Below are 144179 nucleotides of genomic sequence, written 5' to 3'. Positions count from 1 at the left end.
AGTAAGCATTCTACCCTACTGTCTTAAAAAAGTTCTTGGACATAGGAACTGATTGTCCAGTTGTACTACACTGCTTAGCTTCCCCAGCATTCAAGTGTGATCAGGAAGACTGTCACATTGTCAACAGAAGTGATGGATGCTTTCAGTCATTGATAATGAGCTTTGATGTTCTCCTTGCTTCCTATTGGCTTCAAATGATAAATGCTAAAGCAATAGAGAAGCCATGCATTGAGGATGGCAGTGTGCTTGGCCAGTCTGATTCTCTGGTGATTTTGAGAAGCACAGTCTGCTTTTCCTAACTTGTTTGAACCATCATGTCAAGGCACTCTTTTTTTTTTTTCTGCAGAAGCATGACCTTTGCTATAATTAATACTGTAATATTAATTACCTTGAATTGTAAAACCTTTGTAAAGGTTTTGTAAAACTTTTACAGGATATATCCATATAAACGTTTTACAAAACCTTTACAAATGTTTTAGAATTGTAAAACCTTCAATTCTGTTGCTCTACTTTTCTTAGTTTCCATCAAAGACACTTCATGGTCCAAAATGCCTACAGAAGTGCCTGCCATTATATGTACATCTCAAGTAGGAGGAAGACGAAGGGACAAATACAAAAGAGAGGATGCTTTTTAAAGAGACTTTCCAAGAGTACCATGCTACACTTCAGTTTACATATTATTGGCAAGAGCATAGTCACTTGGCCTTATTTAGCTGCAAGGGAAATATATCTTTAACTGGGTGGCAAGATGCCCAGCTATAAAAATCAGAGTTGTTTTACTAAGAGAGAGGGTGTCTATGGGGAATAAAGTGGCATTTTCTTTTGTAAAGAGGAAATCAGTCTTTAATTTCTTATCAAAAGGAAAAATTTTTTAAAAGCAGCAATGAAGTTCATTATAGACATGTCAGAAACGGAACTTTTTTTTTTTTTAATTATACTTTAAGTTCTAGGGTACGTGTGGATAACGTGCAGGTTTGTTACATATGTATACCTGTGCCATGTTGGCGTGCTGCACCCATCAACTCGTCAGCACCCATCAACTCATCATTTACATCAGGTATAACTCCCAATGCAATCCCTCCCCCCTCTCCCCTCCCCGTGATAGGCCCCAGTGTGTGATGTTCCCCTTCCCGAGTCCAAGTGATCTCATTGTTCAGTTCCCACCTATGAGTGAGAACATGCGGTGTTTGGTTTTCTGTTCTTGTGATAGTTTGCTGAGAATGATGGTTTCCAGCTGCATCCATGTCCCTACAAAGGACACAAACTCATGCTTTTTTATGGCTGCATAGTATTCCATGGTGTATATGTGCCACAGTTTCTTAATCCAGTCTGTCACTGATGGACATTTGGGTTGATTCCAAATCTTTGCTATTGTGAATAGTGCCGCAATAAACATACGTGTGCATGTGTCTTTATAGCAGCATGATTTATAATCCTTTGGGTATATCCCCAGTAATGGGATGGCTGGGTCATATGGTACTTCTAGTTCTAGATCCTTGAGGAATCACCATACTGTTTTCCATAATGGTTGAACTAGTTTACAATCCCACCAACAGTGTAAAAGTGTTCCTATTTCTCCACATCCTCTCCAGCACCTGTTGTTTCCTGACTTTTTAATGATTGCCATTCTAACTGGTGTGAGATGGTATCTCATTGTGGTTTTGATTTGCATTTCTCTGATGGCCAGTGATGATGAGCATTTTTTCATGTGTCTGTTGGCTGTATGAATGTCTTCTTTTGAGAAATGTCTGTTCATATCCTTTGCCCACTTTTCGATGGGGTTGTTTGGTTTTTTCTTGTAAATTTGTTTGAGTTCTTTGTAGGTTCTAGATATTAACCCTTTGTCAGATGAGTAGATTGCAAAAATTTTCTCCCATTCTGTAGGTTGCCTGTTCACTCTGATGGTAGTTTCTTTTGCTGTGCAGAAGCTCTTTAGTTTAATTAGATCTCATTAGTCAATTTTGGCTTTTGTTGCCGTTCCTTTTGGTGTTTTAGACATGAAGTCCTTGCCCATGCCTGTGTCCTGAATGGTATTACCTAGGTTTTCTTCTAGGGTTTTTATGGTATTAGGTCTAACATTTAAGTCTCTAATCCATCTTGAATTAATTTTCGTATAAGGAGTAAGGAAAGGATCCAGTTTCAGCTTTCTACTTATGGCTAGCCAATTTTCCCAGCACCATTTATTAAATAGGGAATCCTTTCCCCAAGAAATGGAACTTTTTTTAATCTACACCTTCAGAGGCCCAAGATAAAGTTTTTAGAATCTTCATTAAAATTTATACTTCTAGGAGTTATAAGCACCAGTTTCATTTCCAACATGTGCAGTATTAAAAACTGCACCTGAATAGGCTGTAAAGTGGTTAGTAGGTCACTTAGGCCAAATGAAAGCTCTGAGCTTCTCCACCTGGACAATGAAAATGAGAGGTGTTTACAAAGAGATGTTTGGGTTTTGTTTGACCTAAGTGAAGGGGAGTATGCAACCAAGACCGTCACACAGAGCCATCCACCCTGCTGCCCCTTACAGTATTGTGTCTTGTTCTATGAGGATATGTCCATGTCAAAATTTTCGCTTAGGTTATGTCCAGTTTTCTTGTCCTCTTTCTTCTTCCTTAAAACCTTCTCTGGGGACTTTTCTTGAGCTAATCAGGAAGGCCTAGCGAGGTCTTTTGCAAAACTAAGGCAATACTCAAGGTCTTCATATTGTCATCTTTCCTTAAACATGATCACAAATTCTTAAGTGTGGCTTGTACACTCATCAATTTTTGTAGGTAAGGGAATATTTTGATTTATTCTTCTACTAACATGACTTGTTATCTCTCATCATAAAAGGCAGAAGCATTGTAATTTTTTCATTTTAAATAGAACATTTAAATTTAAATAAAAAGTTTAAATAGAAAATTTTCTTTATATGAGAATCACTTTCTTTATCTGTACAATGACTAATAAAAATATTTTCTGTAACAATTTCTTAACAGTCTTGAATGCAGCCTTTACCTTTATTTTGTCAATAATAACAACAGTTTTTCATGTATAGAGCTCCTGCTGGTGGTCCTCCAGCACTTTGCATTTTTCATCTCATTTAATCTTCACAAGAAGTTCACAAAGCATATCTTATTTAATCTATTTTGTGGATAAGAAAACTGAGAATCAGAAAAAATGAATACTGAGATAAATCTTGTGTTACTGAAGTCTGATGTGCTCCTACAGACTTCTGTGTGCTTTGAGGCAGTAAGATGGCTTACACTGCTCTCACCTGCCAACTCCCTCTGGAATCCCTCTAGCTGTCCAGCTGTCCCTCTCAGCCCATGGCAACTCAGAGTGCAAAGCCATTGTTAATATCTAGTCTTTAATTTTCTGTTAGTGCAGATTTTAAACTCAGTTCCACTCCACTCCAGCCCACACATTACAGTCATCCTTTTTCTGACAAAGGAGTAAGTAAAGAGCATTCTTACCTGATTGCACCACCTCCCACCCCATGAGGTGCAAACCTCCTAGGCACAGCAGAGACAAACTATCCCGCTAAGTAAAGGGTAGCAGGCAACCACGGTATTCTGTTTCCCAGGGCTACTTTCCATCCCATGCTGACGCCATATTCTAGAGCTGTCCTGGTAGGAGTATAAATTTTACTACCCCTTGAAGCTGCCATGAAAGATTGTTAAACAAGACAGGAATTAACATTTTTATTCACTATGTCCTCCCTTTGGAAATGCTTTATGGCTGGCTTAGGCATTTTCCCTAGCAACCCATTCTCTATTTTAGGGAAATGGAAATAAAATACTTGACATTTACTTCATAGAGCAATTCAGAATAATATTAAGGAAAATTTGGAGCCATTTCTCAAGGTAGTTGGAAGGAGCATGGAATGGACGTAGTTCTCCATTGAGGGGTCCTAAGGCACGCTTTATCCTGACATTGGTAGAAGAGTAACATGTGGCCACATTCTGTATTCTTCTAAGCTGAGATATCAAAAGGAGGTAATCTGGAGAAGAAGAGAAAACAACTGGTTAACATATAGCAAAAACACATATTCTCTACTGATGATAACCCTAATTTTTCTTAGGCCTCCGTCAACATTGGCCTGGTTTGGCTACATTTTCTGGTGGTCTGAGAAACCCTTGACTTTCAAATGACAACACTTTTCCTGGATGGAAAAGGGAGAAAGAAGCTCAGGATATTTTGAGTCAACTTAATTTATAAATTTGCAATAATACTAAGATTTTCTATTTTGTTCAAATGCAAAAATATTTCAATTTTTTAATTGAAGACTTAGAAAAATGAATGAGAGTTATCTAGACAGTATTGAGTAGATCACATACCAGGCTACTTTATGGCATTTCATAGCCATTAGATGGAAATATACAACCTAACATCCCTACTTAGACACTTCATAGGCATTGCAAACATAGTATGTCCAAAATCCAACTCATGATCTGCCCCACTATATCTGCTATCCCCATTTCTGCCTCATTCCCTACCATTGGTCTGGTTGTACACCCAGAAAACTGGAAATCTCCCTTGATGCCCTCCTCTTCCCCATTCCTGGTGTTTAAGCCATCATCAAGTTCTTTAATTTGAACTTCAAAACACTTCTGGAATTTATATACTTTCATCATTTCCATAGGCCAACCATAGGCGAAGGTGGCCACCTGGACTTCTATAGCATTCTGACTTTTTCTTGCCGTATTTTAAATCGATTAATAACCACTGTCAAAATAACCTTTGAAAAATACAATCCTGATTGTGTATTTTCTTTGCTTAAAATCCATCAAAGATTCTCACTACTGTTGAGACAAATGTCAAAGTCTTGTCCTAGTCTTATGGCCCAGAAAGTCACGAAGACCTCACTTACCCGCAAAGCCTTCTCTTAAGCCAGTTTCCTGTTGGTTTCTTAGAGTGTTGTTTTTTTGTCTCTCTTTGTGTGTGTGTTTGAGTGTACACTAGTGTGTTTGTGTTTCTGTACTTTATAGACTTGCTATAGTAGGGATACAGAATTATTATTTTTCCTTTTACTCTAGATCTGTGTTTTGCCGCACTGGTTTGTGCCCCAATTCCAGAGAAGCCTTAATGTCACTGAGAGTTAACAATCGCTTGACACCAATCTGATTAATAATCATTCCCTGGTGCCTCCACCATGATCCTGCAGGTCAATGATCCAGCAGCACCTCAGTCCAGCCACGTGGCACACAAGTCATTTTAGCTTCCTCTGTCCAGTGTACGCCCTGGTAAGAAGCAACCTTTTTGCCTAGAGCGTTAGCTTCAGGAAAGTCTTATTAATCATCGCAGTTGCAATTCCTGTGCTGGTTCTTGTTCTGGGTGCTGAGGGCTGTTTCTCAAGTGTAATGGCCCTCAACCTGTTAAGGAATCCCCCTCCCCCCTTTTTAATATCCTGTCATAAGATTAATAGTTCAAACATGATGCCACATGCAAACAGCCTGATAAGATCTTACTTAATGAAAAGCAGGCAGAGACTTTCTTCTGTGAACATATGTCTTTTGAGAAATTCAAAGCAAATTGGAGATAACATGTAAAATATCTCAGGAAAAGAAAAAGTTCTAAATGAGAACATTTATCATCATCATAGATTCATGTGGGCTGTCAAGACACAATAAAGATTTTAACTCATTTTGTCTCAGGCAGCCTTTTCCACGAGGATTTTCATTAACAATACTCCCTGCTTGACCTGTTTCTGCTCAGCCACGTCTCCCACTGTGGAGGACAGGGTGTGAAATATATCTTTTCAAATGGATGTCATTGATTTTAATATACCTTTAATAATATTGCTGCTCAGTGTTTTAATTACTCATACTTATTGGTACTTCCGCCCTCAGGTGATTTTATCTAATAAATCTGATAAGTACAGTAGAGTCTGATATTCAGATATTAGATGCATAGCTCAGGCTGTGGGGAGACCATTTCGTCTGTGGTGGACTCAGAAATGGGTCAAAGGTGTGCCCTAAAGAGCCCAGAGAAGAGGAGTGCTTTTACATGTTCGGCAACAGCGGGACATTCTTCTCTGCTCCGGGCAGCAACACCAGGAGAATCCTTGACAATGCTGTTTGATTGAGAGCTTCATTTTGCAATCTCTGCCCAGTCTACCCCAATCACAATGTAATACTCCTTCTTTGTGCTTTGCTAGCATTTAGTGCTTATCATTAGTATTCAGCTTCTCATCTTTTATTCCAGTTAATTTCATGTGTATGCATTTTTGCCTATTGTTTTGGGTTGAAGTGAGTTACCCTAAAGTTCATATGTTGGGATTAACCCCCAGTACCTCAGCATATGACCCTATTTGGAAATAGGGATGTTGCAGATGTAATTAGTTAAGATAAGGTCATACTGGTGTAGGGTGGGCCCTGAATGGGGAAATTTGGACACAGACGCTCATACTGAGAAGACATGGTGAAGATTCAGGGTGCAGGGAGAACACCATCTGCAAGCCAGAGAGTGCCCGAGGCTACAGGCACTGAGACCACAGCCTGAGTGCACCAGAAGCTACAAGAGAGGCCTGGAACAGATTCTCCCTCAGAGCCTTTAGAAGAAACCAACCCAACCGACACCTTGATTTTGGTTTCAGACTTTTAACTATCAAAACTATGAGACAATACATTTATGTTGTTCTAAGTCATGCATTTTGTTACTGCAGCCCTAGGAAAAAATAAACCCACTAAAGTTTAGCTTCGTTATGGGCAAACATTTCATTTTATTCACCTTTGTGTACCTGAAATAGTGTCAACATAAGACGGTTGGTTACTCAATAAATGTTTATGGAACTTTATTATATGAGTGGTGAAGAATGAAGACCCAAAATGTTAATTTGTTGGAGAGTAAGGAAGATGGTAAGAAGATGTACTCTTCTATTGCTTGGAAAGATGCATTAGGAGGAGATGATGACCCAAGGAATATATATTTTAGCAGGAATGGGCCAAGAAAGGTGGTCCAGATCTGAAGCCATAAGTAGCAAGCATTTATCTGAACATACCCCTATGGGGTTCTGGGAAACGCAAGGAAGGCTGGCAAACAGGCTCAAAGAAATCATACAAGACTGAATGTTAGGACCCAGTCTGCATTTACTTAGCCCAGGTTACAATGGGACAATAAACTCAAAAACACAGTGGAATGACTTGAGGGAAAACAATGAGTTCTTGCAAAAAACTGCAATGCAAATTACAGGCAGGACTATGGGACACAGAAAAAATTACTATCAAGCAACTGAAATTCCTCTGAGAGTCTCTCATATATGAGACAAACAGGGAATACCTAGGAATTGTACCTGAAATTAACAGCCCTGGTGCTAAAGCTTTGGGGGACTGTTAAAGGAGAGATCTGTCTCGAGATGGTCCTTAAAGAGGGCTCGTTTTTATGTAGGATTACAGTACACTTGGCTACAGTCTGGGATAAAGTAACCTGACACAGTACATCTATTTTTGGTATCAGTTCACATCTAATTGAAGTGAATAACTACAACCGTAAACCAGTGACTGGCTCAAGCAGAAACCGCAAAGTGGTTGCTATTATTCTGCAAGCAGCTCATGAGGTTCTCTTCTAGGCATATGTATTTGGCCCACATTCCATTTTTTAAGTTTGAATTAGTTGCCAAAAATTACCATTTGGAGGAGCATTGTTCAAGGTGTGGCTTCATTCCTTCATGACTCTGTCTTGGCCCACGCTGCCTGTTATGTTCCTGATCCTGAATTTAAAGGATGGCAGGGAACGAAATGATGAAACCCCTCTAGTTTTCAAAAATTCTTTTAAAAGTAGGATATAGAATGATGTTGGCCTAAATTGTTTTAATTTACATATATCTAAATGCAAATTCTAGGATTGGATTCTAGAGAAAAATCATAGCTGTCCTACTTGTAACAAACATTTGCAGTGTAAAAATGTCTAGATGAAAATAAAGCATAACTCAGCCAGATGGATGGGGAAGTGATATAACTAATAAGAGTTTAAATAAAGTAATTGGTTTTATGATTTTGTAAGTAGAAAGTGAGAATCATAGAAAACTTAAAAATATATAAAATTATAAAGAAAAAAAATCACCCACCATTCTACTACCTGAAGACAATTGTTGGGATTTTCTTGTGTCTTTTCTCTAGGTGGAATGTCACATTCCTTCTGTTTTTAAATCAAATTAAATTATAGTCCTCACCAGCTGAGTTGGAGGAAAATACCAGCAATTATTAACTCCTATCTTAGATGGAGATTGGGTAGACAGAATGTCTTTTGAAAGACTCGTGTGTGGTTTTCTGCAGTTGAATTCTGAAAAAGAACATGCTTCTCCATTCCACACTGGTCATCACAGTTCTCCAACTTTTTAACTCCAGGTGTAGGAACCTTTGATATGGACTCCCAGTCCATGATTTTTAATATTCTACCATTTTTCCCCAAAACCTATGAGAGGGCACCACACACCTGCACTAGTCCTCCAAAAGTTCTATTACTAGTAGGCTGGCTGTCACCAGGTAGAAGGAAACTGAGGGGGAAACAAAAGTCTCAACCACTTCCCAGGGACGGGAGAAGCTCCTAACCTCTCCATTGCTAATTCTCCTTTTTCCACTTTTTCACTCTAGAAACACTTGCCTCCCAGTCATCCCTCCATATCCCCACTTAGCACAATCTCTTCCAGGAGGCTGGGATGGAGGTGGGCACGGCATCTGTGGAGTGTCTGGAAACTTCTGCTTTGGACCTTCCCATTATTATTATGCCTGTAATAATTTTATTAATATTAAAGGCATAATAAAAATTTAAAAATAATTAAACCTAAAGAAAGAGGTAAGAGAGAGTCCTGGGTTGGGTGGACAGTCACCCTGTTACAAGTAGAACAGAGATTAAAGTCTCCAATGAGATATGGAAACACAGAGAATGGGTGACTTTCTTGAAATAACAACAACAAAAATACTCTTTATCAGGAGGAACCCAAACCGATTAATTTCTCACAAAATTTTTCTGCTATATATAGTTGATATAATTAGAATCATAGCATATCTGCAGTTCTCTATTTTTATTACATTATAGCTAAGCATTTTTCAATGTTATCAAAAACTCTAAGCAAACGTGATTAAGAGCTGCAGAGTACTCAAGCATGAGTATGCATCTAAGCACATAATATTAGAATAGGCATCTAATATGGGAGTCAGGAGAAGCAACTATGGAACCAGACTGTAGTGACTCCAGTCCCAGTTCTGCACTTGTAACTAGTATAATCTCAATATGGTAATTAACCTCACCGCGCCTCAATAGCTTCATCTGTAAAATAAGCATAATAACACTCTGCATTCAGGTTCCCATGAACACTAAATAAGCCAATCTATGTAAAGTCGTGAGGAAAGGGTCTTACACAGTGGATGAAAGACTGACAATTATTTTAGTATATTGCTGTGCTGTGTCATTAAGACTAGGTGCTCTAGACAGCCACCCCTCTGTTTGAATCTGGGCTCTGCGTTCTATCATCTATGCGACCTTTGGGAAATTACTTAGCTTCTCTGGGTTTCAGTTTTCTCATTGATATGGTAGTACATTTTTTGGGATTGTTGTGCAGATTAAATACAATACCAAAAATGAACCCCTCAGCAAAATTCCTGGCAAAAGTCTTCAATATATTATGACTTAATCTTTCCATATCCCCTGTGCCTAACCCAAAGCCTTCTAAATCGTAAGTGCTTAAAAAATATTTGTTGTATAGAGGTTCACTGATTAAAAAGCTGAGTTGTAATGTACTAATGTGTTTATTAAAAGACCTCAAGGAATACACAAGGATTTAGTAATAGACAATATCCATGTGGAAGGAGACTGGAGAGAAGTAAGGGGAATTCACTTTTTCTCTATTAAAAGTTTACAGTAAAAAGAAATTTCACATTTTATTTTTACTACTTATGATAAAATTTTAAAAATAATTAAACCTAAAAAAAAAGAAGCAACAGCAGGGTCCTGAAGATTCCTGAGTTGGGTGGACAGTCACACTGTTACAAGTAGAACAAAGGAAAAAGCAGAGTGGAACATGTATTCCAGATCTTTCAAACAGGCTCCAGATCTCACTTTCTTTTGACCTTCCCTTTGAGCTTAAATCAACAATCTACCAAGATAGATGATACGGTTTTGCCGTGTCCCCACCCAAGTCTCATCTTGAATTGTAGTTCCCATAGTTTCCACATGTTGTGGGAGGGACCAAGTGGAGATAGTTGAATCACAAGGGTGGTTTCTCCCATCCTGTTCTCATGATAGTGAGTTAGTTCTCAAGAGATCTGATGATTTTGTAAGGGGTTTCCCCCTTCCCTGTGCACTCATTCTTCTCCTTCCTGCCATCATGTGAAGAAGGACGTATTTGCTTCCCCTTCCACCATGATTATAAGTTTACTGAGGCCTCCCTAGCCATGCCAAACTGTGTTAATTAAACCTCTTTCCTTCATAAATTAACCACTATTGGGTATGTCTTTATTAGCAGTGTGAGAACAGACTAATACAACAGAATTGTGGTGTTTTCCCTGAATAAGTAGTATATATATATATATATATATATATATATATATATATAAAATATATATATAGTGTGTGTATATGTGTGTATATATGTGTGTGTACATATATATAAAACCATTGTAATATATCCTATTGTAATATATTGTATTAAAATCTTCTCTGTGTTTCAGTGAAGTGGTAAAAAAAAAAAAAAAAAGCACTTTGTGTTTGTATGGGAAAGAATTCAGCATAGTTGGCAAGATCATGAATTTCCTAGGACTTCATATTTCCCTGTGTGCAGATGGGTCTTGCTAACAATCCACTCACACATGGACCTGGAGAAGAGGTGATTGGTGAGCTTTTCAGTAGACTCTCTCAGGTGGGTTAGGCCACTTCATCCAGCATTTTGGCAGCAGCTATTCACAGATGAGGGCCCTGTGCTCAGAGTAAGGCATATTGTACAAAGAAGGGGTTGACCATTCATTCCACTTGTCAGATCATGGATGGAAAGCTCTGGCCATTGGGTCTGCTCACCTTTCTCCTGCCAGATCCCAGTTCAGATTAGCGGAGCAGTCAGCCTATCTCTTGTGCATTACAGCTCACTTCCTTCCGTGAAGGAAGCTGCCATTTGGCTGCAGATATATTTAAATTTTCAGGTCTCAAAGAAAGGAGAAAGTTCCAGATGCCAAGCTAGATAGAAAGATCTGTGTTCTTTGGTGGTGTCTTGTGAGCCTGAGATTTCAGAGAAAATGGTGTAAACTAGCTCCGATGCCACAGTATCAAATCAGAAAGAAAGGAAAAGACTTGGGCCTAAAGGCCTTGTTCTGGGTGGAAAAAAATCCAGAGGTCAAGACAACTTTAATTCAAATCCTGGCATTGCCATTTACCAGCGGTTTGACTTTGGCTTTCTCATCCTAGAAGACCTTTAGCTTCCTCATCTATAAAATAGGGATAAAAAATATCTACCTCAGAGAACTTTCAGGGGAAAACAATGGCATAAAGTGCTAGCATTTGATAGACATTCAACAATGATAATACCAACTGTAATTATGAGTGGCTTTTATGTACATTCAGAGGATAGGACATAGCCAGTGCCCCCACCTTGGCAACTTGAGGTCTGCTAAATGTCAGCCAACTTGTTGATTTAGTAACAAATTTGAGATAGTGTTTCTTCACAGTATTACTTTTTTTTTTTTTTTTTTTTTTTTTTTTGAGACAGGTTCTCACCCTGTCACCCAGGCTGGAGGACGGAGTGCAGTGGTGCAGTTTTGGCTCACTGCAATCTCTACATCTCAGGCTCAAGCGATTCTCCCACCTCAGCCTCCCAAGTAGCTAGGACCACAGGTACACACCACCACACCTGGCTAATTTTTGGATTTTTTGTAGAGATGGAGGTTTCACCATGTTGCACAGGCTGTCCTTGTACTCCTGAGCTCTAGTGATCCTCCCACCTAGGCCTCCCAAAGTGCTGGGATTACAGGCAGGAGCCATCAATTTTGATTTCCACATTTTAATAGAAGGCATTTATGAATAGCTTTCTTATCAATTTAAACATTTTGAGTAGGTCAACCCCAAAGAGATATTACTCCATAGCCATTAGGATGGCTATAATCAAAATAGCAGAAAATGACAAGTGTTGATGAGAGTATAGAGAAGTTAGAACCCTCGTATATTGCTGGTAGAAATGTAAACAGGGGTAGCTGTTATGGAAAATGGTTTGGAAGTTTCTCAGAAAGCTACATATGGAATTACCACATGACCCAGCAAGTCACTCCTACGTAAATAACCAAAATAATTGAAAACAGAGGCTCAAACAGGTAATCATATGCTACTGTGTATTGAAGTGCTAATCCCAATAATCAAAAGGTGGTAACAACCCTAATATCCATCTACAGATGAATAAACAAAACGTTATATACATATGATAAAATATTATTCAGCCGTAAAAAGGAATGAAATTCTGATACATGCTACAACATGGATGAACCTTGAAGACATTATGCTAAGTGAAATCAGTTAGACACAAAATGACAACTATTGTATGATTCCACTGATATGAAATCCCGAGAGTAGGCAGATTCATAGAAACAGAAAGTACATCAGAGGTTACTAGGGGATGGGGAGAGTGGAGAACAGAAAGTTATTGCTTCATGAATACAGAGTTTCCATTCAGGTTGATGAAAATTTTTGGAAATCGAAAGTGGTGAGGGTTGTACAACATTGTAAATGTAACTAATGCCACGGAATTCTCAACGTAAAAATAGTTACAGTGGCAAATTTTGTTATGCACGTTTTACCACAATAAAATGCTTTACAAAATAAATAAATGTTGACTTCTTATCTTTAAAATGTTTTGAATAGTTACACTTTCACATAGCTCAAAAATCATAGCAGTATACTTTGGGAATTCTCACTCTTCTCTCCAGTCTCATCAGTTTTATTCCTCTCATCACTCCCCACTCCCCACAGGTAACCTCTGTTAGTAGTTTTTAATGTATATTTTAAGTATATCTTTATGCAAACAGAAAGCAAGACTAAATATGATTTTTTTGCCCCTTTCATGTATACATATATTAACACGTATGTACTGTTCTATATTTTTCCATTTAAAGATACATCCTAGAGATATTTCCAGTATATAAAGAGCTGCCACTTTTTTTTTTTTTTTTTTTGAGGCAGAGTCTTGCTCTGTTGCCCAGGCTGGAGTGCAGTGGTGCAATCTCGGGTCACTGCAAGCTCCGCCTCCCGGGTTCACGCCATTCTCCTGCCTCAGCCTCCCGAGTAGCTGGGACTACAGGCACCCGCCACCATGCCCGGCTAATTTTTTGTATTTTTAGTAGAGATGGGGTTTCACTGTGTTAGCCAGGATGGTCTCGATCTCCTGATCTCATGATCTGCCCACCTCGGCCTCCCAATGTGCTGGGATTACAGGCTTAAGCCACTGCGCCTGGCCTCCACTTTCTTTTATGCTATTGTATAATAGTCAATTGTGTGTATATCCTATGGTTAATTTAACCAGTTCTTTAGTAAATAAATTTAAGTTGTTTTGAATTTTTGATGTTTACAGAGTTCTGCAAGAAATAATTTCATATATTTGTCATTCATATGTGCAGGGTGTATATATATATGTGTGTGTGTGTGTGTGTGTGTGTGTGTGTGTGTGTGTGTGTGTATGATCAAGTCCTAAGATGGAATTGCTGAAATCCAAGAGCAATTGCATCTGTAAGTTTGACAGCTATTCCTAGTGCTTCTCCACCAGGCTTGAACCACCAGCGATGATATAACAAAACCTTCTTGTGTTAACATTGTTTGGCCAATATCATTCGTAAAAAAATGACATCCGAGGATCTTTTCTATTTATATTGCCCTTATGAGTACAGCTAAGCATCTTTTCATATATTTAGAGATCATTTAGTTTTCTATTGATCCACAAGTTTTCCAAATCCTAAGCAATGAATGTCAATGAAAGTGGTTGAGACTGGGACAGGTGGGAGGGGGATAACTGGGGGATTGGAGTCTGTCTCATTCTCCCCATCTCTATTCCCATGAAACACAGTCTAGGTAGCTGTGTCTTCCTCAGGCAAAAGCTGCTTCTTAGTATCCAGGGAGAACCTGCTTTCCGCTGGAGCTGAGTGAGGTTTTAGGGAGAAGGTAGTCTGCCTTCTGTGGGCAATGGATCACAATTAGTAGGAAAAGTGAACTGTGAGTCAATAAGCTTAATAAAATCACTTTGTCTAATGTCCTACCAACCTTTTCATGCAATTTCCAAAGAGCCGCCTGTGAAAATCTTCTCAAGAAAGATGATCGCCTGAGCTTGCAGATTTCATACTATATAGCTCTTACAGCATCTTGGGAGAAACCACAAAGCCATTCAATCATCCCCTTTGAGATGGGAATAAATAACAACAACGCCACATAAATAGCATCAGTTGGCTGTGGGGGCAAGCTGTCATTTCCAGGAGAGGGATGTGGTTTTCTACCCAAGGGTGCGGCATATGATATTAAAAAATTCCCAAGATAGCAGAATTCAAATGTGTCGTTTTTGTCATTAAGCTGCCTGCAGGTGTTCCATTTAGATCAGATGACACGTTTGCAAAAACCAGAAGGAAAAGAGTGGGCTTTTGCTTAATTCATTGAATCCCAGAAGAAAATGAACATTTTTTTTCCCTATGACAAACTGGAATTTGCCTCAGATGAGCCTGACATATTGCCAGCCCGCGGTCTGACTTTGTCTGAGAACGTCACTCCACTCCTCCAAAGTTGCCAGGATGAGAGGCCAAAAGGAAAAAGAATGGGGCTTTTCTAAGGCTGCTGGATGATATCTTCCCCACAATCCATCCTGATGTGTCACTGCAAGTGTCCAGGGGACAAAGGTCAGAGAGAAAAACAAAAAGGGAGGCATTCTTGGGCCCAGAAATAACTTCTGGTAAGATGAAGTAACCAAGGGACATGATCGATTCAGGACACCTACAACCAACCTGAGGTGGACCAGAATTTCTAAGTTTTTAACCAAGAAATATTGATTTATGTTTATTATGCTTTATGGCACTTTAGAGCAATTTATAACACTTACATTAAGGAATGGATGGGCTGGGAGAAAAGCCAATATGGGCATGAAAAAAGATGAAGTGCTGTCAGGAATAGCAACTTTCAAGTATCAGGTGCAATTTCTTGCTTTTGCATTTTATCTGAACCATTTTAACATTAAACAAGAAAATGATTAGTGATTTTAAGTTACACAAACAAAACAAAATGAGGTAAATTAAACAGACCTAAAGGAATTCTTAAAACACACACACACACACACACACACACACACATATACACGTTCTCAACTGTTAGTCAGAAAACAAAAATAAAACCCTTTCACATATACTTATTTTTAAAAATGCATTTAAGTTGTGATATTATATAAAATGAGGGGAACAAAGAGTACTGTATAAAATGTGTTTTTATTTCAAATATGAGTTGTGTTAATAAAAACAAACAAACGCAGCAAGCTACTGTGGTTCTTTGCCAAGACAGTCACTTTTCTTTCCTAGTACATTTTGATGAATTAGGAAAGACCTCAGAGACCAGAGACACTTTCCTTGTATATGTCCCACAAGAGCACTTCCAGGATTTTGGCATTAAATAAACAAATAAAAATATGCAACAGAGTCTTAAGACACAATAATAATGCGTATTGAGAAATATAGTTTTATAGATATAGTTGTTCGTTCTTCCCATGATTGTTTATTAATATCACCAATAGTTATTATTAGAAAACACTTAGAGGGCTAGAAAGCTGCCAGAACCATTTCTAACTAACTGCTGTTATAATTAACATTTTGAAATGCTGAGACATTTGCTAGGGTGGACAGCTCCGTCAAAACCCAGCCCTATCTCAAGAAAGAGCCTAGGCTCAAATAAGAATTAAATAGAAGTCGGAAGTAAGGTAAGGCACAGTGGAATTTTTTAGGATGGATATCGTTTTCTATAACTTTAATTTGGAATTTTTCCTTTGGGATAATGACTTTGATTTTGTAGAAATATTGTATGCATTATAGATGAATTGATTTTTTAACTAAATTTTGAAAGACTTAAGTAAAATGATTTGATGATCAAGTCAGATGCATTTCTAAGGAAGTGAGGATCACATCAGACAGAAAGTTTGGGTTTGGTGGATATGAATTGAAATAAGGACTCTGATAAAATGTATCAGTGCCTTGTGTTTAATGATATCACGGAGTAGGAATGATATTAGCAGGCAATGTAATACTAGCATAGAGCACTGAAGACAAGATTAAATCTGACTTCATGTAGGTGAACAAAAAACATATGGAAAGCCAAAAGCTGAGTACAAGGATAAAGGAAAGAATGGAATAAACCTCAGTAGAAATTGGTTTAATTTAACTTGGGAAAAACCTGCTTCATGATAGGGAAATAAGTGGGACCAAGGAAGAATATATTCCCCAGTCATCTGACGTGATAATCTTTCTCAGCCTAATATCTAGGCTGAATTCGTGTATTGCTTTAGATCATACAATTGAGGTTGACCTTCAAAGTCTGGTCCTAACCTCATGCTCCAGTGATAGTTCCCCAAACTCCCAATCATTCCAAGCAATCCATTCTACGTATCCTCAGAACACACAAGGGACCTCCACATATAGAGGTGTGTATTGATTGGCTGAATATTAGCTGATACTTGAATGCTTCTTCCAGCCTCAGCTTCCCACTTCCTCCCTCAGGCCCTGGATCCCCACACTCTGTCGCCCTCAGGCCCCGGATCCCGGCACTCCCTCACCTAGGGATTGTTTGTTTTAGGGTCGCCTTGGTATTCAGGCAACCCTCTTGGGTGGAGGCTCCTTCAAGGTGGTTCAAGAACAGCTTCATTTGCCCCAGGGGGAAACTGAGCCTGTTATTGTAAGTGTAGCTCCCTTTCTAGGACTTGTGTCATCTTGCTCTGCCATGAGGAAGGCAGCTTTAGTGACTGACTCCTGTCACCTTTAAATTTCTCAAACTTGTGTCTGGCCCCATTCTTTATTTCTGTGCATTTCCCTGGGTATAAAAACACAAGTCAAACTCTCTCTTCAAAGCTTAGATTTGGTTGGAGGAGGCGGGAGAATGGTGTTCAGCAGCTATATATGGCAGAGGCTATGGGGTTATCCCTTTCTCCGCAACAATTCTCTTTTCCTGATTGGCTCCCCATGCTGGCAGAACCAGTTTCTCTCCCATAACATGTGCTTTGCAGAGCGTCTGCTCCTTCACCTCACTCGGGGATGTGAGAGTCACCATTTACTCTCAGGCTTTGATGCCTCAGACAAAATTGAGTTTAATGTTATTTGAACATATTATTTCTATATCAATATTAGAAGTAGAAAGACTCTTTGGTGTTCTCTAATGCATCTCTTTCCAAAAAATAAATGTATCGTGTTAGTCCTTCAACCTTGACTTAAGTATATTAATTGCTGTTGAGTTCATCGCTTTGGAGATAGCCGGCTTTATTGCAAAATATCACACATGGCTAGATTTTCCTTATATTAAGATACCATTTTCTGCTCGGTAATTTTACCTTATCTATTTTGGTTCTGTCCTCAAGAGCAAACACAGAATTTTTGGCATAAGATGGTCTCAGAACACACTGCTGTGTAAAGGTGGCTGGGTAGTCAGCTGGGAGAAAATGGCAGGAATGGAAAGAAGTGACTTTAACTGAATCCAGAGGAAAATAATGGCCAAGAATCAGAATCAGATGCAAACACAGATACGGCAAAGACAATCTATTTCCAAGCAGGAATTAGGGATGAAAGGAAGATTAATTTTTTGTGAGTATATGTTTATGTATTAATGGATTGCTTAGCTCAGCATCAATAACATGAGGATGTAGCTGTGGAGATAGAGATAGGAGGCCATAATAGCAGCACATCTAATGGGAGTCTTCAAAAATGAGTTAGGTTGACTTACAGCATTATGTGCTTGGCTTGCAGAGGTGATACACACAGCTCAAAAAGTTAAAAAAAATTCAGTTAAAATATTTTATATGGCAATGTCTCTTTAGGCATTTAATGAATAATCACATCTTCCTCTAACAAAAATTTAAAAAGGAGCTTAAGGGGGCTGACCTGGCCATAATGGTGGGGTGTGAGTGACAGTCTGTATTCTGGAAAGCCAAAACATGTAGGGAAACAGCCCTGCTGTGATCCCAAGAGTATAGCAGGGGTTTGAGGTTAAAAACCAATGAATAAGGTTCGAATGGAGTGCTAAATAGCAAGAGGATTATTAAAGCCAAATTTGGGGAGCTGGAACAGCCAGAAGATTGAGGAGCTGGAAATAACAGGTCAGGTGGCAAAGCCTGAAAGTGTCAGGCAAATATTCGAGAGGAGTTTGATATTTATAGTTTGATTCCATGCTCTTCACACCATGATGTGTGAGCGAACCACTTAGATTTAAAGGGCTGGGGATGGAGCTCAATGATGAACTGGCTTCACCAGGTCATTTCATTCACCTGCAGCTTGAAGTTACAGGGACAGAAAACGTGAAACATTGGAGTAACCCCATTGTCCTGGGTATTCCCCCTTGATATGTATGACGCTTTCCTGGTTGGCTGCTCCTAGTTGATGAAGACACAAAATGCCCTGAAACCTGATCTAATCCCTCAGAGTCTCAATTTCTAGGTCTGCTTCAGCTCTCATAGGAAGCAGCAGTCTAGGTGGCCCAAAGTAGTCTTGATCATTAAAAGTCCAGCTCTAACATTAGTCAATTGACTTTCCCCAGTACTGTTGCCGGAAGACATCAATGCTGGAAAGGGATTCCCTGCCTCCTGTAAAATGAGAAGCCTTGGTGTCTCTATTATGTAAGGTAGAGTAGACTGGCACCACAGTAAATATCAACCCAGTTTTTAAATGCCAGAAGTTTACAGATGTGACTGGGACTGGGCAAGCACTTCCCTTTCCCAACGAGATCTTTTCTACCATCAAGGTAGAAAATGAAGAACTAGTTAGGAGTAATCAACAGTGGACCCCCAAAATGACGGCCTATCTCTAATCATCTTGAGGGATATTTCACGAATATTTAGTCCAGCATTATTCCCCTGTGTTGGCAGGACAAAATATGGCCTAGAAATTCCATTCAGGCTCTTAAACACACATTTCTTAGGACTGGTCCTGGGATGATGCTCCTGCTTGTATCTGAGGTTCTCGTAAGGCTAGATTCATTAAACAGATCAGGATTTTTGTCTAGACAATTGATGATGAGCCCTCCCTCTAAGGCACCTTGCAGGAGGAAGGACACCAGCCTAATGGCATTCAGAGTTGTTAAGGGATGTCTGGGTGTCTGCCTGCCTTCCATGAGATGCCCTTTCAGATCCAGACAAGGTTGTAGGTGCCCCGAATATCCAATAATTCATTCACCAGAGAAGCAAGAAGAGGCCATAGCACCTGGATAATGAGTCTTGCTTTGCTAAGGGAATGGGGAAGATAGGAGAGGAGGCAAAGTTCTCCTTCAGGAAAGGTAATGATTTTTGTGTGGAAATCGTAACCAGTACCATGTGGCTCCAGGCTGAGTCTAAAGATGGTTAGTCTGAGTGTGGCAGTCTGGGCTCGGGTCACTGAGGGATGATAGCTGTTTTGAAGCAGTGGGGCTTGTGTGTCACTGGTGCATAGATGGCTGATGGCAGAGGTGAGGAATGACTTTGGGGTGAGCAGAGGGAAAGCATCTGAAAGGTGGAGGAGCATCCCACCAGTTTCAAACAGTGGGACACGACTGCAGCTGCCAAGGAGGCAGAAAGTGAGAGTGTGAATTCTGCATGGGCCCCTGAGTACAGAAGGAAACTGACGAGGGAACCAGGAGTCCAGCAGCAACACTGCTAGAGGTCACAGCAACCAGAGAGGACAGTGGCATTTTACCATAGGGAGTTATCTCAGTTCTTTTTTTTTTTTTTTTTCTGTATATAGCCTTCCATGTTATTAGCAGGTGGATATGTTTCATTAAAAAAAAAAAAATAGTGCTTAACCTAAGCTAATTAATTATCTGTCTTATTGGAACACTTAGTTTATATAAAGGGCTTTTCCAAGACCCCCTCAATAGTCCTAGTTGCTTCTTTGTAATCTCACCTTTGTACTCAGAGATTCATTTTAAGCAAGATTTCAGTTTGTATCAACGAATGCCAATCTCTGTCTTCTTCGCCAAGGGAAACCTTGCCAAATTGCAATAGTTTTGAAAAACCAAAGATAAATGTATGTGTCTTAAAGGTCTAATTGTATTATTTCCCTCTTTATACTTTGATTACTTTGACAGATGGGTCCTTCACAATATACTCATTGTTCAGCTGGAAACCCTACGAAGCAGTAATCTGAGCTCCTTGTCCTGAGGCCACTTGGTGGCCATCTCCATCCAACGGTGTCTGTGGACCCCAACAGAGGGGTAGGTAAAGAGTTATTAAGTCACTTGAAATTGCTTTTCGCGCACTGAAAAGTGGTTGGGCCATTTCAGGCCATAGCAGTGTGGCAGAATGCCCAACTGCCTACGTCAAGCAGTGTTTATAAATTAGAAATTACCAGCCATTTGGTTCTTTGCTGATCAGTCAGAGTCCCTGGAAGACTGTGCCGACGTGCCTGGGGCAGAGTTGTTACTGGACCAAATAAAGCATAGCTCTTGGTTAATCAGTCATGATTTGTCTACCTGGCAGTGTTATTGGAAGAGATTTGGAAGTATACATCTTTTCAATTGCAGTGCTATGTGGCTAATTATTCTGGCTAAAAGCAATAACTAAAACAGTTTTTTGTTAGTTTTCTTGCCTAGCATAGAAAACTGGCTATAAAATTCAATTCAGCATGATTAGCTCTAGATGGATTTCACTCAACTAGTTAACAAAAGTTTCTTAACAGGACCTACCATGTGTCACACGTGAAGCATGAGAAGACTAGTCCTCCCACATCATTTGTTTTTTTTGAGTGACTACATGAAACTATATTAGTCATTTAATATATTAAAGGATTAATCTTCACAACTCTAGGAGGAAGGTATGGCTAATGATCCCATTTTGCAGCTGAATAAACTGAATTTCAGAGAATTAAGCAAGTTTCCTGAGGACCCCACAGCTAGAAAACCGTGGAGCTGCAATCATGAATGCAGCAGACGGAAATCATTCTTGCCTTTTAGTTGGTGACCTCAATCACCCCAGGATCTCCTTAGAGTTTCTGAGAATCTCCTTACCAGGTCCAGGTGATCCCTACAATGCCCATCTTTTCCTTTCCAGGCAACCTGGAGCAATTCTCAGCCTGTAGTAATTATTACTGACCAGCTGCCTTCCATCCCCAGACCAGCCCAGCAATGCCCTGCACAGTGCCCCTCAAAAGTCATAGTCCAGGCTGAGGTCAGGCCACCTTTCTCAGTTCCCATCTCTTGAAAATCAGTCCTGCCATGACTTTGCTGCCCACTTCACAGACCGATGGCAGGCCATGATCATTGCTTTAGGGTACTGGGAGTCTGGGAAGAAAAAAATGAGGGGAGAGAAAATGTTTTGACCAAAGGAAAAGTGGCTAGAAACAGTAAAATAGACTCGAAATTAAATGCATCCAATTGAACATATATGCTTATCTCCCCAAATCCCCCAAATGGTAAGAACATAGAGACAAAGAACAGACAAAACAGCAGATGAGTCATCACCAAGTGGTAACTCACACAGATTTGAACTTTCTGGGAATGTACACGCCTAATGAAAAGAAGCCAAGAACAGACCACAAAACCTTGAAAACTCTCAGGGACTAGAAGCAGCAGGTAGCTTAGAAAGAGGAGTGTGGGAGGCCGCTGACCCAGATGAATGGAATGAAACATTGTAGGGAAAAGCTATGTCCTCAGATGCCTTCTCTCATCCCACACAGCTGAGCAGCTGTCCATCCCTGACTCTGGGAGAAAGGCGTTATCATGAAGATTTCCGTAAGTGGCCACAAGACACACTGACCATGGAAGGAAGGCCAGCACTGAAAATGAAGACCCTGGGTGATCATTTTCATTCTAAATGGTGAGACATCTGGTCCACTCTTTCTCTTTCTTTCCCCTGGAAGATTCAGATTGAAGGATGCTAGCTTTATATCCTGATTGGCAGGAGAATGGAGGACCAGCTTTAGCAGAAAGTATTAGTCCTACAGAGAATATAGTTGTAGACAATAAGGCTGGTCTCTCGTAGCTTACTACCTTTTCTCAGAGCCATACTCTGAAGTGGAGTGAAATCCAATTATTTGAGACATGCTGCCATTATTAAATATAAAATCCAAAACAGAAAAAAAAAATGAACTTACATGAAACAAGATAAATGAAAAAATAAACTTTAAAACTTTAATTAATATAATCAGATAGTTAAGAAGTTGCATTTTTAAAACAAGAACAGAAGATAATTTAGGACATCTCTTGAATAGGAGGGTAACTATTCAAAAGAAACTGAAATTGAAAATAGGTGAGAAAAGGTAAGAAAATTAGAGAGTCAAATCTGATATCCAACAGACAGACAATAGGAGCCTTATAAATTGAGAAGACAGAAAATGAAGGGTAGGAAATAGGAAATAATAGGAAATAATAAAAGAAAAGTTTATAGCACTCCAGACATGAGTTTTAAGATAGTTCCTGCATATAGCGAGAACTTGATAAATGTCTGCAGCACAAATTCTAAAGAATTTACTTGCAGGCATGGCAGTGAATGAAAAGAACCTTCAGTGGGAAAGCCTGAGACAAAGAGAGTATCTTAAAAGCTTGCAGAGAAAGATTAGCATTAAAATGGCTTTGGAATTACAGGTAGCCTTCCTGGAAGCTAGAATTCAGTGGAGAACACCTGTGAAATTTGAGGGAACACAAGTAACAACACAAAATTCCAAATTATAAATCAATGATGTGGGTAAAATAAAGACATCTTTAGACATGCAGCAAAATTTCAAAACAACCATCCATCCCTCTGCCCATTCTCAGGCACACTCACTTTCCTGGGAGGATACGGGTGTATGTGTTCCCAAAATCAAAGGCTCCAAATCAAAAAAGACAAATGACTCAGAAACTGGGACCAAACATAGAAGACAAGCTAAGGGAATTCCCAGGATGAAGATGAAGGAAAGTCCCAGGAAAATAACTACACTGAGGCTAGCAGAGCAGTCAGTTCAGATCAGAATAGAAAACAGATGGTTCCAGGAGGGGTATCTCCGAGAACACCATAAAACCAGTCTGAACGACTGCATTTATAGGGCTTAGAGTTCAGTCAGACAGATTACAGACACATCAATTATAGACACAAGCAAATAAATGAGGCAATTATTAAATCCAGGAAAAATAAAGAGTTGTACAAGAAAAGAAATATTACCATGTTTTCTACAAGACTTGATATGAACAAAAATCTAACTTAAACATAACCATGCAAACACCAAATCTTGACTTTAAGATGTATCAAGGAATTACCATGAAAGCATGAAGTATGTGTGTTAGCACTGGCATAAGACAGCTAAATCCTAGTCTTTGTTGGAAGGAAGTAAAAAGACAACGTATAAAATTGAAAAAGCTCTAAAAGCAACAGATGCATTTGATTTAGAACCATGAGGATAAAGGGCAGAAGAGACAAGCAAAGCAATAAAAAGTGATCACTCTGAGGCACAGGACTAGTGGGCAAGAAGTTTGGAGTAAGGCACTACTCTTTTCACTTAAAGGGTCACTTGACTTTCTAAACCAGGCCCATAATTGGAAATAAAAGATTAGGAAGAAAGACAAAAAAGAAAAAAGAACAAGAGAGGAAGAGGGAAGGAGAAAGGTGAAGGAAGAGAAAGGGAGGGAAGGAATATAACATATCACTGGAAAAGTATCCAGAGAACTGGTACTGGATGCTTTGGGTTCTCAATGGATGAAGGAATGGCTATGCCAGGACAATCAGTGCAGGATCTTACAAAGGAGGTGAAACTGAAAGGACAGGTATGATTTAGACAAGTGGTGAGGACTGTGGAGGGGAGGGTTTATGTAGCCCAAAGGCACCATATGAAGTCATCACTAAGGTAGGTTTACAAGCAGCGTGTTTAAGGCCTCTGGGAGTCCATAGAATGATACCTTTGGTGGGGCCCAGTCCTCCAAAGTATGGCACTGCAGCATGCTGAGCACTTTGAACTATAGGAAATTAAAAGGCCTTAGAAGCAGACTCAGAAACAAGGACTTTCTAATCTTCTCTTGTTTCTCCTCCTCACCAAGCACAGGGACAGCTTCTCTCTGGAAGTTCTCTTGTCTGGCTGTAGAAACTTCATCCAAAAGAAACCCAATTATCTTAAAACCCCCTTCTTAGGAATCCCATCAAATAACAAAAGAAGATTAAGCACAGAGAAAAGACTAAATGCTATCACCATGCCCAGACACTGTTCCTCTATTCTTCTGAGGCTAGCTCTCAGAAATTACCTGGGAGATTTTACCTACGTAAGACGACGACCTTTGCTTAGTATGGAGTTCTGTCCCTCACCTTGCTGCAATTTGTTGGAACATCCTTCAGAGATCAGAGAAACTTTGTTCTAGGACATTGGCTGTTCTTTGGACTCATTCAATCTCCCTGAAAGTCACTACCCCTTAAAATTACCTACATTTCTCATTTCTCTCTTCCCTATGAAGAGAGTATTTAAGCTTCAACCACCTTGCCCCTTTTTGAGTTTCATATTTTGTATGGTTCCCGTAAACACTTACATGTTAATAAATTTGTGTGCTTTTCCTCTTATAAATCCATTGTCAGTTTATTTTAGCAGATTTGAAACTTCAGAGGGGGAGGGAAAAATTCCCATCTCCCCTACAGCTTCATTTGAAATGAAAAGACATCTCTAAGATTTGGTAATTTTTTAAGCTGGGTAATGGTATAGGACAGCTCTATCTTTATGATGTTAAAATAGTGCTAGTTTTTTTTTTTTTTTTTTTTTTTTTTTTTTTAAAAAAAGCTAAATGATACATTCTTGAAGTAGATGCAGCCCCACCCCAGGGGCAAAAGACTTGTGAACAGATGATGGGTGTGTGAAGATTTGAATGGTATCGCTTCTTCCTGGTGGACACAATGCCATATGCCAGGACACATGAGTTGGTGAGCAGAGTGGGAGCAGAATTTCAGTCTTCTCTTAACCCCTTGGCTAAATAATCTCAAAGTTCCTGTTTTGGGTCTCTGATTCATGCCCTCCTGAGCCTTACCCTGGAAGGATCAGAAAGCATAGTCCGCGAGTAGTCAAGAAGGGGGTCATATCTGCCCATTCCCTTCTTGCTATGGGCTTTCAGACATAATGCAGAATTAAGCTGTCAGAGAAGAGGAGAACTAAATAGGCATGAGTCTGGAGTTCTGATTATGACTCTGTACTAGATATTTCAGTTGATAAAATGAGATCTTATTTGTAACTCAGAGTGACTGGATGAATTTTTATTGTGTGAATTCTTGAGATTTAACCCAAGCAGTAGGAAAAGACAAGTTTGCAGGCCACGTTTAAGTGGGAAAATGGGCACTAGACACAAAATCAAAGTTATTTTCTGTGTCTAGCTGGTGCATTAAAATAATTGTGAAATTATTTTATTATGTTAATGAAAGTATATCTATTACTATCAGATCAAAAACAGATAAATCAGATACTGTCTATTACTGTATCTGCTAGACATTATGCCTTAATACTTAAATATTAGCCAGAGTAATAGTTCCACAATCCCACATGCCTAGAGAGCAATTCAGAAGAGGCTACAAAAATTTAACCTGATAAATAGTGAATGTCAAATAATTTTGTAGTGGTATCAAATCACTTGGACAGACTTAACTTTATTTTGAGTTTATCTCAATCTAGTTTCACTTAAGTTGAAAAGTAGTTTGTTTTCTACATCGGGATGTTTCAAATACAATTATACATGCATTTTTTTTAGAATATCTGTAGTTTCAAAAATACCTCAGAAATGCAATGAGCTTTGGAATTTCCATCATCTTCTGACAATGGTGCATAGACCCCTGTATGGTTTTCGTTTTTCTAATACTCTTCATTGAAACAATTTACATACCATAAAATTTACCAATTTGAATGGTTTTAATGAATTCTGAGAGTTCTGTAACCATCGTTGTCATCTAGGTTTAGAACTTTTCATCACTCCCCCAAAGAACCCCTATTTATTAGCAGTTAATCTGATTTTCCCTCTTCCACCATGCCAGCCCTAGTTACCCCAATCAACATTCTGTCACTATAGATATGTCTATTATGAACTTCCATAGAAATGAAGTCACACAATATGTAATCTTTGGTAATTTGTTCCTTTCACTTAGCTTAATGTTTTCAAGGTTCGCCCTTGTTACAAATATTTTCCCATTCTATGGGTTATCGTTTCACTTTCTTGATAGTATCATTTGCAGCACAAAAGCTTTTAATTTCAGTGTAGTTCAATTTATCTTTTGTTGCTTATTCCTATAAAGGCAGGGGGATGCTGGAGATGTTCAATGCTAAATAAAATGTAGTTTATGACCTAAATGCATGTATATGACAAGAGATGCCATCACTGGTATGATAAAACCATACAGAATATTCTATGCAAGCTTGATCATTTCTTTTAAGACACCTTCTTGGCTTGGCTAACACTATACATCTTTCAAGTTTCAGATGAGACAGAATTTCTCTAGAAAGCCTTCTCTTCGGGAGAGGTACTCTCCTGTGCATCTTCATAGCACCATGCATTACCCGCCATTTTGTCCTTATATTAACCCTATTATAGTGGTATGATCATCCAGTTGTAAAGAAGAGAAAACTGGTAATAACTGGAGTTGTGAATTGACCAACTCCTATGTGTGGAGGCTCTACTACATGCCCTATGTGCTTTCTCTCATCATCTCATGATGTCCTCATGAAGTAGTATCATTACTAACCCAATCTTAACAGATGAGGAAGCTGAGGCTCAAAAAAGGCAAACAATTTTCCCAAATTTGTACAAACAGTTTATTGTGGGATAAATACTTGAACCCAAGTTTAACTCCAAAGCCAGTAAAGATTTTGGTCTTAGTTAGTATCTTGATAATGGGTTTATAACCGGGCGATCATTTTTGAAAGGAGATGATAACACTTTACATGACATATCATCTCAGCTGCAAAACGTTAAAAATGTGTTTGTTCAAGTTCATAAATTATATTTCATGCATAGTCAGTTTAACTGTAGAAGCTTTTCAGGAGGCTTATTGGGAAATCATAATGAAAGTGAGACAAGGGTTGTCTTTTGGTCTACGTATACTCTGAATGGGTGCCACAAAGAAGAGAGCTTCACGGTGCAACTCTTACCGCTCTGCTCAGAGGGTGTGTGTCAGAGACTCAAGTATACTGGGGTTGCACATTGACACAACACATTTTTAAGAGGATGGTGAATTTTATTATAGATAATAGGCAAATATTGGGAAATAGAAACATGTCTTTGGAAGTGAAATTCAAAGGCAAAAGAAGATTGCATATTAACTGTATTTATATTTGAAAAAATAAAGCATGAAATATATACCTAAAGATAAAAGATAAGTCATGATTCTTAAAGATATGAATATAGCTACATGAATATCATAAGCAAGAAAAGAAGTTCTATTTGTGAGTCTACCCTCTCAAAACGAGGTCGATGATGAATGCCATTTTACTTCAATTGTTAAGTATTTTTCTGCTATGTCATAATGATAAAAATGTCACAATCTTTTAATTATTAATTTCTCATAAGAAGGGTAAGTGAGATTCAGAAAATGGACTCTTGTGCAATATGAACTCATCCTACCTCACCAAGAAGCTGTAGGAAAAGGCTTTTTGTAAACCTCACACATCCTGTGCATAGCATATAGGATCTAATGTAAACTTCACAATAATTCTGCAAAGCAAGAATGATTGTGCCTCTTTTGCAGATTCAGAAAGTGGGGCTCAGAAGGATCTTAGAAGTGCCTCCAAGTTCAGAGCTGGCTAGCTGGCAAAGAGAGATTCAAGATTTTCAAAATCAAGATTTTCACATCTTTCAAACAGAGATTTTAAATAGTGCCCTGTTACCCATGCTTTTTCTGCTAGGCTATACCCAGTCTCAAAATTCCTGGCTTCCAGCCCTTCACTTAAGATACCGGTTTAAGCTGCCTGTAGATAAGAAGATAATGTGTTAAGACCCTGAACGCTGACATAGAGATTTTAGTCCTTTTCAGTAAGAATCAATTTATCAAAATCTGGAGCAAACTCAAAAGCTCCATTTTTGGGTGATACTAGTATAATCACCAAATTGAGTCATCCCTTAAACAGTAATAATTTGCACAATAGTAAACTCCCTTTGTTCTGATGGCCAGTATTTCTTAAGGGTAATACTCCACCCTGCATTCATTAAGAGGCCATGTGGCATCTCTGTGACTTTTGACACCAAGAACTGACCTTTCTGTGGGCCATCCAGGGCTTAGCCACTGACATCAACCACTCCTTTTACTGTACCATTTCATGTTCTGTGGCTCTTAAACAAGAACAGATAGCATGATGTCCTCTGTAAAAACCTAAGAAATCAAATTTTCCTGTTATTAACCTTGGCCTGACGTAAGTTACATGTTTTTGGTGTGATAGTTGTGTGTATGGTGGCAGAAAGTCAAGCATAGCCTGCAGTTTCCTGAAAGGATCTACAGAAAAACTGAAATCTGGAAGTCATTTTGAAGTCAAGACTGTGGCCATAAATGTACTACTTCATTCAGTGGAACTGAGCACCTTCCTCAGGAGAGTCCTAAACAGAAACGAGAGGACAGGAAGTGAGCCAGATACTATTCTGAGCTTGACACTTCCCAAAGTCCTCCAGGAAGAATCTCAGCCATTACGACATCATTGTCTCTTGGGACCTCCACAATTAGGTACTTTCCTGAGAAAACATCCATGATTCCTTGTTTTCCTGCTTTTTCTGTTTCTTACTGTGGTCCTTTGTACGTGTGTTTCCCCATTCTTCTGCGTTAAATGAAGTTTTAGAAAACAGACAGTGAGATGCCTTGTCTTTCTCTACAGCTCCTCTTCCCAGTTCCCCCTTCCCCCAGTTCCACCTGGGCTTCCATTATTGGTAGGTAGGATAGAAACTGACCTACAATATTAAAGGTGAACCAAAGTCCTAGATATCCCAAAAGGGAGCTCTGAAGAGGGAATTACCTGTCAGGTTTCCCCATGAAGCAGGGTCTTGTTGTTCCCTCGCACACACCTTTGCTTTTCATTGGATGTAGGTGCCCTGGAGTGGGTGGGACCTTGGGAAAGGTAAGCTGCACTCTGTAGCTGGGGCCACCCCTTGAGGGGACACTGGTTGGAGGCTGTCTGTTGACCACATGCCCTAAAGCTGGGCACCACATCTCTCCCTACAGGGGGATCTGAGTGGCACATCTAGGTGACCAACACACCTCCCATGTTACTCCACAAAAATGTTCTTCCTTACCATATGCATATTGATGATGGCTACTAAAATATCACCTTCCAGATATTAATTTTAATGCAAACATTTCTGAGGAGTAACCCTTTAAGCTGGTACCCACTATCAATTTCTTTGGTGAAACAGCTTCCTTTCTTTCCCAGAAGAAAGTTTTTAAAGGAACAAGAAGGCATTAGGTACAGCAGCCAAAGAGTATGGGGCATTTGGGTGTGTGGGGGCATCAACCAATGCCACTCCTCAGTGTGGGGCCACTACGTTAGTGTGTTTTGCGTTGCTATAAAGGAATACCTGAAACTGGTTAATTTATGAAGAAAAGAGGTTTATTTAGCTCATGGTTCTGCAGGCAATATATGCATGGCACCAGCATTAGCTTGGCTTCTGGTGAAGTCCCAGGTAGCTTTTACTTATGGCAGAAGATGAAGAGGGAGCAGGTGTGTCATCCAGCAAGAGAGAGGAGGAGGTGCCAGGATGCTTTAAACAATCAGCTCTTGAGTAAAGTAATAGAGTGAGAACTCACTCATTGCTGTGGGGAGGGCAGCAAGTCATTCATGAGGGATCCACCTCCATGATCCAAATACCTCCCGCTAGGCCCCACCTCTAACACTGGGGATCACATTTCTACATGAGATTTGGAGGGGACAAACATCCAAACCATATCAGCTATCTCCTCACTTTACAGATGAGAAGACCAAGGTTCCAAGAAGTGAAGTGGCCTAGGCAGAGCCCTCCAACTAGTAAGGACAGAACACCGTCTCCTCTGAGTTCTTCCCTTTTGCCTCTTCTCATGCAAGCATGCAGAGAAGTGGAAGGACTTTGCCAGCACAGACAGGTGTGTGTTTTTAATGTGCAAAATAGTGCCTCTGCCTCCGAAGAGTTATTTGGGCTTCACTTGTAAACAGAATAGAGCTCTAGTGCTGGGAGTGAACTCGTTGCTATACATGTGTAGACAGGAATAATGGTTTACTAGTGTGGGAAAAACACAAACACAAGATTTCTCTAATCCCTCTAAATCTTATTTCTTCATCACTCAGGTGGGGATAATGAATCCTGCTTGCTTATTTCCCAGCGTGGCTGTGAAATTTTAGGAAGAAAAAGCGAGTGAGTATTTAGTATAGTATTATTTAACAACAGGCAAACACTTATTTCAAAAATCCTTTTAGACCTGCTGATAATTTGAAACATTCAAGAAGTGGGACTGCCTGGGTTCTGGACAATCTCAACGAAGTCCAACTGTAAACCCTGGTCTAGCTGTACCAGTAGGGCCTACTAGGTGTAAACGAGACTTACCTTTTAGATTCCAGTCCCCAACACATACGGCCTCTTGGATATGATTTTTGAGATGCGTTTGTCTTACTGAAGTCCACTGGGCTAAGAAATTACTTTGGGCTACTGTGCAGCAATGCTTTGTGTTTGTCTATTAGATTCCTTTTTTAAAGGGCAATTCCTATCTATTGGGCTCTTACTCAGTGATATTCTTTCTAGTGTTATAGATCCCGTTTTCTATTAAGCATCTAATATACTTCAGATACTTATAGGTTTAAAATTATTTATAGCGTACAATCACGTGAAACAAAATGATGCTCTGATAAAGACAACAACAACAAAAGCAACAGCAACGACAACAAAAGCATCAGGTTCTATGTAAAGCAGGTGGTAAAGAGAAATGGCATTAAAATAGCACGTGGCCAAGGAATCTCAAGAGAGGCCCTGACAATTGGCACTGAATATTGATTCTTCAGTAATTATGGAGCTCAGTGACCTGAGAAGAATTGGTGGTGAGTAAGCTTGCCTCAGCCATGCTTCTCACCCCCATGTTTGTGCCAGCTGGGGGCCCAGGGCTGGTTTAAATTCTAGCAAGACTCTCATACCAGTGCAAACATTTACAAAATACCAGGTATTTATCTTGGCTTCAAAGAAAGGTAAGCATCTTTTGGAGTTCACCTGACATTAAAAACATGTTGAAACTTGGGGTATTGGCCTGTTGAAATTGTCCTATATGGATATATTTGTGATGATTTAGGATTATTTTATAATAGTAATTCCCCACCCTTAACATTCTGTGTATTCATCAACATTTATTGAATGGAAACCAGGATGGAGAGGTGGTATACCTCAAATCTGACATTATGCATCCCATAATAGTAGTACCACAGTGCTCAGGACTGAACTGCAAGAAATTATTATCATACTGTTTTCCCTGTAAAACAGTAATGTATATGAAGTGCTGGGAGTAGGGCTACACAGTGACTTGCTTTTTCAGTGGTGCTAGATTCTTCTATTCTCTCCTGACCTCTCATTGAGAACACTGAAAAAGGTTAAGAGGCCAAAGAGTGGCTACAGAGCGAAAATGCATTGCTCTGTCCTCATTAACATAGTGCTCGAATCAAGTGAGGCAAAAGGTTTAGAGAAACAATTTCCCTTTCAATGCCCAAGTAATATTAATCGTAAAAATTATCTATGTACATTGTGCCAAATAAGGTAAACAATAAAAGGAGAGAGCTATTTCCTTTACACTGAAAGATGAAAAGTAGCAAATTGGTAGAGAGGGAGAAAATTGGAGGGAAGTTCAAACTTTTCCTCTGCAAGTTCAATAATTGAATCTACCAAAATAAATTGGCAATAGAAAGATTAACGGGAGAAAAGTTAAACAAACTTATAATTTATAAGTGCATGGGAGTCACATAAGGTATAAAACTCAAGGGCTAGAAGGTTGAAGATTAAATGTCCTCTTTATAGGAAAGAGGAAAGTGGTAGATATAGGCAATTGTAATAGAAGAGAAAATGATTTTTAGAGGAGATTAATGGGTCTGAAGAACAGACAACAGCCTGGGATAATTTTCCTCTGGGCTCTGGGGTACATGGTTACAATTTACAGAAGGGTAAGGGGCAGCACTGCATTGTGAACAAAGGTTGTCTTATTATGGAGATAAAGTCTCTGGGTAATAGTCCTCATAGGAATAGATAAAAAGCCTGTTTGGGTGGGTGTGGTCATGGTCTTAGTTTCTTTTCCCATGATTAACATTCCCTGGTTAGTGAGGGGAAGGCAACTGTGTTTTTTGGAAGAACTTCCTTCAGTCAGATAAGAAAACTTCAGAGAGAATTCCTGCCTGTGCTTGGAGGGAGAAACTAAGGCAGGGCAGGAGAAACCAAGGGAAAGCCAGAGAAACTTCAATTCTGGGGCAGCTTCTAAGTCCTTCCAACTTCCTTTAATACAAAGTGCTCAGCATGCAAAAGTGCCATACGTTGGGGTTTCATTTTCTGTTGACTAGCCCAAAAGAATCAAGCTTAAAAAAAAGGGAATCTCCAAACTTTTCTAATGTATAAAAGTTGAATGAATGTGGCATTGAGTGTGTATATGCAATGACTTTTACTTTGAGGAATATCTTCCAACTCCGAAATTCTATGATTCTAAGACACATTCTATGTAATATCTTTCCTTGAAAAGATATGTTTTCTTTCTGATACCTAAAATCCTTTCCTTTGGATAGAAAAACGATTTTCTTCCTTTTATATACATGCATTCACCACCAATTTATCAAGCAGAATATTGCTGGTACTTAAAAATAAATAAGCTGTAGTTCCTGTCCTCAAGGAGCTTACAGTCTAGGCAAAGATATGTCATTAATTCATTAATAGACCTTATTCAAAATTTTGTAAATGGAAGTTCACTTTCTAGTTTTTTCTGTTACACCAAGATGAGGTGTCACAAAGAGCTACAAAGAAGGAGGCTCAGTTTTCATCCATAGACTAAACACATTTCATTTCAGCGATGATATATTTCTATGATGTGTTTTTATGAATACAGCTATCATTACATAGGGCTTCTTGAGAATTCTAAATGTTCAAAAATAGGAATTAGTACTACAATAAAAAGTATATATAGGTATTTTTTGGCAGAGTATATACTGTACTCAGTAAAGCATAAAATGGCTTTAAAAATATGTAAGACATGTTTACAAGAATTTTTTTTTTTTTTTTTTTTGAGACAGAATCTCGCTCAGTCACCCAGGCTGGAGTGCAGTGGCACAATCTCAGCTCACTGCAAGCTCTGCTTCCCAGGTTCAGGCCATTCTCCTGCCTCAGCCTCCCGAGTAGCTGGGACTACAGGCGTCTGCCACCATGCCCGACTAACATTTTTTGTATTTTTAGTAGAGACAGGGTTTCACGGTGTTGGCCAGGATGGTCTCGATCTCCTGACCTCGTGATCCGCCTGTCTTGACCTCCCAAAGTGCTGGGATTACAGGCGTGAGCCACCGTGCACGGCCGTTTACAGGGATTTAAAACAGGTGGCTTGACCATTTTAAAGTAATATAGTGCTGAGGTGCATGCTGAGTAATTCCAGGAGGGCTTTTTTTTTTTTTTTTTTTTTGTGGTTGTACAATTCAAATGATTCTTAATTTTAAAACGCATTTTTGGCCAAGACATTTAATGTTAAAAAGTGGCTATTCAGCATGCAAAAGACCATAAGTGTTTTTCATAAGAATTTTTATTATAAAGCTACATGCATTTTAAAAATAGTTGTTTACACAAAAGGCCCTAATGGCTCTAATAGTTTAACAGATCAATAATCAATATTCTTATAAGTCAATTCAAATTTATGTAATCTGCATTATGAAAAGATCTTATATACATATTTACAGCATAACTCCTAGTGATTTCTTTATAACTATCTCTGTCCCTAATGTCATCTTATGTTCCAATATGATAGAAATATTTTTAAGACCAACACTTTTAAAATATCAAAAAATATTATTGCATAAACAAATACATTGGAAGTCACCTAAGGCTGTGACAATGCCACTATAATAAAGATATTTAGTCGTCTTCTTTTTTGTGATTTTCCTGAGTACAAGAAACTCCAAAGAAAATTATAGAAGAGTTTACAATAAAAGATTCCTAGTATCTGAAATGTCTGTCAAAACAATTTATATGGCTTTTGTTAGTCATCATATTGAAGAGGAAATTAAAGACACCACAGCAACCCAAAATTTCCCAAGAATCTGTGGACATATGAGTCTGCTGTGCGCTTTTCAATATTTACAGAGTCAACTATAAGCTACCGTGGTTTTATAAAGCTGGTAGTAGTCCAATCCCGTATACATGTCAAGGGCCTTTGGGAACAATAAATAACTCATTAGACCTGTCCCCAAGTCTCCAGTTTATAATCTTCTTCAGATTATGTGTTGCCCTTTGGGTTTTGAAAAAAAGCACAAAGCAAAACCTACTTCTTTTCCAGGCCCACGTTTGTGATGCTTTCTTACTTCTCCAAGTTCACCTAGCTAGTAACAGTACTATTTCCTCAAAATTAAACCCAGAGGCAGTTTGATGCAGACAACTTCTTTGAGTTTCCCATAACCAAAAAATATATATTGACATTTGTGCTGGACTGCAATAAATGCATGCCCTGTTGCGCCCACCCTGATCCTGTTCACAGGAAACCCCTGACAAACAACTCCAAGCCTTAGGAAAGCTCTAATTTCTGGTTATAGTCTCTTGAAGGATTGCATAAAACTTACAATATTTTATCTGGCTTTTCCCTTTTTTCAGAAAAGAAAAAAATTGCCGGTGAATGATATCACTTACACAAAAAGAACGAATTGTATTTTTTTATTATTATTTTTAATGACTTTCTTTTAACCTACCCCAACTCCACCCCAAGCCCAAACTTTGTAATTCATGGCCTTCTTAGAAATGTTATGTTATCAGTTCCCTCTCCTTTTCATGGGCTGCCCCCTTTCTACTGTTTCAAGAGCCCAGTAAATCATATGATTGACTTTCAAGCCAAGACTGGTTGATGCGAGTAAAGGAAATTTAATTGGAATACAATCACCCCCTACTGCTCTTAACAGTTTTTTGTGCATCTAAATATGATCTGAATTTCAGATATGGTTTTCTATTTGACATTTATTTTCCTTCAGCTTATATGTGCTACATCTTTACCTAAATTGGGTTGTTATCTTCTTCTGCCTTTTTGAACTTAACACTATAAATTAACTATTATCCTACTGAAATAAATTCCTTTGCAGATTTTATGTATATGGAAGGTATTTCAATTTCATTTGAGAATACACACTGAGTTATTATGTCCTACAGAGTAATTTATTGATCTTTGGGAACAAAAACCTCCAGTATAGTATCAAAATAATTTTACTGTTAATTTTAAAAATAATATTTCAAAATTCACTCTTAAGGGAATACATGCTCACTCATACCAATAAAATAAGTAATCAGTTGGATATGAGAGGACAAAAATCTGATACTCAAAATATGTTCTTACTCATTTTAAAATAAAGAGAACTATTAAAAATACAGTGAATTTTGATAGCTTCTGAGACTGTCGTTTTGACTAGAAATGGTCTAGAAAATTAATCTATTTGTTCCTCTTAATTAGATTTAGGTTAAAAAAAATAAAAATAAATCCTCATTCCAGGAGATAACAGGAGTATATGTGCCTTTAAATTAATAATGGCACAAAAGTATTGGTGATATCTAGACTCCTTCTCGAGGAGCAACAGGAAATTTCAGTGAAATCAGCCAGAACTACAATATGTCTCACTCTGGAGGTGAAAAGGAGACAAAGTTGTAGTTATACAAAGAACCATAGAGAAATTTACTTTGTCATATATAATCAGACAACCCATGAAACATTCACTTTTAAAAAACTGCACAACACTGAGTTTTTCTACATCTTTTTTGCTCTTAGAGTTTGGTGTGCTACTTTTGGAATTTATACTAATCTAGAAACCATGGCCATGTTTGGAGCCTTAGGTATCAAAAGACCTGGGGATTCCATTAGGGGAACCCAGATATGAGTAATTCTTTCCTACTGTTCTTGTGTGCACATTTCTGTTGCTTAACAAAACACATGCTGAAAAACCATACTTGGTCAAGAGGTAGATTTATGACTGTTTAGGAATCTACCACATGGAGCATGGTGCCTTTGTGGTTAAAGACGACTAAATGACAATAAGGCAGTATCACAAAGCAGGAAACAGGCCTTGGCTCTCTTCAATTTTAGGTTATTGGGATTTGGGGAGGGAAACTTACGCCTCCTGCCAGACATGATTTTTAAACATTTATAACTTGGTTACCCGTTATCACTTTAAAGCACTTTGTCCATGAAGGGTGACATTTATGTGGCAAGTCATATTTTATTATTAAGTGAAAATTTTTTTGAACAAGTGAAAACATTTGCCTTTAATAGTGATTAAATGCCCAACAAGTTAGAATCTTTACAGAGAACAAAGTGAGCTAAGCGCAAAAACAAGTTTCTAATGTTGCTTCTAAAAATAAAGAAATAACAAATGAATAAAGGAGATAAAAATGCACCACGGATTTCTAAATGGGAAACTTCAAACATTTTAAAGCTAATAATTTATTTTTAAAACCCTACAAAATAACAGAATGAAGATATTCCCTCCAATGTAAGGTATGTAGTTATTAAAATATTGATCAATTATTTGCTTTTGTTGTTTTCCTGTTAAAGCTTCCTTTCATTGACTATTTTTACCCTGGCAGCACATCTACTCTGCATACATGTCTGTTTATTAATTAGTGCAATACCCTCCCTTCAGTTCAGTACCGGACCCATGAAATATTTTAAACTTCCTCCTTTATTGGATTAAACCTATTTGAATGGAAACGAAGTAGCCATTACAACTCTGAGAGATCATGTCTGCACACAGCGAATCACGAGAAACATTTCGGAGACATTTTTGAGGTTTCCTTCTAAGTCTTTGAAGCATATCATTGGTTGCAAAAAGAAAAAAGAATAAAAGACTAAATTTTCAGTATTAGGCAGAGAAGAAAAGTTTGTATGAAGCAAATGTTCATGCAGAATGTGTTTATTGATAAAACTTGGGAGTACACATGTAGCCATTCCGTAAGTACCCTACTTTTTTTTTCTTTGTGTTCTTGGTTACATTGATTAAATGAGTTTAATCTCATACTCTAATTATTATGTCTCCAGTTGGTTTTGTAGCCAAAAAACGGCGCGGTGGCTCACGCCTGTAATCCCAGCACTTTGGGAAACTGAGGCGGGTGGATCACGAGGTCAGGAGATTGAGACCATCCTGGCTAACACGGCGAAACCCCATCTCTGCTAAAGATAGAAAAAATTAGCCGGGCGTGGTAATGGGCACCTGTAGTCCCAGCTACTCGGTGAGGCTGAGGCGGGAGAGTCGTGTGAACCCGGGAGGCAGAGTTTGCAGTGAGCAGATATAGCGCCACAGCACTCCAGCCTGGGTGACAGAGCGAGACTCCGTCTCAAAAAAAAACAAAAATGAAAAACAAAAACAAAAACAAAACTCGTATCTTGGAGTTTAAATGTATTGTTGTTTTTTGAGAAATATGAAATTCGGCTTTGACATTAGCTTCAACTTTCATCCTAGAGTAGTTAATGGGTCTAAATCTAATTATTTGTAAAGTTTGCTTGCATGATTGGTAGATGGTAAAGCAATATACACTAATTAGCCACAAGGACAACGACATGAGAAATGAATTTTATGGATACCTCAAAAACTTATCTATGAATGGAATTTTAGAATGCCTTAAATAGAGCTATAAAAATAGGCAAAACATGTTGATTTAAGTTGGAGTTCTTTATTATTTATGGAACTATAGGAATTTTTTTTTTCTTGTGGTACTTAGAAGTTTCAGTGTGTTATAAAGATTTTTTCTTCTACCAGATTGCATCTTTCTTGAAGGCCAGACCCATGTCTGATTCATATTATCTCCATGTGTCTAGTAGATTTTGTCTCTATAAAGTAACTATCAGATATTTGTTGAATGCAGAGCCCATATGCCACCCTTTTGCAAATTAGAAATAAAAGCATGCTTTCTCCAGAAAAATGGCACCCTGCATCAGGGATGGTTGATTGTCAGGTATTGTTCAGGCTTGAGACAACCTGCTTCTTAAAGCACCTACCTCTCTTGTGTCCTTCTTGAAATTAATCACATGAATTCAGAAATGAGAAGGGATAGTTTTATCTTAGGTCTTTTGTAGGGAAGTAATGCACTGTGTCTGTGTCAAAGTTTCTTAAATCAGGCTTAACCACTGGACTGAATCATAAGTAGAAAATGTGTCATGGGATTAAAGGTCTTATTTTTTACTGTACTAAAAAATAAATAACAGTTTGGTAAAATGGTGTAATTATAGTTTTTCTTCTAGCATTTGGATATTAAATTAGAGGATACCATAATTCAGGAATGATGGCCTTTTTTTTTTTATCTGAATGTGTCCAGATAGAGGGCCCTGTGTTTTGCTAAAGACTGTAATTGTTACTGTACTTATAATAATTCTCTAGTCACTCATCATCAGCACCTAAACAGCTTGCCTTGGAAAGTTACGAAATCCCAGAGTTAATGACCACGCTTACATTTTGGCCAAGCAATCTAAACTCTTATCTTCAATTTTCCACAGCAGCTGGATCTATTCTAGAGGTAAATACCTTAGAGAAGAGAATTGACAGGAGCAAAATACATGCAGATATATGTTATATAAGCAGCATGATAATTCCTTGCTTTATTATTTTTTAAATGGAAATATGCTTTGTCTCAGATGTCACAAATTAGTGAAATACTTTGAGAGAAATATAATTTTAAATATCTCTACATTCTTATGGATAAATGTCCTCTAATTTGTTCCTGAAATGCCAAATCTAACTTAAGCAATTTGTGACAATTATTTTATCAGTGCTTAAATTTACTTTTCCTTCTTCATAGTTAGTACCCACTGTACACATTTCTATATTAATATACATACATATTTAAATTAATATAGCATTAAATCTATAAGTATAACCAAGTTTATTATAAATATGTGATAAAACATGCAAATTATTTTTTAGACAGGAACTCTTTCAAATATCCAACTGAATTATATAAATAAAACATGAATGACAAACTTTTTAGTTATTTATTTTGTCACATATTACAACCATTCTATATGTTATTCATTTTTCAAATATAAAAGAGTTACCATTACCAGATGGAAAATAATATTCAGAAATGCAGACATGTCTGTGGTAGGAAGAAGATAGAAACAAATAACCAGCTTCACTCACTAAACCAAATTTCTTAAATTTCGAAAAGACCCATTTTTCACAGGTCAAATTTGTCCCTTGATCAGTATACAGAAAACAATCAGGTTGAGTCATAAACAGTAAAGTAGCATGTCTGGAAGGAAAGAGATTAGAAATGAAATAAAATGAGATATGGGCCATCTAAGGCTACCCCAATCGTCACTTTCACCCCCCTTCACCTAGGCGAGTACACGCTGAACAAGCACCAAAAACAACCAATAAATGAAAGGAAACTCAAAGGTCACTCGGGGTCATTATTTTCACATACCTTTGAATAATGAGAGCATCACATGTCAGCCAGAGGAGAACAAAATGTCACATTCTCCAGCTAAAGGTTGGCCTTGGTCAAAGGTCACAGAAGGGAGGCCAGGAAATAACCTAAGAGGTTAGGCCGGGTGCACAAAGAAAGGTCACCAAATGTCAATGAAAGCATGCAGCTGTTTGGAGATGAAACAACTGAGGCAGCCTTTTGTGCTGACATCGGCTAGAAAAAATGTCTCTGCTGACATTTTTTTAGCTGGCAGTTTTATAGGACATTGACATTAATGTACCCAACCCCGAATTAGCCTTTTAAAAAGCAACAGTTTGGAAGTTAAGTGCAGCAGTTTCCAAAGAATCATAACTGTGACATTTTTATTTCAGATGATTAATACAGCAATGGACTTCTAACACAAAATTTAGATTTGATCTGAGCTCTTTCATCATGACAATGTGTTAGCAACTAGGCCGTGGGACAGGTAACAATCAGTAACTAGTATTTTTATGTTTTAAGCACTGTTATTATTCCTTCAACTAAAAGGTATTCAGAAACCTCACCCTATTACAAAGTAGGAAGACATGAGTGATTTCCACATTTCACTGGGCCTAGCTGTTGGCAGCTCTTGATCTAGTAATAAAATCCAACCAAAGGAAAGAGAAAAGACTAAAACATTTGCAACCCCATTTTAAAGGAATTCATGCAAAATACTTGCAGACTAAATCTTTATCTATCTGAGTATTTCCATCTTAAATATCAGTCCTAAAAGTAACAATTCTCAGAGAAGTGGTGGTAGTGCTCCCAAGTATTCTCAGACATCAAACTCTACAGGAAAGAAGTTTAGAAAAGATAGTCACCTTGAATTATTCAGATACTTAACTTACAGTTGATCCACCCTAGCAGCTTCAGTGTTCTCTGTGTGTGGAGGTCTGTTTTACACACACACACCTGATACTCATCCAAGATCAGCAGCTGTTTCCAGACAACATTAGAACATCTCACATCTATAAACATCCTTTACTGATTCACAGGCACAAGACCATATTTTAATTCAAGATGTACTTTTCAGTCCTCGGGGTTCTCACAAGTGGCCCCAATTTACAACTTAGGCAGCTCCACGTTTTTCCCAAATCTTTTTCAGACAGTTGAGCCAGTTTCTTAATGTCTTTTCCCCAGTTCAACATTCTGTTTAAAAAGAGAACGTTGTGGATTTATACAATAAAAATAATAATAATAAAAGTTGGCTGGGTGTGGTGGCTCACACCTGGATTCCTTGCACTTTGGGAGGTCGAGGCGGGTGGATCGCCTGAGGTCAGGAGTTCGAGAGCAGCCTGCCCAACACGATGAAACCCCGTCTCTACTAAAAACACACAAAAAAATTAGCCAGGCATGGTGGTGGGTGCCTGTAATCCCAGCTACTCAGGAGGCTGAGGCAGGAGAATTGCTTGAACTCAGGAGGCAGACGTTGCAGTGAGCCGAGATTGCGCCACTGCACTCCAGCCTGGGCAACAAGAGTAAAACTCCATCTCAAAAAAAAAAAAAAAAAAAAAAGGTTTACCCAGAAACAAAGCTCCAAAACTTATTTCACAAGCAGGGGCCATCTCTCCCTAAAACCTCTATTCCAGGAGATTCTCTTTTTTGTTGTTCCTCCATAAACTTACAGGGAGACTGCCAAACAGTAATACTCACCCCGGGATGACTGCAGGACTCACCCAGAGGCTAAACTACCTTCCTACCTAATGGGCCCTAGACATATGAAGCCTGTCAGGATAACATCATAAATCATGGAGATGGGAAGAGAGGGGGGCAGGAGGAGCCACACAAAGCCTTTGCACTTAGGAGGAAGAGTTATTTAACACATCAGGGAAGTGCATTTCATAAATGAAGTCAGTGACTTGAACATGTCATATTCGATCTATATGGAGGTTACTGAACTTTCTTTAAAAAGTCATTTTTATGCTGGTTGCTTTGCTTATGAAATTTTCTACACCTCTAGTGTATAAAATGGATGTGTAAGCAGCTGATTGAGAAATAGCTAAGGTCAAAGTTAATAAGGAAAGCAGAAGGTCTAAAAGCAGGCTGCCTTTTCTTTCCCCTTTGAGTTCAAGAGACTCCGTATGATTTGGGCATGACATACTAATGTTTCTGACACCAGGCCTTTTTTAAAAATCTGCTTTCAAATAACTGATACTTGGGTGGTAATGAATGTTGAAGATGTCTCATTGCTGGAATTACAAAAATGAACTTTCCTCTTCTGATTTCATTCATGAGCTAGCTTTTCTGAGTAAAATGATATCACAGACTTGGAGGGATGGAACATTGCCTCAAAATGTCAAGACAATAGAAGTTACAGAATGTACAAGTTGGAGAAGAAAGAAAAGGGTGGGAATGTAGAATTAGGTGTCCCTTTGAAAACAAAGAAGAAAGCAAAATACTCAGCAAGTATATCAACAAGTACAAACTGCACATCTATTTTGGAAAATGTTTTGTATCTCAGTCTTTCTGGATCCCTTACACTTAAATTGTGAGAATCTCTGGATTATTTTGTCACATAAAAGAGTATAAAGCCCCCATCAAATCAACAGATAGGTCTGCTCTCTCAGATGAGATTGAACTGAAACGTGGAACATATACAGTGAGGTTCATCAGATAAACACGTGCCAAACTGAAGACTTCTATCTATTTTTAAGTGGATGCTACAGATTGTCTGCAAGAACTACTCCCTTCAGCTTCAGATGTGATAAAGCTTGATATGATGCTCTTAGACCTTGAAACAGAAACCATATGTGGCAATAAACAAACAAACAAAATCCCTGGATACTGCAAAGGAAAAAAAGAGAGAAAACTTACTCAATTTTAGAAGACTTGAAAAACTTGTAATTATCTTCCTTTGGTGTTCACTGACAGGAAAAAAAAAAAAAAAGAAATCCCAGTACCTAAAAACTTCTATATTTCCACATTTATGTTCAAATTATTCTCTAAATGGCTTGAAATAATTGCCTCTTCTGCTTTATATTAACTAAACTTTTTTTTTTTTTTGTCAAGTCATGGTTCTTTTTCTAGTATCTGAAAATGTGCCAAACTAAATGTCAGTGCCTTCATAAGGAAGATTTAGAGTTCCCTTTGGAGCAGATAGAAGCCTCAAATGACAAACATGCTTATCCTGAATGCCCCTCCTGCTGGTGTGACTTACCTCAGAACAAGGTCAAAGAAGCCGCCAGAGAAGAGCTACGATTTGTTTGACTTGACATTCCCTGGTATTTCCCTTTGTTATCCCTGTATCATCGTTCTGTGGCAGAGAGAGAGCAAGGCAAGCGCCTGCTTTCAGGTCTATCTGGCTGGTAGCCCTGCATACCACAGAGAGCTACTGTGGATTTCACTGTATGAAAAGCCTCCATTTGACTTTAATGCTGTTAAAGCATTGCAGGGGCAAGTTTTGAAATCTTTCCTTAGGTCAAACCCTAGCTGGAAAGTTCGCCCCATCCTCCTCCTGGAAGGACTCTTGTATGGCCTTGTAGCTAAACTTGAGCAACCACACACTGGAGCAGAGCGGCTGGCACAGCCCAGGCCAGGTGGGTGGTCCAGGCAAGCCCCAGTCTCCTTGTGTCCATGACTGCTAAGGTGCGTCCAGGAGTATGAGGACTGAAGGAGTCAGACATGTGAGTGTTTTTGCAATCAGTCAGCAAGCATCCACTGTTTACCTATTAGAGGACGACATTTGTTCTGGGCATTGGGAATACCAAGTGGCAAAGTCATGCTTTTAATTTTCAAGGTGTTTAATAGAGAACAAGCCAGGGTTGGAACGCTCTACCCTGGAAGTCCCTGCTATTAAATTTGGCTTTGCTTTTGAGTAATCACCCCCTTAAAGACCCAGGGGACAAAAATCTTATCTCAGTGAAAAACAATTTCCTCCCTCCCTGACTCACTGTTCTCTCTGACTTTGGCCTTTCACAGTGGCACACGTTGTTGGGACATCTAAAATACCACTGGAGAATTTAAGGATATAATCTACCTATGTTACATGAATGCATAAATATACTTTCAATGAATTAGCAGAAGTCCCGAGCCGTTCCTCCTTAGGCATCTTCCTATACTCTTGGTGAATTTGTCTACTATGTGAAAAAAGACTTTCTCTCAGATTGTTAGAGCCAACTACAAGGCCTGCCCCCATAGAAAAGTTCCTTCTCTGTCCTTTTTCTCCTCTCTTCAGATCCCCTTTCTTGACCTTTCTATCGCAGCATCCGAACCTGCCTGCACCTGCTCATTGTCCATTTGAACTGCTTCTCTGCTGGACGTATTCCCGGGGCCCACTCTGGCCTACTGCCTTTGGGCTTCACCTGACCTCGCTCTGCATTTACAAAACAATCCCCAAAGATTTCCACCATACATTTCAAACACCGAGAAGGACACTGATTTTGAAACTCAGCTACACTGCGTAGAGGAACTCCCTAAATACACCCCAATCACCCAATTTAGGGAAGTAAGACTTTTCTGACAATGTGAAAGGGAAATGACCTATTTTAAACTAAAGTATTGAAAATGTCTAATTATTCTCACTCCAAAAGGAAAAAAATGAAAAAACAATCATAAAGAAAAAGAACAATCCCCTCTTATAACCTTTCCATTGAAGGAATGGACAGTAATGGGTATTGATGTTCATTGGGTAATGAACATTCATTGGGTAATGATGTTCAATTTATGCATAAGGAGACAAAGGGGCATTTTTTCCTGTATGGCTTCTTTGCCAGAGACCCTTTGGCAATGTGAGGTTTCTCTCAAGGCATAAGGGAGAATTTCTTTATGTCGTTTTGCAAGGCCTCTTTCATTCCTTCTGACATCTTTATCCTTTTCATTTTTCTCTCCCTAAATGAATGGATGCCTATGTACATATATATTTTCTGAAATACAAATGTAGAATGGCATGTAAGTACCATAAATCTGAGATTTAATTTAAATGCAATATGTAAGCAAGGCCTGTTAGGTCCTGGGTCCCAGTAAGAAATGGGATTCACCCTTAATATGGTTTAAGTGAAGATATGTTAATGATAGGACTCTAAAAAGGTGTAGGCAGAGTTTTAGGAACAAATAAATAATTTACCCAGGGACTAGCAACATTACAACCTCTTGGGCTGAAGGGACAATGAGAAGAAATAATGTTAACAGAACCCAGTGAGAACTGGAAGCACAGAGGAGGGGCTGCTAAGTTGGAGCTGTAGTTTTGGAGAAAAGTAGCAGCTGCCCAAGATGTGGTGCTGAAGCTACAGGGCAGCAGAGAAGAAAAAGACTGGCTTTCCTCCCTTGCAGCTCAGTCAACTCCTGCCAGTGCATCTTGTGGCAAAATACCATCTGTAATCGGTCAGTAAAAAGATTCAGTAGGGGTTAGCTTCCTGACACACAGCAGGGAAAACATGGGTTGCAAAGGAATTTGGTGTGGAAAGTAAGGAATAATTTGTACCAAATTTTCCATTTAAATATGAGAATTAGAGTGAATTCAATCATCAGGTTTATAACTAACTTTCAGGAATTTAAACAATGTGGAAGGATGATGCTATGGATTGAAATATGTCCTCCCTAAATTCATATGTCAAAACTCTAATCCCCAGTATAAAATGCAGCAAGAAGGGGGCCATCAGCAGGCCAGGAAGAGAGCCCTCATAAAAAACAGAATTAGTCAGCACCTTGATCTTGGACTTCCCAGCCTCCAGAATCATGAAAAAATAATGTTTTGTTGTTTAAGTCACCCAGTCTATTATATTTTCTTATGGCAGCCCAAGCAGACCAATGCAGCTGGGTCAAGTATTGTATATATATTATAAGAAAATACATGCTTTGAGACATATAGACCAGGATATTAACACTGACTCTCTCAATTACTATTTGTAGATTTGGGGAAATACTCCAAACTTCAGTTTTGTAACTTAAATAAGTACAGTATTTTCTACAGTATTGGGCTTTTTTTCCTTTCTTTCTTTCTTTTTTCTTTCTTGTTTTTTTCTTTCTTTCTTTTTTTTTTTTTTTTTTTTTTGAGATGGAGTTTTGCTCTTGTTGCCCAGACTGGAGTGCAGTGGCACAATTTCAACTCACCGCAACCTCTGCCTCCTGGGTTCAAGAGATTCTCCTGCCTCAGCCTCCCAAGTAGCTGAGATTACAGGCATGCACCACCATGAGTTGCTAATTTTGTATTTTTAGTAGAGATGGGATTTCTCCATGTTAGTCAGGCTGGTCTTAAACTCCCAACCTCAGGAGATCAGCCCACCTCGGCCTCCTAAAGTGCTAGGATTACAGGTGTGAGCTACTGTGCATGATCGGTCTCCACAGTCTTATGCCTTACTCACACATTTGATGCCTTTTTTTATTTCCTTTGAAAATTTTAAAATTTTACTTGGTACTTCTTCTTGCTGCCACCATGTGAAGAAGGACATGTTTGCTTCCTCTTCTGCCATGATTGTAAGTTTCCTGAGGTCTAGGCAACCATGAAGAACTGAGTCAATTAAACCTCTTTCCTTTATAAATAAACCAGTCTCGGGTATGTCTTTATTAGCAGCGTGAGAATGGACTAATACACACACTAAACAGTTACTTCCCATTACCCAACTACCTCTCCCCTGGCAAACACAGATGTGCTCTTTCTCTCTTTATAGACTTACCTGTTCTATATCTGTTATACAAATGGAATCATATAAAATGTGATGTCTGATGTCTAGCTTCTTTCATTTAATATACTTTCCAGGTTCATCCATGTTGTAGCATGTATCAGCATTTCATTCCCTTGCATGGCTAAATTCCACTGTATGCACATATTACATTTTGCATGGCCATTAATCCATTGATTGACATTTGGGTTTTTTATACCTTTTGACTACTATGAATAGTGATGCTGTGAATATTCATGTTCAAGTCTTTGAATATCTGTTTTCAGTACTTTTAGGTATATACCTGAGAAGGGAACTGTGATCATGTAGTAAATCTATGTTTAACTTTTTAAAGAACCCCAAAATTGTTTTCCACTGTGGGTTGTACCATTTTACATTCCCACCAGCAATGTATGAGGGTTCCAATCTCTCCATATCCTTGTCAACAGTGGTTATTTTCCTTTTTTTTTTTTTCTTTTGTATATAGCTGTTCTAGAAGATGTGAGGTGGTATCTCGTTGCAGTTTTGATTTGCATTTCCCTCAGAAATAATGATGTTGAGAATCTTTCCATGTGCTTATTGGCCATCTGGATAACTTCTCTGGAGAAATGTCCATTTACGTTGTTTGTTCATTTTTATTTTATTTTATTTTAAGTTCCGGGATTCATGTGCAGGACCTGCAGGTTTGTTACATAGGTAAATGTGTGCCATGGTGGTTTGCTCCACCTGTCAACCCATCACCCAGGTATTAAGCCCAGCATGCATCCACCTATCAACCCATCACCCAGGTATTAAGCCCAGCGATTTTTCCTGATGCTCTCCCTCCCCTATCTCTCCTCAGCAGGCCCCAGTGTGTGTTGTTCTCTATGTGTCCATGTGTTCTCATTGTTCAGCTCCCACTTACAAGTGAAAACATGTGGTACTTTGGTGCTTGGTTTTCTGTTCCTGCATTAGCTTGCTGAAGATAATGGCTTCCAGCTCCATCTATGTCCCTGCAAAGGACATGGTCTCCTTCCTGTTTATGGCTGCATAGTATTCCATGGTTTATATGTACAACATTTTCTTTATCCAGTCTATCATTGACATGCATTTGGGTTGACATGAAATCAATCTTTGCTATTGTGAATAGTCCTGCAGTGAACATAGGCATGCATGCATCTTTATAATATAATGATTTATATTCCTTGGGTATATGCCCAGTAATGGGATTGCTGGGTCAAATGGTATTTCTGGTTCTAGATCCTTGAAGAATCACCACACTGTCTTCCACAGTGGTTGAGCTAATTTACATTTCCACCAACAATGTGAAAGTGTTTCTATTTCTCCATGGCCTTGCCAGTATCTGTTGTTTCTTGACTTTTTAATAATCACCATTCTGACTGGCATGAGGTGGTATCTCATTGTAGTATTGATTTGCATTTCTCTAGTGAACAGTGATGTTCAGCTTTTTTTTTTTTCATATGTTTGTGGGCCACATAAATATCTTATTTTGAGAAATGTTTGTTTATGTCCTTTGCCCACTTTTTGATAGAGTTTTTTGTTTTTTTCTTGTAAATTTGTTTAAGTTTCTTGTAGATTCTGAATACTAGACCTACATCAAATGAATAGATTGCAAAAATTTTCTCCTATTCTGTAGGTTGTCTGTTCACTCTGATGATAGGTTTGTTGTTGGTGCTGTGCAGAGCTCTTTAGTTTAATTAGATCCCATTTGTCGATTTTTTCTTTTGTTTGCAATTGCTTTTGACATTTTCATCATGAAATCTTTGCCCATGCCTACATCCTGAATGACACAGCCTGGAATTTCTTCTAGGGTTTTTATAGTTTGGAGTTTTATATTTAAGTCTTTAATGCATTTTGAGTTAATTTTTGTATAAGATGTAAGGAAGGGGTTCAGTTTCCATTTTCTGCATATGACTAGCATCCCAGCGTCATTTATTAAGTAGGCAATCCTTTCCCCATTGCTTGTTTTTATCAGGTTCATCAAAGCTCAGATGGTTGTAGACACACAGTATTATTTCTGAGTTCTTTATTCTGTTCCATTGGTCTATGTGTCTGTTTTTGTGCCAGTACCATGCTGTTTTGGTTAACATGGTCTTGTAGTATAGTTGAAGTCAGGTAGCATGATGCTTCCAGCTTTTTTCTTTTTGATTAAGATTGTCTTGGCTATACAGGCTCTTTTTGGTGCCATATGAATTTTAAAGTAGTTTTTTTTCTAATTCTGTGAAGAATGTCAATGGTAATTTAATAGGAATAGCATTGAATCTATAAATTACTTTGGGCAGTATAGTCATTTTCATGATATTGATTCTTCCTATTACGAACATGGAATGTTTTTCCATTTGTTTGTGTCCTCTCTGATGTCCTTGAGCAGTGGTTTGTAGTTCTCCTTGAAGCGGTCCTTCACTTCCCTTGTTAGCTATATTCTTAGGTATTTTGTTTCCTTTATAGCAGTTGTTAATGGGAATTCATGCATGATTTTGCTTTTTCCTTGTCTATTGTTCGTGTATAGGAATGTTTATAATTTTACACATTGATTTTGTATCTTGAGACTTTGCTGAAGTGGCTTATCAACTTTAGAAGCTTTGGGGCAGAGACAATGGGGTTTTCTAGATATAGGATCATGCCATCTGTAAACAGAGACAGTTTGACTTCCACTCTTTCTATTTGAATACTTTTTATTTGTTTCTCTTGCCTGATTGCTCTGGCCAGAACTTCCAATACTATGTTGAATTGGAGTGTTGAGATAGGGCATCCTTGTCTTGTGCTGATTTTGCTTCCAGCTCTTGCCCACTCAGTATAATATTGGCTGTGGGTTTGTCATAAACTACTCTTATTATTTTGAGGTATGCTCCATCAATACCTAGTTTATGGAGAGTTTTTAACATGAAGGAATGCTGAATTTTATTGAAGGCCTTTTCTGTGTATATTGAGATAATCATGTAGTTTTTGTCTTTAGTTCTGTTTATGTCATGAATTACATTTATTGATTTGTGTATATTGAACCAGCCTTGCATCCCAGGGATGAACTTGATTGTGGTGGCTAAGCTTTTTGATGTGCTGCTGAATTTGGTTTGCCAGTATTTTACTGAGGATTTTTGCAGTGATGTTCATCAGTGATACTGGCCTGAAGGTTTTTTTTTTCTTTTGTATTTCCACCAGGTTTTGGCATCAGGATGATGCTGGCCTCATAAAATGAGTTAGGGAGAAGTCTCTCCATTTCAATTGTTTGGAATAGTTTTGGAAGAAATGGTACCAGCTCCTCTTCGTACCTCTGGTAGAATTCAGTTGTAAATCCATCTGGTCTTGGACTATTTTTGGTTGGTAGGCTTCGTTACTGTCTCAACTTCAGAACTTGTTATTTGTCTATTCACAGATTTAACTATTTCCTTGTTCGGTCTTATGAGGGTGCGTATGTCCAGGAACTTATCCATTTCTTCTTGATTTTCTAGTTTGTTTGCATAGAAGTGTTTGTAGTATTCTTTGATGTTTGCTTGTATTTCTGTGGGGTCTGTGGCGATATCCCCTTTATCTTTTTTATAGTGTCTATTTGATTCTTCTCTCTTTTCTTCTTTTCTAGTCCATCTAGTAGTCCGTGTATTTCATTAATTTTTTCAGAAAACCAGCTTCTGGATTCATTGATTTTTTTTTTTAAAGTTCTTCTTGTCTATATCTCCTTCAGTTCTGCTCTGATCTTGGTTATTTCTTGTCTTATGCTAGCTTTGGGGTTTCCTTGCTCTTGTTTCTCTAGTTATTTTAGTTGTGATGTTAGGATGTCAATTTGAGATCTCTCTAGTTTTTTTATGTGGACATTTAGTGCTGTAAATTTCCCTCTTCACACTACTTTAGTTATGTTCCAGAGATTCTGGTATATTGTCTCTCTGTTCCCATTGGTTTCAAAAAATTTCTTGATTCTGCCTTAATTTCATTATTTACCCAGGAGTAATTCAGGACCAAGTTGTTCAATTTTCATGTAGTTGTGTAATTTTGAGTGAGTTTCTTAAGTTTGAGTTCAAATTTGATTGCACTGTGGTCTGAGAGACTGCTTGTTTTGATTTTGGTTCTTTTGCATTTGCTGAGGAGTGTTTTACTTACAATTATGTGATTGATTTTAGAGTAAGTGCCATGTGGCACCAATAAGAATGTATATTCTGTTTTTGGGAGTGGGTGGAGAGTTATGTAGATATCTATCAGGCTGACTTGATCCAGAGCTCAGTTGAAGTCCTGAATATCTTTGTTAATTTTCTGTCTCAATGATCTGTCAAATATTAACAGTGGGGTGTTAAAGTCTCCCACTATTATTGTGTGGGAGTCTAAGTTTCTTCGTAGGTCTCCAAGACCTTGTTTTATGAATCTGGGTGCTCCTGTGCTGGGCACATATATTTAGGATAGTTAGCTCTTCTTGTTGAATTGAAACCTTTGTCATGTAATGCTCTTCTTTGTCTTATTTGATCTTTGTTCCCTTAAAGTCTGTTTTGTCAGAAACTAGGATTGCAACTCCTGCTTTTTCCGCTTTCCATTTGCTTGGTAGATTTTCCTCCATCCCTTTATTTTGAGCCTATGTGTGTCTTTGCATGTGAGATGACTCTCTTGAATATAGCACACCAATGGGTCTTGACTCCTTATCCAGCTTGCCATTCTGTGTCATTTAATTGGGGCATTTATCCCACTTACACTTAAGGTTAATATTGTTATGTGTGAATTTGATCCTGTCATCATGATGCTAGGGGTTATTTTGCAGGCTTGTTGATGTAGTTGCTTCATAGTGTCATTAGTCTGTGTACTTCAGTGTGTTTTTGTAGTGTCTGGTAACAGTTTGTTCTTTCCATATTTAGTGCTTCCTTCAGGAGCTCTTGCAAGACAGGCCTGGTGGTAATGAATTTCCTCAGCATTTGCTTGTCTGAAAAGGATTTTATTTCTCCTTCACTTAACAAAGCTCAGTTTGGCCAGATATGAAATTCTGAGGTGGAAATTTTTTTGAGAATGTGAATACTGACCCCTCCAATCTTTTCCGACTTGTAGGGTTTATGCTGAGAGGTCTGCTATTATTCCAATGGGCTTCCCTTTGTAGGTGACCTGATCTTTCACTCTGGCTTCCCTTAACATTTCTTCCTTCATTTTTACCTTGAAGAATGTGATGATTATGTGTTTGGGGGTTGATCTTCTCATGGAGTATCTTACTGGGGTTCTCTGGATTTCTTCAATTTGAACATTGGCCTGTATTTCTAGGTTGGGAAAGTTATTCTGGATGATATCCTGAGGTATGTTTTCCAACTTGGTTCCTCCGTTCTTCCCGTCTCTTTCAGGTACCCCAATCAGTCATAGGTTTGGTCTTTTTACATAATCCTATAGTTCTGGGAGGTTTTGTTTGTTCCTTTTTATTCTTTTTTCTCTTATCTTGTCTGCCTGTCTTTATTTCAGCAAGATAGCCTTCAAGCTCTGAAATTCTTTCCTCTGCTTGTTCCATACTTGTGGTTGCATTGTGTAGTTCTCGTGTTGTGTTTTTCAGCTCCATCAGGTCATGTATGTTCTTCTCTGTGATGGTTAATACTGAGTGTCAACTTGATTGGATTGAAGTATGTAGAGTATTGATCTTGGGTGTGTCTGTGAGGGTGTTGTCAAAGGAGATTAACATTTGAGTTTGTGGGCTGGAGAACACAGACCCACCCTTAATCTAGTGGGTACAATCTAATCAGCTGCCAGTGAACATAAAGCAGGCAGAAAAACATGAAAAGGCAAGGTCGGCCTAGCCTACCAGCCTACATCCGTCTCTTGTGCTGGATGCTTTCTGCCCTCAAACATCAGACTTCAAGTTCTTTAGCTTTGGGAATCGGACTGGCTCTCCTTGCTCCTCAAGCTTGCAGATAGCCTATTGTGGGAACTTGTGATCATCTAAGTTAATACTTAATAAACTCCCCTATATATATCCTATAATATCATATATATATAAAATTCTATTATTATATATATATATTAGTTCTGTCTATATCCTAGTCTATATATATCCTATTAGTTCTGACATATATATCCTATAGTTCTGAATATATATATATCCTACTAGTTTTATGTATGTATATATATCCTATTAGTTCTGTCCCTCTAGGGAACCCTAATACACTCTCTAAACTGGTTATTCTGATTAGCAACTCCTGTAATTTTTGTCATGGTTTTTATCTTCCTTGCATTGGGTTAGAACATGCTCCTTTAGCTCAGCAAAGTTCATTATTACCCACCTTCTGAAGCCTACTTCTGTCACGTCATGCATTTCAGCCTCATCCCAGTTCTGTGCCCTTGCTGGAGAGGTGTTGTGATCACTTGGAGGAGAAGAGGCACTCTGGCCTTTTGAGTTTTCAGCATTTTTTGTTGACTTTTTCTCATCTTCATGAGTTTAGCTGCAATCTTTGAGGCTGCTGACCTTTGGATGGAGTTTTTATGAGGACATTTTGTTGATACTGTTATTATTGCTTTCTGTTTGTTTTTCTTTCAACAGCCAGGCCCTCTTCAGTAAGGCCGCTGCCATTTGCTGGGGGTCCATTCCATACCCTATTCGCCTGGCTCCCTCCCATGATTCCTGGAGATGTCACCAGTGGAGACAGAATAGTAAAGATGGCTGCCTGCTCCTTCCTCTGGGAGCTCTGTCCCAGAGGTGTACCAAGCTGAAGTCAGCGGGAACACTCCTATATAAGGTGTCTGGTGACTCCTTTTGGGGGATCTTGCCCAGTCAGGAGGCATGGGATCAGGAACCCACTTAATGAAGCACTTTGGCTGTCCCTTGGTGGAGGGGGTGCGTTACACTGGGGGGACTCCCTCTCGTCCAGACTGCCTGGATTCCTCAGAGTCAGCAGGGGAAAAGAATAAGTTCACTGATCCGCGGAGACTGTGTTCACCCCTCCCCGCAGGGGCTCTGTGCCAGGGAGATCAGAGTTCCGTGCATACACGCCTGGCTGGAGGTCCTGAAATTCTCAGAAGGAGGCCCTGCCTGGTGATAAGGGATGGTTCAAGGTCCAGCCTAAAGAGGCCGTGTTGCCACAATCTGCCACAACCACTGTGCTGCACTGTGGGGAATTCCTCCTGGGTCCAAACTCCACCGCAAAGGGGAAAACGGCAGAGTGGAGCTGCAGTGATGGCAGCCACCACACTCCCGGTAGCTCAGTCGTCTTAGGCACCAGGCAGCGGCAGTGACGGTGACCGCGCCCCGCCCCCAAGCCTTGGGAGCTCAGTAGTCTTAGGCAGCCGAAGTGATGGCCACCGCCTCTCCCCGTGGGAGCTCAGTCGTCTTAGATAGTCTCCAGCCGAACAGCCATTGAGAATCTGCACAGCTCTGGTTCCTGGTGGCACGGGCTCATGATGGTATCTCCTGATCTCTGGGTTGCACAGACCCATGGAAAAAGTGTGGTTTCCCAGGCTGGGCAGCACCATCACTCACTGCCTGCCTTGGCTCGGGGGAGAGCTCTCCGTGCTCCATGTGGCTCCTGGGTGGGCCGTCGCTCCACACTGCTTTTCCTCACTCTCCATGGGCTGCGCCAACTGCAGTCAGTCCCAATGAGAGAACCTGGATACCTCAGTTGTCAGTGCAGGATCCATCTGCTGTTTTTGTTCTTCTTGGTGGGACCCCCTAACCACAGTTGTTTCAAGGTGGCCATCTTAGTCCTTCCTCATTTTTTAAAAGGAGTTGTCATTTTGTTGTTGAGTTAAAAGAGTTCTTTATATATTCTGCCCATAGACTCTTATTAGATACATGATTTGTAAATATCTGCTCCCATTTTGTAGGTTGTATTGTCACTCTTTGTAGTGTGCTCTGATGCACAAAGGGATTTTCAGTTTTGATGAAGTCTAATTTATTTACTTTTGCTTTTGTTGTTTGTGCTTTCAGTGTCATATCTAACAATGCATTGTTAAGCCTAAGATTATGATGATTAACTTTCTAAGGTTTTCTTCTAAGAGTTGTATAGTTTTTATTCTATTTAGGTCATTAATCAGCTCTGAGTTAATATTTATATATATGAAATCAAGGAACAGCTTTATTCTTTGGTATGTAGATATCTGGTTGTCCCAATACAGTTTATTGAAGAAATTATATTTCCCCATTAAATGATTTTGACACTATTATTGAAAAGCAATTGTGCATAGATGTATAGGTTTATCTCTAGACTCCCAATTTTATTTCATTAGTCTATGTGTTTACCCTTGTTCTCCTGCTATAATGTTTTGATTATTCAAGCTTTGTGATAAGTCTTAAAATCAATAAATATAAGTACTCTTTTTTCTTCTTTTTTTATTATTTTGGTTAGCCAGGGCCCTTTACAATTTCATTAGCATTTTTTTCAGCAAAGAAAAAAATGTCACTGGGACTTTGATAGGGATTGTATTGAACCTGTAGATTATTTTAAGTAGTATTGCCAACTTAACAATATTGTCTTTTAATCCATTAACACAGGATGATTTTCCATTTATTTATGTCTTCTTTAATTTCTTGCCACAATATCTTATAGTTTTCAGTATACAAGTCTTGTATCTCCTTTGTTAAATTTATCACCTAGTATTCTAGTATTTTATAATAAAAGTGTTAAATAACACTTTTATAAAAAGAATTTATTTTTAGTTTTATTTCTGAATTATTTATTGTTAGTATATAGAAATACAACTGATTTTTGTGTGTTGATTTTGTATCCTGCAACTTTGCTAAATGTATTAGTTTACATTTGCTTTTGGGTTTTATTTTTTCCCTTCATCAAGACAAAGAACAAAGCTAATTTTCTTTGATGATAACCTTTACAAGAGATACTTATTGGTTTTATTTTGTTTCTCACTAACCACTTAAATGAGCAAATTTTGAAATCCCAGCTTTATTTGAAGTTCTAACCCAGTTCTCTCTTTGGAGGCCTTAGGTTTTATAGCTTCCTAACACATGTAGTTCATTAATATCAAAGCTCCTGTTCAGATAATTCTGGAAATTACCTCTAGTTCAGCCAGCACTCTTTGCTCTGGACTCATGTTTTGGCTTAGCTTGACCTTTCTTGCCAACTCAGCAATATAAGCATGGCTGTGTTTTGCACACATGTGTGTATTTTCTTCAATATGTTAAACGTTTCTCAATAGATTGGTTTTAGAGGATGTGTGTCCCACTGTATTGCCAGAAATGAAAGTCTCTTATAGAAGGTATTTACGGGAATTAAGAGAGACTATATATATATAAGAAGCATAAGATGAGCCTTGTTACACCAATACTCATCAGATGTCAGTTTACTTTTGTGTATATTGTTACAAATGTGCAAGGATGCCCAATAACGTATCACTGCTTATTGTAACTGGGAAATATGAGTAACTTGAAACTGCCAGTGTGGGAAACAGTATAAACATGCATTCCTGCTTGAGATGCATGATTTCACTAAAAGTAGCCCCTCAAACCTCACTGCATCACTGCTCACCTTCATAAAATGGCTCGCTAAGAGGATGGCAAGAACAGTGATAAGAACATTGCATTATTTTTGGTATATCTTTTAAAAATGATCACTCTGGTTTACCATTTTCAATTCATATATTTTACTGTTGTCCATTAATTAGTGTCAAAGCAAAATCAACTAGAAGTTACCTAAAGCCAAGTTGAAGTACATTACTGTCCTGGATTCTTACAGGTAAAAGCATGGCAACTCCTAAGAGCAGAATTAAGTTCTAAGGAAAACCCCACAAAACGTCTATTCAATGGGAAAGCTTAGCCTACACCAGCACAGCGGAAGTCCAAGACAGATGGAATTTCATCACAAAAATGATTAAAGCAGGACTTAAAGTGAATTGAACCTCTATTCTGAAAATTAAAGACGCTGTTGAATCAGACTGCAGATACCATTACTTATTGATCCAGCCCATGAATTGATTATCTTCTGTCGGTTTAACCCTGACTTCTATCTACCGAAAGCCTGAGAAAGATTTTTCTATAGTTAAAATGCTTTTCATTCAGCATAACTAGCTATTTAACTGTTTATCTACATGCTTTATATAGTAAATTTTAAATGTGTCAAGATATATTTAGCAAACATATCAATTAAATTACAATGCTGAGTAAAGCAATTTTATTTGATGTTTGATAAAATGCTCAGATAAGCAATTACACCCTTTTAAAAAACAAATTTTAGGCATAAACTTGTTCCGTCCTCTTACTACTTTTTTTTCACACTAGCAACACATGCTAGTGCTTTTGGATTTGACACATTTGGGGCTTTTTTTTGCTTTCAAAATAAGTCTTGCTATTACTACAGTTTGGGTCAGGCTTATTGTACATGAATGCAATAGTTATATCATTATATTATAAGCAGCTAATTGTACTGCTTGTACTAATGAATTATTCATGCCATAATCACATAAATTCACCCCACGCTGATGCTTTATTTTGCATACTAATTTGAACATAGTGCATTTTTCACATTTTGATCTAGAGATGATCTCCGATAATGACCTGTTTGTGGATATAGGGTTTTACATTGACCTTAATATTTTTCTTTTCTCTAAACACTGCTCCATAATGTGTACATTTCATCAGGGTGGTGTAGGTCATTCAGAGTCAGGGCCCGGCTAATAATTTCTTTTAAGGCCCTCTAATTATTGCTCATTAACAGAATTTCCAAGATAATCTTTCCAACACAGAGCATTGTGTTACCAGGGTCTTCCAAATAGTAGATGTTCTGCCTTTTGTCTTCTCCTTCTAACTCATACTTTCTAAACTAATGACTCTCCCTTGTCTTGCCCAGTCTCTGGACTTTTCACTGAATTACTCTTTTCTAACTTATACCCTTATCCGTTCATGCCGACAAATCCCTTATAGATAAGCCTAGAGTTTTATATGTGGAGCAATGACACCATTGGCCAGTGGCTGGGTAACCTAATGGTCTCCCTGACTCATCTTTCTCACTTCAAGCTCTCTTATTGTTTTCAGATTAGTTCTTCTATAGCCACTAATTAAAGCTTGTGCTTCCACTGCAACAGAATCTTCTATGGTTTATTACTCATTACCCACACTAAAACATCTCTGTTTAGCTTTCAAATCCTCCCTAAAGCATCTACCCTTCTAGTGATCTTATTTCATTTCTCCCTCCAGTGAGCCTAGTTTACTTATTGCTCTAGAAACATAGAAAGTTTATACCACTACCTACACCTTTCTTTATGCTATCTGCAAATTCCTGTTTACTTTCACCTGTGACACACTTGCCATTGTCTCAAGACTCAGTACAAGTGCAGTTTGGTTTGTAAAGCCTTCTTGGACAGTCACAATCATTAGTGATGTTCCCTAATTCCCTTTACCACTTGCCAATGCTTCAGCACTTCATTATACACTTCTTTATATTTTGTGTTTAGTCTTGTTTCACGTGTTTTAATTTTATCTTCCCAATAGGATTATAATTTTTGGACAGTCTGAACAATACTGTATATTATCTATTTATCCCTCTGTAGGGTTGAAAAACTTCTTATTGCCTAGCAAAATCTAACACATCTTAAGTGTTAATAAGCATTTATTTTATTTGACTCATTATTAATGCCTGACATGGCAGGTGTTGACATGTACATAATACCATTAAAGAGGGTCCAAAGGACCAAGTTATATTTCATGTTGTGGGTGGTACTTTAAGCAAACATATTTATCATAAAATGGAATAGCAATTTTTCTTTCTGAAAGTCTGAAGCTGAAAAATCATTTGACCTATCTCTCATGAATTGGAAATATCTAACACCAACCTTTAGGATGAGAGGATCATTTGGCTGCACTGTCTGCAATCCATTTGATTTCTGGGTGGAATTAGTTCATCTGGCTTGCTGGCCAGCTGTCCTATTCATTCCTGGATGCTGAAATCGTGAAATAAAATTGAGACGATGAGCATCCCATTTGAAGAAGAAGGAACATTCTACAGTCGAGAATATAAAAGGAGCTCCACCTTCTCTCTACCATATTTTAGGAAACAATAGCAAAAATCAGTATTTCTACACACTAAAAGTAGTGTCTATGCCTAACTATTACACAGATTTGCAAGGTTTTTATTTTTAAATCCTTGGATTTCATTGCCTTAAATTAACGAAAAGATGATTTTAAAATAGTGAAGTTTCCTTGGAGATATGCAAGAGCTAGACTGCAAATTCCATCCAGGGAAATGAGAGATCGTGTCTACCTTATTTCTAATGTGTCCCCAGAGGACAGCACAGTGTCTAGCATCTAGCAGATGTTCGGTAAACCTTCCTGGATACGTCAATGAATAAACACATGAGATAATAAGTGTTCACAATAAGTCCGAGCATTGTGGACTCCACCTACCAGTTAAGTATAAAGATAGTCTCATGGATATTAATATCCTACATGTATTGTTCCTAAACTATCCTTCTGTTTAATTGTAGGAAGTCAAGTGTTTTGTAGTTTCCCTACCCAAGTATTCTAACATCTCCGGGGGCACTTGTTAGTCTTTGTTGCTTGCTGCTAGGGCTAGCAACCCAGAACTCGCCAATCTTTGGCCCTTGGATTCATGGGAGAACTGTTTGGATTCATGGGAGAACTGTTCCAAGGTTAAAATATTGTTTTCATAGCCACTACTGTTATGGTCACAAGGGGAATCTCACATGCAACATGCCAGTGAAACTGGGCCTGTGCCTCTGTCATGAAGGTGGAGCGTCACTGGGTGGTAGAAATGATGCCCATCCTACATTAGGCTTAGCTAGTGCTTCTAATGGCAATTTCGGTTGAGTCTCAAGGAATAGGCATCCAGTACCTCACACTCTCACTCACCCCCATAGAGAATAAGCCAGAATTCTAAAGCTCCAGACACTAACACCAAGGCCTCTTCCAGGCTAAGACTCTCCTCTCATTGCCATCCTTCCTGCCTGTACCACATGGAGGCTCTTGCATTTTCCATGTCACTGAAATCAGAACTAGCGCTGCCTAAAATGCAAGATATTTCTTATTCTGGAAAATCTGCCATGCTTAGAATGTAATTCAGATAAAACCCTCACTGCCACCCTTGCAAAGTGAGAGAAACAGTGTTCCTTCTCTAGTATACTCAGCCAGGGCTCCTAGAACAAAGCTTCTTCAGTTGCAAATGTTATCTTGTTTTCTTTGATGGATCATTCAACTACCAGGTGAAATAAGGTAGTTTGGTCCACTTCCTGTAATCAGCTGGCAAACTATACCCACATCCGTTAACCCCCTCCCCACCCAGGACCTATTGCTGACTCCAGACCACTGGATTATGCCACCTCTTTTCTTTGGTGAGTTCCTTCTTATTGTTCCCTTTCCTTTGTCCTCGGAGATCACTCTCTCCCACCTCTAAAACATCAGATATGGCTGAACCTTTCTGGTGAGTGGGTTGAAATCTTTCTTTTCTCCCCTTAGATCCTACACAAAGGAGTGATTACAAAGGTGAGTTATGGATGCAAAAATCTTAATAAAATACCAGCAAACCAAAACCAGCACTACATCAAAAAGCTTATCCACCAAGATCCAATCGGCTTCATCCCTGGGATGCAAAGCTGGTTCAACATATGCAAATGAATAAACATGATCCATCACATAAACAGAATCAATAATAAAAACCACATGATTATCTCAATAGATGCAGAAAAGTCCTTCAATAAAATTCAACATCCCTTGGTGTTAAAAACTCTCAATAAACTAGGTATTGATGGAACAAATATCAAAATAATAAGAGCCATTTATGACAAACCCACAGCCAATATCATATTGAATGGGCAAAAGCTGGAAGTATTCTCTTTGAAAACTGGCACAAGACAGGGATGCCCTCTCTCATTGCTCCTATTCAACATAGTATTGCAAGTTCTGGCCAGGGCATCAGGAAAGAGAAAGAAGGTATTCAGATAGGAAGAGAAGAAGTCAAATCATCTCTGTTTGCAGACAACATGATTCTGTATTTAGAAAACCCCATTGTTTCAGTCCAAAAACTCCTTAAGCAGATAAGCAACTTCAGCAAAGTCTCAGGATATGAAATCAATGTGCAATAATCACAAACATTCCTGTACACCAACAATAGACAGAGAGTCAAACCATGAATGAACTCCCATTCACAATTGCTACAAAGAGAATAAAATACCTATGAATACAGCTAACAAAAGACATGAAGGACCTTTTCAAGGAGAGCTGCAAACTACGTCTTAAGGAAATAAGAGAGGACACAAACAAATGGAAAAACATTCCATCCTCATGAATAGGAAGAATCAATATCATGAAAATGTCCATACTGCTCAAAGTATTTGAAAGATTCAATACTACTCCCATCAAACTACCATTGATAGTCTTCTCAGAATTAGAAAAAAAACTACTTTAAATTTCATATGGAACCAAAAAAGAGCCCTTATAGCCAAGACAATCCTAAGCAAAAAGAACAAAGTCAGAAGCATCATGCTACCTGACTTCAAACTATACTACAAGGCTACAGTAACAAAACAGCATGATACTGGTACCAAAACAGACATATAGACCAATGGAACAGAACAGGGACCTCAGAAATAATACCACACATCTACAACCATCTGATCTTCAACAAACCAGATGAAAAAATCAACAGGGAAGATTCCCTATTTAATAAAGAGTGCTGGGAAAACTGGCTAGCCATATGCAGAAAACTGAAACTGGACCCCTTCTTTATATCTTATACAAAAGTTAACTCAAGGTGGATTGAAGACTTAAATGTAAAACCCAAAACCACAAAAACCTTAGAAGGAAACCTAGGCAATACCATTCAGGACTTAGACCTCGGCAAAGATTTCATGATGAAAATGCCAAAAGCAATTGCAACAAAACCCAAAATTGACAAATGGGATCTAATTAAATTAAAGAGCTTTTACACAGCAAAAGAAACTATCATCAGAGTGAACAGGCAACCTACAGAATGGGAGAAAATTTTTGCAGTCTACCCATCTGACAAACATCTGATATCCAGAATCTACAAGGAACTTAAACAAATTTACAAGAAACAAACAACCCCATCAAAAAATGAGCAAAGGATATGAGCAAACACTTCCCAAAAGAAGACATTTATACAGCCAACAAACATATTTTTAAAAGCTTAACATCATTGATCATTAGAGAAATGCAAATCAAAACCACAATGAGATATCATCTCATGTCAGTCAGAATGGTGATTATTAAAAAGTCAAGAAACAATAGATGCTGGCGAGGCTGTGGAGAAATGGGAACACTTTTACGTTGTTGGTGGGAATGTAAATTAGTTCAACCATTGTGAAAGACAGTATGGCAATTCCTCAAGGATCTAGAACCAGAAATACCATTTAACCCAGCAATCCCATTCCTCGGTAGATACCCAAAGGAATATAAATCGTTCTACTATAAAGCACATGTACATGTATGTTTACTGCAGCACTATTTTCAATAGCAAAGACATAGAACCAATCCAAATGTCCATCAATGATAGACTGGATAAAGAAAATGTAGTACATATACACCATGGAATACTATGCAACCATAAAATGGAATAAGATAATGTCCTTTGCAGGGACATGGATGAAGCTGGAAGCCATTATCCTCAGCAAGTTAACACAGAAACAGAAAACCAAGTGGGAGTTGAACAATGAGAACACATGGACATAGGGAGGGAAACAAGGTTGATAGATGCAGCAAATGACAATGGCACATGTGTACCTATGTAACAAACCTGCACATTCTGCACATTTATCCCATAACTTAGAGTAAAATTTTTTTTTAAAAGTGAGTGAAAAGATACTATGATTTGAATATTTGTATTTCCTCCAAAGTTCATATTGGAACTTCAACTCCAGTGTGATAGTACTGTATTAAGAGGTGGGATCTTTAAGAAGTGATATGGTTTGGCTATGTCCTCACCCTAATCTCATCTTGAATTGTAGCTCCCATAATTCCCACATGTTGTAGGAGGGACCTGGTGGTAGACAATTGAATACTCAATACCCATGGGAACAGTTTCCCCCATACTGTTCTCATGGTAGTGAATAAGTCTTATGAGATCTGATGGTTTTAGAAGGGGAAATCCCTTTCGCTTGGTTCTCATTCTCTCTCTTGCCTGCTGCCATGTAAGACATGCCTTTCACCTTCCACCATGGTTGTGAGGCCTCTCCCAGTCACAGGAAACTGTGAGTCCAGTAAACCTCTTTTTCTTTTTAATTTACCCAGTTTTGGTTATGTCTTTTTCAGCAGTGTGAAAACGGACTAATACAGAAGGTGATTAAGTCCTGAGGGCAGAACCCTCATGAATGAGATTAGCGATCAGATAAAAGTGCTGGAAGGGACTAGCTAGGCCGATTTTGCCCTTCCATCTCTTCTACTAGGTGAGGACACATAGTTTTCCCTTTTTGCTCTTCCCCCTTCCACCATGTGAGGCTGTCACCGTGAGAGGATGCCATCAGTGGAACTAGCCCTCAGAAGATGCCAACTCTGCTGGCACCTTGATCTTAGGCTTTCCAGCCTATAGAACTGTGAGAAAAAAAAAAAATTCTGCTATTTATAAATTACCTAGTATCCAGTATTTTGTTATACTAGTACAAACAGACTAAGACAGTCACCTACTATAAAATGCCAGCGTTCTGCTATTTTAAAAGTAAATATGAAGCAAAATGCACAAGACACTTTGTAATGTTTAGGTCCATGATTTGAGAATACTCAAATAGCATAGACATGCTGGTGAGAACTTCAGTGATAGATACTACTGTTCACTATACAGTACATCTCAGACGGTCTCTGCATTACAGGGAAGAGGTGGTTGCTGGGAGGCTTAGTGTCTTGGATATTTTGTGTTGCTATAACGGAGTACCTGAGTCTGGATAATTTATGAAGAAAACAGGTTTAGTTAGTTCACAGTTTTGAAGGCTGAGAAATTCAAAAGCATGGCCCTGGCTTCCAGTGAGGGTTTCGTGCTGCATCAAAACATGGTATAGATCAAAGTGGAAGCAAACACGTGCAAAGAAGCAAAACCCAAGGGACCTCTTTGCTTTTTTAACAACCCACTCTCACAGGAAGTAATTCATTCCCACAGGAAGTAATCCAGCCTGGCCAGAGCAAGAACTCGTTCACTAACGTGAGAACAGCACCAAACCATTCATGAGAAATTTGCCCCCGGTGACCCAAGCACCACCCAGCAGGTTTCACCTCCCAACACTGCCACGTTAGGGATTAAATTTCAACATGAGTTTTGGGGAAGACAAACTGAAACAATAGCAAAAAGGTCAGCTGTAGATCTACCTATTTTATCTTTTTTGTTTCAAATTGAAAGCTATATAATTATATTGGTATAACATATATTTTTAAATATTAATTTGATGTTACTCCACTATAACCCCAGAATTTTCCAAACAAGGCAATGGGTGACCTTTGTAACATTTTTGAACAGCATTTTTTTTTGTTTAAAATAATTGTTTCTGCTATGTTTCAATCCATGCTTATACATATCTTTTATTTAACACTTATAGGACATTTTATTTAATTTAGTCATTTTATCTTTCATTGAAGATGAACTTACATGAAACCTGTGTAGTATTGGCCAAACTTTATTTTTAGGTGATATCAGGTTATAGCACTTTTCCTTCACCCAGAATGGAGAAAAATAAGTAGTGGCTATTTTCAGAGGAAAGATAAATGTATGCAAAATATCAATGCCATGGATGCAAGACCTCTATTTATTACCTCTTGGGTAACTTAAGAGGTTAGAGACTGAAGAGAAAACCATCCTGTATATATGGCTTTGGGAATTTGGCAAGAAGTGAAAGGAACATTGTAAGATTAAGGACTGCAGAGTAACTTAACATGCCTTATGATATGTAGAAGCAAAGGAAGAAAGGAGGGAACACATGAATGATGCAGTCCAGGATTTACCACAAGAAGCAGGAATTGATTGTTCATATGTGTGTCACTCTAATTTCCAGATATCTTAGTGTCTAACAGCAATTACATCCCAAAAGAACTGCAATGATGATGTTTATTGGGTAACCACTGTGCCAGGCCAGATATTTTTGCATATGTCACCTCATGTAAGCCTCATAAATCCTCAGGTATCACCACCCTTTTGTTCAGATACTGGAACTGGAGCTCAGAGCATTTAAGGGATTTCTGTACAGTCTGAAAAATAAGGATCGGAGGTCAAATTCTAATCCAGGACAAACTGTTAACTATGCCTTCTTTGACTTTAAGATAAGAGAATAACTCAGAATTTTAGACATTGAATAGGCAAAAAACCTCTAAATTCTCCAGTTCTGTACAGGTATTTTCTAAAAAGCATCATAATCACTGTCGTCATTGGGAAGAAATGTAGATCAATCATCTCAGTGCACTTGGCTTAGTGCTAGCAGTAGCTTTAAAGGCATTAATAGACAAATTTCCTTGACTATGGTTTTAGAATCACTAAAAAAGCATTGAGAAAAGTTATTTTCTGGGTAACTTTCCCCATAATTTAACTTAACCTTTATTGGTTAAGTAACTTTCTGTTCAAATCTTTATGATTTAGATTATGAACTTAAGGTGGAAATAATTGTTTCTTATCAAATCACAATGATCCTCTCTATCTATCTATTCACACATATATATTTGACCTCAATTTAATTGTCTTAGAATGAGGTTCTGCATTTATGTTAAGATATTTCATTTATTTTAAGTAGATTATTCCATTACCAAACATGTCTTCTGTATAAACTGAATCACAGCCAAGTAGGAAGTGAATTCTATGCAACTGAACTGAGCCTCTCTGGCCAGCCTTGTGTGAACTGAGCCTCTCTGGCCAGCCTTGTGTGAACTGAGCCTCTCTGGCCAGCCTTGTGTGAACTGAGCCTCTCTGGCCAGCCTTGTGAGTAACGAGAAAAGAGTAAAAGAGGGAGGGGAAGAGTTTGATGATGGTGATTTGGTGCCTGGAATAGATGGGGTAAAATTGTCAGACTTAGTAAATAAAAATACAGAACACTTGGCTACAGTTGAATTTCAGATAGAACAAGGCACAGTTTTTTAGTACAAGGATGTTTCAAATATTGCATGAGACATCCTTATATTTTAAAATCACCCATTGTTTATTTAAACTCATATTTAACTGGGTGTCCTATATTTTATCTGGCAACCCTAGATGAAGGCTCACACAGAACAAATATAACTAGCATTGGGTTCCAATTGCCACGTGTCCTTTATGCGCAGATTGGCAGGCTTCTCCTGGGGTAAAGTAGAGGCTTAAAATTGAGGCCGCTTTTGCTCACTGCTTAATAGTGACAAGCTATTGATAGCCGGGCATTGCCAAATTCTCATTAGTTGCTAAAAGTCAGGAACTACATTTAGAAAAAAGCGGCTCGCTTATGGAGAGGTCATCTCTCCAATAACCTCAAGTACCAGGAACACAGCTGAAGCCCAGGAAGCAAGGGAAAAAAGGCCTCTGAGGACTCAAAATAGAAACCATGTGCTAAAGCTCATGCTCTTTTCTCTGAGAAGAGGCCCTCAGACTTGCACTCAGTGTAATTTGCTCTTCTTTTAGACACCGTGCAAACAAGTTCGGTTGTCTGGTTTCCCACCCAATAGAGATAGAAGGCAGGAAATTGCAAAGTGGGCAGGATGGCTATGTAGACTGGGGGTCCGCCTTGTGGCAAACAATCTGGTAAAAACACGTGCACACACATACACACACACATACACTCCACTATATGCAACAATCCCCACAAAAATTCAGAAGAAACTGTACCAAAATGGAATTTGTGGTTATTTTCTAGTAATGAGCTTACAAGTGGTCTTATTTTCTTCTTACACTTTTGAAATATTAGCTAAATTTTTTACAAGCATGTTTATGATCAGAAGAGGCAATACAGATATTTTCAATAAAAGAAAATTTAAAAATTATTTCTTGATTCTCTCAGGAGAGCTCTGTTCACACCTCTATTAAAAGCATTTCCCAAATGGTAACTATATGCCAGACATTTATTTGTCTTTGTCCTTTACTGACTTGTAAATTTTTGAGAGCAGAGTTAGTGCCTTTGTAGCCTTGTAGCCTCAGTTATCAGCATCATCTCTAGCACACCAGTGCCCAATAAATATTTGTTGAGTATGGAATGAAAGTCAAAATGCATAGTATTTCTATGGGCATCTAGACGGGGAATTCTCCACACCTCAGAATCCCAGGGACAGCGCTCCACTGTGGTCTGCTTTGCCATTTGACTAGGATAGAAGTCTACCCTAAGTCCACAATACGAACCAGAATTAAGATTGCATTCTCTGTTTTTAAAAGCACAGAAGAATTTATTCTGGCAAAGTTTCTTTTGAAATGGTTAGCATCTTTTAAAGTTTTGGCTTAAAGGAATGAGTATAAGAAATTTTGAGAATTCTCTTACTTTTAGTCATTTATTTAAAAATCTGGCTGTATCTGGTAATTGAGGATCACGGGCTAAAGACATGGGACATGCTCTCAGAGTTGCACTATGGAGGTAAAATGCAATCTGTAAAATATTGGCTGCAGAATAAGACCATGTACAGGTTCTAGAAGAAGAAATGAGAGACTCCTATATATAATGATTTATGTGGCATCTCTACAAAGCTATAAAGCATGTGCATTTTTGCAAATAAATAAAAATGTGAAAAACACCAAAGCTCTACTTTCCTTATAACCAGTTTCCTTAATGACTCCCCCTTCTCAGTGCCACACAGGGGGATTGAGTGTGGTCTTAAAATTCTACTCTTTTTCAACCCAAACGAAGATTAATTCAGTTCATTCAGAAGAAAGAGAAATGACTGGATTACATTTACAAGTGCTAAGTAGAAAAAGAGTAGAATTTTAGTCTGGGTGCGGTGGCTCACACCTGTAATCCCAGCACTTTGAGAGGCCGAGGTGGGAGGATCACAAGGTCAGGAGTTCGAGACCAGCCTGGCCAATATGGTGAAACTCCATTTCCACTAAAAATATAAAAATTAGCTGAGCGTGGTGGTGTGCACCTGCAATCCCAGCTACTCGGGAGGCTGAGGCAGGAGAATTGCTTGAACCCGGGAGGCAGAGATTGCAGTGAGCTGAGACGGTGCCACTGCACTCTAGCCTGAGCAATAGAGCAAGACTCTGTTTAAAAAAAAAAAAAAACTATGACTGTTTAATCAGAAAGAAATATATGAGTGGCTGAACAGTGGATATCATGGCAGAGATATGTGACAATACTGAATAGGATGATTCACCGTCTATTATTTATGTTTTATAAATGATTTCAAAGCACATTTTAGTAACTTGGAAGGGATTCTCAAAGTGGGACAACAGTGTTGCCTTCCCACCGTCTTATTATTAGGAAATGATTTCCCAGCTTGCCCACAAATGCATCAGGCCCTGCCAGCAGAACCCCTTTACCCTAAAAAGCAGCTATTCAAAATTAAAATGCACATGAGGACATTTTTCACTACCGTCAACATGGGTATCAGTATTGATGAACAGGGCTAAGCATTGGTAATTAATGCAGAGATACATTTGTACTTTAACCATTGAATTTGGCTCCTTTTCCACATCTGTAAAACGTTAAATAGAATGATAAAGTTACCTGATTTGTCTTTCATCTCTTTTCTTTCTCTACTCCTTGAAGGTAATGCCAAGGAAACACACACACACACACACACACACACACACACACACACACACACAGAGAGAGAAAAGTAAGTCCAAAGCAGGCAGCAGGATAAAGAAAGAAAAAGTGACAAACAAATAAATGATTAATCCCTGGAAAATTTAAATTTAATAGTGAATATGGACAACTTTCAGCTTATAAAAGAAAAACATCCCGGCCGGGCGCGGTGGCTCACGCCTGTAATCCCAGCACTTTGGGAGGCCGAGGTGGGCGGATCACAAGGTCAGGAGATCGAGACCACGGTGAAACCCCGTCTCTACTAAAAATACAAAAAATTAGCCGGGCGCGGTGGCGGGCGCCTGTAGTCCCAGCTACTCAGGAGGCTGAGGCAGGAGAATGGCGTAAACCCAGGAGGCGGAGCTTGCAGTGAGCCGAGATCCCGCCACTGCACTCCAGCCTGGGCGACAGAGCGAGACTCCGTCTCAAAAAAACAAAACAACAACAGAAAAACATCCCTTGTGCAGCAAGCCTAAGATGCTCAATTGTAAGAGGTGGTAAGGCTGTAAGCCTAATAAATAACTCTAGGAAAAGTTTTAAAACATTGTTTTGATTTTTTAAATATCTAGACCAATGTGTTTTTAAAAAGTAGAAATAATGGAATAAATTCCTAATATTTCAAAGAAGATGTCAAGAAAGATAGTGAAGCCTTCCTAAATCAACAACCTCCATGTCACTCCTTAGACATAATCATCTTTTTGTATCCCACATAAAAATCTTTGGCTGTGAAGTGACTATACGGTGCTCTTCCTGCCCAAGTCACCACTGAACTGAGAAGGCTGATAGGCCACTGCTCAGGGGGCAGTTAATGATGTTACACAGGAAGCATGGCGCCCAAGTTTCTAACCAACAGTGAATCAGCTTGTTAATTACATTCTGAGCAGTGAGTGACTTTTGCTACCAAAGGGGATTTAAAGAACCCTTTCCACACTGCTCCAGAGATGTGAATGCTGAGCTTACAGCCATGCAATGAAGTATATGTAGCACTGAGTATCACACAGCCTCACACAGTACTCTAAGAAATAGTGAAGAAAAACAAATCCTCCATAAAAATCAAGTAAAACTATAAATAATTAAAAATTGCATTTGGAATAAATGCACATGAACACTAAGTCTAATTAGCAATAAGGTCTTCTCACACACACACACACACACACACACACACACATTCCAAGGCAGACTTTGTAAGACAACGAATAATTTTTTTAAAATGCTGTTCCCTACAATAATGCTGATTAAAGATTGCTACCAGCTTCTTACCCCAGAGAAAGTGGAGAGTCAAACTCTGATGCCCATATTTGCCCATATCATGTCCAAGAAATTATGGTAATTTGTGAATCAGTCACTACTAACAAACCCATTTGTCCTCTTCATAAAGCCTGGAGCTGAAGAATCTGCTGTTAGGATTCGATGGACAGATAATGTAGAACAACAGACCCAATGAGTATTTGCTGAATGAACGAACTTTGGATTTAGAAAGCCTTCTATACCAGATGGATGTTTCTGATGTTCTGAATGGAGAAAAACAAGTAAAGAGGGATCCTTAAAGTTTCCTCTTGTGATAGGGCTTATTTCTCTTTAGATGTGCTACATACTATACTATGTTCTTCACATTCAAGATGAAACAGGATAAACGTCCTAACAAACTTCACCTCTCTGGCCTTGACCTTTTAGACATATTTTGGTTCTGGTCTTGGCTTTTGGATAAGTATCTATATAGAGTTCATCCCTCACAGCCAGTTCAATCTGGCTGAACATTATGTCCAGTAGAGGGCTCCCCAAGAGACTGATTTGGCTTAGAAGTCCTTTTGACCCATTCTGTTGGCAAAGTTAAAGGTTCAGACAGGTCCATCCTGATCCTTTCAACTATTTCAAACCTCCTATGCCCCTGAAGTGTTCTCTCCCTTTTTTTTTTTTTCTTTTTTTTCTGAGTTCTTTTGAGCAGGGATAATTAGCAGGTGTATTAGTTTCCGAGGACTGTCATAACGAATTACAAACTGGTGGCTCAAGATTATAGAAAATCATTCTTTTATATTTGTGGAGGCAAGAGTCTGAAATCAAGGTGTCAACAGGTTTTCAAAGACTCTGGGAGAGAATAGACAAGAATCTTGTCTATTCCAGATTCTTGACGTGTAGCTACGTAACTCCAATTTCTGCCTCTGTCTTCGTATGATCTCTCCCCTGTGCTTTCTCCCTTTCTATGTATCAGGACATTTTTCATTGAATTTAGGGCCAATCAAGATAATTCCAGATGATCTCATCTTGAGATCCTTGACTTAATTATCTCTGCAAAGATCCCTTTTGCGAATAAGGTCACATTCCCAGGTTCCAGGTGGACATATCTTATGTGGAAACCATCATTCCATTCACTACAGCGAGTGACTCATCTTCAGATTTGAAGAGGTAAATAATTTGTGGTATTACATTTGGTACTCTAAACATTTATTTTAAATATTCTGCTTACCTTAACTTTATGTCTGTTTTTTAAGTTATCGCTTTAACTTATTATTATTGTCTTCATTGGTAGTTCTCTAGACCAAAGTTTTTCAGTCACGGCAGGATTGACGTTTGGGGCTGGATAATTCTTTCTCGTGGGAGGATTTGCTGTTCATTGTATTGTGTTTAGCAGCATCCCTGGCCTCCACTCCCCAGGTGCCAGTAGCATTCCACCAGTTGTGTCAATAAAACATGCCTCTAGAAATTCCCAAATGTCCCTGGGATCAGGAAATTGTTCCTGGTTAGAAACCACTGGTCTACTTTCTAGATGGGACTATCAGAAATTACACTGAAACACTACAATTCATCTAAATAATAACTCGATTTCTATGGCTAAAACTTGTGCTCTGAAAATATTATGAAAATGTTTTATTTTATTTCAGTTCAGAATAATGAGTTAATGGAACATTTTCCCAGGGTACACATAATTTTCAATGGCCCAGTCTCTACTCACATAGCAAGTGGTAAGAAAAGAGTCTGTCTTAGTTCATGCTCTCCCATTTACTTACCTGTTATTCAAAAACAGGCAGAAATCTGCTCATTTCAACCAGATAGGCAAAAGTGAATTTCTTCATAACAGGGTTTGGCAGAGAAATACATATGATATCCATTAATGAAGTAAAATTGCAGAAAAACCACTTCTGTATACAAAGATAAAAAATATCAACGATTCACCTTTATTGCCATTAGGATCAACATGGAACACTGAAACAGTGGTTTTATTATTAATTCAGAAACATCCAACCCACTTATGAGTTAAAGCAAGATATTAGGCACAGATCTATGAGCTATTAATATTGTCTGTTTTAATAAAACATATCAGAATGTACATTAACAAAAGTTGGCTTCAAGGCTGTAGACACCTTAGTAAGCTAGACAATTTAGTAAACTCCAAAATTGTCATTGCCCCATTCTCCAACCATTTTAAATGTTTTAGACCTGAAATAAAGGCCATCCTGAGTCTCAGCAAGAACTCATTTTTGTTTAGAATTATATCTTATTTTGGCTAACCGGATTTTTATCTACCAAACTTGTTTCCAGCATTCAAATCCACATTTAAAAAGTTAATATGGCCAGGCACAGTGGCCCATGCCTGTAATCCCAACACTGGGAGGCTGAGGCGGGTGGGTCACTTGAGGTCAGGAGTTCAAGACCAGCCTGGCCAACATGGTGAAACCCTCTCTCTATTAAAAATACAAAAATTAGCTGGGCATGGTGGCGATCACCCGTAATTCTAGCTATTCGGAAGGCTGAGTCATGAGAATTGCTTGAACCTAGGTGGCAGAGGTTGCAGTGAGCCAAGATCATGCCACTGCACTCTAGCCTGGGCAACACAGTGAGACTCCATCTCAAAAATAAATTAATCAATTAAAATAATAAAATAATAAAATAAAATGAAAGTTTAATGTTACTACCATCAGAAATATTTTTAAGATTCCCAGTTTTCCAAGACAATTTAAAAAGATAAAGCAAAAATATTTTGAGTAATGATAGCATCTTTGCCATAAATATAAGGTCTCTCAAGGTAACCACTCTGAGAAGGACAATAAGCATTTGGATTTATAAATGTTGGTACTTTAATAAATTGCATTACTTTACAGATCCAATCTATAGATGACCCATTAGCTAAACATTCTTTGAAAACAGAAATCAGGTTTTTTTCTAGAGCTATAGCTAACAATACCAATTTCAAACAACAATTATAATAATTTGTTATGAGAGAAGATCTTTTTGAGCTATTAATCAACTTAATTGAGAGGTAGCATAGCATACTGAGTAAAACCAAGGGCTTAGTGGCCCAACTGCTAGGATGCAATTGTGACTCTGTCAGTTACCGACTGAGTGACCCTGGTTTTCTACTCTGTAAAATGGGCCTAATAATAGTAACAACCTCATTAAGTTGCTGTAAAGCTTGCGAGTTAATGCATATAAAGCATGAAGAATAGGGTCTAGTATGTAGTAGATATTCAACAAATGATTATTTCTGTGATTGTTTCACTTTTCTCATGTCTCTTTTTATTTGATATGATCCAATTCCCTAAAGACTTCATGTTAAGAAATAAAACATTTGACTACAAAAACTTTTGGTAAGCTACGCTTTTTGGTCTCCTAGTTTGTCTTTATGACTTTTGGGATCCATATCTTTCTTCTGCATTTTACAAGTTCTGCTTCAATCATATTTACTTTCATTATACATTAAGTCATATTGAGACTACACGATAATACATGACATTACATAAAAATTTGGTTAGCCCAGAGTAAAGAATTTAAAGTTATCATTGGACAGATAATAGAAAGGGGAGGAGGATTATTTTGTGTGACATAAGTCAAACATGGTGAAAACCATGTAATGCTCCCTCATAGAAGCAGGTTTTCACTAAGGGGCTGATGATATTTAAATTGCATGAAATGAATACTTTCCCTGGGATAGTTTTGACCACACAGTATTTATTTTTTTAATTCACAATATTTTTTGGATCAATTTTTAAGGTGGTGCTTAAGTGATTAATTTCGTAATCATGACATGCCTATCTACTCCAATGTAGGAAAAATCTTTTTATCTCTCAATATTCATAAATAATAAATGAAATGTAATTGAACTATTATAAATATTATTGATGACAGATGGAAACAAACTTCTGAGTTCATCTCTTCCTAATCCAAGAGAGATCGAACAAAAATACATATACTATGTGGGAAATTACAATTCAAGTATTAGAACTTCTTTGTTTAGTTAGTTATTTGCCTCATGCAGGTGATAATTTTCAAACCTAGAAATCATTTATTTTAAATATTCAAAAATTAATATAGAAAATAAGGCTACTAAAATTTTCCAAACAATTTACAAAGAATTCTTGAGGAAGAAAAACAAACTTGAATGATCTGCTTCCTCATTACCATAAAAAGTTGTTTTGTGATGAACCCCTTTGATTCTAAGGATAACAATCAATGACAATTATTATCACAGGCAAAATTTCCAGAATGTAAGAAATGTTTCCTATTTCCTTAAGTGGTTTTAAAAAGATTCATCATGATCGAATATAATTTTAGTGAACTCTTAATTTCAGAATAACATAAGATGTCGCAGTGAGAGAATATGCTGAAATCTTTTAATCTTACTTTTATGCATAAGAGTGCATACAAAGCATCTTTAAGTCACCCTGAATTGGCATAAGGTATTGATGATTTGGGGTATGTGGTTGGATGCTACCTTAACATGGTGACAAAGATATACAGAAGATAAAGAAAGAAAATGGAAAATGGAAAAATTCCACCATTTGTACATAAAAAGCATGAGGCTACATATGTTGTCTCTATGCATTGTTCTTCTCTCCAAGGCTCCGGGAAGGAAAAGGGATAAAAATGATCCTTGTTTCCCAGGCCTGTACTGTACCACTGGCCTCTTCAATATTCTCCCGTTTGGCTGAGTTTATCTAATTTAAAAAATGACACAGTGTTTACTTTACACACATTAAAGGGAGTTATGTTTAAAACATATAAACTAAAATATCTAGAATATCTATAACTGAATAATAAAAGAAGACACAAAACCACATATAAAAAATATTAACAAAAAACTTGAGTAAACAACTCACCAAGGAAGAAATCCAAGCGGTAAGTAAGTTCATGAAAAGATACCCAATACCACAAGTCATGAGGGAAACCCCAGTTAAAATCAAAGTAAGATATTACTACACTTATACTAGAGTGCATAAAACTTTAAAAGCTGAAAATACAAAGCACAGTAAAGGTGTAGAACATCTCGAACTCATACATTTTTCTAGTAGTAATGCAAACGTTATCATCACTTTGAAACGTAATTTGAAAAATAAGTACATACTTAACATATGATCAATCAATAGATCCTCTAAGTATTTACCTAAGAGTAATGAAAACCCATGTCCCCATAAAAACCTCTATGTGAATGTTCACAACCTTTTTACTCATAATTGCCTCAAACTGAAAACAACACGAATGTTCATCATTAGTGATGGGGTGAATGGATAAACAAATTGTGATAACTCCATTAAACAAAGTACCACTCAGAAGCAAAACTAGGTGAAAAACTGATGCAAAAACATGGATGAATCTCAAAAACATCATGCTAACTGAAGAAAGCCAGACACAAAAGCTTATATGCCATGTGATTGCAGTTACATGATTATCTGAGAAAAGCAAATTTAAAGGGACATAGATCAGAGACGTGATTGTCAGGGAGTTGGATATGAGGGTAGAGAATGTGCTACAAAGAAGTATAAGGGAAATTTTTGGAGTGATGGAAATATTCTATGTATATCTTGATGATATTAATGGTTATACAAATACCTACATTCATCAAGATTTATAAAGCTACATGTTAAAAAAAATGGTGAATTTTAGTGTATGTGGATTGTATCTCAATAAAATCAACTAAAAAATCAATGCAATATATTTGAGATCACCCCGACACATGGGATAGTTCATTCCAAACCTAAACTCACTGACACAGAACCAAGCCATGACCAGAGAACAGATGTAGATTATCATCATTTATTCTAGCTTCCCATAAGTCCTTAGTATAACCATCCAAAACCTGGTAATGCTATTCCACTTGGTTTAAAAAATTGACAATTTCCCTAAGGTCACCGCATTAATCAGAATAGACCAGGTATACTATAGTAGTGTATTAGTTCATTCTCATGCTACTGTAAGGACATACCTGAGACTGGGTAGTTTATAAAGGAAAGTTTTAATTGACTCACAGTTCTGCATGGCTGGGGAGGCCTCAGGAAACTTACAATCATGGCAGAAGGGGAAGCAAACACTTCCTTCTTCACAAGGCAGCAGGAGAGAGAATGAGAGGTTAGGGAAGGGGGAAGCCCCTTATAAAACCATCAGATCCTTTGAGAACTCACTCACTATCATGAGAACAGCGTGGGAAAAACTACCTTTATGATTCAATTATCTCCACCTGGTCCTACCCTTGACACATGGGAATTATTACAATTCAAGGTGAGATCTGGGTGGGGACACTAAGCCAAATCATATCAAGTAGCAAACCCCAAACTTCAGCGGTTTAACATAGTCCACATTTATTTCTTGCTCATGTAAATTCTGCTGTGAGTTTCTGGTGACTCCCCCAGGGTGTCTGTTGTCCATGCATTCACTCAGTGGTCCCAGATGAGTTACTTTCCACCATGCTAAAGTTGTATTGTCTGTAGCACGCACTTTCTCAGTCGATGCAGCAGGAAAAGAGAATGCTTACGGTAACAATTAAATGCTCTAGAGTGAAAGTGACAACACAACACATATCATTGCTTCTCACAAAACTTTACCAGGAGCTGGTTGCATAGTCCAGCTTAATTTAAAAGTCAAAGAAGTACAATTTCCCCTTTGTGCCAGGAAGATGAGGATAGCCAGCTTAGGATAAGCACCAGAAGTTACTAACACCGTTCTTTTTATTTTATTTCACAATATATTTTCTGCTGCTTCTTAGTCAAATAAATATTCATGCACACTTATTCTTCTGAGCCATGAAGTAGCAATGTATTTCTAGGCAGAAGCAGTATGGTACCATGTTCTTGCTGGGAATATCGTCATTTAACCCTCAATACTGTTGCAGTGGGGTAAATTAAGCCTGCCGAGGGCCTAATGTTTTCTCCTAGGATTTCCTGTTGAGTTTTGGTGTCTAGAGACTGACGGGGATTAGCGTTGCACGCTCCCGCTTAGTCTTCTTGCATGTGGGAATTTGGGAGCAATTAATGTCATCTCTAATGACAGAGGAAATTAACTCTGTGTGTTAGCTATGTGGATAGAACATACTCAAAGGTTCAGATGGCAGTCTGAACTTCTGAACTTTCGGGAGCTAAATACACACTTAATTCTTTAGAGATTCCTGAAGACAAAAATTAAAGAGGGTGAATTCAAAGAAAGAAATGCTTGCAGCTTTTCTAGGAGGAGCTTTGAAGTCACCACGGAATGAGTCTGAGAATCTACACAGAATCTGTATCCTGTAGGAAGAGGAGTTAAGGTCAGATCATTGGTGAAGTGGAAGGTTCTAACGTGAGAGGCAGGTACTAACTGAGATGGTGGAAAGAGCAAAGCTGCTGGAAATGGGGGCAGTGGATTAATAGCGGGGGATGGATGTGGGACAAGCAGACGTGATCTCAATCATGAAATGTGCTTTTGGAGAGTGGTTTAGGTTTACGGGTCCTTAAATCTGTCCCAATTTGTCCTTTTCTCATGGAAATAATGAGAGCACTATTTGTCTTTTGAATCCATTATACAGAGTGAGTGCAACATTTAAGGTGGTCAAAAGAAGATCTTTTCCCACAAACTTAACTACCATGTTCTTTTCACTAATGATAACTCTAGTGAAAACAAAACAACAGCAAAATGTGTGTGTATGAATGAACGTGTGTGATCTGAGCACATGTAACACAACTAGATATAAAATAGGTAAGCAGAAAAACCCTTCAGTGACAGTTTCCATTATGATGCAACATAGGAATGAGCTATAGTGTAACCTGTAGAAGCAGCAACATGTGGTACTTATTTCATCGCCTTTGCTCTACTGCATGCCAATGGCAGACAATGTTAAAGGAGCACAGCTCTCTGTTCTATGAAGCCCAGGCCAGGTCTCAGCATCCTTGTCAACCCAGCACTGGAAGTAGCCACTAAATAAACAAATAAACAATCAAATTTTGCACTCGATTTGAGAGCTACTTTCTATCAAACACCAGCAAAGGATTTCTGAATTTTGAACGGTGGTGAAAACTCTCTGGAGATTTTTTTTCTTTTCACTAAAAGCCTGGTAAGATTATGCATTTCCCTTTTGCTTGCTTTTCTTACTCTCCTCTGTCTTTTCTTGAAAAAAAAAAAATTGTATTAAGCACTAACCACAACAACCTGCATGTGTCAGGTGCTGGAGATAAAATTGTGAACAAGGCACAGTGGGAAAATTCTAAGTAATGCCCAGCCCTCATAACCAGTGACTTCTGGAAAGATTTTCCTCACTTTGCTGAAAGCTATAGGAACCCAGTTTCATCCCACCATGTGGCAATTTCTAGCCTTCTCTACCCCCAACATTCCAGTTAAAACTATGTCATCTATTGCCTGGACAGCTGTAGGAGCCACCTGGGTAAATCTCTACATTCACTTGGATCCTATCCAATCCATTTTCTGCCCTGGAGCCAGAGCAATTTCATATTCTCCTGTTTAAAATGCTCCACTGGATTTCCCCGACTCTTAAGACGGAAGCTAACACTGCTAACATGGCTGCCAAGGCCCTGTATAATTCGTTCCATACCTGTCAATCCAACTTCATCTACCACCCCTGTCTTTTTCACTGTCTGTTATCCAACCACAGTGCTCTTCCATTTCTCAAACTTACCCTTTCTGCCTTGCAGCTTTGTAGCCTGCAATACTATTTTCCCACTTCTCTTTCTAGTTAACTCTTCATCATCATTTAAATTTTAGTTCAGAAGTCACTTCACCTACTGCCCACCCAGCTACATTTTTATTAATCTCATGGTATCACGTACCTTTCCTTCTTTCATCACATTTAAGGATAATTCATGTTGTCTGTTTGATGATTTGATTAACCTCTGCCCGCCTCATTAGCCTATAAGCTCAGTGATGACATAATGATTGCAAGGAAAATGTCCGCTTTGATCTTGTGTGTTTAAGCATGTGTGCGTGTGCATGCACACGTGGGTGTCATATGTCTAGCACATAGTAGCTGCTCAACAAATACTAGTGGCATGAACGCAGGAGTAAACAACTCACTGGTTGCATGAATGAACCAATAAAGATAGCACTATTACTGTCCCCAGACCTTACAGTCGAATGGGAAATAGATAATAAATAGACAATTTGAAGAAAGTTTGATGAGTTCTGTGAGAAGACAAGTGTAGCGTGCTACAGGCAAACATAAGAGGGATACTGAATTCCAATTCGAAGAGGCCACTATAGTAGAGATGAAGAGGAATTATATAATCAAGAGTTACAATAGACATATTCACAGAAATGGAGCAGTTTCACATATCCAGCCCTTGTGGGGCTATGTATAGTAGTAAATAAGAACAGAAATACAAGCTGTGGAAATTCTGCTGCAAAGACTGTATTTTAAAGTCTGAACTCTAAATGGCTGCAAACAGAGGGAGACTGAGAATTATTCCAATTAGCACATCTGTCTTGACTCAATGAAGTGACTACACTGAGTCAAATCCACATAAAAACAGAGAACACAGAGGGAAGTCAACCCATGATAAAAAAAAAAAAAATTCAAATAATGACACAGTAAGAGGATCAGGGTCAAAACTGAAGATACCTTCCCCCTAAATGGTGCATAGCTAGAAAAGATTAGTAGGGGACAGGTACAGTGGCTCACACCTGTAATCTCAGCACTTTGGGAGGCCAAGGCGGGTGGATCACAAGGTCAAGAAATCGAGACCATCCTGGCCAACATGGTGAAACCCCGTCTCTACTAAAAATACAAAAATTAGCCGGGAGTGGTGGCGAGTGCCTGTAGTCCCAGCTACTCAGGCTGAGGCAGGAGAATTCTTGAATCCAGGTGATGGAGGCTGCAGTGAGCCGAGATCGTGCCACTGCACTCCAGCCAGGCGACAGAGTGAGACTCTGTCTCAAAACAAAAAAAGAACGTAGAAAAGATTAGTAGGGGACCCAGGGATCTCATTTTAGTTAGAGCTGAGCACTGTTTCTGGGCATTTCATACATGTATGCATAGATATGCTTTATATACATAATAGAATAAATTAAATATAGTTTATTGTAAATTACAGATTGGTCATTCTGAAGTAATACTCTTTATTGCCGTTGCGAAGTCTCAATTAAAAAAAAATTAGTTACTGTTAAACATATATTCGGACACAAACAAATCCAAACAGCATATGCAGTTCAACTCCTGAGATCCAAGCCAAGCAGCTCACATTAGATGACTGTGCTTGAACAAGATCTGTTCCTGATGGTGAGCGGACCACTTGTCATTCACAAGTACATGTACACTTCAAACAGCTTCGCTGTAGATTTGCCATGTAGCTTCTAAGGCCAGAGAAAGGGAGTCCCCTGAGAGTTTTTTTTTTTTTTTTTTTTAAATAATGGAGGCCAGGAACACTAGTGCAGAATGTAAATGTCAAGTCACAGAACCCAGTTTTCCCTAACTGTGATCACCCAGATTTGCTGTAGGGTGGCAAATGACTGCAGATTCCAGGGGGAGAGGCCAAACAGCTGTCACTACCCTGAAATGGAAGTCAGAAAAAGCATTCAACAGTGTCACCCTGCTGCAAGCATGTCAGGAGCTGTCCCCAGAGACCTCATCTTCCTCTTCATCCTCAGCGAAGGAAATTGAATGTCACTGGCGAGCACAGAACCTCCCTCATTTCACCATTATCTTCTCATTTCCAAAGATTCTTTGTGTCCTTTCTAAAAGTACTAAAGAAACGCTTAATGATATCTAGAAATAGTGTTTCTTTCTTGCACCCGGAACTTTTCCTGCTCTTTGGAAAGTAACACTTCACTCAATTTTTTTTTTTCTGAATTATTATTTACAGGGCAAGTTGACATTTTAGGACACAAATCAGATTACCTATCAAGTTTAGTCTTGGTGAAATCACCATAATATTTGTAAGAAATACATGTCTTCAGTTAAAGGCATGGGTAATCAGCCGGTGCGGTGGCCCACACCTGTAATCCCAGCACTTTGGGAGGCCGAGGAGGGCGGATCACGAGGTCAGGAGATTGAGTCCATCCTGGTTAACACGGTGAAACCTCGTCTCTACTAAAAAAAAAAATATGAAAAACTAGCTGGGCATGGTGGCGGCGTCTGTAGTCCCAGCTACTCGGGAGGCTGAGGCAGGAGAATGGCGGGAACCCGGGAGGCGGAGCTTGCAGTGAGCCGAGATCGCGCCACTGCACTCCAGCCTGGGCGACAGAGCGAGATTCCGTCTCAAAAAAAAAAAAAAAGAAAGAAAACCCATGGGTAGTCATTAATGATAAATATAATGTTATTTAATATGTGGTATGTAATTGGAGAGTGCCATAGGTGAGTGCAGACAGAAGTAGACTTATTTTCAAACTAACTGGCTCTACTCCATCTAGCTATGTGTCCTTAAATAAAGCACTTAACTGTTCTGTGCCACAAGAGTTTGGCACGAAACACAAAACTAGTGGAGTCCTAAAGATCTCAAAAAGCCTGTATGTTTAAAAGAATGCCAGCGTAAGTTTGAGAAACTTTAAGGCACTAAACATGTTCGATATCAACAGAAGTTAGAAAAAATGATTAGGATTTTTGCTTTAAACTTTATACATTTGTGTTTTGTCTTGGTTTTGAGTATTTAGTGTTTGATTTTTTTTTTTTTTTAATAAGCTTTGGAGTTAGTACATTGGCCCTCAGGAATGATTATTTATTGTTTTTGCTTTATTTTAGGTTAAAGTAAAATTATGAGACTTCATATATTTGTGAGTGACTTAAGACTGTTTGTTCACTGGGAGCCCACAACTTGCGCACGATAGCATTGTGCTTGTATCAAGTGACCTCAGAGCTTTCCTGCATAGAATATTCCCGCTGCTCTTACTTTTCAGCGCTTGCAGGCCGGCCTTAGGCATCTTGCTGACCACGCTCGCGCATCCCAGCGTGGGCCTTGGTCTTTGCAGAGGTGTGCCACCGCCCTCTGCTGGACAGATTGCAGCAGGTAGCCTCAGAGTCCCTTCTCAAGCGTGAGTTTCCGGCAGCGCCTCTCCTACACCATCAGACCTCAGTGGACATGTGCAATCTTCACAAAGGGTTAGGTGAAGTTGATGATTTTAGAGGGTTGGGTACGTTACTAAAGATGTCTTGAGTAACATGGTAAACAAGCATCTGACTTTTTAACTTGGAATTTTCAATGATAACTCATTAGAAACTGACTAGCATTCACATTTTGGAACACTAATTCCTTTCGACTGATTCAGCACACTTCGCCAGGTATTCTCCAATCAGAGAACTATTTTTATCTCACATGAATTAGAAGAGATGGTTCCTAACAGATAAAGATGATATTCCAGTGAGATACACCTTCTCCTTCTGAATTAATTAGACATTGACTGGTAGGCTATATTCTCAATCATTTTGCCATCAAATATTTTTTGAAAACCAGATACACACCCAGAAATCCTGTAAGTGTCGGGGATATAGCAAGAAATACAATACTTTTATAAAGATATATGCCAGTCACCTTGTATCTATTTCAGACCTGCTGAAATATAAATTCTAATGGGAATACAACTAGAGTGGCCAACCCATCTTGGTTTTCTCAGGACTGAAGGGCTTCCTAGGATGCAATATTTTCAGTACCAAAACAAGTACCAGGAAAACTGAAGGAGTTGCTCATGGTAAATACATTTCCTACCATAGAAGATTGTAAACTACACTAGCACTTATTGAAAAATAGTCTTTCAATAGCATTAGGTTCATCCTTAATACTATTCTTCTGAATAGTTTCTTCTCATTAAAAATGTGTTGCAATTTATAAGTTACATATAAATTAATCTATTGAATTGTTGTTTGCAGAGCATTTTCTTATATACAAAAGTGCTGAGCAAACCTAATATCATAAATTCAGATTTGCACTGTGAAAACCAAGGACAGTAAATACTGGAAAAGGCAACCTCAAGCTTGTAAGATGCAGAAAGAGCTTAGATTACCTATGCAGAGAAACTTTAGAACAAAAGGGGTAATTCAAACCAGAAAAAGATACTTATTAATGAAATCCCCGAGAAAGACAAGCTATCAATCAGGTGATAATAAATGATAAAAGCTTAAAACTGGAAGATTCTAAAATTCACCCATCCCTTTCTATCCAAACAAAACATTTTCTCCAGGATTTTGATGTTATTTATTAAAGCTTGAATACATCTTCTGACGTATTATTCAAAAAAAAATAGTATGTATTTCTCACTAATAATTGTTTCCCATAGTTTATTTAAATGTGATCCTCTTGATTTTCAAAATGTTGCTTTAGGATAAAATTTTTAAAAAAACATATAACCTCATGTATCCATGTGCCATTAGAACTAAAACTAAAATTCAGTATTATTTTTGCTTGACATCTGCTAAAAATGGAGGGTCTCAAATGGTCTAACTGCAAGTTCCCCTCCTCACTTTCCTCCTGTGAATAAAGCCCCCTAGCTGAATAACTCTCCTTAGTGAGGTGACCAGGCACAATTTCTGCCTATTATTGGGGAGTAGGTTTCAGTTCCCAGCTAGCCTATGGAATTATTCAAACAAGCCAATCACATCATCTTATGGGAACCAGGACATCATGCCCTCTTGATACTACAAAACCTGCTCCCACAGCCTCTGGTTGTTCATCTGTTCCTGGTGATATACTCCCTGGCATGCAGTGTCCTCCTCTCCTGGGCTGTGAGTATATGTGACTAATAAATTGCTGTCTATCCCATCTGTCCAGTGCCAGGTATTGTGTATTTGGCCCTCACCTCAGCCCTAGAGTAGAAATCTCTTCCTCAATAATGGGGTAAAGAGGAGTCCATTAAAACATCACATACCTATATCTTATACGGTGCTACACAATTCTGCTCAGTCTTCTATTTTCCAGTGGTTTCCACTTTTATCCCGCAAAATCACTGCTGAGGTGAAGCTAGAAAATCATTGAAGTATAATAAGATATTGAAATAGGCATACTTTTTGATTGAGTGCAAATGAGGCTCTTATAATCACTGTCAAGAGATGAGTAAACTCAAAGCTTTTAAGAAGCCAGTAGCTTCATAAGAACTGTAAGTGATGATTGAGGGGAATAGTATTCAGAAATTTTTGTAGCCAAAGAAAAGTTGAAAGAAAAATATGCATTTGTTTCGCAAAGATTCTATTTTTTAAAAATCCAGTTCTAAATTTTATATGCTAAATGAGAAGATGCTGTGTATGTTCACAAATCTGCAGATAATTTCCTTCTCTATTTTTGTAAATGGTTTAATTCTTCCTTCAAACCTAACCTTATATGCCAGAAGTTGTAAGAACAACAAAAAAAACCAACCTTCTGAATTTTAATACCCTTACTTTGTTCCTACTCCCTGTGAAATAAAGAAATTGATAATCAATGGACTGGTTATAGGTGGACATTAAGAATTATTCATAGAAAGTTAGCGGTGGAAAGGACATGAGGAACTCCCTAGCCCAACCATCCAGCTCTCACTGAATTAATGGATGTGAAAATGAGGTTCAGTAAATTGTCTGTGGTAAGTGTCAGATGTCAGTGTCAGGCTCTCTAATTCTTAGCCCAATTCTCTTTCAGCACCCCTTGCCCCTCCCCTCACTTAAAATTAATTGAGAATTGACTAAAGAGCTTGGCCAGGTTCCTAATGTGGTAGCTTAACATATTCACTGAATTGCAATGGAATGCATTAAGAAAGTCGTTTCTTTCTTCCCCTGGTTCAGACACATTTCTCTGAGAACTGAAGAACCAATACAAGATATGCCAATTAAAAGAGTTCAGAATTTATGATGTCCATGGATTAACTAATCAATAATGCTACTTGGTATCTTTCAAATTTAACAAAATTTGAAATGGCCTATGGTTACATATCAAGGAGGCATAATTACACAATATATCAAACATCGATAGGATCAGCCCAGACTAGGACTTGCCTATGTATATTTCCTGCATGCCTGTGACAGTGTACACTACAAAGAATAAAGTCACCCAGTGGGAGCAAGAAATACGAATCAAAATTGAACTGAAAATAGAACTCTAGGAAGCCTCAGAAGCAAGAAGCTATTGCACAAGATGGATCCTTGGTTGAAAAGCGGGTTCTTTGCAAGGTTAGACTAGATGAGACCAACCAGCTCAACGAAGTCGAATTAAAGATAGACCAAATAGCTAGGAGAACTTATACACACATGCACACACACACACGTGCACACGCTCACACACACACATGCACACACACACGCACGCACACGATCACACACACATATGCACACATGCACACACACATGCAAGCACACATGCGCACGCACACATGCGCACGCACACATGCGCACACGCACACACAAGTGCACACACATGCATACACGCACACACACGCACACACCCACGTGCACACACCCACGCACACGCACGCATAAGCGCATGCACACGCACATGCACACGCACGCACATTCTTTTCTAGAAATTATGCAACTCAGAAATGCATCTCTAAATTATACGGAGAAGAGAGGAAGAAAATACAGGTTTTGTGTATCCTACTTGCCATCTCCAGAAAATATTGAAAAATGAAGTCAGAAGTTCAGTTATTTTCTATCATATAGATGTTTTCCTTTTTCAAATTCCACATTAGGTTATGAAATTCTACTCTTCGGGATCAGAAAAGTAGAATTATATAGATGTTTTCCTTTTTTGAATTCCACATTAGGTTATGAAATTCTACTCTTCGGGAAAATTGCAAAAGAAAATGAGAGTAATTTCATGGACCTTCAGCCCTGATGAAATCTTCACCTTGAAAAGCTAAGAACAGTAAAGTAAATAATTGAGCAGGTAGGCCTCCACAAGTGAAGACTTTCCCAGCCAAATTTCAGCGACAGCCAAAAACACTAAGCCATTTCCAAAAAACTAACTCAAGAATTAATAGTGATTTATTACTCAGGAACCTGACATTAATTAAAGCAAATTTAGCAGTATTCTTATCACTTGAAGTTGATGTTATTGCAGTTGGCTGGAAAGAGAATACAAATTACTTCGGCAAGGGCTGCCAGTTACTCACGTCCTCCTAAAATGCCTTTCTACCCCAGCAGAAAGGTTTCTGGAACTCTCGAACCCCTAAATTAAATTATGTTGGAGGGACCCTAGCCTGAATGTTCTCTTAATCTTGGCCATCTGCGCTTACTCAAATGTATGACTTTGCTCTTTTTACAACTCCAAAGAAAATGTATGATTAAAAGAGAAAGACAAATGGCCAGAAAAAAGATTTGAAGGTAAAAATTTACTTGCACTGTATAGTTTGATTTGCAAGAATACCAGACTTGGTTTAATACTTACTGGATAGTAATTATAGACACAAATATGCAACAGGTAATATTTAATTAATGTGTTACAGTAAGATGATAATCTGATAAATTCAATAAGTTTATTTCATTTGTTTTATGACAAACATAAATCCTAATTCACAACTCTTGGATACTTAAATAGTCCAAAATGCAAAACTAACAAGAAAGAGACAATATTAAGTTCCTTTATATATATTTTCTAATTACCACTAATATTGACCTCTGACTTCAGCCTGTATTCAAAATGAGATGCTAACATCTTAGGAACATAATATGTCTATCAGATGTCACAATTATACTTTAAATATTTCGTGCTAAATGTTTAAATATTTGGTTTTATAATTATTTTTTGAATCATTAGTGCAAAATAGAAAACTGGGTACTCAATTTCAACATATCTCTTTTTCCCCCCCAAATTATTTGAATTAATCATTTGGATAATATCAGATCCAACTGATAGTCTCATTAGATGGCATCGTTGAAGAAGTGACTCTGTCTTAGCTTGGAAGCCCCCACTCCCTGTCACCTTGCAGGTAACAGTCACTGTCATTCCACACAGTTCCTGAGACAGTGTGAATGAAAATTAACATGCATTGTACTTCTTCTATTTTGTCCTCCCATGGATTAATATATTTTACTGGTTCTTACAATATCCTTATAAGGTAGGTACTACTCTTTTCCCAAAGCTTACAAACAATTCAATGAAGGCATATAAAGCTTAAATAACCTATAAACAATCATACTACTCCAAAGGAATGAAGCTGAGATTTAAGCCTAGATATATTATCTACTGCTGCATAACAAATTATTCCACAACTTAGTGGCTTAACACAATAGCATTTACTATTTCACAATTCCTTATAGCTTCTCTGGGTCCTCTGGCTCTGGGTTGCTTACTAGGAGAAAATTGCAGACACCCCAGTGTTCAACTGAGAGTGGATCCGCTTCCAAGCTCATATAGTTGTTGGCAGGATTCTGTTCCCCGCTGGCTATTGGAGTGAAGGCCTCAATTCCTTGCAGGCTGTTGCCTGGAGGCAGTCCTTGCGGGCTCTCCACGGGGTGGCTCAGAACATGGCAGCTGGCTTCCAGAATGAGCAAACAAGACAGCCCCAGAATGTGAGCAAAATAGAAGTCACTGACTTTTACAACCTCATCTTGGAAGTGGCGTCTCTTAGAAGCAAGCCATTAACTCCAGCTCATGCTCAGGGGGAAGAAATTAAACAAAGGTGTAAATACCAGGATACAGAGCTCATTGGAAGCCATCTTAGGAATTACCACACCGGGAATTTTTTTTGTTTTTTAAAAATTTTAAAAAACTTTAAAGCCTTAATATGACATCACTTACAAATCTGTGCTGATGGTACTTCTCTACATTCTAATGAGTTTATAAAACCCCCATTACTAATCATGCGTTACAGCGTTTCTACAATTTTATTTATTTTTTAATAACTACATAAGCATAAGCCTGAATTACAACCTAGTGTAATAGTAAACAATTCAAAAGCAAGTTCTCACTTGCTACCATAGTTTGTCATTTTGACCTTTAAAATCATCAGATCTTGTAGATTATCTATAAAATGTAAAAAGTGTTAAATATTTTTGATATTATATATAAACTATGTAAAAAAGAATAATTTAGATGCAAGAAATTTTTGTGAAACTGACATCGAAAAGACCAAATAAAATAAAATAAAATGGCAATCAAATCTTCACCCTTTACATTTAGATGAACTGGTGAACGCAAATTTAAATACAGGTGAATATTACTCTACTTTATAAGATAGTGAAGGAATTTCACCATCATATTAAAGTATATTCATATAACCAGTTATGTAAATCTAAATAGAAAACCAATCTTCTCTAGTTATGAGATGGCAATCAACAGCTTTGTGAAAAGTTGGACCTAACTAATCCAGGTTAACCTCAATTCCAATTATGCCTTTAGGAGAGGAAATTGTGATAATTCTTGCTGGACCTGAATTACTATCAAAATTCAAAGAGCATGATCACATTCATTTAACCACCAGCCAATTTTATTTAAATCAAGACTGTTCAACAAGAATGTTCTATCAGCCATTAGTGATCTGAATTCTGGTTTATCAGATTAATTGAAATATAGCACCTGCTTTTAAGCAGTTATGGGGCATTTGTCCTTTGTAATAAGTAAAGCAGTGGCTTATTATTATTCATTAGTAGGTTTTTTTGTTTGTTTGTTTTGAGATCTGCTATCAAGTTTGCACTCTCTTTCTTATAAGTACCAGCTGAAAAGTTTTGGAGTCCCCATGACCATCCTCACTTCTGATACCAACTGCAAATTCAGGAAGCTCCAAGATTATGCTTATCCTTGCTAGTTTGATAGAGGTATTCACAGAAACTCAGAAAAGTCATTATATTCACAGCTGTACGTTATGACAGCAAAAGAATACAGATGACAATTAATAAAGGGAAGAGTCACATAAGGCAGATCTGGGAGACATCAAAATGTGCAAGCTGCAGTTGTCCTCTCCCAGTGCAGTGGTACAGACTGTGCCTACTTCTCCCAGCAATGATGAGTGACAGTGTACATGGAGGATCACCAACTAGAGATGCTCACCTACGTTTTAGTGTCCTGAGTTTTACGGGGACTTGGTCACACTGACATGACTTACCACATGGCTGATCATAGTCTCCAGTCCCTCCAGAGGTCAGAACGGTAACATGTTGCCCAAGAATAAATAACATGTTGTTCCACCATAAATCGCATTGTTAGCATAGATAATCTGATGTGGCCCAAGGTCTCCAGGAAAACAAAGGAACTCGTGTAAGGCAAGGACATTCCAAGGTCTTAGAGATTCACCTCCCAGGAGCCCAGGGAAAAAGACCAAGTCTTTCTTTGGACAAAATTAATTCTTACTGCACACCAGCAAAGATGATTTTTGTTCCAAGGATGTGGTTTTTTGGACACATCAAATATTCTATCAGTATTCCCAGATGCTCTTGTTGGCATCTGTGTAAGAGAATCCGGGGCCTGAACTGTTGTCCACTCAAACAGACCATATACACTTGGTCCAGTTTTGTGCATGCCTCCCTTTTCCACAGTGTGCCACTGGGTACAGTTCTGACCAAAAACTCCCTTGCCCTTTGGAGCTTCATTTATTTTTAATTTGCTGTGTCACTGCATTGCATGCGACACAAGCTTCCTGGTGGAAGCTAGATGTTCTGCTCAGTCCCAGACATGTTTTCAACCACTGCATCATTGCCTTAGCTTGTGGCTTCCCCGAAGCAGCACCTGAGGTAAGGGCTTGTGTGCAAGAGTTCACTTGGGAGGTGGCTCTAAGAAACAGGAGCGAGTTTCCAGGAAGTGTGGGATGAATACGGGGTCGGGGAGGAATCCAATAAGAACATATAATCTCATATTGGGCATAAAAATCCAATATGAGTATATTTTTTCGAGACTGCTGCTGTGGAGAATGGTGAATTACTCTACTGAAACCTCTTGAGGGTCCACAGAATGCTTTTCCCAAAACTATCTACCCGACGGTGGGTAGGAAGCATTGATCGCATTGATCCCCTGGCTTATATTCCTCATTGATCAACTATTATTCTGCTGAAGCTCACTCTGGCCACAGACTTTGGCATCAAAAGAGAACTAGGGCAGAAGTCCAAAACATTGCTGTCAGAAAACTGGACAGTGCACTAGAACTCTCTACTCCAGGTGTGGCTGGAGCCAGAGAAGGGACCTCAGCCATGTCTGCTGCATCTATCTTACCTATGCCAGTTGTAGTTGTTTACAAAAAATTCTCCAGGTGAATATCAGAATCACCTGGAGAACTATTAAAGAACACGGAGGCCCTGGATTGTAGAAGAGGGATAGGATACGGGCCTCTGTATTCTTACCAAGTTCCCTGGGTGATTCTGATACTTACATATGTGTTTGAGTACCACTAATTGGTACTCCATGCAGACCCTAGAAGGATAAGGCAGGCTCAACAGGAAGTAATTTGAGATTAATTTTGTTACTGCTAACAAAATTAATGGTAGGTCTAGAGTGGGATATGGGCTGCCCTGGCCAACTCTGCCATGGACTTTACCATCCCCAGTTGTGTTGGTTCGGTCCATGTAATTGTTGTTCCTGCCTGCTGAGCAAGCACCTTGACACCCTACTGTGCTCTTGCCAACTCACTCCCTCAAAGAAAAGGAAAAGAACATTTAATCTGTTAAAGATATTTAATGAACACCTGCTATAACTAGCCAATTTGATACACATTTTACAAACATGATTTCATTTGATGCTCATGACAACTCTGTGAAGTGGGCAGTGTTATTCAGAGTTTTCAGATGAGAGATCTGAATCTCAGAGAGACCTGAAGCCGTGTATCTCTTGTGGCCTGGATTAGAAAACAGATGTTTTGGCCTACATAACTGCAAAGACCTCTGCATTCTTGTCTTTGGAGACAAGGGGTAACCACCACCTGCGTTAGCTTTACCAGAGCATTTCTGTGTTCTCTTAAGCTTTGAAAAGGCAGATACCTATCTAAGCAAGCATCTTATTTTGTAGCTGTCAAACCAGTCACCAAGTATTATCAACAGTATCTGATCACACTTTGGCTGAATAGGTTTATTTAATGGGAAAGGCATTTATTGGGCACTTACTATGTGCCAAACCCAGTGTTATGTGCTTTGTATCCAACACCTCTTTCCTTTACTGTTCATAGAAACAGGGTGTCAGCAGCTTCTTCTTGACCTCACAGAAGAACATATTTATATGCCTGTAACAAATATGCAGTCAGGTGTGGTGGTTCATGCCTGTATTCATGCTCATTATCCCAACACTTTGGGAGGCCCAGGCAGGAGGATCACTTGAGGCCAGCGGTTCCAGCCCAGCTTGGGCAACCTAGTAAGACCCCATCTCTTCCCCAAATAAATAAATAAATAATATTTGCTGGGTGTGGTGGTGCACGCTTTTAGTCCTAGCTACTTGGGAGGCTGAGGCAGGATGATCACTCAAGCCCAGGAGGTCAAAGCCACAGTGAGCTATGATCATGCCACTGCACTTCAACCTAGGCAACACAGAGAGAACCTGTCTCTAAAAAATAAAAATGAAAAATGAAAAAAAATAAATCCCCTAGCAGCTTGGTTACTCGGAAAATAGATCCTCACAGATCGTGAAGGGGATAAGATGTGGCAGATTTTATTCAGAGGTCTTGCTGGTTTTATTAGATCTGCTTAAATATTTTTGGAGCCTGGAATAAGACAGCAGTTATTTTTGAAGTTTGAAAATTATGACTGAACTTCACCTGTTTCTTATTCATAGATTTTTGAAAGAATTTTTCATTATAAATATAAATGTGTTTTAAAATGTTAAGAAGGATTTCAAGTATATGTTAATGTTTAATGGCAGTTTAGCCCCTATCTTCTAATGTTTATTTTTATTCCATGTATTCTATCAATAGTTGGTTCTTTCTCATTTTCCATTAGCTTTTATTAGCAAAGGGCAGTCTTGTAAGCATAATATAGCACTTCTACGTTTAGTGCTTCTTATCCCCAAGATGGCAATTCCATTCGCCTCAGCACTCACATGTCCATCCTAAATTTCTGATCTTTCTCAAAGCTGCTCCAGACAGCTTCAGAGCAAATGTACTTAGTATGTTACTTTGTATTCTTTGAACAGACAGCAACATAGTTTTTGACAGCTTATTTTCAACAGCTAAGCACGAAGACATTGTAAAACAGTCTAAAGGCATTTATGCTGGTGTTAATGATCTGTTTTGACTCTTTCTTGTCTACAGTGTCTGATGTTTCTGCATCAGCTTCTGCAGCTAAAGATAAGATGACATTTGATAGTTTGGTTCATCCTATGAAAAGTTTAATTTAATTACAAAAGGGTCTGATTTGCTAGATTAAAAGGTCAAGTATTTAAAAACTGGATTTTGGTGCAGAGATTTGAGAAAGTTGCACAGGGCAAAGTTCAAACAGTCAGAGAAGAGCAAGACTTTAGAAAATGAGAAAAAAATTAAAACTATTGGCTAATTTCATTGGAGAAGGAGAGACTAGAGACACATTCTAATATGTACAAGGAGATGAGCATGCCACTTACAATAATTTATTGTCAGTATTTTTTTTTAGCCTTTTGAGAGTTTTGCATCAGGGTGATTTGCCAAAAAAGGGGGTGGGGGCCCAACTTAGGGAGCTGCACTGAAACTGCCTTTGTTTTAAAACAGCACGAGGCTGTACAGAAGTATTAAGAGCCCTCCCAGAAAGCACAGGCAAGGACTTCACCAACTCTTCCCCTGCTCACCACTTCACCTCAACCACACAAGCTCTGCTGACTTTTTATTGGGGATTAAATATCTCCAGACTTAAAAAAGAAAAACAAATGGCAATGAAATCCAGATAGCCGTGTTTGCTCTCAGCCCACTGAAGATGAGAGACAATATAAGCCAACACTTCAGGGCAACTTCATTTAAGAACATGAAGTGCCTGAGTAATAAGGACTGTGCCCATGGTACCAGGGTCAACTTGACCAGCTGACTAAAACAGCCTGCAACAGTTAAGTGACTACCTTAAACCAAAGAATAAAGCTTTGCAGAGGTACAGCTGGTTAGAAATGAGTTCAGGGCTGTATTAATAGCTGAGTGCATAAAACAGAGAGGGAAACAGCGCAAAGTGAGGGAAGCTGATGGACTCACAATTTGGCTTCATCCCATAGATCAAACGTTGATCAAAGGATAAAAGTGGATCTAAAATGACTCAAAGATTCCTGGCTAGAGCTGTTGAAAAAGGGGCTGCTTCATTAGACAATATGGCGTGGGGAATGTGAGGAGCAACTGGCATTTCGGTTTCATTGAAAACCCCTCCAGCTTACTGTGGGTATTCAGCTCATGCCGGCGTCCACACTTCCACACGGCGGTTTCTCCAGGGGGTGCCACAGCGCAGGCAGGTTGCGCCAGTGAAACTCGATCTCCCCTCACTCATGCCACCCCGACTTTTAAAAAAATCTAATTACAAAATGACTGGAGGAAGGAAACGTGTAGATGTCATATACCCGGACCTCCACAATACATTTGATCCAATGCCTTGTGAAATCCGAACTGAAAAAGTAGTACAAGTGGATTTGGACAGAAATGCTGTTGCATGGATTGAAAACTGGCTCAAAGACTGTAAACAAAGGGTAATGACAAATGTCAGTGCAATCAAGCGCCAGTAGATGAGTTTTCCACCAGAAGACAGTGTCCAGAGAGGCTCCATGCGTCAGGATTCGAGTTCATATTTGGTCAGTAGCTGTGTTACTTACAAAGGAATCAAGAGTATATGAATAAAATCACAGCCGACTCTCAATGTGAAGGAGGGTAAAATTAATAAAAGGAAAATTACATTGAGTCAAAAGAATGCTAGAAATATAGAAGTGGAAAATCACCTGAAAAGTTACTGATATGAAAATAACTGAGAGATATCTTCCCAAATTTCAAAGATTTAGACCACACCTGTAGATCAATGTAAACAATCCAGTTTGCCTGTCGTTTTATCATCTTTCAAGTTTTTGAGTTATGCTCCAATATTTATTTGAACAAAATAATGATAGAACTTATGGCAGTGAATATTCTTAAGTTTGAAAATCTCTATAAAAATGATATTTAGTCATCCCCAACCCCCCTACTTTTGGGACCCAGATTTTTGGATGCAGGTTAATTTGCATGCTGATTTGACAGCTGAAAATCTCAAAGAGTAAAAACTTGGAAGCATTTGTAGTCAGTCAACTAAAGTAAAAGGTAAGGAGAAAAACTACAACGAAAATACAATTCGTAATACTCGCACATGGAACTTATAACGACTGGTTAACTTTTAATGTGAAGAATAAAAATGTCCTGTCATGATGAAATGAATCGATTAATTACTTATTAATTGTACTTCTATTATGTGGCGAGCACTTTACCTAAAAAGTCATTTGCCTTTTTTGAGAAAGGGGTTGTACCAAAGTAAAATTAGAAAAATAAAAACAAGGAAAGCACATTTCTTTGTCTCAATAAATTGTGCTCACAAGTAGATTCTTAGAATTTCAGAGCTAAAAAGGACCTAAGACTTCATTGATTCTGACCTTTTTAATTTTGGATGAGAACTGGATTCCACAGGGAAGCGAGACTCCCTGACTCGCGATGATGGGCCTGCCAGAGTCCTTGGATGAGAACTGGATTCCACAGGGAAGCGAGACTCCCTGACTCGCGATGATGGGCCTGCCAGAGTCCTTGTCTGGATGCCTCCCCATAGCTGTGTATCCATGAGACTGGTGGAAATTTTCACTTCCCATAGGCTTCCATCAGGCCTGTGATCCCACTTCACCTCTGTCCTTCCAGCCATGCTGGGCCTAGCCCAACAGAGCCACAGACTACCTTGCCCAGGCATTTATTCTGGAACCCTGACCAAGCCTGCTGACTGGGCTGGGCTGCAGACTGTAGCGTTCATCAGTGATTTTCTTTGTGCCATAGTGAACACCACTCTAAGCCAGAGTCTTTCAGAATTTTGGAGCCACTTAATCCCGCAGAGCTTTTCATTCCTGCCATCGTTGGCCTCCACCCAAAATGCACACTCCCAGCATCATCTGGTCTCTTACATCCTCATCCTCACGCTACTCGGTTTCCTCTCCTATGACTCATCCTTCCATTCCCACTCAACTTCCCGCCAACCTCCTGGCTTTTGCTCTCATTGCTCCCTCTGCCTGCCCTGACTACATGCTCCACCTGGTGAAAATCCACTGTCCTTTCAAGACTCATCACAGTCAACTCTGCAAAGGAGAACCATCTCCTGCCTCCCGCTAGCTGCATCACCTCATAGAACTGACAATCCCCTCTATGTTTGCATTCCATATAGGGTGTAAAAATGGAGAAGACTGCCAGTTTGTGAGGTGTAGCAGCTGTGATATAAACGGTTAAAGAATTTTTTTGCATGTCTGCTGCCACTAGAATCGAATCCCTCTAAGGGCCTAGAAAGTTCTGTACCTACAAACATATCCTCAGTGCCTAGAACAGTATCTTCCAGCACATGGTAGGTTCTTACCAAATATTTGTTAATGAGATAAGCATCTCTATGGGACCATTAGCTTCTTGGAGGCAAGAATAATGTCTTCTTTCCCCATTACCCCATAGCTCCTGGCACATAGTTGGTTATCATATATGGCTGGATAATTACATTAAATTCTTTCTATAGTGACTCTCTGGAAACCTTATTTCCCTGTAAATAAATTCCTCTGTTCATTCAAGCACTTCACCCAGCTCTCCCTACATCTAATCACCTCTTTAACCTGATTCTTCTTTAAGATGAGACCTCCTATTTTGTCCACTTGAAACAAGGTTGCTCCTTCTCACAGCTCCTTTTACTTGGAACCTAAGATCAGTCTATTAATACTTCTGGATCCCCATTTCAACTCAGTTTCTTTCCTTGGCAGACAAGATTATGGAAAGAGCAGTCTACCTTCCAGTCCTCATCAGCTTTCAGTCCCTGTTTCTATTGAAATCACCCTTAATAGGGTCAAATGCAATGGACAATTCTTGGGACTATTTCCGGCTACTTCCAGTCTCAGTTCACGTGTTTCTCAATTTCTCTGTAATATTAGGCATTGCTGTATGAAGTATCTTCCTCCTCCACTTCCTTACTTTCTCCCCACTTCTCTGTTCTAATTTTTGCAGACTGTTGGAAGTGCCTTGCCTTCTATCTTATTCTTTACTTGGCATTCTGTCCTGACACCTCTAAACCTTATTCTCTGGTTCAACTAACACCTTTACAGTGATGAATGTTAAGTTCATTCCTCTTCTAAGGTCTAATTTTATTTATCCCTCTGTCTCTGGAAAGCTCCACTTGGGTAAAGTAAAACACTTCAAAATCAATCTTCATAAGGTAGAATGCATTATGTATTTCCCCTAATTCTTCTCTTCCTGTTGTAGTATCTTACTTAGTCAGTAGTACCCCCAATTATCCTCTTTTCCGAGCCACAAACCGGGCAGATACTTCTAGACAACCCTCATTTTTGTTCCCTCTATATCCAATTTCTGCCATTCTACATCTAAGACCCAATGTCTGCCATTCTGCTTCCAATATTACTTTCACATCCATGCCTTCTTCTTCATCCTTACGACGACTATGTGAAAATCGGCTCTAATCACCTTTTCCTGTTTAACGAAGATAAAAATGACTTCTGCATAAGTATTTGCTATGTGTCCTTCTTCCCTTTGCAGGATTTACTTAAGAACTATCTGCTGTGGTGATAATGGTTTAAAAAAAATTGAAAATTGGAAATAACTATAAATAGGGCCAAGAAAGAGAGAAAGAAAGGTGGTGGGGAGAAGGTACACATCCAGGAAAGCAAGGAGAAGAGTTTTTTAAAAAGTTTACACCTGAACTAAGGATGGAAAAAAGTTTTCAGCATAGTGCTAGGGCTTGATAGAAATAGAAAGGTGAGTGAAGAAAGATGATCCAATACTATTCCTGAAATTCTAATAAAGGCTTATGTTGCATTTAAATATTTTCAAGGGCAAAAGTTGTGTTTATTTGATTATGGCATCACAAAGAGATCGGTGCACATGAAGACCAAGGTTTACACGGTCCACAGTTGAATATTGCAGTAACCTTCTCTCTAATGTCTTCAATACTCCCTTCAAACTTCCACTTGGATATCAGAGTGACATTTTAAAGATGCAGACCTGATCATAACAATGCCTTGTTTAGAATTTTTAAGCAATTTATCCAAACTGTTACAAAACACTCAAGCTCCTGATGTAGGTATAATTGCTGTTTATAATATGACTCTTGCCCAAACATGTCACTAAATCTTCAGACACCCCCCAGAACTAAAACCATTCTGAATAGTTAGCAGTCAGTCCTCTGAAGACATGCCACTTTACATATGATTTTTTCCTCTGTTTTAAATATTCTCCTTTCCTTCTTCACATCAACCAATTTCTATTTGTATTCAAATCCCATACAAATGACTACTCTTACAAGCCCAATGCACCGTCCATTGCCACAAATGACTACTCTTAAAAAGCCTTCTTTGACACCTGAGGCTGAGTCAGAAGATTAGCCCCTTTCTCACAGTAAACAGGTGCCATAAACTTCATGACCCTCCTTTCCTTCCTCCTCCTTGAGACAACCAACTTTCCCAGCTTAATCTTTGCCTGCAATAATTTTTTTCAGAGTATTTATAGACACTGCATGCAGTGTGTACATTTTACAAAACTGGATTACATATATTATAAAGCTGATCAGCAAGAATATAGATAGGATGGTAGCCTGAATTCTTTCAAACAAAAAGATGAATAAAGACCTGCCATAACAAATAGTAAGAATCTACTATCTCTTAAGGTGAACTGAGTATTAGAGGCATATGAAGTTTTATACAGTCCATTAGGTCTATGTAGACTCCATGAATGACAACGGGAATTAGAGACGCTCTGAAGGCAGTGTTTAAAAATCAGTGAGTAAGGGTGAAGTCTTCAGCGAAGGGGTCAGAAAAGCCACATACATACTTGGTAAAAGAAGGCTCAGCTTCCCACCTGAAAACAAAAATATAATAAATCCCATATGGATTAAATGCTAGAATGTAAATATAAAACCATAAAAGTACTTGAAATTTTTTATTTTTATTAAATTTGCATAAAGAAATCCCTTCTTAGTGCAACTTGAAGATCAAATGCCTTAAAGAAGAAGACTAGTTTGAGTAGCTAAAAATAAGTAAAATGTTATGCTTCAAAACTATATTTTTTCATGATAGTTGTTTCTTTTAAATGTTATAAAACATGACTTTTCTGCTTTGTCTCTGACCATTTCTTGGTAAAAATGACGGAAGAGCTATTGCTTCAATCAGTTAGAAGAAATATTTATAGATGATCAATATTGACCTCTGAATGTAAACTACAATATCTACCTGACTATCCAAAGAAATTGATATCTATCTTGTTTATGAAATTTTTCTATCCTGGAAATTTTGTGATTCCTGGCACATATTGTTCTACTGTTTTATCACACTCTTCGTGTTTATCAGGTTTTTTCACATTTGTGTATCCATGGATATACAAATCAATGATTTTCTTCCTCCCGATGAAATATAGTTGTGGAATTTAAGAATTTAGCATCATAATTTTCTATTCACCCTCTCTCCTTAAGATTAAGTAATTCTAGGTCCTACTATTTTTCGCAGATGACTCGTTAGATATTTCAAAATGCTATATAAATTCTTTATCAGTCACTCTCTCTTGTCTGATCAGGGAGCAGAAGAAGAAGGGTAGCCTGAGACGGAAATCTAAGAATCAGAAGTTGGAAATTGTTACACATGTTTAAGGCTTGGCAATCAAGACCAAGAGGCAGAACTAGGGCATGCAGCAGCTGAGAGCTGTAGAATGCATTGGGGCCAAATCAGTGGACACGTACCACCAGCCACAATCTAAGGTGAGAAGATCGATAGAGGAAAGAAGGTAAGGCAAGGTCATGATGGAAAACTTAAACACTTCTGTTCAAAGTAAGCATCTGAAGGGAGACTCATGTGCCTCAGGCACTTAGTGAGAGGACTTGGAAGAAAATTGAGGGATTATAGGAAGCCATAAGTGTGGCCAGCCTGAGAGACTCATATGAGCCAGTAGCTCTTTCTGTCTTTTCCTAATCAATTTCAGCCATCTCTCCAGACTCAGAAACTCAGAAATTTCTCCATGTTCTCCTTCCCTCTTAAATGAAAGAAGTGGACATGGAGATTAACTTCTGTGTGATGAAACATAAGGAACTGCACCAATGTTTTATTTTCCTAGGACAAGAGTCAGCAATTTTTTTTCTGTAATGGGTCAGATAGTACATATTTTTGTGTTTTAGGCGGTCCAGTCTCTGCACAGCTATTCAACTCTGCTTTCGTAGCACAAAAGCAGCCACAGACAACACATAAAAGAATGGACACAGATGTGTTCCAATAAAACTTTATTTACAAAAAAAGGTAATGATTTACTAACTCCTTTTCTAAAATTTGGTTGTGTTAGATGTGGTTACTTACAATTGTTAGATCTGAAGCTAGGTTTGGGAAGTATTTTTATTTAGATACATACATCCTCATTATAACAATATTTTAGAAAGGAATTGAGCTATGATGTTTTAATCATGTTTTAGCTAATATTAAGTGCAAAGGAATTTGATTTGATTTTCGTAATTTACTTTCTCATTTAAAATCAGAGACCTAATGTGTCTTTCCACTTCAAATCTGTGATTTGATATTAATGCTAATATGGACAGCAACAAGAATGGTGAATTGGGAAGCTTTTTTTTTCCTTTGAGACAAAGGCGAGTGAAATATATACTCTTTAAAGTGATGTTGGAAAGTGCCTTTTGCTGGTTCTCTATTTCATTTGCACTGTGGCCAAAATAAGCAACACTGACTCTTTTCTTTTTTTTTCATGGTTTCCAGTAAGAAATCCCTCTCTAATTCCATCACCCAGCTCAGGATGCTTAGTAAACCTGCAGAGACATACTGTCCATGAAGGAGTTCAAGAGGCCAAGTGATCAATTACTTGCCAAAGGAGCAGAATTTTGCTTACTTGCCTGTAGTCTTTTAAAGAAAACAAGAAGAATTAGCAAGGGAAGAACAGCGAAGACATTGAAGAGGTCTCCGAGTGTATCAAGCATCTACAAAACAATTTAATCTTCTCAGTCAAGATGTTGCAAATGGCGATGAATAAATCGTGCCCCTGTTTGTTAATAAGCTCCATCAGGTTATTTTGAGAGAAAACAAAGATTCTGCTGCCAGAGCGTTTCCCTTACTATCACTTTTTCAGCATTTCCACTTACTTATCGTTATACTTTGTTACCTCTTTTCACATTTTGAGAGCTAAAAGGGCACATCTATTCAAGTCAGTTCACGGTTCAGTTCAATGAATATTTATTGAGTACCTACTATGTGCCTGGCAATGGTCTAAGGTGATTGAGATACAACAGTAAACAAAACAAGAATTCTTCTTATCATGGCACTTATCCCTTGTGGAAGGAGACAGTTAATAAACCATAAATGCAATAAATAATAAGCATATTATTTGGTATGTTAGAAGCAAATAAATAGTGGTGAATTCAGAAGGCTGGAGCAGGGGATGAGGAGTTATGAGGAGTTACTATATTTGGTAGGGGTCAAGGTAAGTCCCTGTAAATTAAAATTGTAAATAAAGACTAGAAGGAAGAGTAATAAGTTAGCCAAGAACATACTTGGGGAAACAAGATTCCAGGAGTGGAAATATCTAGAGCAAGCACCCAGAAGTGACAGCATCCTTGGAAAGTGGGAGACTAGCAATGAGCACAGTGTGGCTGTAATGAAGTGAGTTCTTGTGGTGTAGGTAAGGAGTTCATGGAGTACAGGATTACAGAATTGGGGCTAGAAGACACTTTGAGGCCTCTAATGTCTTTTATTCTTAGTGCCATGAGAAGCTGCAGCAGAGCTTTGAACAGAAGAGAGACATAACCCGACCTTTGTTTTAACAGCATCATCCTGGCTTCTATGTTGAGAACAGACTGAAGGAAAGTGTCTTAGTTCATTTGGTGCTGCTATAACAAAATACCTGAGACTGGGTAATTTATGAAGAACAGAAATTTACTTCTTACAGTTCTGGAGGCTGGTAAGTCCAAAATCAAGACAGGTTTGTTTCTCTGCTGAGGGCTGCATTCTTCAGAGGGGAGAAATTCTGTGTCCTCACATGGCAGAAGATGGAAGGGAGAGAACTCACTCTCAAAGGGAGAACCCACTCTCAAAGCCCTTTTTAAAAGGACCCTAATTCATTCCTGAGGGAGGAACCCCTATGATCTAATCACTCCCAGAAGCACAACCTTCCAATACCAGCACCTCGTTGACTGGGTTTTAACATGAATTTTTGAGGGAACATCATATTCAGGTTATAACAAGAAGTAAGAGTAGAAGAAAGAACAACAATTCGGAAGCTATTGGTATAATTCTGTTAAGTGATGGTGGGTTTTTTGGGTGATGAGAAATCATCAGATTCTGAATAGGAACCAAAGGATCACTCTGTTGCTGATTGAAGCATTTGAGGACCTAGTCAACAATTGGAATTGTCCTTTTAAACTACATCACTTACTCAAGCACACCTATAGCTCATAAATATTTTCTATTCTTCTTTCTAATATTTTTAAAGATTTAGAGGCAGACTGGAAAAAATTATGTTATAATTCACATTGACAAGAGAAAAAAGACAGGGATTACTAAGAACATTGAAAAGATGATAGGACTAGAAAAATGTGTTGATCGAGTCAGGCTGAACACATGTGATCCACACATCAAAGCTAGACTATGGTAATAGGATTAGACTAGGGACAAGATAGGAGCACAGAAACTATAATAAAGAGAATTATAGTATGTAGCTTTACCTATAAATGTATAAAAACTATATATAAAATATTACTATTAAAAGGTCATTATATTTCATACCTTTGGGAATGTATTAGGTATCCATCAGTGTCTAACATATTGCCCCCAAAACTCACCAACTTTAAAAAAGAAACACTTATAATTGCATAGCTTCTGTGAACTAGAAATCCAGACACAGCTTAGCTGGGTACCTCTGGGTTGACGTCTCTCATAAGGTTTCAGTAAACATGTTTGCCTGGGGTATAGTGTTCTCAAATCGGAGAGGATCCACTTCCAAGCTCACTTATGTGGCTTTGGCAGGCTTCAGATGCTCAAAGTCATCTCCAGATTTTGCTGCCACGCTATGTGGTTCCTCCATAAGGCTATTCACAACTTGATAGCTTGTTTCTCCCAAGAAAGAGAAGACAGAAATAGAGAGAAGCAAAAAGAGAAAGACAGAGAGAGACAAAGACCGGAAAAAAGGCATCCAAGATGGAAGACACAATCTCTTGTAACTTAATTAGGGAAGTGACATACCATCATTTCTGATATATTCTATTCAATAGAAGCCCCGTAATTAGAGAAGGAAGGCGATTGATTATACAAGGACATAAATTGTAGAAGGTTATCACTGGGGCCATCTTTGAGATTCCCTGCCATGGTACACTCAATAGCACAAGAATTAAGATAATGGGCCGCTAAATAGTAGCTACATGAGACTTACGAAACTCTCAGATAATTGGTGTTCTCTGACAACTAAATGAATTTAAAATTTTTACTCTACCTGTATTGTTGACTAATCAATACCTAGTAATTGTTCTTAGTGCACACATTCATTCATTCTGAAGTTTGATTACAATAAAGTTCCATATTTTCTAGAAAACAAAAAATTGAGGTAACTATGACTATAGCACAGGAAAGATTTTACACGATGCACCCCAAATAACATTCCACATTTATTTTCTAAATATTCTAATGGAATATATCATGATATTTTGCATCATTGATAATGATATATTGCTTTAGTTTTTAAAGAAAATTATACATCAATTAAAAGAGTAATAGAACATTTAGTAAGAAGAAAGCAAATTTTTTCTCCAAAAAAATTTTATGATTTTTTTTGTGATAGAGTAGAGGCAAGGGAATGGTTTAATCCATTGCTTGAGATCTACATGCAATTCTTTAATATCTACAAATTTGCTTGATATTTACATGAAATGTTGGTCTTGAGTAGAAATGCACAGTACAACCATTCTGGAAATATTTTTTCTCCTTTTAAAAAATGTTAATTGTGTTAACTCATATATTATGTAAAAACTCACCATTTTTAACCATTTGTTAGTGTACAGTTCAGTAGTGTTAAGTACATTCACATTGTTGTGCAACCAATCACCAGAACTTGTTTCATTTTCAAAATTGAAACTCTATATCCATTAAACAACTCTCCATTCCTCACTCCTCCCAGACCCAGGCCACCACCTTTCTACTTTCTGTCTCTATAAATTTGAGTACTCTGAGTAACTCATATAAGTGGAATCATACGGTATTTGTCTTTTTGTGACTGGCGTATTTTACTCAGCATAATATCCTCAAAGTTCATCCATGTTGTAGCACGTGTCGGAGCTGAATACTATGCCATTGTACCACACTTTGTTTTTTTATTTATCCATCAACAGAAACTTGGTTGCTTCTACCTTTTGGTTCTTGTGAATAATGCCTCAATGAACACGCATGTACAAATACTTGTTCAAGTTCCTGCTTTCACTTCCTTTGGGTATATATCCCAAAGTGGAATTTCTGGATTATATCATAGTTTTACTTTATTTTATTTTATTTTATTTTATTTTATTTTTTGAGACAGAGTCTTGCTGTGTTGCCCAGGCTGGGGTACAGTGGCGTGATCACTGCAATCTCTGTCTCCCAGGTTCAAGCTATTCTCCTGTCTCAGCCTCCTGAGTAGGTAGGACTACAGGTGCCCACCACCATGCCTGGCTAACTTTTCTATTTTTAAATAGAGTGATGAAATGGAGTTTCACATTGGCCGGGCTGGCCTCGAACTCCTGGACCTCAAGGAATCCACCCACCTTTGCATCCCAAAGTGCTGGGATTACAGGCCTGAGCCACCCTGCCTGGCCTTTTTAAAATTTTTTTGAACAACCACCATGCTCTTTTCCATAGTAGTTGCACCATTTTACATTTCCACCAACAGTGTGTACGTGTTCCAATTTCTCCACAATCTCACCAATACTTGTTATTGTTTTTTTAAAGTAGCCATCCTGATGGGTATGAGGTGTTATGTCACCACAGTTTTGTTTGCCTTTGTCTAATGACATTGAACATATTTTCATATGTTTCCTAGCCATTTGTGTATCTTCTTTGAAGTAATAGCTATTCAAGTCCTTTGCCTATTTGTTTTTCATGTTGCTGCTGTCTTTATCTTTATTTTTTATTTTTATAGATTTATGGGTGATGTGGTTTGGCTCTGTGTCCCCACCCAAATCTCATGTTGAATTGTAATCCCCAATGTTGGAGGAGGGACTTGGTGGGAGGCGATTGGATCTTGGGGGTGGATTTATCCCTTGCTATTCTTGTGATAGTGAGTGAGTTCTCATAAGATCCAGTTGTTTGAAAATGTGTAACACTTCTCCCTTTGCCCTGTCTCTTCCCATTCTCCAGTCCTGTGGAATGTGCAGGTTTCCCCTTCACCTTCTTCCATAATTGAAAGTTTCCTGAGGCCTCCCCAGCCATGCTTCCTGTACAGCCTGCAGAACCATGAGCCAATTAAACCTTTTTTTTTTAATATAAATTACCCAATCTCAGGTAGTTCTTTATAGCAATATGAAAATGAACTAATACAAGGGGGTACAAGTGCAGCTTTGTTACATGAATATTTTGCATAATGGTGAAGTCTGCTTTGCCCACTTTTAAATTAGGTTGTTTTTTGTTGTTGTTTAACTGTAGGAGTTCTTTATATGATCTGGATATTAATCCCTTATGAGATATGTAATTTGCAAATACTTTCTCTGATTCCTTAGGTTGCATTTTCACTCTGTTGATTATGACCTTTGAAGCACAGTTTGTAATTTTGATGTTTCAGAAATACTGTTATTAGTTCTATCAATTGCAAAACAAGAAGTTGCTCTATCTACAACTTAGAACTTAGCAGTGTTATGGGTGTATAAGTTTAAGTCTAAATTAGAATTTAGAAATCCCTTTGCACATGTTGATGACTCGAGTGACAGGATCCTGAGAAGTTAGTTTACGTAAGGAATTTTGATTTGCTTTAGCAGGTATGTGGTATCATAAATAATGGGTGGGGAAGGAATGATTTGGGAAACAACTGTGAGAAGGCTAGTAGATTCATGTAAGTCACAGAGCACTTTGAGAGGAGTGGGTTAAATCATGCAACACCTGTGATTCCTTCTCACTTGTCACTTGGTACAACATATTTGCCTTGTATATATTTGTTAAATAAATTTTGTTTAGTCTTTTCATTTTATTTTTTCTCAACTAGATGTATCTGCTTTGCATTTGACTGAGTATAGGGCTTCGAGCGAGCAGGGATCATGCCTAGGTAACAATCCCAGGCAGATCAGTGAATGCTCAGGTACTGTCAATAATAGTCGAAATGAAATTTTGAATAACTATGGACTTGTACACTGTGAAACGACCCCTTGGGGAAGCATGTAGACAGCACTTATGGGGCCAACCCCGATGAAAAAGACAAGTCCAAGTGCAGAGAAGTATTTGGTGCAGGGATTTTGCCTTTTTGTCCTGATCCTGTTACAACCTGAGAGCCTAAAGAGGTACATCTCCTAACTCTTCCAACCCTAATTTGCTAAGTTTCTGACCTGGGCTTATACATCTAGTTTTCATCTCTTTAGTTTCTTGCCTCTATTAGCTTGACTCTGCCTCCATCATCCTTTTCTTTTCCTCCTGCATTCATGAGTTGGATAATTATTAGAACTTACTATGTGCCAAGAACATTATAGTCAAAACAAGCAAACAATTCTTGCTCTAATGGAGCTGACAGGCTAATGGGGAATAAAAAGGCAAAAATGGAAAAGTATAATAGATTGTGATAAGTATTATGTAAATGAAATATTAATTGCTGTGGAAGCACAAAGGAGGATCCCCAAACCAGTGTTATAGTATCGAGATAGTCTTCCCAGAGGAAATTATGTCTGAGACTTGGATGGTGTGTAGAATTTAGCCAGGGAAAGCATGTAGTGTAGTGTAGTGTTTGTGCACGTGTGTGTAAAATTCAAAACAAAAGGAAGAGGCTATGCAAAGACATGAGGGAGAAAGACAGCTGGGGTAAGAGAAATGAGATGAGATATTTGAAAATCTAGGTGAAGTGCAATCTGGTTTAAACATTAAAAGGTAAAAAGAAGAATAGCAAGGAGTGCCCAGAAGATGAAAGGACCATCAGAGGCCTGCTAAAGAATTTGGACTTTACCCCCAGTGTAATGAAGAGTGATTGAACACTTTTAAGCCTATCAGCAACACGAACATTACACTCATGTTTTAGAAAAGTCACGATCTACAATGTAAGGAATAAGTTGAAGAGAGAACAGGTACTGTCTTTTGAACGTTTGTCCCCTCCAAAATCCATGTGTTGGAAACTGAATCCTCAATGCAACACTGTTAGTAGGTGAGGCCTAATGGGAGATGCTTAGGTCATGAGGGATCCACCATCATAAATGGACTAATGCCATCGTTGTGAGAGTGGTTATCACAAGAGTGTGTTCCTGGTAAAAAGGATGAATTTGGCCCCATTTTTCTCTTGCTCTCTCCCACCCTCCCTTGCTCTCACGTGTGCTGTTTTGCCATGTGATGCCTTCCACCATCTTATGGTGCAGCAAGAAGGTTCTCACCAGATGTGGCCCCTGGATCTTAGACTTTGCAGCCTCCAGAATTGTGAGTCAAATAAGCTTCTGGCTTTTGTAAGTTACACTGTCTGTAGTAGTCTGTTACAGCAGCAGGAAGCCAACTAAGACACCTAGATAGAGAAAATCGGTGTTGAAAATAACATGATGTACTGAATGAGGTGAGTAACAGAGGGAATAAAGAAAAGGGTGATGGATTAGTCCATATCTAGGAATCTTAACACAGAAGAAAGGGAGCAGTCAAGACTGATGCTTGGAGTGCCAGTTTTTGTCAGTGGGCAAGAGGCGAAATGGAGCAGGTTAATGAAAAAGAAGATGCCAGTTATGTGACTGTTGACTTTGATGAATCCATTGAACATGCGAGAGGCATCTTGTGGGAAGAGGGATTTCCAGTTCTAACCTTGAGAAGAGAGGATAAAGTGGGGGGGTCTTCACCGGATAGATAGAGGGTTTTGGAAACCACAACAGGAAAGGAGGGAGACAATTCTTAGAAATTATGCAAATTGAAATAAGACTATTTAATATAGAACCCTGGGAAATACCAAAATTCCAGGATTCTACAAAGCAATCTGTGATTTCAATGCAATTAGATAGGATGGAGAGAGAGTGTGGCATTACGGAACAAAAAGGATACTCAACAATGGAAAGAGGAGCAGGGAGACCAAAAAGGAAAGGCTTCACTGACTTAGCAGCAAGACAATCGTTGAAGACTTTGGCAAGGTCAGTTTCTATGGGTGTTGAGAGCAAAAGCCAAATCGGAAGGGGTTGAAGAGTGAGTAGAACTGAGAACTAGACACAGTGGTCAAGAAGTGGTCAGAAAGTAGAGAAGCTGGCAGAAGGTGTGAAGCTGGGGGACACATTATTAGAATGTGAGGACATTGAGTCTGTTTCTGGGCTGATGAAAAGGAGAAGAAGGAAAATAAAGAGTGAAGACAAAGGAAAGGGTCTCCTGGGAAAGCCGGAGATGGGGCGGTGAGTACAGATGCAGGGTTTAACCTTCAGTCAGGGAAATAATTTCTCTTTCCTGGAGCTTCTGTTTGGGAATTCAGTGGCAGAAAGTTGGAGTTCTATTTTCTCTCTGAACAAACAGGCAAGTGTATCAGGCAATAGTGAGGAAAACAGTAAAGATTTGAAAAGAGAAAGCTGAATAGGGAAATACGAAAAGTGTTAAGGCCTAGTTGAGTTTGTCCACCAGAAATTAATAGTGTTATCAATGTGTACGGTTGTGTAAACCTCTTCAATAACAGAAGCTAAGTTAGACACACAGAAACAGGGTACTTGAATGGAGGATTTGCCAGGAGGATGGATAAAACAGAAACGGAGCTAGTTTATTTAAAAATTGCCAAAAGAATGATTGCAGTGAGGGTCCATGACATCAAAGCAAGACAAGAAAGAAAAAGACAAGATGGAGCCAACAGAGGGATCACAGGACATCAGCTCCATGGAGTCAAGGAGAGGAATGGTGGGAATAACTGGGAGAGAGGACAGGCAGAGGAGGACTGTGGTCAAAGCAGGACATTCAGAGTTAATGCTTCAGAGGTGGGACAGTTTCAAATGATGACACTATCTCGGGGTGCTCGCAGTACTGGGTTACTAAAGACAGGAACATTGCTGGAAATGAAGTAACCAAGCAATAGAGTGGTTAAAGGAGTAGGATGTGAAGTTAAGAGTATTAAAAAATGGTTATGCACATGTACCCTAGAACTTAAAGTATAATAATTTAAAAAAAAAGTATTAAAAAATGAGTTAGTCGCTAAATTACTGAAGTCATGAGAATGAGTGTTCAGATCAGTAGGTGACAGTAAAAATGAAGGCTAGAGAATAGTATAACCTGATGAAATAATCTCAATTAGTGGGGATTTTTACACAAGGCTAATGCAATAATGCCCCGAAGCAGCCTTTAGGAGGATGGCTGATATGTCATGTCCCCATATTGGACATGTGGAAAAAACTAATTCCTACTTGCAAAGTTATGTTCTTATGGAAGAGGCTGGTTCCTGTCATCTCAAGAAGAGGTTCAATAACGTGTGAAAAGAGGGATTTGTTTTGTTTGCCTTGAAAGGGGGATTTGAGGCAATATGTAAGTAGTCAGGGGGAAAATCTGCCAAAAAGAAGAAGAGGGGAAATGTGACTAGAAAGAGAATGACAACAATGTTATATAGTTTCAAATAGAAGATGGTTTTAGAAGAAAAATCGTTTCAGAAGAAAGATACTGAATATTCCCATTGTAAATAAATAATAAATGTTTGAGATGATGGACATGTTAATTACACTGATCTGATCTGTATACATTATATGGATTGAAGTATCACTATGTACTCCATAAATAAGTACAATTATTGTACGTCAATTATAAAAAATTAAATTAAATTAAATAAATTAAATTAAAAAGCTAACAAGGATGGTAGGTAGTATGCGAAGTTTTCAAAAAATGTATTCTAGCAGTTCCTGGTGGTTTGCTGCCCAGTCTCTGGAGACTGAACGTAGCTCAGGCAGAGGACGTGGGCCTTGGCAGTTATCTGTAGATACTGAAGGTGTCTCACATTTGTTGGTAACATGTGTCCATTCTCACACCTCCGTTTTATGACTGTAAACTATTGAAATTGTTCCTTCAGCTCAAGTACTCCTGTGTCCAACTTGACAAAATGGCCTTGGTTCACAATTATTTGCAGTTTTATTTGTTTTTCTTAACATGATCTAATGACTTAGTGCGCAGAAATTTTTCCTGGCACAGTCGATATTTGTCAATGACTTAATTTAAAACCTAGTAGTTTACTAAGAGTAGTACAGACAGACTCTCTTCTTCTACTACTATCTCCATCCACAATCACCTAAAAATGTTTATTGATACAAAAGTGAAATGTTCCTTACAGGCATGATTTCAATTCTAATTTTCAAAGACTGAATTTTTAAAAATCCTTCCAAAATATATAAAGGCATTCCAGATTTAAGATGTATTTACTTTGTAAAATAGCAGAGAAATTATAAAGAAACAGAAATTCATAATATTCAAAGTTGTGCATATTTAGAGGCATTCAAAAGAAGGTCTGTGGCAAGATATTTTATATTTGTAATCAAAAGATAGATAAGTGTTAATCCAGTATTTATGCAAGAGAAAATTCCCTGAAAGAATGAAGAAAGACATTCATAAAATGTCTCAACTCTTTATGATTAAGTTCAATACACAAAAAATTTGCCAAATTACTGTGAAATTTTTTAAATGTTTATTTTCATTTCTGTACTTATCTTATTTCTATCCAGTAACAGTTCAGAGGCAGGCATCAGGCTATGATTAACATTTTGAGTAGCACTGGCTTAGTGGTCTTCATCCAATGCATTTCTAGAGGTTCACTACTAATTCCTATGGAGACCTTTGTTTTCCAGAGCAAAAATTAAATTAAGATGCTGATGAAAGTCAATATCTCCCTCTTAAAAATAGAAATCTTGTTTGTATTCATCATGCCTTAATATTGTATTCTCTTCTTACACCAAATAGCTTCTCTGGGTGTCTAGGAGAAGAAAGCATGAGTAAGAACGGAATGAAAAAGGAGACCTAGGAGATATGCTGTATTGGTGATTTATGGTCATATGTCACATTTACATGCCATTTTTCACCTGTTTCTTCTAAACGAGCACAGCTCTTACTAATGATCAGTGTCTTGATAGTCAAAGTGTTGGCAACGTTTCCTTCGGAGCAGGACTGTTGTTTTTTCTCCTGTATCAAATGACAGACCATTGACTCTCTAAGGGATGTCAAAAAACTTTTACAGATCTTAAGACTAAACCAATAGTGTGAATAACAAGTGTAAGATTATTTTAGTGACTCCTTCCAAAATTCGAGATAATCTGCTTTTCTTCTGACAATGAAAAAAGGGTAAATTGGCTTAATACTGTGTGTCAGGGTGGAGGCCCAGCATGGCCCTGTGATATTCTAACCCGTGCGGGTGTGAGTTCTCATTGAGGACGATGTCGCTGCCTCCCAGTCCCTGCTATTGCAATGTCATGCAGCTTACTTGCTTTCTGCCCTGTGCCACAGGCCTTCTCTCCCTTGGCAGCTGACCCTTCATGTGTTTAGCTCCGATGGTTTGGAATCCTTGCTTTCTTTTCTCACCCTCTGGATCACTTACTATCTTCCTAATTAAAGCACCTCTTTCATGAACACATGATGGAATGCGTGGAGTAATGTGGGACACCTTGTTTTAAAAGGCCCACTAATGACACATAAGCAAGATTCTCCCTCCCAGTACCAATGTCTGCCTCTGTGACTCACGACCTAGCTGTCTAGTCCTCCCTCTTTATCTCTATTTTGTTTATTTATTTGTTTGTTTTTTAGAATCCATAGCTTTTTCCATATTTATCATCACCTAGGAAAACAAAGTATGGAAAACAATTAAACCATTAAATTGTTAATATTTTTCTAAACTAGCCTTGCTGCAACTGGAATATAATGAGCTAATCAAGCCAAAATTTTTTCAATCTTATTTTTTAATCCTATGCTATAGAGGTTTTATTTTGAAATAGCAAAGCATAAAATTGAGGTTGGAAAAAGATGTACGATGGGTGATTGAGAAGATACTCTAACGGAAATATGGGTTATAGTTAATGTCATGTTTGTTCATTTTTAAAATATTGATTGAACCCGTACTATGTTCTAAGTCTTTGGGACACAACAGTGAATGAAACAAATAAACATATTCTAGAGAATTAATGCAGAGAGTATTGTTAAATAATTCAGCATAACATTGAAATTGTGTTCAATAACATAATTTCAGACCCAACATATAAAAACAAACTGATTTTGTAAAATAACATTAAACATTATTTGGGTACTCAATTAAATTGGAGTGCATCTGCTTGAAATATAGGAGACTTATGACATCCTGGAGAATGTTAGCTAGCTTCCTATTGGGGGAAAAGTATAATTTGATAATAGTGTTCTTAATATTTTTAGGAATTTATATTCTCTTTAATTCCATCACCATGCTTCTAAGTACTGAAAATCATATTAGGAAAAAGCTGGTTTTGAGTTGTCAAAGATAGCCCCAGAGCAATGAAACTATTCACACATGCCATAATCATTCTTTTTGTCTAAATGTTTCTGTATTTGAAGGACTTACTCCTTGAGCAAGTGCTTATTAAGGAAGACTTTTTAAAAAGTAAAATACAACCACAAATTAAGACACGGTTGCCCTAATCATGCGTGTGGCTATTTTATTTTGCGTGTTAGATAAACACCTCACCACGTTTCACCAACAGAAATGCAAGAACATTATGAAAGTGTGACTTCTCATCAGATATGTATCTGAAGCAGTTCAGTTTTTCTATTAGGGATTGTATTATGCTGGTCACCTGGGGAAATAAGCGGCCAGGAAACTCTGGCTTGGACTGGAAGAAGACTAATGCACTAATGCTTATTTATGAAAGCATCGTATATTCTGCTCTTCCATGAGTGATTGCGGTAAGAGTTTCACTGCAGTGCACGTAAGGTGAAAATAAAAGCTGGAATGCTTCACACGTGAATGTGCCACAACCTACCCCTGAAGAAACGTTAAGGATTTTTCTTTGATTTTTTAAAAAACTAAAACAAATTTATTTAGCGTCTCACTTATTGCTCAGTTAGGATAAAGACCTTTCAGCAGGGTAATATGTTGTTGCATGAGCAGATTTTTAACAGGAAAAAAGAGTATTCACTGAGGTTTTATGAAGTTTAATCAATACTCCGGATAGACAGTCGATTAACAGTCTTCAGATCCATTAGAAAAAGATGGGCTCAGATAGTTTAATTTAGTATTTTTCATCTTCCAAAGATTATTCATGTGAATATCCTTGATGAGTTCATTGTTGTCTTCAAGAACAAGCCTGCGCTTCCTTTTAGAGCTATATAATCAAATGACCCATCAAATTAATGAATAGAATTTTAATCTAGTGCAGTTAGCATGCTAATTAACTTGTCAAGTATGTACACAAATTCTCCATGCACGTTATTGCTGAAAGTCTTTGCAAGTGTGTTATGTCTGATTGCAACTGCATGGCATTCCTTTGAAGCAATACACAAGAACCTTGGAAGGAACAATGGCTGGTTCCACTGAAGGAAGAGAACTGAGCAGCTGAGGAGCAAGGGAAAAGGAAGACAGATATTTTAAATTATGTGTCTTTTGAATTTTGGGTTGTGTTCCCTTCACATATATTACCTATTTTAAAAATTGTTTTAATTAAATATTTGCACAAGATGCAACAAAAGAAAGAGAAAGAGAAAGGTAAGAGAGGGACAAGAAATGGGGAACAAAGAGGAGATGAGAAGGGAGGAAGAGAGAAGCAGGGAACACTTAACATTCTATTGTAACCCACTATTACCAAAGTACCCTAATCTGAGATCCTCTTTCCTCCCTACTCTTCTCCCCATGAAAGTCTGGATCTAGTTCAAGTCATTATCTCTCGCCTGGTTGAGTATCACAGACTTCTGTCTTCCCTGACTCTGATGTTGTCTGCTCAAACCTATCCTCCATCCTGCTGCCTCACCTTAAATCTCTTCAGTGGCTCCCCACCATCCGCAGAATAAAGATCCCTGCCTGCCCCACCTCCATCACTCTCATTTTCTCCTACCTTACATTTCAAACTCTAGCAACACTCAACTGCTTGTTGCTTTTCAGCAGTGCATGTATTTCCTGTTCATCATACTATTGCTCCTGTGGTTAACACCACTTCAAACATGCTATGGCCTTCCTTTGCATTTATAGCATTGTATTGTAATTCTCTGTTGGTGTGAATATTTTCCTCCCTGGACTGCAGTAGACTTTATTTACATTAGCAGGATCAGGGGCCACTCTTCTGTCCACACATAAGGCTGCTCAGCATATATTGGTCAACATTGGGAAAGACAGCGCCCTCAACCTAATTCTCTGAGATCTTAAGAAAGGCATTTTAGCTGCTTACCTCCCTATTTCATAAATGTAAACAGCACAATATACCAAAATAATTTATCTCTTGTGAGATTATCCACTAGTTAATGTTTCCATTCTATCTAGAACCCAAATGTGCTGGTATCCATATCATCACCTTTGACTTCTTCACATTTTTATTATGGAATTTGTCCAACATACTTAAAAGTAGAGACAGTAAATAATGACTCCCATGTGTTAACATCTTGACAGTTTTATTTCATGTATTCCCCAATCACCGATGTTTAAAGCAAGTCTCAATCACCAGAACGTTTTACCTGTAAACGCTTAATTATATTTCTCTATCACAATAAGGATTTTTTAAACATAATGACAGTGACAGTGATTGATATTCTAACTATGATATAATCTATTTCAACATTTTAAATAATTATATTAGGAAGTCTAAATTCCAAAATCATTTTCAATCTGTTTCAATAATTGGGGCATCACTCTACTTTTTGGACGTTTCTCTTCAGTAACTGGAAAGGGTTGGGCGAAGATTAACAGTCTGCATTGTTGTCAATGGACAAGTACTGTGTGTTCAGGTCAGGCCTGAAGAGTATTAAAAGAACTCTGAGGAGGATGTTTCAAACCTCTTGGCTATGCCACTCAAACTAATGCTATTAGTCTGCTCCTGCCTCTCCCTCAACTCTCATATACAGTAAATTACTATCTAAAACTTTTCAGAAAATATTAGGCTCTTTACTTGAGTTGTCAAAGACAGCCCCAGAGCAATGAAACTATTCAGTTCCAAACCATCACATTTACTACGATAGTCACAACAGTAATTCTTTCCTAAATGTATACATTGTTTTCAATGGCTGAGGACACTCAGAGTCAATATGAGTTTAATTTAGTTACTTTAGAAAACGAAAGTTGAAGTCAATAAATCTCACCATGGGCAACCTGTTTTCTAGCTTGGGCTGCAGACACAACAATTTCTCAGAGTTACCCATAATTCTCTGGAGCTGTATTTGTGACTGTCCTAGGAATATTAGCTAAAGCCCAACAAAGAGGTGAAAGTTCTGTTACAGTCAAAGTGATACTTGTCCTTAGAGAGTTAAAATAATAGATTATAATAATATAAATATGAAAAATACAGTAGGCATGTATATTTATGTATGTGAAAAACTGAATATGTATGACTACAAAATTAATGCCAATAATCCAACTAAATCCATCCATCATTGAAAAAATTGTACAGTTTTCTATTGTTTCAAATCTGCTGATTTTTCTGGTTATGTATGTAGTCTTTAGAGAATGTTAAAAAAAAAAATGTGTTAATGCTGACAATTAACTTTTAGGAAAAATAAAACCAGAAACAAAAAATCCTGTTGTAATATCCTAGTATTGCCTAAAGAGAATATCAACAACTACTTTGTTTTGCTTTGTTTTGTTTTATTTCTCTTTTAAATTGAATAAACCATACGAGCCTATTGCTTGGTTTGTCACCAGTAGATACTGATCAAATTGCATAGTTTGGCAATGGTTTTTAATACAGATACAAACATACATACAATTTGGCCTGAGTAAAGGAGAAGCAGTAATTACATAATTTAAACTGCTTCCACTTAAGTAAGTATAGATGAAACATTAATGAACCATGCCATGGCAATACTTTTGACTGCTTAAACATCGTTTTCAAATTTGCTTTTGAAAAACTAGCTTTGAAATATTTAATCTGTTGATAGCTAAGCCATCAGTTTTTGCGAGTTTGTATACAATAGGAAGGACAAAGTATGACAGAATGATCTCCAGGTTAAGGGAAATCTTACCTATCTATTACGACAACTACTGCTAAGCTTTCTCTTTGAGTAGGAATTTATAGTTTTCCAATGACATTTTAATTTGCTTCATTTGACTTCACAGTGCTTTGGACTTGGGCAAAGCCCATTGTTACCCATTATTCTCTGAAGTTCAGAAAAATTACAAAATGTATAACTTCTGGTACGCTGGAAATTTAAACACCTTCATCAGGGTGTTGGTTACATTAGTGTAAACATATGTAAATTTCTATCAAGCTATACAATCACAATTAATGTAAGTTATACTTTAATAAAAATCTTAAAAAGAAATACACTCAAAGTACTGAACTGAGTAAACTAGAGAGGCTTTCATATATTGTGTAACAATGTTTAAGTCCTATTAAGTAGATGGTCTCTAGAAGTTTCTTCCTAAAATAATGTGACTATTTAGTTAGACAGAAAAACAAATGAACTTTCACTAAAGTGGTAGGAAATTTTACTGACCGCACCTTGGTAAACAAAATGCAAGACAATTTTCTTTTCTAGTAGTCAATGTCCAGAGTCCTCATAGAGTAAGATAATGCAAAAGGTGACTTTATTGACTATTTACTGCAATACATAATTACATAAGTACCTGCTCATTTAGCAAAAAGAACCAAACTAGTCATTCCCTTTTTTTCTGTGGGATTCGGCTATTCTAATTCTTGGCCCAATGGACCACGAAGTTGGTCATGAATCAACAAATTATTTTGTCTGCTTAAATTGCATGAATTTACAAATTGGTTATTCAGAATTAACCTGAAAAAATTTGGAGAGTGTGTTGGGTCAGTGTATAATGAGACATCTGTAGCTTTATGGTAGTGGGGGCAGAGTGGAGTGGGTTCATGGGCCTTTCTGCAGCCTTACGAGGCAGAGGTTATAGAGCATTCATATACACTCTCTAGTGAAAATATATAGTGCCCAAGTTATACTGTTTCCTACCGCTCTATTTTGGTAAACACTGAGTGAGTCACTAGACCATAGAGAAAGATTTCAGAGAGGTTATGTGGGTAGTGGCTATAGCTGACATAGCTTATCATGTCAAAGGATATTTCAGCCACGGCTAACATATAGAAGAGTCATACAAAAACGTGCCTCGATAAATGAATGTTTGCAGATCTGGTAGGGCTTGGGCACTGGAACTAACATATTCTAAACCAGCGTAGCAATACTCTAACAGTAAGATGAAAAAAGTACAAATCTTTATCAAATTGCATTTTTTTTTTGTATAGCTTCACTTAGAGAATATTAGTTGTATACTCAGGCTGTTCCAAGAGAATGAAATGAGAAGGAGCTGTCTTGGGAATTTAAGAATAACCTTAATCCAAGTGACTCCTAGACCCATAAATAGTAGAAAATGCATCTCAACATAATATGCATCTGGAATTACCTATTGACTCTTCATTGATATTTCATTAGAAATTTCTCATAAGCTGAATTATAGTGTCTAAAGTTATTAGGCTTCCTGATTTTTCTTATTAATAATTCTAGACATGAACAAACAGAGGATAGAATAAAATTATGATCTTTTTTGTAGTCTACACATACTGTCAGTTTAAAGTATGTTGGTGTGGTTATAAATTTTAATGAAATAAATTAGACTTACCTTTAGCACTTTTGCTTCTTGGAACAAGAGAAATAAATTGAAGATTTTTTATTAGTTATTCCTTTATAGAACTGATGAGATATTAGAATATATAGAAATTGTTTTGTGCTAGAGACAGGAATCAGGGCGGGATGACAGTCACTTACAGAGTTACAAGCCATTGCTGTATTACAGTGTGTTAGTCTGTTCTCATGTTGCTAATTAAGACATACTTAAGACTGGATAATTTATAAAGGAAAGAGGCTTAATTGACTCACAGTTCAGGATGGCTGGAGAGGCCTCAGGAAACTTACAATCATGGCAGAAGGGGGAGCAAACACATACTTATTCACATGGCAGCAGGAAGGAGAAGTGCCAAGCAAAAGAGGAAAAAGCCCCTTATAAAACCTACGAAACCATCAGCTCTTCTGGGAACTCACTGCCACAAGAACAGCGGCGTGGGGTAACTTCAACCATGATTCAATTACCTTTCACTGGGTCCTTCCCACGACACATTGGGTATTATGGAAACTACAATGCAAGATGAGATTTGGGTGGGGACACAGCCAAACCATATCATACAGTCACCTGAATTCCTTGTTTTAAAGTAGTTGGTAAACGTTTTAGGCCACTGTGGCATCTAACTTACTCTGTGTGTGTGTGTGTGTGTGTGTGTGTGTGTGTGTGTGTGATGTACATTTGTGTGTATGCTATAGCTCTGTTTCATGATCCCATCAAATATTCTCTCTTGAGTCCTACTGAATTTTTGTTGAAATATCTATACATTTCAAGGATGTATCAACTATAAGCAGATTATGTGGCAACTCTGAAGAGAATTAAATATGGGTTATACACAGTGTTGGCATCTGAATTAATTCTCTTGAGCATTTATTTTTCATATAATATTGTGACTATAGCTTCTTTACTTAGTTTCTTTATTTCACATATGCTTACACAAAGTTTAACAAGAATAGACAACAGTTGCTAACTTGGAACATCAGATTATTAAAAACTGGAATGTAGAGCTAGAAATATTATTTTTCTTCAAGGCAGAAAAAGCTTTCTGGCATAAACTCAAAAACTGCATTTCCTTGCCTTTTGCCTTAAAGTAGAACTGACAGCTGGAGTTCAAGACCAGCCTAACCAACATGGTGAAACCCCGTCCCTAATAAAAAATACTAAAATTAGCTGGGTATGGTGGCAGGTGCCTGTAATCCCAGCTACTCGGGAGGCTGAGGCAGGAGAATTGCTTGAACCCGGGAGGTGGAAGTTGCAGTGGGCTGAGATCGTGCCATTGCACTCCAGCCTGGGTGACAGAGTAAGACTCTGTTTAAAAAAAAAAAAAAGAAAAAGAACTGACAGCCATGAGTTAAGGAAATAATTATGGGAAAAGATGCAGGGGAAAATAAACCAAGAGAGAAGAGACATGTAATACCTATGAATTACCACTTTATATGGTCAGCATTTTTATTTGTGGATATAGTCTGACTATGCATTTTCTGTACATAAATAAGTATGGTCATAGTACATGCAAAATGTTTATAAATTACTTGTCAGGTGAAAGTACTTATTTATATTTGATGTTTATTGCTCCTATCACCACACAATCGAGGCACTTTAAAAAGGATATTAAAAACACAAGTTAGGTCTCACCATATGTATAATAAATTTCACTTCATCAAAATAATTAATCCTATATCTGAAGTATAATTTTGGTAGATTGAGTTTCTTTTCTAAGTGATGAATAAAGGGAGCCAGCAAAATATTGTTTACAAGCTTCCATGTTAAGATCGTGAGTTCAAAAATTTAATTTCTCTCCCGTAAAATTTCACAAAACGAACAAAAAAGAACACCAGAGCAATAAAACCAATCAGCAAATGTTCAACAGCAACCACCAAACCCGAACAAGAGAATAACATACTGTAATTTAATAAGCCAGTCCAAAGAAAGCAACAAATGTTTCCAGAAGAAAAGGAAGACACTCCCAACCATGCCCTCATCCTGGAAAAGAGCCAGTCAATCCTCCCTGATGCCATATAAATGTTGGCATGTTTTTATTTTGATTGAATATGAGTGGAAAGTGCTCCAGGGGCGAAGTGGGTGAACTTAGGGAAAATAAACTACAAGACATCTCTGATAGGAATAGAGGCTCCAGGGTTACACGGACAAAGAATCCTTCCCCAGAGTGTCTGCCACAAGGTGGAGTGAACCCTGGAATAGGGCAGAGGAGACAGAAGAGCTCAGAGTTCTAATAAAGATTTCATGCCACTTCATCTCAGCTCTCCTGTGTGCATGGCTTCCTCCCCACCTCCCAAGTAGCTGATATTTCCTTAAGCTACAGAAAATTGTCCACAGCATAAAATATTCAGCTTTCAGACTCTAGTTTGGAGGTGCAAAATATGGGTTTCAGAAAATGCAAGTACGCATCACCACACTGTCACTGGATCTTTGGGGTGTCACATTTCCAGTCAGTAACCTCTGTGGCCAGTGGCACCTTTGCCTGAGTTTTGCTCAGGCCCTCTGGGCTTCTTCTACCCACTTGGCCTGGCAGGCTACACTTGGATCCTCTGCCTGCCAAGGGTGAGTCAGGCATGGAGTGGTGAGGGGTGGGTGAGAGAGTGTGGGGTCTGGTCACTGTGCATAGCCAGACATTCTGGCTGTGGCAGGGCAGGCAGCTCCAGGTACTGGCACGAGTGGCTGCTCACTGCAAGGCTATGGCTGGACCAGGTGTACGGCAAACAGCTTCCACGGCTGGCACCAGGAAACACAGTGGTGCCTGGAAGCTTGGAGACACCAGGAACTACAGAGCCCCAAAGAGGGTGTCACTGCCCTGGCTTGGGGAGCTTCTAAGTCTGGGCTCCCCTAGGAGCCACAGTTCTTCTCTCCTTCTCGCTTCTCTCCTTCTTGTCACCTGCAACAAGGCGAGCAAGGGTCATGTTTCAGCACCGTTTGTTACAGCTCTTTCAGCCCCACCATTTGGCAGGTTTCGACTTCTTGTCCCACATCCAGGAAAAATGATGTATGTGGACAAGTGAGCAAGGCAGAGAGGCACTTTATTGAGCAACAGAACAGTTCAGAAGAGACCTGTAGTTGGTAGCTTCTCTCCTCAGGCAGGTCGTCCTGATGAATCTGCAGCTCTCAGCAGACAGGAGACCCTGGAGTGGGTACCTCCTTTATGTAGGCAGGCCATCCTGTCTTCTGCTGAGCTCTCAGTAGAGAGGAGACCTACAGTGGATAGCTTCTCTCCACAGGCATGTTTGTCCTGTCATCTGCCTGAGTCTGGCTGAGTCTGGGATTTTTATGGGCTTCGGAGGAGAGGAAGTGCGTGCTGATTGGTCCATGGGTGATTATAGGCAAGCCCTGAAAAAGCCCTATTAGTTCTCACTCTGGTCCATGAAACTGACAGCCCGACCCACAGGCCACTCAGGTCACCCCTGGCCTGAAGCTGGTGTTTCACTGGGGACCTGCCCCTTTCCAGCCAGGAGCCTGTCTGCCTCCTGCTGCCATTAAGCTGCCATCCACAGTGCCCATGGCATCCAGGCTGCTTGTGCTGAGGGTCCCCTGCAGGCCTGTGCCAAGCCACCCTTATCCCCACCTCGACCTCCCTTCCATGCTTGTCAGTGCCCAAAGTCCAGAGGGGGCTGAAGGGGCAGGGGGCTGGCATGTCAGCCCCACCCTGAATGCCTGCAGTATAGCCATTTAAATGGTACTGATTCTTCCTATCCATGAGCACAGGACATTTTTCTATTTGTTTGTGTCTTCTCTGGAGTAGTTTTTAAACAACAGAAATTTATTGCTCACAGTTTCAGAAACTAAAAATTCTAAGACAAAGGCACTGGGAGATTCAGAGTCTGGTGATGGCCCTGCTTTCTAGTTCATTGAGGGCACCTTCTACATGAGTCCTCATGTGGCAGAAGTGGCAAACAAACTCCCTTGGGCGTCTTCTTTTAAGGGACCTCATCTCATTTATGAGGGCTCTGAATTCATGATATGATTGCCTCCCGAAGATCCAATATCTGAATGTCATCATATTGGGAGTTAGGATTTCAATATATAAATTTGTGGATATTCAGACCATAACAGACCTTCCAACCTGCATAGTTATAGCTTAATTAATGTTCACAGTCATCAAAAAATATAAGACTACAGACACAACCACAGTCTTATAAGAATGCTTGCTGGAAACTTTAATTTCCTATCTCCCGTCAGCTTTATGAATAACTGAATAATTGAAAAATAAAAACCAAAAATCTTATTTATTATATATTTTATTGAAAACTGTTTAGCAGCAGATAAATTACAATAGAACCTGGAAATAAAAATGAGAGAAGAATGCAAACTTAAAAACTTATAGAGAAAGTCAAAAAGGAGCAAGTTTTTGAAATCAGATTTTGTGACATGGAAAAAAAAGTCCTTATTTGCCAACAGGATTATTTTGAATAATAAATCTGCCAGTGCCAATCAGAAATACCATTTCTACAATATTTGCTTACCCCTAGTTGCCTATTTTATACATATCAACTCCTTGAGTTAGAGGTATTCATGTCTCTACATGGCAAACGAGTGCATTCTATAGATTAATATGTTTTCTGTTTATGGGCGCAATTCATTCTCAACTTCTGTAATGTCTCAGGTATAATCCATAATATTGAGCAGCTGGTGACAAGTAACATACAAAAATTATATCCTATAATTTCCATATGTTCTGAACGCGGTCTTATCAATAGCTGATAGAACATTTAGCAGCTAGTCAGCTATGGGACTTTCCAACCTAGAAGGCCTCCTCCCCCCTACCATTCAGTATTGTATATCTCAGGGCCTTTTAATCATTTCCCTACATCTTGGTACCTGAAGAACACAGTGAACATATATTCATTGAAAATGTGAAACTACTTGAACTTGATGGTGATCTAGAGTTTCCTTCTCTCTTCTTACTGATATGGGAGTGCTGGGAAAGGAAGAGTGTGGTCCCTTTAAAAGATAGTGATGGGGGAAGGGAAGTGCTGGGTAGAGGAAGGCATGGTCCCTGGCTAGGGCTTTATCCCCGTGGACCTAGGTAAGAACAGGTACTCCTGACTTCATGCCCAAATGTTGCATTTCCCAAGACCACCCTGGTCCACCACCTCCCGTCCGAGGACTATAAAAACCCGAGACCCTAGCAAAGCAGAGACAGAAGTGTCTGGACATTGAGAGGACACATCAGTGGAAGAACACACAAGCGGCTGGTTGTGGAGAGCACGCTGGTGGAAGAGCAGCAGAGAGCTACCTCCACTCAATAAAACTTTGCACTCATTCTCCAAGACCACGTGTGATTGATTCTTCTGGTACCCCAAGGCAAGAACCCCGAGATACAGAAGGACCTCTGTCCTTGCGACAAAGTAGAGGGTCCAACTGAGCTGGTTAACACAAGCTGCCTAGAGAGGGCAAACTATGAGAGCACCCTGTAACACACTCCCACCGGGGCTTCAGGAGCTGTCAACATCCACCCCTGGACACTGCCGTGCGGTCGGAGCCCCACAGCCTGCCCGTCTGTATGCTCCCCTGGAAGTCTGAGCAGCGGGGCACTGAAGAAGCAAGCCACACCCCCATCGCACACGCTGCAAGGGGGACAAGGGAACGTTCCCATTTCACTACCTACTAAACTCATTAAGAATTCACCAAAATGGCCATTATGTCATTGTTACAAGTCTGGTCAAACTCTTTTTATTCTCTAATTGGGCAGCAAGATTTTACTCTTCGATCCACTGCAGCTTCCCATTGATGAATTCCGTTCTTTGAACTGAAGAAACTGTAAGCACAGGAGTACCTGTTTTCAATTTCTACCTTGCATGAACATTTGAAGAAGTTTGACTAAAGATAATAATGTTACACTTTTTTTTTTTTTTGGCTTTACAAATTGGAATTAATCAATGATGTCTTTACTTGATTAAATCTTAAAGCCAATTAATGGCAAACAGTTACTGTGAAATTAGTCAGATACTATAATTTGAAAGAAACTTGCACATGTGATCACACAATTTAATATTTATGAATAATTTTCTCATGACTAAAGAGATACCTGTTAATGGGCTTCTAAAAATGAGATTCAGTAATTATCACTTAAACAACTCATTATCTGTTTCAGAATTTTACCAGTCAAGCTTTTTTCATTTCTAATGCAGAATTAGAGGAGGTTGGAGAGAAACCGTAGCCACTATTCTTTCCATCATAGTTGTCCACTACCTTATGTCAGTTTCCCAAAGGTATGATGGGGTAATCATGGAGGTCGCCTTTGCTTCTGGAAAAAGAAGCTTCATTTAAATTACCTTAGCTAGTATCAATTTTTTTTCAATTCTATTTTAGTCCTTTTCCCCCTGCTGCCACCTCATTGTTTTACAAGTAATGATAAATGTGATAATGAGTAATGACATCTATTCATGGAAAATGTGAAAGGTCTGAAGTTACAGTATTTTTCATTAGGAAAATGTGTCTCTAGCGGAGTCAGGCACCTTGACTTAATCAGCCTAGCTTCAATTCTGTAGAAGAAATGAATTTTCCTTAAATTTCAGAGTCCCCTTCTTCCTCCTCTCCCTAACTTCACTCCTAATAGCTACATAAGCTTGTTCATGGTAGTTTAAGTGTAAAGAAATGTTTCAACTTTTATTTTTATCTATTAAAATGCAAATGATGTAGGGTTTTCTGATTGTTTAATCCCTGGGAGCTTTTGGATATGAAACATTGAGTACATATTTTCAAAGTGAATTCTTAGTATCCTTCATCTGCTCCCTTCCAATATGCAGAATACAATCAATGATTAGTGTTAAACCAGGAAAGCAAGATGTATGTAGAGATTTAAAAGACCTTGCTTTCTTGGTCTCCATTTGGGACTAGCCATATGGTGCACAGAGGCTCTTAAAAACGTGAGGTCGCCCATGTTATTTCTATAGCTCTTCCATATCAGGATTTCAAAGCAATTTATCTCTAAATTGTCATTGATAGTATGTTATTTGACCTCCAACTAAAATAATACTACCTATGTAATTAATGTAAGAAAAATGATCCACCATAAAAGTCTGTCAGTTTTATACAAATACAGCCTTTTGTCAGAGGGTTACTTGAGAAAAAATGGAGAGTTGTTAAACATTTGAATACCACGCATTTATGCTTACAAATATATCTATTATAATATAATATATAATATAGTAACAATATCATACCAAATACATAGGCAAATTTATAATATGAATATTACCAGTTAAACATTCGAATACCACACATTTATGCTTACAAATATATCTATATAGTAACAATAAAATACCAAATGTATAGGCAAATTTGTAATATAAATATTACCAAGATAAAGTTTAAATGCAACAAAAAGGAATGAAATTAATTTTGTTATAGTAGAGAAGTAGGTAAGAATTTTTTTAAAAAAGAAATACAGTATGTACATATATATACATATATGTACACACACATAGTTTTCTTGGCTTCTTAACTTTCACTGAGTAGTATCAACATGCCTTTTTAAGGTAACATCATAATCCAAATATCTCTTTCTGCAAATTCAAGGCAAAACAATATGATATCCATCTTCATTATCTTTCCTTTCTCCTTTCTCATCACCAAAGCTACAGTGTGTTATCCAGATTTGTCCTTTCTTGGCTCATTTCAAGTTTCATCAAACATCACCTATTTTGTGTCTCATGTCCACAAGTCCCCAGTCAATACAGTATGTACCCCCTACTTTAATATGTATGTGGATACACATATTACTCCATGCAATGTCTGGGGAAAAGAGGTTTAAAACCACAACTCTTACCATGACAATTCACTGTCGTGGTAAGAATGCCAGGCAGGCTAGTGTATAAGGTCCTAATAACTAGTACCTTTCTGAGCCCTTGTCTTACTTCTCAAATTAACTAATGTAATGAGCTTTCTACTCTTCCAAAAAGTAAGATCTACTTTGAAGTGTGGATGTTCAAGAACCATGTTCCCAACAGACATCGAAAGCCAAAGCAATAAGCATGTTGTCAATTTTGACTCTTTCAGTGAAGACTCTATCAAACATGGATTCTTGAATTTATCAAAATATCTCATTTTCCGTGATCTTGTTTTCACTTCAACTGCTCGCTGCAAAAAAACAAACAAAAAAAGTCTTAGCTAAATTACTTTTAACCATAATAGTTGCTTTTTGATCCTTACGCATAATACTTGGGTATAAATACCATTGACAAACTTCTCTTTTCCAATCTCTGGCCCAGGATACAGAAAGCCTTTATCATTTCAGACTCATGTGAGCATTTTGCAATCACTTTATGTCCCAGGCAATAAATATTAATTCCAGTAAGTGCTTACTTAAATAAGTTTGTGGCCACTTGCAGAACCCATTATGTAACACCCCCTACAACTCTCTGCCTGCCAAAATATCACACTTCAAACAAGGCTTTTGGTTCAATCAGTGTATCAGCCCAATACATTGCTGCTTCTAGCTTCAACATCCTTCCTTTCTTTCCAGAGGAAGAAGGTGGTAAAGTCGTTTCCTTCCATTGCTGTGAATCAAAAGACATTTGACAATTTGACAAGGGCAACAGAATGCTGCCTGCCTGCAGTCTAGCCAAAACCAAGGAGGAATTTTGCAAGAGTGTTGCAAAATAAAATTCTTCATTCGGAAAGACTTTTATTCAGATAAACAAATTGGTTAACGAACGCAGCTTTAATTGCTCCTAGAGTTTGAAAGGGATTGTTTTTATAATATGCTATTACTTTCACCCAATTCATATTATAAACCATTCAAAGACTTTACACAAAAACTAAATGGAGTATACCTGTAAGAGTAACAACTAGCCTTGAATATAAACTTGAAATTAAGTAAAATTATGTTATATGCTACAAATTAATCAAAAATTAAATATTTATGTAAAATTATATCATTATTTAACTTATCCACTTCTTGATTAATTCATCAATTCACATGTTTTAGAACCACAATTTAACTCTATGCTTATGTCACTTCATTATAACAAGTAGGCTACCTAGAAAAAATAATTAGAAAAATTTTCTATTCTTCATACACAAACAAGAGCTTGCATGATACAGTGAATACTCTAGATAAAGTTATGCCTTTCCCATTAGTAGATGTAAAGATGCAGGGATGAAGAAGAAACTGAAAGTTCCTAAAAATTAGTCCTTATATGCCTGGAAATGTAACCTAACATTCTATCAAAAGAGATCTGTAGTGAATTCATAATAGAGACACTGAAAGCCAAGCACTTAAAACAAATTTAATTTGCCAAAATTTCAAAGTGGAAAAATTTCAGAACCCTTCTGACACTTACCAGTGCCACAGCAATCATGCATTTACTGGCATCATGCATTTGTAGTCTGAAGAAATACAGTAATACTACATGGATTTCTGATGTATTAAAATGTCTTCTTTCCTAGGGCTCTAAGGCAAATGCAGTCTAGGTTGGTTGCCTGAGCTTGAAGCCTTATTACTCAAGTTTGTATTTAGTTAGTACTATATTATTTTGAACTAGAAGTGAGGTTGGTTTTGTAATTGTTAACGATTTGCTTTCTTGTGTACATTTGATCTCCCTAAAAAAGATACAAGTGTACTGAGGACTGGGATGGTATCTTCCATTTCTTTTGCACTGCCCAATTGCATTAGAACCAGACAGTGCTCCCGGTGCCACCATCACAGCTATTCATCAGGACTGAATTAGGAATTCAACCCATTAACTGGTTCCGTGACCCTGGACAACTCATTTCACCTTTTGAGACCGCTGGTGCTTCCCATATCAAACGAGGTGACTACATTCTTTCTAAGATACTTTCCAGTTATAAAATTCTATGATGCTTAACTAAGGAAGCAAGTAAAGGAAGGAAGTTGTATGAATGTGTGGGGAGCCGTGATACCCAAATTCAGATAGACTGCCAAAATCCTTGGCAAAACTATTGATGTGCTGGAAAACCAGAGGGGAGCATTATGAAAAAGCAGGCAGAGACCAGAGAGAAATCTGCTCCTTAGAGCTAGAGCAATGTGGATCCAAATTTGTGAGCTACATGCTTTTCTTTCTTTCTTAAACTGAATTTTCCAATTATGTGCAACCTGGGTGGTAAAAAGCCTAAAGTGTCCAAGTTTAAAGACAAACCTAACAGAACAGCTGAAAATTAGGAAAATTCATAGAAACATGAAAACAACAGAGAGAATGATGCTAATCATTGCCTAGCTCCTCATCTCTGCCCAAATTTAGCAAGCATGGAGGAAATCGAAAGGGGGAGAAGCTTTAAAAGCAACAGTAGGAAGACACTAGAATGGGCTAGAATGATAAACAGCTGTCTACCATGGGAAATGAGTATGGGGCAAAGTTTCTAGATTGATTCTAGGCAATATAACACAATCATAGAACGAAAATCCAATCTTCTGAACAATATGATGATTCTAGAATTGCTACAGTGTGTTACCTATAATATCCAGATTTTAATCCAAAATTAAACTATGTACAAAAAAAAAAAGAAAAAATCAGGAAAGTATGAATCTGTCCCCAGGGTAATAAAAAATATTCCGTTGTGAGTTTTCTAACATTTACCTGAAATAATTCAACTTCAACTCTAAGTAATTGGGATATATGTCAGATACATATCATAATGTCTAGAACAGCTTCTTTAAAAAATACAAAGAGGCTGGGCATGGTGGATCATGCCTGTAATCCCAGCACTTTGGGAGTCCAAGGCAGGCAGATCACTTGAGGCTAAGGGTTTGAGACCAGCCTGGCCAACATGGGAAAACCCTATCTCTACTAAAAATACAAAAAAAAGTAGCCAGTAGATGTGGCTCAGGCCTGTAATCCAAGCTGCTCGGGATACTGAGGCAAGAGAAACACTTGAGCCTGGGAGGTGGAGGTTGCAGTGAGCCAAGATTATGCCACCGAGCCCAAGTCTGGGTGACAGAGCAAGATTCTGTTTGAAAAAATCATAATAAATAAATAAAATAAAATAAAGCTATATTGAGGGGGGCTAAGAGAGAAAGTAGAATATTAAAATTGCCTAATTAACATAAAAAACAGAAAAAGAAGAAAACAAAGGTAAACTAATAAAAAAGTGAATAAGGCAAATAAACCAAAATAAAACAAATGTTGAATAGCAGACCTGAATAGAATTCTATCTTTAATTATGTTAAATATAAATGTACTAAACATGCCAATCAGAAGGCAGAAATCATTAGTCTGGGTTTTCAAGAAGGCGAGACAAACTATATACATGCAGGACAAACTATATGTTGTAAATAAGATACATTTTAAGTAAAAAATACAAAAGTATGTGCTCAAATCTTTGTCCCCTGAAATGGTTTAACTCTAGGTCCCCACCCAAATCTCATCTTGAATTGTAATCCCCATGTGTCGAAGGTGAGATGTGTAATCTCCACGTGTGGAGGGAGGAAGGTGATTGGATCATGGGCGCAGTCTCCCCCATGCTGTTCTTGTGATAGTGAGTGAATTCTCATGAGATCTGATGGTTTTATAAGTGTTGGACCGTTCCTCCTTCACACACTCTTCTCCCTCTTGCCAACTTGTGAAGAAGGTACCTGTTTCCCCTTCCACCATGGTTGTAAGTTTCCTGAGGCCTCCCCAGCCATGCGGAACTGTGAGTCAATTAAAACTCTTTCATTTGTTTACAAATTACCCAGTCTCATGTACTATCTTTATAGCAGTATGAGAATAAACTAATACAACTCCCTATGTTATAATGTTATTTGTCTTCTTATTGAGAAGTCTTTATGTATTCTAGATACAAATACTTTATCAGATATATGTTTTCCAATTGCTTTTTATATTTCTACTTTTCCTCATAGTATCTTTTGAAAAGCAAAAGGTTTAATTTTGTTAGAATCCATTTTATCAATTTTTGTTTTTACAGTTTGAGCACATATGTCAGTAAAGATACACTAGTGTCAATAAACAAAGCATCAGCGAAATGCAAATTAAAACTACAGTTAGTTACTAATATATATCTACTTGAATTACTAAAATTAACAAGTCTGACAATACTAAATGTTGGAGAGGATTTGAAGCAACTCCAACGCTCATATATTGCTGGTGAAAATGTAAAATTTCATAGTCACTTTGGAAAGCAGTTTAATTCTTTATAATAAAGCTAATTGAAAACTTACTGTAGGATATGGTCTGGCTCTGTGTCCCCACCCAAATCTCATCTCTAATTGTAATCCCTACATGTTGAGGGAAGAACCTAGTGGGAGGTGACTGGATTATGGGGGCAGTTTCCCTGTGCTGTCCCCATGATAGTGGGGGAGTTCTCATGACATCTTGTTGTTTGATAAGTGTCTGGCAGTTTCCCCTGAATGCTTTCGGTCTCCTGCTGCCATATAAAATGTGCCTTGCTTCCCCCTTTGCCTTTCACCATGATTCTAAATTTCCTGAGGCTTCCCCAGTCATGCAAAACTGATAGTCAATTAAACCTCTTTTCTTCATAAATTACAGTCCCATGTAGTATCTTTATAGCAGTGGGAAAACAGACTAATACACCATATAATAGCATTTCTACTACTAGAAATTTAGCCTCTCTAAAAAACCCACTCATATCCACACAAACACTTGCAAACAAATATTTGCAGCAAACTGTATTCATAATAACCAAATGTATAAATAATCCAAATGCCCATTAACTGGTGAGTAAGTTTTAAAATTGTGGTATGTAGAAAGAAATAATATTTAGCAATTTTAAAAACTGCTTATGTATAAACAACACAGATAATCTCAAAAATATTGTGCTAAGTGAAAAAAGTCAGACCCAAAGGCTATATGCTGTATAGTTCCATTTATGTGGAATTATGGAGACAACAAAGTATAATAACATAAGGGTAGGGTGGGTTAAGGAATTGACTTCAATGGGGCATTAAGAGAATTTTTGGGGGAAGATTGAAATGTTCTATATCATAATTGTTGCATTAATTGTACTACTCTATATATTTTTCAAAACTCAAAGTGCATACTTCAAACTTTTGAATTTTGTTGTAAGTAAACAACACCTCAATGCAAAAAAAAAAAAATTAAATGTTTAAATTGACGAGCTTGATAAACAATGAGTGAAGAAGAAATAGAAAACCTGAATAGAGCTTCAATCATGAAGAGTTTGATTTCATAAAGTTGCATTCCTTCAACAACACTGAGAAAGAAATTCTAAAACTTAAAAATGGAAACAGAGTCCAGACAGCTTTACAAGGGAGTTCATTTGATTTTACAGCAAGATCAGCAAGGGAAAAAAAATGCATCAAAGTCTAGAAAGTCCAGGCAAAAGCTCCCTTCCAGGTAGGTCTTAGAATAGATGGCATAGAACTCATTCTTTGTTCTAGCAACAAAATGCTGCAATATGTGTGCTGTGATTTTGCCCGGGATAGCCCACTTGAGATTGAGAGTTCAAGGTTTTTACTGGCGGACTGGTCACATCGGAACTTTCTCCCGGTGTAGCCAGGAATGATTATCAAAGTTCTAGGCTCCTGGGAGGAAAGCAGGTATTTACCATCAATCACACTGTTTGCACAGTCTAGGCAAGGAGGGCTCAGTGACCGAGGCATACAAGACAGCCGGATTCTTTAGTAACAAAGGGAAAATTCCAAAGTCAAGTTTTCACACACCAGCCAAGGATTAGCAAGCCCTTGGAAGAGCAACATCAGACCTGCTACATTAATTCTTTCCTACACCACAGCGGAGGCACTTCCTTTCTTTAGCTGCAGTTAAATCTAGTCGGATTTTTTTTCCTAAAACTTGCAGAAATGGCCTAAGTCCTCCTCAGAGAAACTGATCACCAGCCAACCAGCTTCATCTCCTGAAAGGTTGGTTTCACCTCCACAAGTTTCTTCAAAAAACCTTTTTATTTTAGTAATTCTAATCCTTCTCTTTCTTCACTAAGGCTAGGAGGGCGTCACTGCTGCCTGCGATTGCTATTTCCACAACCTAATGGTTTTTTTAATATTTTTTCCTCTTCTGAGTGACATTAACAACCACTTTTTAAATATTTGTATGGAATCACATGTGCTGAAATAACTTCTGTGGTTGTTTCGGATGCTGACTAATAAAAGAGCAGAGGCATCTTCCTTTGGCAAAAGTTACTAACAAATAGGAACCAATAACATATGTTCATTCATTATTCTCTGTTTTTGGTACTAGATTTGTGGTTTGAGGCAGCTGTGACAGTGCCAGCAAATTTATTTATCTGACCTCTGATGACACCTGAGGTAGGTGATCATGAAATGAAATTTCAGCATCACCCCTCATCCCCAAAATGCTCTCCTCCAGCCCTTCCAATGACCTTTCAAGTGCCTGTTACATGCTTCCCTCCTTATAATATCTAGAATGATTTTTGTTTCCTGAACTAAATTCTAATAGATATATAGGCGATTTATCAAAAGAGTGCAGTAAACAACATGCTCAGTAGTGAAACTTTAAAATTATTCCTTATCAAATCAGGTGTGAGGAAAGCATGCTCCCTCCCACCATTTCTACACAACATTGCATTGGAAGCAATGGAGCTGAAGAAGTAAGTGGAAAATGACTGGCAGGGAAGGGAACAAAATTGTAATTATTTGCGACTGATAAGATAATCTACATAAAACCCCCAAACATAGCTTTATGGAAAATTAGTATGTATCACAAAGGTTACTACAGACATAAATAAATTTGATGCTATGCTGTGTCTACTTTTGTAAGATAGGAAGAATGTATCTGAAATGTTTTAGTAACCTTTTTTCAAAAGCAGATGAAATTGCATCCAAAATCATCAATGACTGAAGAAGTCTAATAGGGTTTACTTCTAGAAGGTTCCAGGTGAATGGATACAGCCTTGAACTAATTGCACAAAAGAAATTGTGCCTATAAGCAGGTCAATTAGCTTGTTTCACTAGAACACAGTTAAAAAGTAGTTCTCCAATCACTTTGATTTTCAGAAGAGCTATGAGCTTGATTCTTAATGCTTATTTAACAATAGTTGAGCTTTAATAGTTAATTTGAAATTTTAAAACCATAAAACTTTATAGAAAATGAATACCAAAAGTAAAGAATCTGTTATGACCACAGTCACTGCAGATAGGAATTTTATCTCTCTGCTGTAAATCGCGAAATCCTGCCCTCAACCATAATTTACGAACATGGCCATTTCAAAGATGTACCTCCATGACATTTCCCTGGATTTCTCCACGTAGGAATTTCAACGGTTATTCTCTGTAGGTAATTGCAGCTTCCAGAATAACCCCAGGTCACTGAAACACCTTGGCTCTACAAACAACCCATTATTAGACAGATTACATCAAAAAAATCCATCCTGCTACTGCTGTGGAGATGTGACTTCATGACATTGAAGAAAAAAAAAACATGCAAAGAGGTTTCCGGAGTCTCTGTGGTGAAGGTAGTGCTCCATGGACACATTTTATTGAATCACACTTAATGAATGAGTCTCACTCCTTGGTTTTCTTCATTCTCCCTGTCTCATAGAATTCTTCTAGGGAGATATATATATATACACACACATACAGAGAGAGAGAGAGAGAAAGAGAGAGATGGAGAGAGAGATAGTGGCTGTGAATTAACATTTCTTCTCTAAAAACACAAAACTTGGTTTCTACTATCATATACTTAATACAAAACTCCCACAGTTCTTCTATGACCATTGTCTCCATCGGGGTCTGGTAAGAGGATGGAAAACATATGAGATTTTGAACAGGGAGAATGTAATGTAAATAATTGTCAACCAGGTATGAAGCTGTGAACCAGGAACTGAAAAGATAAAAAGAGGACGCTAATGTATCATGGAGGCAGCAAATGTAGGAAGCAGATACCGTCCTTATGGTTAAAAAATCTAAGGGACATGGTTGGATTTATTACAATTTAGAAACCTGGAGGAGGGGTCTTGCATAACTGAAACCCAGGGCTTTGAGGAGGGCTACTGGTTCAGTTGCCCAACAGACACTGGTGTCTCTGAGCTTGGAAGAGCAGTCCCAAGGGGCTGAGACCCGGACTTTAGAAAACAGGATACTGTTAGCAGATGCTGGTGATTGTTAGCTGTGACACAGTGCGACTTGTTTCACAAGTGTTTAAAAAACTGTCAACTGAATTCAGCTACCGCATACGGAATAACTACTGCTGCCAGGGTGAAGAAGCACTGCCAAGACGATGCTTACAAGAACTGCAAATGGACAGGAAGTCGACACGGAGTAAAGAAGAAAGACCTGGTTCCTTCTTTCTCCTCCAGTCCTAGTCTCCCTCTTGTGCCCCCTTTTGGCAGAGCATAACGGGAAATCAGGGAGCAAAGCAAGAAATAGTGTTTGCAGAGTTCCAGCTTCAGCATCATGAAGCAATTTTAGAAATGTGGTTTGAGCCGAGAGACAATAGCTGAGTAAGTGGCACAGCCATACACAGAAAAGTCTTCTGAAATAACTGAAAATTGGTTCATGATTAGTTACACTATGGTATAGCTAAACTGCTTATGTAGTTTTGTAACTTGCTAAGAAGCTGTATAATTCAGCATAGTCTCATAGTTTTAACAAAGAGAAAGAGATAAGAATTCAGTTTCCACTCCCCGTTCATTATGGAACACAAGGAGATACACTGTGCATCCAAAAGTCCACTTTGATTCTTGTTTGAGAAATACTGAACCAGCTTGTGGCTTCCAAAAATAAAATTAGTAAAATAAATGGACAAACATGTAAAAGACACAAAATTAGAACATTCATACCCTCCAAATCAGACCAAATAAACCTTATCGCAAATGATATTTCTAAACAATATACCCACTCCCAATGCCCCTCTACCTCCTGACACATACTTAATAGCAACTAGAATTTCTAACTTCCACTACACCAAAAAATTTATTACCATAATTTATAATAATAAATAATTAAGGACATCTGCCTATTGACTTTCTTATCTAGAATGTAATCCATTTTTTTAATTTTTATTTTAGGCTCAGGGTTACACGTGTACAGTTTGTTACACAGGTAAACTCATGTCACAAAGATTTGTTGTACAGATTATTTCATCACCCAGGTACTACGCCTCGTATCCAGTGGTTATTTTTTCTGATCCTGTTCACCCTCCCTGCTCAGTTAAATGCTAATATCTGTTGTTTTTCTCTTCACCGAAAGGTTTTTAAAACCTGGTTTTGGCCAGTCTGTGAAACCATGTGCTGCCAATCTTGTTGAAAATTTAATTCACATTTCTATGCAGGACAGAAGTTTGGTTATGTGCACCATTTATGCTCTAAAATATGCTCTATCCTTCCTATAGAAAATTCATTCCTAAAAAGTATCCCTAGGGAGATAGTTATATACATATAAAATAGATTTAGCCTGAGATTATTTTATCAGTGTTTTTTTAAAATAAAGCAGATGAATATAAAGCTAAAAGTTTTGCATAGAATCCTGGTTAAATCAGCTATACATGTCATGAAACACTATGCAGTCAGTAAACATGACTAATTAGACATGCCTTTGATTAACATAGAACAAGCTATAAAACATACATTCATTCAAAAAATATACACTGAGTATCTGCATTGGCCAATGTACCAAATACTGACAGAAAAAAAGTCCCCATTGGTGTAAAACTTGACATATGTTCATATGAACACACATGCATACACACACACAGGCGTCTGGTGAGACCTTCTAAAAAATATTGAGTCATTCGCTAAAAAATATAGCGATTTTCTCCCAGCGGGGCACTATAGCTGATTTTTACTTTGGTCTTTTATGTCATATATTAGCATGAAATTATTTTACAAAAACAATATAGGCCTTTAAAAAATCTTATACCTATTCAAAATCGAGGGCAAAGACGATTACTACCACTAAACCTTACAAGGGTTACTGACTGAATGCAATTTCCTTTCTCTCAGAATTACTCTATCATTTGGTGAGTATCATTTTGGGGAATTCAGAATACATTGGATTCTGAATTATAATTAGTTTTGAATTTGTCTCTCCTTGAGGATAGTGATACTGTCTCGTATAACTTTTTGTCACCTATAACACCTGAAGTAGAGCTTAGACGCTTTTGGCGTGTGCTTAATAAATAATGTGTTACATGTCTAATTTCACTCACCACCGAATTGTACTGGGCATTAGTCAGGGTAACCGCTTTGTAACTGCTTTGCCCATAGAGTTTATAGGTTATCATGTGCTACTTATAGCCCATGTTGAAGAGCAGCCTTAAAGAGCTATGTTTTGTAATATATAACCCCGATCTCCAGACACAGCTGATTGTATTGAGGGTGAATACTTGACTCAAAGGCAGCCAATCCAAAGCATGGCCAGAGCATGACCTGGAATGCAAATGTGATCAATAGGCTACTCATAAGATAAAAAAAAAATCAAACTGGTTAATAAACCTGTAGAACCTTTTCTGCTTTATTAGCAGTGAAAATGCAAGCTAAAAAAAGAGACAGACATGATTTTATTCCCACTGGATTGTTGAAAATTAGGAGTGACAAGTCTCATTATTGAAAATAAGAAGGGTGACAATATCTCATATTGAAAAGAATAAAGGGAAATGGTCACCTCCACACCCCATGGGTGGGAATATAAAAATTATTAAGGCAATTTGACAGCATCTATCTGCATTTACATTATGCTCACCACCTTTTAACCCAGTTAGTCTACTCCAGGAATACAACTTGCAAAATTAGCCACATGTGCACAAAGATGAGGCAAGGATTTTCGTTGTAATGTTCATAGGAGATACATTTGACATATTTCCATCATTAGGAAAGAAGGGTGAAGTAGGATATGCTATTTTCATTCACTTAGCAAACTATCACAAGAACAGAAAACCAAACACCGCATGTTCTCACTCATAGGTGGGAACTGAACAATGAGATCACTCGGACTCAGGAAGGGGAACATCACACACCGGGGCCTATCATGGGGAGGGGGGAGGGGGAAAGGGGGGAGGGGGGAGGTGGGAGGGATTGCATTGGGAGTTATACCTGATGTAAATGATGAGTTGATGGGTGCAGCACAGCAACAAGGCACAAGTATACATATGTAACAAACCTGCACGTTATGCACATGTACCCTACAACTTAAAGTATAATAATAATAAATAAATTAAAAAAAAAAAAAAAAAAAAGAAAAAAAGGCAGGGATTCAACAGAATTAAAATCAAACCCAACATCCTTACTTTGAACTGCAGTCCCATATAATTTGGTCCCTGCATTTCTGAACTCATCTCTTCTCTCCTTCCCCACCACTCACCTGCTTCAGAACTCACTGGCATTTGCCCTTACTTATTCCTCTGCTCGTGTTATATCTCCAGCCATTCTCAAGGCTGATTCATTCTCTCCAGCGTCTCTGGTTAAATGTCACCCCCAGGGAGAACTTTCCTCACCAACCTGACCTCAAACCTCTCTACATTTTATCTCTTTTTATTTTTCTTTGTCTAATTTACCTTCTCTTGACATTATATTAAATATTGAGCCACATTTTTTAATGTCCAGATCTTTCACTAGAATCAAAACTTTTATGGGCAAACAATTTATCTATTATTCATCACTAAATCCCCAATGCCTAGAATGATATCTTGTAAAGAATAAATGTATGTTTGATAAATTCATTTATTCTACAAACGTATACGATAGAACTGTGTATTTTAGCATAGAAAAATATCTAAGATCTATTGGTGTTGCCAAAAAGACACAAATGATATAGTCACATTTATGTTAAGAATATGTGTGTATTTATTTATATATAGGACTGTGTATGTGTTTGACACACACATGCATGTAATTATCTAAAGAACTAAAATTATATATATCAAATTGTTATCTCTGCCAAGGATAGTGCCTATTGGAAGTAAGAAAATGCAATTTTGACATTGTACTGTACATATTTCTGTATTCATTTTATGTTTTTACAAGAATAAATTTATATACTTCTCATGAAACAAAAGAAAGAAAAGTAACTACTAATAATAACAAATGACATTTGAAGCTCTTATAATAGGCAATACTTTGAGCATTACAGATGTATTAACTCATTTAATCATCACAACAGCCCTAGAGAATATATTACTATTATTAATGTTAATATTACTATTTCAATTAGAGAAGAAGCCAAAGCATAGAAGAGCTAAGTAGCTTACTCAAGATTGCACAACTTCCAGGTAGCAAAACGAAAGAAGGAAATAAAGAAGGAAAGAACGAAAAGGAGGTAGGATGGGATGAACAGAAGAAGAAAGTATTCATTAATCAGTTGATTTATCAGACTGAAAATGCCAAATGAAAAGTGGTTAAAGTTGTGAATGCCTACTATGCAAAATTTCAGGTTATTTGAAAGAGAATGAAATGTCAGGAAGATTTTCAGCTCTTGTCTTGGGGTGTACAGCTCTTCCAGAATTCCCAAGATTCAGTTTTTCTTGATTCCTACATATGTGTCCTGAGAAAAACCTGTGGCACACAATGACTTGAGCGAGGCTCTGTTCTTTGCCTCAATACCTTAAAGCAGAATGGATGTTTTTGACCTACAGAAATAATGCCATGTGTGAGAAAAGGTGACTTATTTCCCAAGTCTGTTAAAGAGGAGAAATTACCAAAGGAAACTTAATAGTGGTCAGCAAAACAGAGACAGTTTAGAAATTTTCAAGAGATCATCGAAACAATCTGTGTGTGTGCACGTGTGTGTGACTATGCACTGATGCTTTTTTTGGCTTTCTTTCTTTTGTAAGCTTACCTGATTGGTCATTCGCTTTTTAAAATCCTGCAGTTAAGTATAACCTTATTGGGTGAATATAAGGGCATAAAAAAAAACAAGAACAATGCAGGAGAAGACATGAGAAAAAATGTGCCCGATGTTGAATTAAAATGCTTCTTTCTTCTGAACTTTCTTACTCAAATTCTGTAATTTGGGTAAGACAGATTCCATTTAGCACTGCATTTTATTTCCTTTAGAGCTTCTCCATGTGATGAAAGAGAGATTATGGGTGAACATTTGAGATAAACATGGTACTAGGTCTCCTCCTCTCTCTTTATTTATTAAAAGAATGGATCGTTTATTTATTTAAGACTAATATAGGATTGTATCTGTAATTCGTTTATCAACTTTAACGTTTCATTTGAGATCTAACAGAGATGGATCATTGGGTCATCATAATCTTTTAATTAGAAATACTATGTTAAGTGTACCCTTAAATGAACCCTAAAAATGTTCCTGGATTTCAACGACAGGTGTTACATTACAAAGCAAGTTAGTTTACTGACGATTTCAAGATTGCCTTGTGGTTTTTATGCTTCAGAGCATGAGATTTATTGGTAGTGACACAGGATTAAACCTGAGGATATATGATTACAAACGTCCACGTGGCAAAGCTTGGCTTTCAAAATTCAAATTGTCTACAAAGTAGAAACTGCTATTTTTTGAAAGCCAAAGTAAAAAGTAAAAAATAAAGTATCATATCTCATTTATAGATCTTGTTCCTTCCTCTGAAAGATACTGAAAGCTTAGGTAGCAGAGTTGTTTTAAAGTATATTCTCTTTTACATTTAGGCAAAGATATGATTTAAGAGCGTGCTCGTCACTATAGCCATGCCTTTTATGCTGTGAGCTATTGAAATATGAATACACCACTAATTCTTTGCAACTACCAGACTGTAAATCAAACATGCCACTTAGTAAACGACCCTTATTCTTCATTTCTGTTCCTTATTAAAGAGTACTAGCTATTTGTGGAAACCACAAGAAAACATAGAAAGTTTGGAGAAAAATGTTTTAATCTGTCATTCCCCTAAGGCAATTTGCATCCTTTGAAGCTCTCTCTGTGTAATGAAACAAACAACTAGTAGGAAGGTGAAAATTTTACTCAAACAGTTTTTTAGAGTTTACATTTTTGTTTTTTTCATGGAGCGCTAAGTAATTGATGTTATTTTTCCTCATTGAATTCTCCAGTTGTTTTAATGATAGGTAATTAGAAAGAAAAATTCACTAAGAAATAAAATGGTTTCACAAAGTGATGAATTATAAAGATAATTTCTCTTGAGATACAGTAAATTTAGCAGTGACACTAAAAAATTAATTCAGCCCAATCATAATAATAACAACTCCCATTTACTGAATATTTACTATGCACTGGCCACTCATCTGGCCCACTCAGAGCTGAGAATCCATTGGCTTCAGCAACAAGCAAGTCATTGCTGTTTGCCAAGATCACTTTCAGGAGAGTGGGGCTAGAAGCCAGGTTTCAATGGATTAAGAAGGAATGGGAAAGGAGAAAGTAGAAACAGCTATTATGGACACAAAATTACCCATGAAGAGAAAAAAGAAATTCCGCAGAAGCTGACGGGAAATATGGAATTTAATAAGAAAAGTATTTTGTTTTTGTTGTTGTTGTTGTTGTTGTTGTTGTTTTAAGATAGGAGAGAACTGAGCACATACGAATGAAACCTGGAATAGCACTCTGAAAGTACAGAAAGGAAATAAGATAATCTACTGGGCAAGGCAACTAAGGGATTAGGAAGAGGAGGAGGGTTTCAGGAAATGATATCCCCTCTGTATTTCAGATTTCACTGAACCCTACTGGACGTATTTATCCTTGGGGATCTTATAAGCACCTCAACTCATCAACTCCACCTCCACCCCCAAACCCTCGGATTTTGCTTTCTTTCTTGAAAAATTGCACCATTATCCACCTACATTCCTAAACCAAAAATCTAGACCTGATGCTGGATCATCCCTTTTTCTATCCCTGCATCTTATTACCAACTTATGTTCATTTTATCTTTTAAAAATAGGTATTTTGGGGCCGGGCGCCGTGGCTCAAGCCTGTAATCCCAGCACTTTGGGAGGCTGAGACGGGCGGATCATGAGGTCAGGAGATCGAGACCATCCTGGCTAACACGGTGAAACCCCGTCTCTACTAAAAAAAAATACAAAAAAATAGCCGGGCGAGGTGGCGGGCGCCTGTAGTCCCAGCTACTGGGGAGGCTGAGGCAGGAGAATGGCGGGAACCCACGAGGCGGAGTTTGCAGTGAGCTGAGATCCCGCCACTGCACTCCAGCCTGGGCAACAGAGCGAGACTCCATCTCAAAAAAAAAAAAATAGGTATTTTAATAACAGATGCTGGTAAGGCTGTGGAGAAATAGGAATGCTTTTACATTGTTGGTGGGAATGTAAATTAGTTCAAGCACTGTGGGAGACAGTGTGGCAATTCCTCAAGGATCTAGAACTAGAAATACCATTTGATCCAGCAATCCCATTACTGGGTATATAACCAAGGAAATAGAAATCATATTATTATAAATATACATGCACACGTATGTTCACTCTAGCACTAGTCTTAATAGCAAAGACATGGAATCAACCCACATGCTCATCAATGATAGACTGAATAAAGAAAATATGGTACATATACACCATGGAATACTATGCAGCCCTGAAAAGAAATGAGACCATGTTCTTTGCAGGGACATGGATGGAGCTGGAAGCCATTATCCTCAGCAAACTAACACAAGAACAGAAAACCAAACACCACATGCTCTCACTTATAAGTGGGAACTGAACAATGACAACATATAAACACAGGGAAGGGGACAATACACACTAGGGCCTGTTGGGGGGGGTAGGGGGAGGGAGAGCATTAGGATACGTAGCTAATGCATGAGAGGCTTAATACCTAGGTGATGGGTTGATAGGTGCTGCAAACCACCATGGCACATGTTTACATATGTAACAAACCTGCATGTCCCATACATGTATCCTAGAACTTACAAGGAAAGAAAATAAAATTTTTAAAAGTAGATATTTTATTTCTTCTGAAGATTTTTTCCTGTATATCCAAGATTTAAATATTCAAGTCCAGGTTAGGTGTCCTATAATATCCATTGGAATCTCATCAGAAAAACTACTCTAGGTATTCCAGCCTAAGGGATTTAATACAAGGAAATAACTGTACAGAGGAAGAAAGAATTGAGAAGTTGAGGCAACTGAGTGAATAACACAAGAGAGCAAACTACCACCTCTAGAGTTTGAGGAACCAGTAGAAGTATCATTACTAGAAACAATGGTAAAGTGGTTCATGCTTAACACCCAGCTGTCTGGGGATAAACAAAACTTTACTGCCAATTTCTGTGGTGTTAATATCATACCATGGCTGATTTCAAGATACCAACATTTCACTAAACGCAGAGCTGGGAAGAGATGAAGAGATTCAGCTCTTATGAGTTCACACACCAGAAACCAGAAGCTGAGCCTGTCAAGCAGAATTTGGAGCCGTGCAAAAGAGGCTGCTGTTTCCAAAATGCTGCCTGAGTAGAGCAAGAGGACAAGTACATTGGCTTCTACAGTCCTCCCATCTTTCATTCTCCTTTTGATTCCTTCCTTCTGTCAAACTCAGCCAAAATCGTGCCAAGCCTGGGAAATGTAGCCTGAAAGTTTATGTCTCTGAGATACAGAGCAGAGCTGCAGTAGGGCAAGGAATGGATTCAAGAACCAATGGTTAAAAGACTGACACCCACACCTAAGGGCTCTTGGAGAACTTCTACCTCCATTATAACTCATCTATATGTTCTGTGAAGACGGGGACCACTGCATAGCCCAGAGGCTAACATTCATCAAGCATCAATAAATATTTTACAGAATAAATGAATGATTTATTAGCAAATATAATGTCAGCATTTAATAATCAGAAAATCTGTGCTTCTTTGTGTATATATGACTTCCTATGAAATTGCCACATTTCTTGGTATAGTGGAGCTATAACTTGTCAAAATAGCACACACAAGTATTATGGTGTTTGACCTTCTCTAATAATTCTCATTTGTGCCTTATCCCTTTCATCCCATCCCATACAGTTTGTTGGAAAACTGAAAGCTGTTGTTTGATCTGAGGGCTCTTGTAATTTAAACATTCCCAAATTATTTACAAATTGACGTCTTAAGAATTATCACTAACCTGGTATATTCTACAAGTTCTCTATCCATCTGGGACATCCATCCATTACCTCTCCATCTGGCAACTCCAAAGCCCTTAGTTAGAATCTTCATCTCTATTGCTAGTTCCTGCCGACGGACAAACTGTTTCAATTTCCACCAGTCCTATGTCTGGTCCGACTTCTGTTTCTAGCTACAGTCAACAGAGTCAAATGTGTTCCATTTGAAGGACCATATTTGTAGTAGAATTTTCCTGTGGATCTAATCCCAATGGTGCCTTTGATTCATGTGCCTGCCTTTGTTCAAATATATATTTAGATTGATTTATAAATCTTGCCAAATATGAGCAAAGTTGGAAATCTGTTAAAGTAGTATGGATAGATTTAATCACTAGTATATTATTGCAATAAAAAGTCCAGCCTGACTTGAACTCAGATTTGATTTGTATAGAAGCAACAGAGTGTTTTAAAGGGGGAATTAAGAAACAGGGAGGTGGAAAGGCAGAGCAAGATAACGAATAGAAGCCTCCACCAATTGTTCTTCCTGTAAGAACACCAACTTTGACAATTCTCTACACACAGAAAAAGCACCTACATAAGAACCGACAATCAAGAAAGCGATCACAGTACCTGGTTTTAACTTCATATTGCTGAAAGAAGAACTGAAGAAGGTGGAAAACACGGTCTTGAATGGCTGAGCCACCTCTCTCCCATCCCCCAGCAATGGATGTGTGGTGTGGAGAGAGAATCTGTGCACTTGTGGGAGGGAGAGCACAGTGATTGTTCAACTTTGCATTGAAACTCAGTGCGGCCAATACCAGGCAGAGCTCAGTGGATGCCCACAAAGGGAGCATTCAGACCAGCTCTATCAGGAGAAGAATTGTCCATTTCAGCAGTTGGAGCTTGAGTTTCAGCAATCCTCATCATCATGGGCTAAGGGGCTCTGGGGTTCTGAAATAACTTTTTTGTTTTTTGAGATGGAGTTTTTTGCTCTTGTTGCCCAGGCTGGAGTGCAATGTTGCGATCTTGGCTCACTGCAACCTCCACCTCCTGGGTTCAAGAGATTTTCCTGCCTCAGCCTCCTGAATAGCTGGGATTACAAGCACCCACTACCACAGTCAGCTAATTTTTTATGTTTTTAGTAGAGACAGGGTTTCACCATGTTGTCCAGGCTGATTTTGAACTCCTGACCTCAGATGATCCACCCACCTCAGTCTCTCAAAGTGCTGGGATTACAGGCATGAGCCACCACGCACAGCCCTAAATTAACTCTAAAGCCTGTCTAGATCACAAGGACTGCAACTCCTAGGCAGGTCCTACTGCCGTGCTGGCCTCGGAGCCAGTGGACTTGGAGGGGCACATGACCTACTGAGGCACCAGTTAGGATGGCTAAGGCAGTGCTCGCATCACCCCTCCCCCAGCCTCAGGCAGCACAGTGTGCAGCTCCAAAAGAGACCCTTTCTTTTAATTGAGGAGAAGAGAGGGAAGAGTAATGAGGACTTTGTCTTGCAGCTTGTATTCCAGCCCAGCCACTTTAGAATAAGGCATCAGGCAGAGCCCTGAGTCTCCTCTTCCAGGCCCTAGCTCCTGGATAGCATTTCCAGACATACCGTGGGCCAGAAGGGACTCTACTGCCCTGCAGGGAAGGACCCAGACCTGGTAGAATTCATCACCTGCTCACTAAAGAGACCTTGGGCTCTGAATAATCAGCAGCAGTAACTAGATAGTACACACCATAGGCCTTGGGGCGAGGCTCCTCTGCTTGTGGAAAGGGGAGAAAAGAGTGGGAAGAACTGCATCTCATGGTTTGAGTGCCAGCTCAGCTGCAGTATAAAAGAACACCAGGTAGATTTCTAAGTCTTCCAACTCCAGGCCCTGGCTCCCAAACAGCATCTCTGGACCTGCCAGGGGCCCAGAGTAACTAACTGCCCTGAAGAGAAGGACACAAAACTGGCTGACTTTGCCACCTGCTGATTGTATGACCCTAGGGCCTTGAGCGAACATAGGTGGTACAGGCAGTGGTTACAGCAGGCCTCAGGCAAGACCCATTGCTGTGCTGGCTGCAGCACAATCCCAGTGGTGGTGAAAAAAGGAGAGAAGATCAAAATAAATAAAATAAAAGATGAGAAAGGAGACATCATAACTGATAAAACAGAAATCCAAAGGAACATTAGAGCCTACTATGAGCAACTATATGCCAATAAATGGGAAAATCTAGAAGAAATGGACAAATGCCTAGACAAACAACCTACCAAGACTGAACCAAGAAGACATAAAAAACCTGAACAGACCAATAACAAATAATGAGATCAAAGCCTAAAGAAAATCTCCCAACAAAGAAAAGCCTGGGGCCCAAAGCCTTCACGGCAAAATTTTACCAAACATTTAAAAAAGAACTAATACCAATCCTACTCAAACTATTGTTTAAAAAAAAAAAATAGAGGTGAAGGGAATTCGTCCAAACTCATTCTTTGTTGCCAGTATTACCCTGATACCAAAACCAGACAAAGACACATCAAAAAAAGAAAACAACAGGCTGATATCTCTGATGAACACTGACGCAAAAATCTTCAACAAAATACTAGCAAACAAAATTCAACACAACATTAGAAAGATCATTCATCATGACTAACTGGAATGTATCCGTGAGATGCAAGGATGTTTCAACATATACAAATCAATCAATGAGATATATCAAACCAACAGAATGAATGAACAGCAGAAACCATAAGATCATTTAAATTGATGCTGAAAAAGCATTTGATAAAATTCAACATCCCTTTCTGATAAAAACTCTCAAAAAACTTGGTGTAGAAAGAACATACCTCAACATAATAAAAGCTGTACATGATAGACCCACGGTTAATATCATGCTAAATTAGGAAAAACTGAAAGCTTTGAAGGTCTGAAACACAACAAGGATGCCCACTTCCACCACTATTATTCAACATAGTACTGAAATCTCTAGCTAGAGCAATCAGACAAGAGAAAGAAATAAAGGTCATCTAAATAGGAAAGAAAAAAGTCGAATTATCCTTGTTCATTGATGATATGATCTTATATTTGGAAAAACCTAAAGACTCCACCAAGAAACTATTTGAATTGAAAAACAAATTTAGTAAAGTTACAGGATACAAAATCAACATATGAAAATCAGCCGTATTTCCACATGCCAACAGTGAACAATCTGAAAAAGAAATCAAGAAAGTAATTCCATTTACAATAGCTGCAAATGAAATTAAATGCCTAGGAATTAACCAAAGAAGTGGAAGGGCTCTACAATAAAAACTATAAAA

At 38.3% G+C, this 144179-nt stretch overlaps 1 long non-coding RNA gene across 1 annotated transcript; it reads right to left on the bottom strand.

The window, feature by feature from the left end:
- Nucleotides 1-39653: 39653 nt before the first annotated feature.
- Nucleotides 39654-141661, bottom strand: LOC126949666 (uncharacterized). The gene is made up of 4 exons (XR_007723867.1): nt 141514-141661; nt 58032-58139; nt 40236-40305; nt 39654-39797 (listed from the first exon to the last, which is right to left on the bottom strand). It is a non-coding gene; the product is annotated as an uncharacterized LOC126949666 (long non-coding RNA).
- Nucleotides 141662-144179: the final 2518 nt, after the last annotated feature.

Source organism: Macaca thibetana, chromosome 3 (genome assembly GCF_024542745.1).
Source record: "Macaca thibetana thibetana isolate TM-01 chromosome 3, ASM2454274v1, whole genome shotgun sequence".
Classification (NCBI taxonomy): Eukaryota; Metazoa; Chordata; class Mammalia; order Primates; family Cercopithecidae; genus Macaca; species Macaca thibetana.
This window is presented reverse-complemented; position numbering and strand designations above follow the sequence as displayed.